At 37.8% G+C, this 143,802-nt stretch overlaps 2 protein-coding genes across 5 annotated transcripts; one reads left to right on the top strand and one right to left on the bottom strand.

Annotated features, from left to right (window-relative positions):
- Positions 1 to 29,782: 29,782 nt before the first annotated feature.
- LOC124169135 (high mobility group protein 20A-like) lies at positions 29,783 to 47,088 on the top strand. 2 transcript variants are annotated; one of them, XM_046547639.1, is made up of 7 exons: positions 29,786 to 30,002; positions 30,099 to 30,264; positions 30,346 to 30,501; positions 30,739 to 31,077; positions 31,196 to 31,336; positions 38,977 to 39,192; positions 45,295 to 47,088. In XM_046547639.1, exons 2-7 carry the CDS (start codon positions 30,126 to 30,128, stop codon positions 45,435 to 45,437), a joined length of 1,134 nt encoding a protein of 377 aa, XP_046403595.1. In that variant the 5' UTR covers positions 29,786 to 30,002; positions 30,099 to 30,125; the 3' UTR covers positions 45,438 to 47,088. The 2 variants fall into 2 exon arrangements, with proteins under 2 accessions (XP_046403596.1, XP_046403595.1); XM_046547640.1 differs by lacking the exons at positions 38,977 to 39,192; positions 45,295 to 47,088 and adding an exon at positions 34,062 to 34,366 and having other exon boundaries at positions 29,783 to 30,002.
- A 12,041-nt stretch (positions 47,089 to 59,129) lies between these two features.
- On the bottom strand, positions 59,130 to 139,603 carry LOC124169628 (microtubule-associated protein 4). 3 transcript variants are annotated; one of them, XM_046548274.1, is made up of 6 exons: positions 139,210 to 139,603; positions 71,124 to 71,258; positions 68,608 to 68,684; positions 62,424 to 62,927; positions 61,115 to 61,675; positions 59,130 to 60,197 (listed from the first exon to the last, which is right to left on the bottom strand). In XM_046548274.1, exons 1-6 carry the CDS (start codon positions 139,253 to 139,255, stop codon positions 59,973 to 59,975), a joined length of 1,548 nt encoding a protein of 515 aa, XP_046404230.1. In that variant the 5' UTR covers positions 139,256 to 139,603; the 3' UTR covers positions 59,130 to 59,972. The 3 variants fall into 3 exon arrangements, with proteins under 3 accessions (XP_046404230.1, XP_046404232.1, XP_046404231.1); XM_046548276.1 differs by having other exon boundaries at positions 62,424 to 62,699; positions 139,210 to 139,601; XM_046548275.1 differs by lacking the exon at positions 71,124 to 71,258 and having other exon boundaries at positions 139,210 to 139,601.
- Positions 139,604 to 143,802: the final 4,199 nt, after the last annotated feature.

Below are 143,802 nucleotides of genomic sequence, written 5' to 3'. Positions count from 1 at the left end.
CGCGGAATTAATTCGGAAACTGAACATCAATTTAATCGCCGTGGAAGCCTCCGTAATAAGGACGCATATGTGTTTGTAAGTATGTAAGAAATATTTCGTCAATATGTTAATAACGCCTTTTGCAATGTGGGTTGGTTCCAAAATATTTTGGGAGCTTGATGGCACAATGACCGAGGAACTCTGAAGCTGTGATGATTGCGACTATCATTCCAGGCGTCAAAATTTTCCGCTATCCCGCCACAATCGGGAAGAAATCTTGTTCAAGGTTGCGGCTCTCAACGCGTGTAATAGGCGTTTTCTAAGGTCCTTAAACATTCCTATCGAGAATATCTGAGCTGTATCCATGCCTCGCATTCCTCAGTTTTTTATACAATCGTGGTTTCCACTTCATCTAACAATGAGTAAGCTGTTGGGTCCAGCTTTTCATTCTCTGGGAAATGCACACCGTGTATCTTGAACAGTTGACTAACTTTTTCTGGTATTTCAGTGAAAACAAAAGTATACGATATTTATTATTAAATTGCAAGTACTATAAAATTCGGTTGAATCCTATATATGCCGACATGGTTTCGAGATTTAGTCGAACAAGTTAATGAGAGATCAGAACTGCAGTTTAACCAGTTGCATCTAATGCACTGCTGTCTTCTTAGCTGCATGAGCAATAGAATATGAAGTTTTTAGAATAAATAAACGGTATCATTGCATTTGCATTATTATATTTTGAGATTCAACCAGTCCTTTTGAGTCCGTTATAATTAATAAAGAGACGCTTATTAAATCCGTATATCGGTTGAACTTGAAGATTTTAATTTTTCGTTAGAATATCTATTATTTTATATTTACAAGCAATGCATTACTATTAAAATAGTTTTTTATCATTCATCTTATTTAAAAATTGGCTAAATTCCTTATACTAATCTTTCTTTTCCATGACTAATTTCATTTTATCATTCGATTTTTCTAATGGAAATTCAATCATCATCATTGCGTGGCTTATGATTTTTTCGCTATCAGTAACCGATGTATCTTCAAAGAACTTAAGGTTAAGGAAGTTTGCATAGAAAAATTCTACTCTTTCATTATCGGCATTTGTCAAAAATTATGTTTTTCCCTAGAGAGTTGAGTTATTTTCATTTTAAATACATATTTTCATTTATATTTAACATTTTATTGAATGCACAAACAAAATGCATTTGATGAATAAAATTATACATCCATAGTAGTGTTTATCAGGTCCTATGTCAGTGACTTAGCGTTACTTAAAAAAATGGTTCACGTCTATATACCAAAATTGTCATAACAATTCAGTCACAACCATATTAAGTACTACCTGATAGATTTACGAAATGGCACTTGCAGGTCTTAAATGTATATAATGCTATAACAAGAAAGCTCTGGAACATTGGTATGAAAAATATTTTTAAAGAAGGTGGAGAAATGGCCTCCAAAACTTGAAATTGAAACCTAACGTTTGTGCGCCGCCAAAAACTTCAATTAATTTTCAATGGGGCCGATGAAAACTGTAATTTTCTCTAATAACGATGTTCGCATTCATTCGGCGGCGTAGAATTTTATTCCATAGTCAACTAATACCTAAAAAATGTTCATTGAAACACTGGATTCATATATAATAATTGGGACATATTTTTAATGATTTTCCACTGGTGGAAGTATGCTTTCCAGATATTCCATGATCAAAATTTGAATCGATGCAGAATATGCTATTTTTAGGTCCATTTTAATGGTATTTTTGGATTTTCCATCCGTTTCTACGCTACCTATGCATGTATGGAATTATGGAATATGGAATTTGATACCAATTACAATAAATACTGCAAGGCATCGATTCTCTAGAGAAAACATTGCCGAAACGTAATTGGTATGTGACGTTTTCCGGTTCCTCTCTGGAAATACTTCCGTATTTGAGGAACCTCTCGAAATGAAACTGAAGGTCATTAAAATTTGCTCTATAATGATCCACTGAAGAAGGCAAAAAATACTTTCGCGAGAACGGAATTTTTACGCACGGGGAGCCGGGAATATGTTTTCTGAATCACTTCCGAGGGGAAAGTACTAGAAGGTATTTTCTTTCCAAAGTAGGCAATTACGTGAAAGATGATCCATTCCTTCATTTGATTACTCGAGTATTCTGTCGAATACTTGCTCCAGCGGTGGTATTTATCTATGTTAGAACGCCCACAGTTAACTGTACGAAAATGGTTAAGATTCAGTTGCACGTCGTGAGAGACAAGGCCGTCTGAGTTTGAAACGGCATTTATTTAAGTCTTTCATTGTTCGGGGAAAAACGAATTCTTCTACGCATTTGTTTGGCAAAATATCTCCACTTTTTCGATGCATCGAAAATAATCGAAATGAACGATTATTTTTCCGCCATCGCTGGAGCGATCGCTCGAAAGGTGATTCAGGCTTTAACTATGTTCCCTACAATTAGCTTGAACTTATCGTAACTCGTTCACGCTTTATATAATATGCTTGACGTCTATTCGAGATTCGGCCGGAGAGGGCGACGTAGCACCTCTCATTCAACTTTACGTCTGAGGATCTTCCTACAACATGCTAGACAAGCTAGGATTCATTTTAGCTTAGCCATAAAGATTGCTTACATATTCTCCCCACGATAGGATATCCATCGAGGACACGAAGTTCTCTAGGAGATATATTCAAGTCGGAAGCTGTGGCGGATGCATATGGGAGGCGCGGGAGGCGTACGCCCCCCATTTGCGGGGCTGGTCCTATTGCCCCTGTGGGAAGATTTTCGGATAAGAAAGTAAAAGAAAGGTGCTATTTCGCTCTCGTCCGACCTCACCTTGAATATGCAGCGAGCTTATGGGATCCGGTGCAGAAAGACTTAATCCGCGAACTGAATAAAATACAAAGGAAGGCTGCGCGTTTCGTCAAAAACTGCTACGGGCGTACAGACAGTGTTACCCAGATGTTAAGCAAATTATGCTGGGAGCCGATGGAGACTCGGAGGCTGCGCGCTAGGCTTAGATTGCATGAACAATTGGATATCTTTAAGAGCGGCACAGAGAACATAATATTAGAGCCACACTATATCTCCAGGTCCGATAGAAGCGATAAATTAAGAGAGACGTTTTGCCGAACGGATAGATATGGGAATTCGTTTTTCCCCCGAACCATAAAGGACTTTAATAAACGCTAGTTCCAACCTCGTTAGAGCACATCATTTTTTTTTGTTGTAAGCGTCTGGTGACCTAACACCCCCTGTCACAAGCCTTTTAGGCGGCTTGCGGGGTATTATGTAGATGTAGATGTAGAGCATAGCAGAATCACAATTTTAACTTTTTTATGTCATAAGATGGCATTGTCTCGTATAAATGTATAATCAGTTTGAATAAAACTGTTTTGAAATTTGCATGCGACTTATTTTTCATTACGATACAAGTAAAGGTAGCTCAAGAAATATTTTGCGGCGTCCCCTTGAGTTTTCTGTATCCGCTACTGGTCGGAAGGTGTCTGCCTGTTTATCCACCAGATTACCCCGACAAATACATGATACACTGGGTACCTTGAGTTCTCGAATACTCTGTATTGTAAGTACTTACAGTAATCAAGCGCATTTTATGCACTCCTAACTATGTAGGAAGACTGCCAAAAGAAGAAAATACAATTAATGTGGTGCATATGCAGTCTATGCACTACAAAGTAATATCACTATCACAAATCACTGCACTATGCTAATAAAATATCACTGCACTATGCTAAGTAATAAGGTTTACGGCTTTGCCCAGCAGGTAAACATTATAACCCTCCTCCCCGGTAAGTTCTTGTTATGAAAAGTAGACTAAGATTGATTTTTTATAATCCCTGTGAAATCAAATAGCCCAACCTGTCCATATACTTTCATCTATTTATTTATCCTGTAATTTTAATTAATTACGGTATTATTCTATGTATAGGGTATGCTCTCGTAAAATTAATTTTTAGCCACATATTTGAAATAAAACGTAGGGTACATATGCCATTTCTTTAGAATATCTATCATTTTGTCGAACGAAAGTTATAAACACGGAAAAGGTATTAACAAATAATGTTATACATTGTTATAGCTCATTCCATCGAAATATTACCAATTATTTATAACGTAAAAATGTGTGATGTGTCCAATTTATCTCAACAATGAGAGTTAACGTTATGTTTGAGCTTACTTGTATCAGATTCTCATATTTCATCAATCCTTTATCTAGTCGTCACGAGGTCTGAACAGAGACCGGCTTGTCGTTTTCTAAAATCTCCTTTTCCCTTCACGTAGCGGTAATTTTTCCTATTCTTCATTTTTGTCTGGAAAACAGATGGCTGCCGGGGAATTTTCTTGTGCCAAAACATATTTCATACTCCTTTCGCATTATGCAAAGACATTCCGCCATAAATCGTTAAAATCTTGATATTTCGACCTACAATAGTTATTTTTCATTGCTTTATCACTAGTGTACTGAAATCAAGCGAACCCCGAACTAATAACCGTTTTTAAAAGCCTGAATTATAAACAAATAAGAAAGCTCTAGAAATTTTTATTACGATTGTTTCATTTTTGATCAAATTTTGTACGAAAAAATCTCTGAAGAAATGTTTAAACTTAAATTATTTAAGCATAATTCTTTTTTAAAAAGAAGAAGAACTTGACAGGCGAAGGTATTTTTGGATCTATCAAATGGTATTCAGCATATATACTCTAACGGATTTGGCCATTATACTATTGGCTATTTTAAACTGACAATAGATTTATATTATGTTAAGAGTAAGAATACGAAGATACTATCAATATTTTCAATTGTATTTTACATGCAAGTTCAAAAGAGGTTATTAACTAGTTCCTCATAAACATAAAATGTATTGTTCTATCTGTTCATATCCGAAAGTTCTTATTTTTACAGTTGGGGGGATTGGGTTGGTGTAGTGGCTAGAGTGTTGGCTTCCCACCTCGTCGACTCAGGTTCAAATCCCGGCGGTGGCAGAGGATTTTCAGAGACTGCCCGATCCCTGCTTGAGTGTTGTGTGGAGGACATTTCAACTGCAACACTCTGTCCGTTGGATGGGACGTTAAGCCGTGGTCCCCTTGGCGCCTTTCGTTAATAGCAGGCTAATGTCGATGCCGGGTCTTCACCCTTCCCTCCACACCTTTCCCTCATGGCGCAAATGACCTAAGCTGTCGGTCGCCTCCTCCAAATACCATACCTTATTTTTACAGGAATTAAATCTACCCTTGAAAGGTTATTTTTTTGGTCGCTGCAAAAGCTCGAAGGCCTTCAACTTGGGTAAAAGTAGCTAATGAAGGGGAATATTTCAGTGGAGCTCAAAACGCAATTTACGATTACAAATTGGAAAGGATATTTTTCGGCGAGATCTCCCTTATCGATAAAATAGCATCACTTGGGCGTTTTATTTTTTCTCCTCATTCGTTCTCGAGGCCTTAATAATTCTCCACCCACATGAAATTCCATTAAGAGAAAAATAACCGAGTCTCCGATTGAATTTTTTTTTTATTCCTTTTATTTAATTGGCCTTAACCCATACGCATAAAAGAGGATTTTTGCTAGTCTGTTCGCTATGCACATCCATACGGCTGCACGGATTGCGACCAAAGTTACATCGGAGAAGAAAAAAAGAGTAAATTTTTATAATTGATCAAAATAAGAAACACCAGTCATGAGTTGGCGAAGAAAGTCATCATAAAACTCATTATAAACTTTCTGTCCGAATTATTTTTTCATCATAAAAATAAAAATTCAATAGAAATACACTTCACTTCAATAGTAATCATCAGTATTATTATTCAAAATGTAGCAATCTGTAACTTACAAAGTCAACTTTATACAGAAAATTATAAGATGAACTCGTTGCGATGTAACTGTGCAACGACATCAAGTTTTAAATTCAGGTTACGAAGCAGTAAATGTCTCCTAATCATTCTTAGTTTCATACGTGAAAAAGGTTTGAAGGCCAGCTTAAACCTTAACCAAGTGTTGTGCGCTGACAGCATTTGAAAAATTGTCACCCAGAACAATCCACAATTCAGGTAAATTTCCTAACAGTTTTCTATTCCAAAAGAACGAAGCGATAACTTGAGAGTAAATTTCAGGCACAACTGCGTACTTGGAAGGACTCCTCCACTTTATCAATGAGAACATTGGCACAATGGGGGTGATTTCTTGCCCTATTAGTAATTCATTAAGTCACTAGAATTTCAATGAGTATACGAGCTTGATCGGAGAGCATATCGGTGTCTAGTGAAGTCTCTATCAGGTGCATTACTCGACCGACGAAGAAGAATGCCCTGATTCTCTCCTTTAAGAAGCAGACCTCAGATAAGATGAAGAAGAATTACCGTCCTTCCATGGATTCAACTGCGTCTGAGACCCTGAGCAAAGCCTGGCTTGCATTCCCTTACTATGCAAACACTTCATTTGCGTTGCATAAGGTTTCATTCATTGTTGTTGCTGTATTTTTTAACATATCTTATGTTAGATATCATTTGCAATTGGCGCATAATTAGATGGTATTCCTTTCACTTAACTATACTCATTCATGAAAAATGGTGAACTCATCCTGAAAATCCACATCAATATTATGCACGAAAAATTTATTTTCCGATCTATTAGTGTATATAAAATTTACCCAAATGAGACAACTGGTTTAAAATTTTAAATAGAGTGGAGTTATCACGAAGATTTTCCTTGTGTAGAGGAAAATATATATGCATATTGCCGAGCATAATGGAAAAACCATGGAAAATTTTTTCGATTGTTGGTACTAAATAATTTTATTTAAGCCCTCAAATTAGTAAACCAGAAACAACTTCAGACTACCTCTATCCTGATGAATGTCAATAAAAGCAACAGCCACTCACCGGAGAATATAATACGTATTAATGATATGATGACATATAGTGAATAAGTTTATAACAATACCTACCTTTTAATGCTAGAGATGTTTAAAATCAACGTAACATTAAATAATGTCGTGTGTTGGTGCATAAGCCCTAAAATTTGGAACGCATAAGGGAAATAAGTTCTCCACCCTATGTGGGGCTCATGTTCAAATACCGGCGGAGGGAGAGAATGAAGAAATTTTCAGAGACTGCAGGATCCCTAATTGGTATTTGTGTGGAGGATATCGCAAGCGCAATACTAATGGAATGTTAAGCCGTGGTCCCCTTGTCGCCTTTCGTTAAGAGCACGCTACTGCCGACACCGGGTTTCTCTCCTCGCTTCCTAACCTTCCCTTCCCTTTGGCGCCAATTTGTCCCTCAATTGGAAATGTATCATCGTTCGAGGCAATTGTTAATCATGTTTTATCGTATCACCCCATTATTGCAAAGAGCGATTGCTATGGATGCTTGAAATACTGCGTTTAAAAATATAAAACTGAAGAATTGATTATTTATAAATATTTACCAAGATTTTTTTACCTCTCCATCAATGGAAATAGTATGTAATGAAATGAAATAGTTTAATACATAATATTCGACACTAAAGCATTTTCTTTGTTTTGAAAAACCGCAAGAAAAGTATATCAAAGGATCAATCGTGGATAATACCCTCATCTGTCTATTGCATCTTCTAAGTACCACCAATACCACTCGAAATATTTCGCGGTATATCTATATATATATATATATATATATATATCTCAGACCAGAGCTGGGCAGGATACAGGTTGAGGTGTATTTGAAATACAAAATACTGCTCTAAATGTACTTGAAATGCAGAATTCAATATACCTTTGACCTGGGTATTTAAAAAACAAACTACAAAATAGTTTTTTAAAGGTCTTTTAAAATACAAAATACATTTTACGGAAACTAAGTGATCTTAATATAACATATTATATGCCTTGGCACGTAATGGATGGTTGCAAACATGAGGAAAACGATTCTTACGAAGCATAATGTTTCAGAATTGTTATCACAGCCTCTTCATTAGTATTGTAAAAATTTAGTTTTTATTTTAAAATGGAAAAGTACAAAAAATACGTACTTGAAATGCAAAATACCATATACATTCTGGTCGTGTAGTTGCAATACCAAATATACATTACAAATGAATTTCAAATACGCACTTTAAAATACATGTAATTGAAATACTGCCCAGCCATGTCCCAGGCCTAGCTGAAATTACTCAAACATGCACCCAATGACCCGCGATGACCACCGCCAGCCGCATTATAGGCGTGGCATGACGCTGCAACAAGTGGCCGTGATATAACTCCCTCAATTCGCAGCCGCGAACAATGTATACGTGCTCATTCTTTCAAGTCCAGGAAGCTCCACGCCTTCTAGAATGTTGGCGCTGCAGCCTCCTCGCTGAGGTCGAGTGCACCTTATTCTTCCACTCCCTCAGACCAATTTTCATTCCAGGAGTCTCGCCAGATAAGCACGCGGCACTTTCCGACTGGAGGGAGTCTGTCCTCGCTCAAGGTTTTCACCCTTCACCCTCCTCTGTCCGCCCAGGGGACACCCGGTAGAAGTGGGAGGAGGGGAGTGGTCAACATTGGACGGGGAAATGCGCGCACAGAAAAGGCGACCCTATCTCCAACCTCCGCCCCTAGTAAGAGATACGCCTTATGATTTCATTATCTATCCATTAAAAAAAAATATCGAGTTTAGGTTGTCAGTATGGGTGATTAAAAACCATTAATTGCCAAAGTTCTGATTTTTTATTGAATTAAATAGAGGAAAAATAAACGAAAAATAGAGGAGGGAACTTACGGGGAATAGTTATTTCTGTTTTTTGTGAGCTAGATGGGCTGCGTCCCATCGAAAATTCGAAATAAATAACTATTCCCCATTATTTCCTCCTTTATTTTTCTTATTTTTACTCTATTACTAAGTGTTTCTATGTGCCCAACCTAGGGCAAGAAGAAGTTTAATTAATGATGTGAGTACATATGTATAAATAACTTCAGAGGTAAGGAAAGAAAGGGATAGGAACATATGTAGAAATATTTATTGAATTCCATCTTCAGAGCCAGGCCCGGAATCAGGGCGGATGCGGAGGTGGCAATTGCCCCGGGCCGTAGATTTCAGAGGGCGGCAAAATTTGAATTAAAATTATTTAATTTTCTATTTAAATTATTTAACAATAGTTATTAATTTATAAACTGTTAAACAATAACATCAATAAAATCCTTAATAGCAAGCATACGGTGTGTAATTTCAACTGCCGCGTCTCAAAAAAATAGCTTACGAATGTATTATATTTTACTGGTGGGGGAAGGTGGAGGGAGGGAGCGAGGGGGGATGAGGGGATATGCGCGACAAAGTAATATTTGCCCCCCTTGACAATACTCCAGGCTCCGGCCCTCTTCAGGACTGCATAGAAATAACTATACGAGGGTACATCTCATTGCTTATTTGACAAAATTGAGACAATTTTAAGTGGGATAATTACCTTACATATTGCTTCATGGTACATCATAGCTTACTTGCATTACCTTTTATTAAATACCTTACATATTGATTGTAAAATAAAAACTTTTGGGCTGTATCGCCGCGTCAATTTTTGGGTGGGCTTTAACACGACGAGTACCAGCGAAATTTTTAACGAAGAAGCATTATTGCTGTTTCATTCTTGGATGAATCCTCTAACTGTGCGAAAATATACAGAGAAAAAAAAAATTCCAAGACCAGGATTCGAACCCGAATCCCCCGATTTCTGATTTAGTGCTTTAGCCAGTTAAATTACCGAGGCATAATTTTTCCCCTTGGAAATTTTAGGAATATACTGGTCAAGTTGGTATGGACTGCTGAGCGTATTATGCCACAAGCAGTCCAAATCGTGCGCACAGCGCCACAGCCGGAGTGCAAAGCCCGGACTTTGACCACATAGAGGCGGTCTTTCTTGACTAATTTTAATCATGCCGGGACTAGCCACGGTGATATATTTACGGTGTCACCCGCTATGCGCAAATTGTACGAAAACTCCACAGAGAAAAAATCATCCGCCTTGACCGGGATTCGAACACGGACCCCCTTATTTCCGGTCGAGGTCTTATATATATGTCGGGAATAGCCCCTGGTAGCTTAACTGACCAAAGCACTTGACCGGAAGTCGCGGGATATTGGTTCGAATCCTGGTCGAGGCGAATGGCGAATTTTCTCTGAGGATTTTTCGAGCAATTTGTGCATTGCGGGTGACTGTAAAGATATCACCGTGGCTAGCCCCGTTATGCTTAAAATGAATGCTTCAACATTTACAGCAAGAGGAATTTAAAAAACATTAGCATGATGTAGCTAGTCCTAATGATGGAGAGCTACATCTTTCCAAAAGAAACAGCGAAAATGCGGTAAACTCTTCTCGGGATTCCCACCGGGTTAATTTTTCCATAATGGCGAACCTTTCAAGCTCCAACTCGGGGCTCATCCATAGGGCTAAATATTGTTTTATTTTTGTTAGTGGTTGCTAAGTATCATTGTTAAAATAAATTTAGCCAATTAAAATATATTTAAAAAAAACTAAAAGAATGATACCAGCTCTTTTATCGTACCTATATGTAACTCATGGAGAAATATATCTCCATATGTGACCTTTTTTTAAAAAAAATTGTTCTTTAACTGTAATAACGAGGAAATTTGGTCAACTGCAACATTTCAACTAGCAATGGCTCTGTGGCGGTAGATTGCGTTAGTTTCGGATTTTTGTCCTCGCTTCTAATTTCTTATGTGGAACGGGTTTCCAGGAATTGCTGATTGAGTCCCCAGAATCCCTATTGAAGTTATATTCCTCCAGCTTTATTTCTGTAGCTTCCTTCGTGAGGCGATCCCAAAAACCTTTGGCGTGGCAAAATAATTTCGCCTCTTCAAATTCAATTGGATGGTCTTGGCTCACACAATGTTCAGCAATGGCAATTTTTTACCAATTGCACAATAATTTTTATTTAATATACTTTTAAAAATTAGAAACACCGCATTTTTAACAAAATACCAAATTTTAATAATGAGACAACCACAAACAAATTAAGCAACATTCTGCCCTGCGGATAGGCCCCGAGTCGGAGATTGAAACGTTGGCCATTATTTAGAATCCCTAGGAGAGTTTACCCACATTTTCGCTGTTTTTTTAAGAAAGAAAGCCATGTCATCAAGTAGTATCCGTGATTTGTCCTTTACTAATAATTTGCAATACTTACTTAATTGTAATAATTTGAATTAATGGTAATTACTTACTTAATGGTAATACTTTGCAATATTTACTTTTCCGTCAAGATGGTGGGCTTGTTTTAATGTGAATCGCTGGTTAAATGTTCGACAGTTAAATTCGTCTGAATATAGAAATTTATCCCTCCACATCGTTAATAACAGGCTTATTTAAAATTTACATTGTTTCCGGATCGTTAAAATAGTTTGATAGGTTTTAACATCCACGTGTAAGCCAGTAAACCACTGGCTGACATTTCAAAAGGATAATTATGAGCTTTAAATATGTCACAACTCACAGATCAATTATTAGAAAGCTGAGGGAGAGAAGTAACCCTAAGGTGATACAATTGAAGGACAGCCAAGTTGTAGCCTTGAATAAAAATCACCTACATATTCCTCTAATTACGTAAAGATAAGAAATATTTGTAATTTCGGTATCAGAAGTAATCTAAGCAAAGCATAAATCATACATGGATCAAAATCTTTATCTGAAATGCCCTTGCCAAAAGCTATTGGAGAAGGAATAATCAAAATATTGAAAATTTTTCGGTAGATATGGGAAGCTGAGAGTTGGCAGCTCATGCAACAGTGAAAGGAAAAACAAGAAAGCGAAATGCATAGGTGGAGTTAACTGGAGTGGAATGGATATGGAGCAGAATATATTAATATCATAGCATGTAGGCGTCCAATAAACCTTGGCAATTGCTGATTCACACCGCTCAAATAGCTATGTAAGATGATGCTGCTATTACTTTTTAGACGGGCGTATGTCTACTAGTAACAAGTCGAGATGAACAGGGGTACATGTAAGATTCTTCACATCCTCCCACTGACAAAAGATGGTGGATATTCGGCAAAAATATCTTATGTCATATTAGTGGTTTCTTTGAATTGTTCCAGAAAATTATAATCGCATATTTTCGTCCAACATTAATTATTTGAAGTCTTAAAAAATGCAGAGTATTAAGCCTGAATCACATGATATTTTATCCATCATTTCCGAGTGATCACTACAGCGATCATTAGAGTGATCACTCGCAAATGATCGTCGCCGGTAATTGTTTTTCGCGATCACTCTGATGATAAGGATTCCGATCATTTTTTTCATCACTCGTCTCGTTGCTTTTTCCTTCGCTGAAACCGTCACTCAGCCGATCAGAATGCATTCCCGTATGGAGAGATTGCAGCGCAACGTTTGGCAATCGTGGGAACGACATAGATACACAAACATGCTATATATTTTCGTGATGCGGGTCCTATGAAAACGAGCAGTGATATCGAAAGTGATGCCTAAGGCGACGGCGGGATGGACCGTGGAATTCAGAAAAATGATCACTCGAGCGATCACTTTTCCCATCCCGAAAATCTATCGCTCTAGTGATCACTTTTCGCGACGAAAGAAAATGATCGTGTGATTCAGTTTTTGAATAACAAGTCGAATAGGCTGAATACCCAAGAAAAACCGTTTCCATGGTCACCGCATAGTGCATCTAAAAAGGTGTTTGCGTTGCCATAGCTCAATCACCAAGGAGTTGCGACCCCATGCTTACGGACGAAAATTGTTAAAATTGACTACCACCTCATGAAGTATAGCCATGTTAGATTATATTCGATTTTGATGTTAAAAAAAGTCTGATATGCGTTGACGAGCAAGTATTAATTTTATAATCTTACATGCGCATGTTTTTCGTTTTATATCTGAAATGCTCTTCTAAAACTTATACATTCTCATCAATCGCATTTGAAATTTTCAATAATCTTAGATACCGTGGGCCGTTATTTTCTTCTTTTTAATAAAATTTGTTTTTATAACAATGCTATTTTTTATACTTTAATATTATTCTAATATTTTGATCACTATTTGGTATTAAATCTTAAAAAAATCCCTTGCTGACGAGTCTCAACATTAATTTTTTCACATTCAGGGTTTGGTTAATTTTATAATAAAATCGTGACCTCTATCCAAAAATATTAAACAGTTAGGGGCGATAAAATACTGAAAACAGTGAGGAAAATGAATTACTCCATTGCCGAAAACAAATTCGTAACATTCCCCAAATACTATTTCACAATGCAAATACGTTCGTAGGTTAAAAATTAAATACCACCTCTCTCATTGACATTCATAAAATATATTTTCTCTGGAGTCCTAGATCAATGAAATTTTGATCAAGAAATTTTAAATAAGTAGCTACATTTCATAATATTCCATGTTTAAATAAATGTGAAATTAAAAAATTGTCGAAAATATTTAGCGGTATGAATTTTCTTTATTCGAGTATGGTAATTGATGGACTTGCTAAGGTTATTATCGCCATGGCGAAGGATTGGACAGAGATATTGGAGAGAATCTCGGCGCCGGTGCTTGCCTGCTCATAATGGAAGAAGAAGTTGGAATCACAAATTAATGTCCCATGCGACGGACTGTGTACTGTGTTCGTTTTTTTTTCAATTTTAATTGTGCATAACTGCAGCTGCCTCTATCTGCCGGTTACCCTAAAGCATTGTGTGGTATTTGGAAGAGGCCACCGACAGCTATGGTCATTGAGCCATGAACTAAGGCTATGGAAGTGTGGAGAGAAACCCGGCGTCAGAATTAGCTTGCTCTTAACGAAAGGCGCTAAGGGAACCACGGCTTAGCGTCCCATCCGACGGACGAAGTGTTGCGCTTAAAATCTTCTCCACACAACATCCAAGCAGGGATCGGGCAGTCTCTGAAAATCCTCTGCCAGCCCCGGGATACGAACTCGATCCCACGGGGTGGGATGCCACAATACCAACTCGATTTCCCCTTACCAACCTCGACGATGGAGGTAGAAACTGTGTTGAGTAACACGGCAGCAATGCATCACCCATTTACCGCTACACTTCAAGTAAATTCCAATTGGAAACACCCACACATACCTCAAGGGCATGTATGTCAACATAATAATGGTTGATGGATAGAAGCATAAATACCACATACTGTAAAAATACTGTATAGTAATATAAACTCAATGGATAGGAGGTAGTGAGGTAGTTCTAAGCGCCGTGTCTAGCGGGAAACAGCTTATACGCTGAAAAATGTCCTCATTTTCAAGGGGGCCTGCACTTCGGAGCGAGGTTAAAATACATTCCATATACATAATTGTTTTCAATCTAAAATTTACTAAACTACAGTGGCGATCAAGCGTCTTGTCTCCTTGGCTTACAGTCTCGCAATGGGTACTTCTTTCATTAAAATCCTGTTGAAGATATTTAAATGATATTTTTTCTTTATCTAGCAATCATTTCCATAGATAAAAATACCCAATGTATGCCTCAAAATGAGGGCTCATAACCACTATTCTCCTTAAATCTCTGCAATTTAGCACTCAAACTAATAGTATAATCGTTTGCAGTCTTGCTACCGTTTAATTTAATTTTTCATTATACATTTATCAAAATTTGGGATTTATCACAATTAATTGATGAAATTTGATATATCTGTGACTTTTAAAATGAACCGTTAATTCCAATTTTCGTTTTTTATGTAAATCGCAAGAGGGTGCAGTATTTCCTCCACTAGGCTATTGAACTTAAACATTTCGCATTCGAGCCTACTTATTCCTATCCTTTAACGATGTGCAATTCTTTTCTGAATAGAGAAAAAATTACATAAAGATTTAATCGGCCATTTCAAATGAAGATATTATATAATTTCAGAAATTCCAAAAGAGCAAGTGGAGTACATTTATTTGATATATAATGCCGAAAAATATATACTTAAATGTAAATTTAATTAAAATGTAAGAAATAAATTCAATTTTTTCAGTCATGATCTAAACTTCCTCTTTTATCACTGAGTAAGTAATTTTTCTTTTACTTTTCTCGGTCCTTTTATGAAGAAATAATTCCTCTTCGATTATGCAACTCTGATTTATTTATCCTTTTAACATTTCTTGAGCGGAAATACCGCAACCTAGATAGCAGATTTCTTTCAGATCATCCAGTTTCGTCATAAACTTTTTTATCTTATTAAAACTGTGGCATAATTAGCAAAACTGGTAATTCCACTGGGATAAATAGGATTCTGGTGTCGAGAGATAATGGAATTGAGAGGGAACTGTAGCAATTTCGAAAGTCCGAACGACGGTGGTGCATTTATGATATCACTCCATCGGGAACTTCATGCCATTAAAAACCATTTAAAAGATTAATTTATGTCAAGTAAATCCCCATTTGAGAATAAGTCATGGATATTTAAAACAGTACCTCTTCTCAAAATGGATGAACAGAAAATGAGGCCAAGCAAATTTTTCTGACTATAACATTCTCAATTTACAGTGGATTTGATACCAAGGAAAATCAGCATCCAGCTACGAAGAGATTGCTAAGAGAGTAAATCTTGATGATAAATCCTGGTCCCTAAATTCGGGGTAAGGCGTAGGGTAGTCAAACCTGCCCTGTAAAAATTCGCTTTCTATGAGGCCTTTAAATGTGCCTCGCATAGATGAAAACTCATTTTAGCGCATTTGTAACTTGTGGAGCTGAGGAATGGACTTTATCGAGTCAGGGTGAAGGAAATTTGGAAAAAAAGATCATCAGGAGAATCTACAGCCCAATTAGAAGCGAGAAATGGGGAGTTAGAATGAACATGGAGAAGAATGAAATACAGGAAGAGAAGGATATGGTAGAATTTCCTAAGTCACTAGATAGAAAAGAACAGAATGTACAACATAATTCTACATAGCAATGTGGAAGGGGTCAGATGAAGAGGGTGACCAAGGAAGAAATAGCTACAGGATGTGAAGGATGATTACGAAGACAATTGGAGTTAAAAGATGGAGGGTGAAAGCAAGGGAAATAGTACTTCTACATCTAAATATTACCTGGCAAGCCGTCTAAAAGGCGTGTGGCAGGAGGTGTTAGGAAACAAGCCGTTTATATTTTCCGTGTCCCTCTTATATATCTATTCTCAATTGTTCAAGCAATCTAAGCCTAGCGCACAGCCTACGAGTCTCGACTTGGTGTTATGGATAACCCTTGGAAGAGGCGACCGACAGTAAAGGTCATTTGCGCATTAAGGGAGGGTAGAGAGGGAATGGTGGAGAGGAACCCGATGACAGCATTAGCCTACTCTTAATAAAATTCGCCAAGGAGACCACGTCTTAACGTCTCATCCAACGGACGCAGTGCTGTATTTGGAAGTGCCCCGTAAAAGGCCCCCATAGCATTGCTCGGGCAGTCTCCGAAAAATTTGTGCCACCGGGACTTAGGCCCGGGCCCTCTAAGTGGGAGGCCAACACCCTAGTCATCATACCAACCCGAACCCCTTAAAGAGAAAGGAAGAAGGGAAACTGATATATAATAGAGGAAGCCAAGGCCCACACCAGGCGGTACATATGGTGATGATGAGTATAAAGTAGAATCTGAGTTTTTCCCGGCGTATGCTCTGCAGGAATATTTCTCGGGTTTCCCACCGGGTGTCGTATCGGGTTGTAGTTCCCAACGTTTCCATGACTAAGTCCGTCATCGTCATCAGGGGTTAATGTTGAGCCAAGTTTTTTCTCCGGTATTTATACACAAGAGGGCCGTTCAAGTGGGCCCTGATTGGTCCTTTCTGAATTGGGGTGATTTATAGTGATTGATCACTGACTTCCACGTATTACTTAACTGGAAGCCTTTGTCTCTGTTTAGGTTCTTTTGGTGTATGTTGATTTGTATGGCTTCTTTGACAATTCGATCCCAGTAGTTGTCTGTGCGGCATAGCACTTTGGTACTTTTAAAATCCACTCGGTGACCGAGTGTTGGATTTTAAATTTGTTGATTTTTAAAGTTGGATTTTAAAAGTACCAAAGTGCTATGCCGCACAGACAACTACTGGGATCGAATTGTCAAAGAAGCCATACAAATCAACATACACCAAAAGAACCTAAACAGAGACAAAGGCTTCCAGTTAAGTAATACGTGGAAGTCAGTGTTCAATCACTATAAATCACCCCAATTCAGAAAGGACCAATCAGGGCCCACTTGAACGGCCCTCTTGTGTATAAATACCGGAGAAAAAACTTGGCTCAACATTAACCCCTGATGACGATGACGGACTTAGTCATGGAAACGTTGGGAACTACAACCCGATACGACACCCGGTGGGAAACCCGAGAAATATTCCTGCATGAGTATAAAGATTGGAATGATTTGAGAATTTTCTTCGAATTGGGGTCAAGGCTTGCACAGAAATTCCACGTCGCTAAAGAGTAAATCAAGCAGAATATCAGTGGCATTTAAGTTCTTGGAGTGAAACCCTGGAGAAAATCTCCTCTAATCGACGCAATAGAAACATAAAGAGCGAAAAGTCTCACCTTCTGAGAAGGATTGAAATCCCAAAACAGCGTTTCTCCCACCACAAATTCCCACGAATTGTGCCGCATGCTTGCTCAGAAAATACACTGTTCAAGTCTTTAAAATACTGCAAAACTTCAGTCATTTTTGACTCACTGCTTGCGGGAAAGTTGAGATAGTGAAGACAGGTCCTGATATACTCCAGCGATTTTGACTGAAATCGTTTCGTAGTCCATAGAGTGGAGTTCATGGGAGGAATGCAACATTTTTACTCGGTTAAGAATAACGGTGGGCACCTATTGCTCATTCGCTACCTCAAATACGCAGGTTACCAAAATGCACTTCCACCAACAAGGCGTTGGGAAAAATAAGTTGACCACAGTGTAATTAATAGTATTATTATTTTAAATAAGTGAAATTAACTTGACCACAATAATGCTATCGCTTTCATTCATTAAAATTATTATTTCATATGATCAGAATGTGGTTTTAAATCAAAATTGTAAAGAATTACTCGGTTATTCATGGTGATATTATCTTGAAATTTTATTTGCATTATTTCAATAAAGAAACATATTTTTGAGAACTAAATTTTCTATTGTTTACAAATGAATGTAGCTGTAAGAAGCCTTCTTTTCCAATGTTGGTAACCTTATGTACGAGAACGTTTTAGAATTCGGATTTGGATTCGAAAATACATAGGATTCGTTCCGTCTCTACCAAAAACATGCTACTTACTTCGCATAACTGTGAAAATATTCAGTAAATACGAGCTAAGTATCAATAATAGAACAGTATCCAGATAGCTCGTTCTGAAATAATAACGGAATAAACAAGACTAGTAAATAATTGCCTACAAAATTAAGCTAAAAACGCGGACGAATATACGAAACCATAATATAGGCAGCACCGTAGTTGACCGCTTCCAATCAATTGTCTTTTCTGGCGCCAACAGAAGGTTTTTTTTCTTATCGGCAGTCTTTTGAAGTCCCTGGAATTACAAAACAATAAATCACGTCAAAACAAACATCACAGCGCCGCCATTAGATGGAAACCAGTAGCCCATCAACAAGAAACAAGGAAGTCCCATTAGTCTTGAGCCTGAATATTCTGGGGAGATTACTCTGAAGGTTTCCCCGCCCGGTTTTTCTTGGGAGGCTATTGACAGCTGAAGTAATTTGCATCATTCGTACCCAGCATGGTATGAATATACATTTTCACTCAGACCGACTCTAAAGAATGATTTAACTAGTGATGGCGAAGCACTACCGGCACTAACTCCACTGTAAAAATAAATGCCTCGTCATTTCGCACGATATTGGAGTTTTTTTATCTTAAAATAAATTTTAAAAATTTAGGAATAAAATATTTATCGCCATTAATTTTCATAATTCCCGCAAGATAAAACGTTTTCCCTGAAAAATTAATCATACAAGTTGATAATTGAAAGTCCATAAAATTTTCTTATATGTAGATATATGCCGTTTGGTTCATCAGAGATAAAATACCCTGCAATATTTTCATTCTTGCAAATTTTTAGGTCTAACTGGAAACGTCTTTAAGCGAGGAAAAAGTGAAGAGAAAATGAAAATAACCAGTTTTAGGGACAAATATTCCAAGCTGGCTTAGACACGTTGAGAGTGGTCATGAAATCTTGTACCACCTTTTTCACCAAACCTCAGCAAAATGTGTAAAGAGAACCTCATAAAACAACAGCATAACTATAGGGTAAGTTTCTTCATGAAAGAAAGCGAATGGCATTGACTGCGATTCGTTACCCACCATTAGTGTATTCATAATATACACATTATTTGGTTTTAGAAACCCCAGTTTAACGAATGTTAATGGACAATTTTTACCTCATTTGAAAAGGGCCAAATTGGTGCCCATGTGATGCCACTCCACGTACGTCACAGGGACCCAATGCCATACGAGTAGTCAAGAGTTTTACATCGTCTGAGATTACCAATGCATGCATGAGGTTCAGAGCTCATGGAAACATTTCTTAATAATCACCTATTAAAATTGCCTATCGTCTGATAGTTTCCTTCGTTTGATATGGTATTAATAATCCTCATTTAAGCCAAGCGCTACCGCTATCAGGGTACTCTATTACCTGCTAACAGCCTGCATTGTAGTGGCGCTCATAGCCTTGCACCAAGGTGGCCTCAGCCGGAACCAGAATGACGTACGAGCTTTTCCCAGTATTCATACTTAGTCGACGCGTTTTCGCGCTCTTGAAAATTTTCACTTTTCATTTAATCACGAAAAATAGATATCGTCATTTAAAAATCTTAAAGCGTGAAATACCTACTCCAGGAGTTGATAATCTTTCGATTCAGGCAGTTAAAAAAAATTGGAAACCACCCTATTGCTCCAGTTTCCGTCTATCAGTGTGGTCTTTGTGATGATTCTGAAAAAAAATGAATCTAATACTGAATATCAGAGGGAGATATTTCAAGGACACCTATTCATTAGTATTTGTTTTACCAAAGGCCAACATTTTATATGTTTCCATTCATATCTATTTCAACCATTGCGTACGTAATATTCTTTTCAAATATTTATGCTCATCATTCGATAGGGACGAATGAAAGCAATATATTTGGTGAGCAAAATTTTTAATTGAGTTAAGAGACTGTGATGAACATTTTTGATAGCAAGCAATACTTCTAAGATAACTTTACAAGTACCCGCTTTCCATCATCAATTTAATGAAAAGTATATTCAAGTATTTTTATATCATTTTTTAGCAATCGCCGCTGTCATTTAATTCAAAGTCCTTCTGTTTCATGGTAAAATGAATTGGGTCATTCTCTTGTGTTATTACAACGGGAAAAAGGGGCATCATTTGACCTAAAAAAATGCATGCAGGCTAATCAGACTAAAAACAATTGTATACTCGCGCCTCATTGAATATTTTCTAGCACAGTACGGTTGGAAAGTATCACGACGTGACATTTCACGGCTCATCTTTCACTTGAAGAGAATTTATCTATCGTTTATGGAATCTGCAGTCCCAATCTATAGAATCTGAATCTCGCTCAATCTGCAATCATTGAATAGATAAGAAATCTGGGATATGGAAGCATGAACTTAGGGGCTCCCCGCTAGATGTATGCATAGAGAATACCGGTAAATATTTCTTGGTATAATGAAATGATTCAGTATTGGAAGAATGGAGATCGATCGATTGAAAGACTGATTTTGAGGATTTTTTTCCCGTTTTAAAAATGGTTTTTCAAATTGAAATTAAGGTGGGTAGGGGTTCATCCCACGAGGTTTGAAACGTTGCGAATCACGGAGATCTGATCTCACTGTTTTCCCATAAGATAACAAAACTTAACCTGCTTCTTATAATATTGCTTACTTATATTCCCAATTTCTACTGGTGTGTTTGAAAATGTGCTTTTGAAGATTTAAATTAGTTTCACACCATTCAAATTTTGAAATTTTAAGTATTTTTAAAGGAACGTAATTCACTTTTAGAGATTAATGACGTTTATGAATCAAAGTTCATTGAGTCGTACGGCGGGGAAAAAAACTCGGTTAAATACTACTTTTTCCAAAACGGCAACTACATAAATTCACCCGTAATCTGAAATCATGAATTATATTTATTTAGCTAATATGGAATAGCTATAATCAGATGGTTCTTTTACAATCGGTACTAGTACAAATCCGCTTATCAGTAATTCCCTGATCGCCTCACGTATGGTGGCGTGGAGTAAATACTGACTATGTCATTTCTGGATGCACATTGATGGCTGGCTTTAACACGCGCTATCACCTCGATTCTCACAAGAAATCCAATGTACACTGCCCGCCGTAAACACATAAGTTCCCGAGGGCCAACGATGCTGAAGGTCATTTCTGCGTTCACTCTATTAGGATTATGACGCTGATTTATAATTTAGAATTGAATTTGGGATACGACGTTTTGCCGGAAGTTGATGGACACAATTGACCATACAAAAATTCAACAATGCTCCAAATACTTGGATGGACTCCATGCAAATGAAGGAGTCTAAAAATCGATATGCACTCGTTTGCAAAAAAAATCAGCGTCAATATAAATAGGGTAGTTTCCTTCATCAAAGAAAACTATAGGCATTGATTGCGATTCGTTACCCACCATTAGTGTATTCATAATATACAAATTATTTGGTTTTACAAATCCCAGTTTAGACGAATGTTAATGGTCAATTTTAACCTCATATGAAAAAGGCCAGATTGGCGCCCATGCGATGCCACCCCACGTGACGTCACAGGGACCTATTTGCTATACGAGTAGATAGGAGTTTTACATCGTCTGAGATTACCAATGCATGCATGTGGCACAGAGCTCATGGAAACATCTCCTATTAATCACTTATTAAAATTGCCTATGGTCGGAAAGCTTCCTTCTTTTGATAGGGTATTAATAATCCTTATTTAAGCCGAGCACTTCCTGCTAGCAGGGTACTCTGCTACCTGCTAACAGCCTGCATCGTAGCACCGCTACTAGCCTCGCACCAAGGTGGCCTCGCACAGCGGCAGTCGGAACCATAATGACGTCACTCAGGCTTTTCCCATCATTAATACTTAGCCGTCGCGATTTCACGCGTTTGAAAATTTTCACTTTCTATTAAATAGCGAAAAATAGGTGCCGTCATTTAAAAATCTAAAAGGATGAAATACGTACTCCTTTCGATTTAGGCAATAAAAAAAATGAAACCACCCTATTGGATAAACGAAAATGGTGAACACTCCACCGTTTTTAAGACACGGCGCCGATAATTTTGCGTTCTGTAGTATTTCAAGTTACAACTGCAGTGTTGGTGAAAAAATCACTGATGCCTCTCGAGGGATTTCAGTCCAAAAGTACTTGTCCGATTAAGAAATGCTCACGTCCTCATGATAAGGTAAAGGTTTCCATATATTATCACAATTGCGTTGAGTTTAAACTATGGAAAGATTTATGCACATTTAATCATTTAAAACCAGATTTAGCATTGCGACTATTGGGATGCATACAGATTTTTCTACGGAAGAATTTGGTAAATTTACATATTCATTCCCCTTGAAAATGAAAGCATAGTTTGAGTCTTGGTTAAAATTTTCAGAATAGAAAAGAAAAAAACAGTGAACCTGAATACTCGCGAGACTATGATGAGGTGGTATGTCGAGTGATTACTAATCTTGCATATCATTTTAGATACACCTCTCTACCTGCAGCTGTTAAATATTTCATAACTCAAATCTACGAGGGTTTCCCAGGAAGTAATGCCCCAAATGTGTGCAATTCTCATTATGTGCGAAGAGTAAATGTCGAAGAAAATTAATATGGTGCATTACTTTCTGGGCAACATTCGTACATCTGCATGCAACCCCGCTAACCACCTCAATGGCCCTGTGGCTATCATGTGTGTCTATTGATACGAATAGTCTTGCATATAATTTTACATACACTGTTATGACACAAGCCGTTGACATTAAAAAACGTAATGCTCTGATGAAGTCCCGCCTAGCATTCATCCAAGTCCTTTATTTTTTGGGGAAAAAACGAATTCCCATAGCTATCCGTTCGGAAAAAAATATCTCCCTTAATTCATCGTGTGTGTCGGACCAAGGCTTTCCGTTACCGCCGCGGTTCTAAAATGATGTTCTTCGTGTCGCTCTGAAAAATATCTTTCCTCAATTTCTTAAGCAATCTAAGCTTAGCGCTCAGCCTCCGAATCTCTAGCGGTTCCCTGCCTATAATTCATTTCACTTTTTTGTAACGCTTATGTACACCAGATTGATGCTCCGACCTGAACATGATTGATCGTTAATGGAAGGGCCCAGAGATCAATTCAAGGTGAGGCTTATTTAAATAAAGATGTCCATGATACTTTTTTTCATATTTAAATATGTACGAATAAAAGTGCAAGTGGAGGAGTATGTTTGCGGCCATGCCCGGCATGACTCATTGAACTAATTTAGACCATCAAACTTGTTTTTTCCCTCTATTTTGTCCTCTTTTCTGGAGGCCCTAGGCTCCATGAGCGGCCAACAAACTCCCCTTTCCATGCCCTTCTTCCCCGGGGTGTCACTGATGGTAACCAGCGGTGATAGGGCAAAGGGCCTCCATCTCTTCTCTAAGGGCACCCGCGCTCTGGTAACTTTTACAAAGCAACTATTTAGTTGCTTTGAGGAAGTCGCCATGAAACACACGGCAGTTGCGGCAACTAAAAAGTCGCCCGTGCGCGGGGCCACAGTCAATGCCGTGTGTTTCATTTGAACTTCCACAAAGCAACAAAATAGTCGCTTTGTAAAAGTTGCCCGTGCGCAGGTGCTCTAAAGCCGGTGTCCCACGGTCAAATTTGCATCCAAATTTTTGTCCAAAAATTTTGATACAAATATTTTGATGCAACTGGACGGGGGTGTCCCACGATGCATCTCATTTGGACGAAAAACAAACGAAAGATGATATTTATGTAAACAAATTTGGAAGCTTGTGGAAGTGAAGGATTTTGTCTTTATTAGCAGGCAGAATCGTCTGGAGAGGCTTCTTGAACATTTAAGAGACGAAAAAAAACAGAAGGAATGCTGAACTTGACCTTGGCTGGAAAGGGGGTATGAAAGCGTTGGAATAAGCGTGCTAAACATTTTGGAGAAGGAGTTGGTCGCCGATGTTCCCGTATATTATCGATAATAATTGACGATAAGTGAGGATATTTTCATGTCCCTTATCAGCAAGGTTGAGGGCAGAATAAAACGGCAGGATACAAACGTGAGGCAGTTTATTCCCGCGGCGAAAATGTTATTAATAAATGATGGACATTGTGGTTAAGAAGATGTTATGAATATTGCGCAAACAAACAAAACAATTTTAAATAATGTTTTGTGAATTCACTTCGCGGTATGGTGACATTATAAACTCAAAACTCAACCTTTTAGTATTCCATACAGTACTAGTGAAAAAACTTAACCGGCTTCCATCTTTTCAGATCTTTATCTAGAGGTTAATGATAATGACATGAAAAGGTGTTAATCGGTTAGATTTTTAATGCATACTGTGTGGAATACAACAAAGTTTATTTTTGTGTCCATAATATATATATTTATTAATTAAAATGCTCATGCAGACGATAAATAAGTTTAACCTATGTGGCCTGTGTGTCAGCGGTTGGCGATGCTTTTTTATCAAAGGCCCTGGGATTGGAGTATTGGTACAAATCGGTGATTTGTACAAACGATAGGACCAAAAGCCAGTTGGATGAAATTCTGACCGTGGGACAGGGTGCGCGTCATTTGCATCAAATTTTGAAGCAAATATTTTGATGCAAATTAGACCGTGGGCAGGGGTGCCGACTTACAAAAAATATTGGGGAGGCCCAAACCGGGGACCTTGTTTCTGTAAATTTTATAAGTAGTGAATTTCAAGTTTTTTAAGCTTTTTAGAAGAGTCATATGATCGACATTAGAACCCTGATCACTCGAATCTCGATATCTGGACACTCCGAAGATAATTGACAAGCATGACACATTTTTTCCTCACATCTGTAACGAATTTTTGGGAGGGCTCGTGCCCCCTCAGGCCCCATGGAGTCGGCGCCACTGACCGTGGGACATCGGCTTAACATGAAATCCCTAACAAATGACCCCGCCCGCGCAGCAATCTCAATGTGATTGAAAAAAGATCTGGTGCTTTTCCAGCGATTACATTGAGTATGCATTGTTTTGAAGTCTTCCGCGATGACATATATATGAATTACCATGAGTTAAAATTCCCCTGGACCGGGAATCGAACCACGGACCTTGGCCATAATTGCAATTGGTAAGCAGGAACATAGATAGTGTAGTGGTCTGCCCAGTGGCCCGGAAAGAAAAAGGTCTGTGGTTCAATTCTTGGTCAAGACATTTTTTTTCTGATGGCAGCTCATATGTATAGGCTAAACAAGGTTTTCTCGGGTTGCTATCCGAGTGAGAGAGTCCATTTTCTCGAACGTTTCGAGGTCCAACACGTTCCCAGTCATCAGGGAATGATGCTGGTGCCATTACCTTAATTTATACTTGCATCGCAGTTGTGGTCTCTTCTCATTGGTTGGCGCTGATTTTCGTCCTCCAATTACTTAATAGTTTATAGCACTGGCTGCTCAGGGCCCCCAAGTGTTGCTCAGTGCGTACCCGGTATCTATTTAAATGCTGGTTTTCCGATCGGATTTCAATTCTTCTTTAGATATTCTGCACCAATAAATAAATGTTCCGCAGAGTATTTCCTCTTCATCAAAGTGGATATCTTTATACATGCCATCCCATGACATTTGCCGATTTGGTCAGCTGGGATAGACGTAATTGGCGACGATGTTTCTTGAGTCGCGTGCCAATATCTCGGCTAGTCTCCCCTACAAACACCTTACCCATGGTACTACTGTATCATGACCTTACCGCAACCACAGGGCATACGGTACGCCTTGAGCCGGATTTGGTCGTCTTATATGGATATTTACCGGATTATTCCGCAGCCAAACAATGAAATAGGTAAAAGGGCCAGGGGCGGACTGGGGTGATTGAGGGCCCTCATCTGGGGTTATGGTGGGGCCCTCCTGACCAGGGGATTCCTGAGCCTTCCCCCGGAAAATTTTAGGAAATTGCATGGCTTGAAATGGACTTTGACTCTATTATGGCTCTTAAAAACTGCAAAGAAGTTAACAAAAACTTTAATTTCGAATGAAAAAATACTACGAACAATTCCACAATTTAATATGAAATATATTAATGCATTATCGTTCTATTATCTATTTAGAGAATTTTTTCCTTGAAACTGTACTGAAATCTAAAAAAAACTCTAAAATAACCGTTTCGAATAACTCTTTCAAAAAAGCACCTGGTCCTCTTTATTCTTTTGACACCTTTATTTTATTTATTTTTATATGGTATTCTTACTATGATTATGCTGTAAATAAATCAACTAATGAAAACGTAGAATTTAAAAATTGGAAGAAAAACCTTTGGTACAAGTAATCTAAGTTTTTTTTTTTTTTTTTATCTTTCACATACGAATTTCTTGATTGAATCTTTCGCGGCTCATGATGATAAAAAATAAGTCACATACGGGTGTATGCCGGTTGTCGTATTGGAGATTGCCCCGACGTTTCGCGACCGACTGCTGGTTACTTTTTCAAGGGAATAATGTATGGATTGGTTTTTGCTGCCTTTTTATATATTTCAGGTGGGAGGGAGGGATAATATAAAAAGGCAGCAAAAACCAATCCCAACATTATTCCCTTGAAAAAGTGACCAACAGTCGGTCGCGAAACGTCGGGGCAATCTCCAATACGACACGCGACATACACCCGTATGTGAGTTATTTTTAATCTTTCACATACGCTACACGATAGACGCGGGCGTTGTGGCCGCCCCTGGTTGCTCCATAGAACTCAACACCAGTGGCGCAGCGAGGGGGGGTTTTGGGGGATAAACACCTCCCCCAGAGCTCAGAGAAATGTTTAAGTTTAATTCATTTTACTTAATTGGATTGATAATTCTAATAGAATAGTGTAAGTATTAAAAAAATATCCCTCAGAAGCCGTAAAACTCACCATTTTGAACCATTTATCTTAAAATTCCGCAATTTATTAATTTCGCACCTACCGCTTATCTTGGTGGGTATTCCATACCACCACACATCCCGGTATTAGTTGCATCTAAACTCCCCCCCAGCCTTAATTCCTAGCTGCGCCCCTGCTCAACATCAACCTCCACGTCAAACCAATAGAGTACCTATGTGATCTTCTCAGTGCCTTCAATTTTATAAAATTTCTGTCCAAGGTCGTAGTAATTGTTTTTGGGCTTTTGGAGGGGTGAATGTAATTCTGGGGGGTTCCATTTGAAAGGGGCACACCGAAAACTGTACTTTCCCGTAAATTTTGGACATTTGAACCCCTGACACTCCCTTCGATCGCAATGATATTGGTTCTCTCCTGATAATACTATTCTTCATAATATTAATGGAATCATTACTTTCATGAGATCTAAATTACCTCACTCACTCACTTTACCAGAGTTGGCGGAAGGCGGGATTTTTTGGGGGCCAAATCCATCCAAAGAGAATTATTAAATTGTGGACATAATTTTATCTGCGTGAATGACTTGGATTTTTGAAGTGAAAATTTGTTTTATTATTATTAATTCCATAATTCTCTCCTAGCACAACCCGCCAAAACAATTGAATTGCTTTTTACAGAAACCCCGACGTGGCCTATATTTTTTCAATTTTGACTTTTTATCATGTACAATATGAATCTACTAGTGATGGACAAAGTCGATCATTTTAGTGATTCAATCATTTTGACTCGAGTCACATAAGTGATTCAATCAATTGATTCAATCACTATGATCGAAAAGACTCAAATGAATCAAGATCGAAAAGACTCAAAGGAATCAAGATCGAAAAGACTCAAAGGAGTCATGATTGAAAAGACTCAAAAGGAATCATGATCGAAAACACTCAAAAGGAATCAAGATCGAAAAGACTCAATCAATGGATGTAATAAATCACTTTGAATAATCGAATAAATATTGCCTCATCTGCGAAGAGCATTGGTAACACTGATTGCTATCCATATTATCATTTCATATACTATTTCGATTGTGAATTCCTAGATAAGTAAATTAGATTGCAAAAATGAAGGAAGTAGTGTCATGAAAATATTTGGGAAGGCAAAACTGCCACAGTTTCTTAACACTTATAAAATAATTTCTAACTATAGTTGATCAAAATATAACAAAAAATACACCACACACTATGCATGAATCTGATCTGCAGGATAATTTTATGAACGGCACAATAAAATGTAACCAGCTTTAACTTCTACTTCTTAACGTTCTCCTACAGGAATCATCTTAATATTTTCCTTTTACGTGTATTGGTGTTATTAATACTGATAACTGCTGGAAAACATTTAAAAAAAAGATTACACAAGTATTCAGTTCTTCATAACATAGTATTTAATTTTCTCACAACTATTTCTGCCCTGAGGAAAAGAGATGTAAACTCTATGAGATCAAGCATCGATCGTTCCAAATTTTGAAACAAACCGGAAACCGAGATGATTGATATGAAACCGGAAGTCGGGGTGATTGATGATCGACTTGTTTAACGAAATGAATCATGAGTCATTTGATTCACCTAGTGATTCAATCTTTTTGATCGAATCGTTCATGATCGACCCATCACTAGAATCTACAGTTTTCATTACATCGTTTGGTGTATAAACTACACACCTGTGACTATTCTAAAGGCTTTAGATTCACATGAGCATCAAATTATTTGTATAGTGCCGAAACCCTTAAGTTACAGCATAAGTTAATTGTTTTCTTAATTCCCCAAAAGTTTTAAAATTATTATAACCATATATGATTAATAATTTTAGGGTACATCGATTCTATTAGTAACCGTATGTAGACGAATGCCGATTTTTCTTACCGTCCAATTTAAGTTAAGCCATTCCTCATTTTCGAACAGTATTCCTGTCTGCATTCTTGGACTCGCAAGCAAATCTTCGTGGAGTTCAACGGGTATGTTGTGGAAGCCGCCGGGAAGCAGTTATGTGAACACGGTGACCACTGATGATCGCCTGATTGGTGCACCCTACGCCATCTATCGTGAAAAAGGTACTAACTACAGTTTCAGAAATATGTTCCATGGTTGCTCCCGACATAGTAGCACAAAATTATTACACTGTTTATCGTCAAATGTCAATGAAAATTGTGTCTGAAATCACAGGAAATCTTATTTAAGAATAAAAATTTCGTATAAAATGAATAAATATTGTATAGCATTCAAGAATGATCTGACAAAAAAAAATCACCCTTATCTATGAGTTGGTAAGAAATAAACATTTCAGCGGATAATATGTTATTTTTAAAAAACTCTCGTTCAGGAAGTCAACTTTTTACATCCTCTAACAGTTTCCATAGCATAAATATTTAAACATTCATCATTTTTATTATTTTTGTGATCAATTAGGCAATCGGTGATGCCTCGTTCACACTACGTTCTTTTTACAATAAAGAATTGATATTAAACTCAAGGTTGTATCAAGATGTTAAGACTACAATGTTAACAAACGACTAATAATAAAAAAATTATTTCTGATAATGGTAATGTTATTGATTATTACGTTCAGCACCATTTAAATGATGTAGCTAAAAGGACGGCATATTAACTTCTTTATTTAAACTTCCCGCACTAAATGAACTTTTCTTACTCCTAGCGCCAGATGGCCATATTCTGAAAGTAATTCTCAACAAAAAAGAATCTGCGTCATGTGACCCAACTTGGACACGATCTGGCCAATCAAATTGTATGAAATCTACAGATCTGTGGTCGCCCGAAAGTTATAAATTATTTTCGTTTCAATTCATAGCGATTTGAAAATAAGTGAATCGTTTCTCCCCGAACTTTGTTATCACATCTTATTATTCCCACTCAGTATTAGTTAATTGCTCGTAATAGATTTTGTGGATGAACTTCATCTTACAGTGATGCCGGGTGAGGCTGTCTTCTCAGTTTACACTGGCATTGTTGTTGTGTTTCAATGGAAGTGTTGTGCCATCAATGAATGCTAATATTGCGATTTATTTTTAGAAATATGAATTTAGGTGTCCTCAAGTGATGGACCATTTGGTATCTGGTCTTGGGGCACAAAGAGAAGATACAATGAGTGATTCAAATTCAGCCAACGCTGCTTTGGCGAACAGCAATAGAGTAGTTGTCGCTGTTCCCAGTCCAGAAAAGCAGCAGGAAAGTTTTGGTGAGTTCTTCGAGGATTCTTCACTTAGCTTTGTAATGAAGAGGGAGTATTCGGTTGACTTATTAATTTTTTTTATTTCAGCTCCAAGGCCACTGAATGTGCCGGTAGTGCAGAAACTTCCAACTGGCGATGAGAAGCCGGTTGAGACTGATGGGAAAGTAAGAGTGATTTGGCCGAAAGGGAAGAAGCGCAAGAAAACACAACGCGACGCCACTGCGCCTCGGCAACCTTTAACAGGTTTGTTCCGAGTTCAAATAACTCTAAACGCTTTATCCATGATTTTCGATCTATTTGAATCATTTTCATTGTTTACTCCGTGAGCAAATCTGAATTTTGAATTTTCCATTTTCCTATCATTAATGCATCCGTTATTTTACCCCTATTATGTACCTTGTTTGTTTTGTATTGTGTTGCGAAGCCTATATAAGTGATTGCCAATCATGCTTACTGGTTTTGATACCTATCTCCTTGCAGGTTATGTTCGTTTCTTAAATGATAGAAGAGAGAAGGCTAGAGCGGAAAATCCGAATTTGCCTTTCCCTGAAATTACCCGCTTGTTAGCACTTGAGTGGAGCAAGTTAGATGCTGCAGATAAGCAAGAGTATTTGGATGCTGCAGAAGTGGACCGTGAACGATATCTTGAAGAGCTTAATGCCTATAAACAGACCGAAGCCTACCGAATATTCACTCAGAAGCAGCAGGAGAAGAAGGCTGCTGCAGCGGCCGCTGCCTCGGCGTTTGCGGAGAAACCTTCCGGAGCCAAAGGAAATGCTGCCGACGCATCAAATCCAGTGCCAGCATCGGGTGCTGCTGGTATGTTTCATAGTTTCTCTGCGTCCCGGTTTTATTGTGCTACATGATTGTTTAAAGCCGTTTCTGGTGAAATATGTGCATTTTTATTTATGTGGAAAATATTTCATACATTTTACAGGCACCCCAGCAACGCCTCAGTCAGGCGCTTGTGGAAATGCAGGTCCCAACACCGGTGAATCCAGCGAAGATAGGGCAGATGCTGACCTGTCAACATTCGACATACCCATATTCACTGAGGAATTCTTGGATCACAATAAAGGTTGGTATTTTATTAAGTGCTACCCCCTAAGAGCTTTCATATATCATTATTATATTCTGAAGGTTTCCTTACAATCCCAATGGTAAGCAACATGGCTTAACTATCATGCTTATCCCCAAGAAAAAGTACTGGTTTGTGGCCACTCCATACACATTATACTTCTCAGCAATTCTTACAGAATGCTACCCCATGGACAGGGTTCCTTCACTATGCTACCTTCTTAGCAGAAATGTGGGTTAATATGCTAGTAGTGGCTTAAAGTATATTGTTTTCGGCAGTTAGTGGTATTTGTGGGTTGCGAAGTATGTAAAGTGGGATTTTTAGTCTTAGTAGAATTAGCGGTGCTATAAAATAAATGAGGATGTCGTGACAATTAATTTCAGCTAGTAATTTTATTTGAAACCTTGCGTTTTGTAATGAAATGCTAAGTCCCCCCTATACCTCATTTTCAATTCACTTAACTGAAGTTCGTAGAAAATGTGGTTAAAGTGCAGAAATAGCAACCTGAATAGGGCTAGAAATGCCATTTACCTTTTAAGCCTCCTGCCTTTTATGTTGCAAGCTGTTTTAAAAGCAGATCTAAACAGATTGGGTAGTGGGTCTAAAGTGTCTTCCAAATATATTTGCTCTCCTAGGGGCACACCAGTGACATACATACTATGGTCATTGATATGCAAGTTTTCAATTACTCTTTCCAATCATGGCCATTGATCACAACAAAGGTTTTATTGTAAGATTTTTTCTATTTGGCAAGGACCTCCATTATCATTATTTTAGCCTTGTCACCAATGTGGCTGTTTGTAAATTAGAAAAGAAATATGTTCTCCTTTGAATTTATTGCTTCTGCCTTTTACTTTTGTCTCATGGTAACTGTGCCAACATGCCTTGGCAACCAACCACATGTGTACAAACATTCATGGTTACTGGGACTTTACCATTGTTTATTTGAATTCAATGCATTTTTAAGAAATCACTGCTGTCAAGTGATCAATATCCTCTGTATTTCTGAGGATCTATCTTCCTGCTTCTTAGAATAACTTGCGGCTGAAATAATACAGATCAATGTACAAATATTAACCATTGAATTTATTTTAATGAAAACATTGACACATTTGCCATCTGATTTTGTTCTCATGAATCATTCGAATCAAATGCAAATGCATTTTCAAAAGTTTCAGGTTCCAATTAGGATCTCTTATTGACTTTCTGCAATATGCATATTAATCTCTAGTGGATATCTTCTAATTTTGTTTTTGTTTTTTTTTTTCAATTTTCTAATTATTTGGGCCAACTCTTATTTCATGAAAATATTTGCATTGAAATATGGTAATAAGTCTCTGCTTAACAATTTCCTTCCTTTGCCTTTTGCATTCATCAAGGCTGGCTTAAATTAGGAACTTCAGCTTTGAAATTAATTTTTGATTTTCGAAATTTTTGCTAGAATCAGATTTTGAGGCCAGACTAGTTGGGGATCACGTGATTGGGCATTTTTTCATTTTAGACATGGTTGCGTGTGCTTAAGCCAAAAATTGGTCTTGTTTTTATTTGCCTTTTCATTCCCAGTTGGGAGCCATGGTAATCCTCTGTGATAATCCCTTACCATTAAAATTGATGGCTTGAGGGGTAACTTAGTGAAAGCGATTCATTATGAAATAGAAGAAACATTGTGCTTTCACATGAAATAATTATTCACGCATTTACACGACTATGGTTTCAACGTAGGACGTCATCATCAGGTGAACTCTACAGATGTTCATAACATCAATTTATACTAGGCTTGGAGGGGCTTATACCAATCCCTTACCATTAATCATACCTATGCTGCTGAGTATTCCAAAGTTCCTCACTCTGCCTTTCTAAAGTCACATCTGTGAAACTTGCAGCCTGTGACCCCACTCCTGTTTAGACAAAATCCTATATGTGCCCTTACATCCAACCACTAAGCTCAAGTACCGCCCAATCCAGGTTACAGTCTATCACAGATGTACTTACCCTTGCCACGGTAGACATATCTACAGTTGGTGCCATAGCTACGCTTCTTGCATAGTACGGTCAGCAGTCCAGACCATCTTGTCCAGTATAGTCCACAAATTTCCTCAGAGGAGAAAGACCACTCAGTAGCTTAACTTTCTGAGGAACTCGACCGGAAATTGAGGGATCTGGGTTCCTGTCCCGGTCGAGGCCAATGATTTTTTTCTCTATGGAATTTTTGCCATGGCACCCAAACCTGATCACCAAGATGCGCATAAGTATCCTTGAAAATCTTGTTGACAATAACTCTGTTGTAAAATGTATATAAAAGGAAACAAATTGGCAGGAGTCATAGCCTCAAAATGTTGGGTAGAGAAGATTTCATTTTACTATTCGAGAAAGCACATGGTTATCAATCATTCTTATAGGAGGGCAGTAAGCAGTCTTGAAACCCTAATTTTAATTCCTTTCCTTCATTTATAATTTTTATACCAAAAAGTTAATGCAATACAAAGTGATTGATAGAAATCAGCCCTCATTTTTACTATTTGCATTAAAATGTAATTCACACAGTCTTCCTTCTACACTTCCCTTTTAGCTAAGAAATTCATTAAAACTCTGTTACTTGTAGAGGTGGATGTCATGTATAACTGTCAATTATCTTCTTCAATTTCAAAAGATGATATGTAGTTATGCAGTTATGCATTACATTATAAAACTGACTACAACTGAATAAAAGATTTCTTTTATGCAGAAAATAGATTGGCAAATCATGAAATGAGGATCAAGAAGAGAGATGAGGCATTCATGGCTATTCAAAGAGAAATCTTGCGTTTAAAAAAGGAAAAACTGCAGCTTATGAAAATAAAATGGAAGGCTAGCATAAAATATCGAAAGAAGAAATTGCTAATAGAAGAAAGGAAACTAAGTGAACTTAGAAGAATTAATAATTTTCTTCAAAAGTTGAGGAGAATGTATGGATAAATGTGTTATTAATGTAAATGATTTTTCCTATCCTCTGTAGTAGTGATTAAATGAAATTTGTTTTTGTTAAATTGATGAAAGGTATTTAATATTTTTCATGAAATATACCTATTGCGTGACTGATTGCCTTGCTATACACTATTCATAAGGATTATGGCCTTTGAGACTGGCAAAGTTTTCATCTTGTTTTCCTCCTGAATTTTATGTAGATACAGTAGACTCTCGTTATTACGAAGTTCACGGGACCGAAAAACCGGAGGTTCGTAATAACGAAGTTCGTATGAACGTTTCTTTGAGGAATCGTCGAAAAAAACAGTATATAATAAACGAGTTTAAATTACGTGAAAATACATATAAATAGGAAAATACGTTTCAGTTTCTCGATAGAAGAATGCGGTATGACGCAATCTGTGGGTTGATATCTTCCCGAACGCAGTCAGTCCGATATACGAACTAGATGCGTCCCAAGACCTTGTTCCTAAGTTGACAAACCTACAGTCCGGCCGCCGAGAGTGTATGGGTGGATCAGGCTTATTTCAATACTCCTTATGCATTTGACGTTGTATGACTAGGCAAGGGCGTATTAGGTGCGTTTGGGGGACAGCGATTGGCTGTAAACCGTGCTGGCCCAGGGTTATCTGCCCCTTTTATTGTGCCGTCATCGGACAAATCTCGTCGGCCGGACTGTATGCAAGGAATCGAGAAGTGCTGTTATCCTTCCGAATGCAACACTGCATTACACGTATGCGCTAAATCCCGAAATTTGACAATTTTGAATGCTCGTACCTCTGAAAATTCGTAAATAGAATGTGCGTAAGAAGACTATACGTCCAATTTACGAGCGGTTATGAGTGGGTCACAATGACTCCACAGGAATGAAGCTTACTATATAATGTTGAGTATAAACTGAATAAAGAACCATAACTGACGCTCTTGAGCACAGAACACAAGAAGAACTTGGCGCGATTATTAAAACTTATCGTAGTGAATTTCCACCAAAATACCGTTGCTTATGTGTGGAACTTCGTATTAAAGTTCATTTTGTAATCGCTGGGACCGGGATTGAGGTTCGTAATTTCGTAAAAACTAAAATTTCGTGATAACGTTTCTTTTACTCTAGCTTGTATAGGCCTTTTCGTCGGGACCAACGAGTTGCTTCGTAATAACGAGAACTTCGTAATAACGTTGTTCGTATTAACGAGAGTCTACTGTAGTTACTTTGTTTCAATTTAACCCTGCCGGCACCTACATGAGGAAATTGTCTTCCTTGCTAAGAGTAGCATAAGAATATTTGAAACATCTTTATATGGAGCTCTTTTTAGGGTGTAGTTACCGTAGTATTCTCGTCCCTCTCATTCAGGACCCAGCTCAACTGGGGCACCTGGCCCTTACCCTGGCTGCTGGACTAGACCCTCTAACCCCATCTTAGCACGAGTCCACTGTCGAGTTATTGTGTTACCAGTGTTTTTTAAATCAAATATTGCATTTGATTTACAATAATTAAGTCTTCCATAAGAATTACTAAAAAATTTTAAGCACTATGGAATTTAAAATGGATTTCTAGCATATATAACTAGAAAGTTAGTGAACGCAAGGTGCTAAGACTATACATAAGTCCAGAAATCCGTTATTTGCAATGCTAAAATTTTGTTTAAAAATTGCATATGCACAGAAAAAAACGAAGAATTCATTTCAAAGTATAAAAAATTGTAGTATGCTACAAAATATGTCACTGCAAAACAGTTGACAATATAACCACTTCGCAACGATTTCCAGCTGCGAGGAGGATCTTAGCGTTTTCCATACTAAAGACAAAAATATGTGTCTGAACGTTTCTTGACCCGGGAGAAGAAACCCCTCGTCTTATATTACCCCTCTTAGCGGTAAGGGACTGCAGTCATACAATTATTTATCCAGTCATTTTGCAAAGTAAATATTTGTTCCTGTCTCAAAAGATAAAAACTAAGAATTGAATTATTTGTCTTTTGAGCAGCGTTTACAATTTTGAAACAAAATTTTATGATAAATATTAACTTATATCTCGATTTCAGTATAAACATCAACATGGAAATTGTTGCTGCATTAAATGCGTTAATGTTAACGATAGAGCATCGTTCCGAAATTGATAATTCTCAGAGTAAAATGAGGAATTCAATTCGAAGTCTGTAATTTACTTTCAAACATCAATTATGCATATAGCTAATTTGTATAAACGAAGCATGATTGATTGTGAACCAATGCCGCTGGTAGGGTTATATGCCCCGAAAGGAGGGAGCCCAACTACCCTCGGAGTCCGAGATAATTTGGAGTCCCTGCTTGGAAGGGTGGAAAAAGGTTGGTGCTGAGAGTGTGTGATTATCCGCAACACCCCTCTTAACAAATGTCCGGCAAAAGTGCTCCGTATTGAGGGGACGGAAGAATCTCTCAGGGCTCAGTACAGCAGTCATGCTAACGCCCCTTGCACACACACCGATTTTGGACGGCCGGTTAGATATCGGCTGATATTTTACCGGCGAAGCGATGCTTGCACACACGCTGGATTTTTATCGGTCAAACGATAAGTTGCTATATTTTTTTGTTGCAAACTAAATGTTTTTCAGCCGGCGCTGGCAATCCACAGTGACAATGGCCGGCAGCTAACCGGCATTTTGCCGGTGCCGGCACGTGATCGGTGTGTGTGCAAGCTCCAATGCTCTCCCATTGTTCACTATTGGCCTAAGGGGAGAACTCCACCGTCTCGAAAGGGTGAAATGAGTGGGAGGGTTTGGACTAATTGTTGAGGCCCTACAGTCTCGCTAAGCTGGGTCTCAGGCAGGGCCTGAATGCATCTGACCTTTGGGACCTTAGCGGTCACTTCCCTTCCCCCACATCAGCCGTTTGTTTGCGTTAAAAAAATCCATGACAGCTATACCTGACGTTTAGTCTTCTGTATATGAAAACGCTTGTCCGCTCCACCCAACATTCACTGGGAAAGGATTAATAACCTAAATTCTCTAAGCACCTAGGTTACACATGTTTTTTTCTCTGTGAATCGATGTGCATTATACATGAAGTGAACAAGAGTACCTTATGGACAAGAAGTACTTGGTATGTATCTACTTTGTAAAAAATTCCTTAAGCATACAAATGTTTAATCAGTGAAGTAGTGGTATTACTGCAACCTATCAAAATTTCCTTCTTTTTGTTCCAAGCCATACTTCATATTTTTAGGTTTAAATAGGCATAATGCTATTCAAAGATTAAATGTAAATTTTATTTTGGATCACGGTGAGTCTAATTGAAACAAATTCAAATTGAAGGCCTTATTCTCGGTTAATAGTTAAAATATTTATATGCAATTTACAGCATATGTTATTTTTAAATGTGGCAGCAGATATCTTTTTATGGCACTAATGACCTAAGCCGGGGGTGACACACCTTTGGCATGCAGAGCAATAATTTGGGCACATGAAGCTGGAATAGGACTTCAGACAATGGGTTTGATTGGCAAACAACACAAGTGTTTACACTTACATTTGATAAACTTTGGCACTCAATTTTTACCTAGCTGTCAGTAATCTCCTCGAATTACCAATACTGGAAAAGACATCTTTTCATGTCAACAATGTTGGGGGATATTGTGAAAGAGATGATATAATTGTAGGCCAAGGAAACATCCTGTGCAAATGAAGGATGCAGAGGCAATATCTTAAGAAGAAATGAAAGTTGATACTCTGAATCTGGATGAATGGAGATTTATATTTGGACTGGACTAAGTAATTTTTATCTGTACCATGGATGTAGATATTTGGATTAGGCATTAAAGTTCCTTGTGACATTTATTCATATCTATGACAACTGAGAGTTGTTAATGCTACAAGAAAAAACTTGCTGTAACATATGTACTCCTGGGTATTACAATTGAGTGGGTGAGAAGCAGAGGGATACTGGTGATTTTTTTTAAACAGAGTTAGGTGTAGAAATTAGGTAAAGAAAACAAATGAGATGTACTAAATATTACTAGGGCATTTGATTTTCCACTCGATGTCAGCACAGAACAGACTTCACTTGTATCCTTTGGCTACCAAGTGTTTGTATATTTCTTCTATCAATTTCTTTACCTAACTCTGTTTAAAAGAAAAATCACTTGTACCCCTTGGCTTCTCACCTTCTCAATTCATTTATTTATATGTATCAATAATTGCATTGAGGCAGCAAGGGAGGGTTTGGGGGATAAAACCCCCCTAGAGCTCGGAAATTATTTGAAGTATAATACATTATGCCGTATTGGAGTAAAAATTCTTATAGAATAATGTAAATATCCCTCATAAAGCCATAAAACTCACCATTTTGAACCATTTACCTTGAATATTTTCTGGGGGAGGGTCCCCACACTTATCTCACAGAGTCCCCTGTATTAGGTGTGTCTAAAACCCCCCCTAGCCTTAATTCCTAGCTGTGCCCCTGCATAATTGATCTCTTTTGTGTCACTGAAAAACTGTTGAAAAGTTTGAAAACACTGTGAATGGTAATAATCTGGTAGTTCAACCAATTGAGTTGTGAGCAGTCATTGGAATACCTGGATTCAAATCTGTAGTTCAATGATTTCCCTAAGATAAGTAAATAATATTGTCCCTTTGTTGAGTAATTCCAAATGATTTGGAGTTGGTATCAAACAAGACCGTATTTCCTTTTTTCTTTTGCAGCTAGGGAAGCAGAGCTGAGGACCCTTAGGAAGTCTAACACGGAGTATGAAGAGCAAAATGCCACCATTCAAATGCACATAGAGAGCATGCGGTCAACAGTCGAGAGATTAGAGGTGGAAACTCTCCAACAAAGAAGCAACAATGCTGCTCTACAAACTCACCTCGATCATTTGCGTGCCACCCTTGCAGCTTCTTTTGCCACTGTCCCACTTCCGGGTAATTATGCCTTTGAGTGAATGTCTCGGTTGTTTCTTCATTTTATCTCATACAAGGCAACAGGGGTCATGAGCTCACTGACTAATGATAGAATTATTTTTGATTGATGGTATTTGAGACCCCAGCATAGTCTAAAGGCCTTTTTAAATGGAACACGTAATTGTGCAGGTTAGAATGGCATTTCTTTCTCGATATGGCGTGGAATTGAGCGAATGCATGAATAAAATTAGAACAGGCTATTTTGCCATCTCACATCCATGCATTCTCGCAAGTGTTGTAGCAATTCACTGCTTTAAACGATACAATTTTGATACTGTTTATTGCATTGATTCCGTGGTTAGAGGATATTCCATGGGAGATATTTGATGATTAAGACTGGCGAGTTAATTCACATCCCATTTATCTTTCACCATACATTTAATTATTTCAAGCATAGTAATGAATCATATTTATTTCATTGCAGAGCATAACGAAATGCAAAATTATCTAATTGCTCTCATGGAATGCTATAACTACTTATAATTCAAAGAATATCACATAAAAACTTAATCAACTATCACAAAAAACATAGAGTCACTGTTGTTAACAGGCTTGCTAGTAAGCATTTTTTTTACATTTTAGTGGTAGAATCAGCTCCATTCCTTGTTACATTATTTTCCCTGCGATGAGCACTCTGGTAATTCCTTTCAATGTGTTAATGCTAACAATAGGGTAGTTTCCTTCATCAAAGAAAACAAAAGGCATTGATTGCGATTCGTTACCCACCATTAGTGTATTCATAATATACAAATTATTTGGTTTTAGAAATCCCTGTTTAGACGAACGGCAATGGTCAACTTTTACCGCTTTTGAAAAAGGCCAAATTGGCGCACATGCGATACCACTCCACGTGACGTCACAGGGACCTAGTTTCTATACGATTAGATAGGAGTTTTACATCGTCTGACATTACCAATGCACGCATGAGGCACAGAGGTCAGGGAAACATCTCTTAATAATCACCCATTAAAATTGCCTAAGGTAAGAAAGTTTCCTTCGTTTGATAGGGTAATAATAATCCTTATTTAAGCCAAGCGCTACCAGCTAGAAGGGTACTCTGCTACCTGCTTGCATCCTGCGTTGTATCAGCACTCAAAGCCTCGCTCCAAGGTCACCTCACATGGCGACAGCTGGAACCAGAATGATGTCAAACGGGCTTTTCCCAGCATTCCTACTTAGCTGTCGTGTTTTCGCGTGCTTGAAAATCTTCATTTTTCATATAATCGCGAAAAATAGATATCTTCATTTAAAAATCTAACGGCCGTATTCATAGATTTCCGCTAAAACACGCTAGTAGGGCGACTAACTTAGTCGGCTACTAAGACCTTTTAGTAGCCTACTAAGATATGGTATTCATGGATTCTATTAAGGGAGCTACTAACTTAGTATGCTACTAGCCAGCTCGGCAGCCGATACTCGGTAGCGATTTGGGTTCAACCCTCTAGGCTACGCTTGGCAACACTGCATCTGACTCCTCCGCGGCGCGGAAAATTCGTAAAACTATCAAACAAAAGAAATTGATTCAGCAAAATGCATTGAACTTTTTACTTCATAATGGATAATTCGATGTGATATCGCATCGCAGATATATTTTTTTATTGCTGTACACAAAAATTATTGCATTACCATTGGAAAAGGGTATATTTATGAGTAATACCGAAGCATTTGTACGTTTGAGATGCAGTTATTGTTGTACAAACTGCTGCGTATTCATTGATCATATACATTGCATATTGTTTGCACTTCCGATATTTGTTTCCATTGGTGTATGCGTGATTAGTATGGAAAAACATAACTAGCAAAGTCAGTATTATACACATTTGTATCTATTCGGAAAGCAGAGATACACCTCAATGTCGGAGAAGAAACAAAAAATTTTGCAATGCAGAAATGAATCGTTAAGATGTGTGAATAATAAATGTGTGAATGATACACATTTATTACGTTACAAACACCAACGTGCGAGCAATTAGTAACATATACGCGGCAGGTTTAGAAATATTACACAATTAGTAACATATGTTTGCAACTCCTAAAATGTTAGTCAAGGAAACAACAATCTGCTTCGCTACATTTAAATATTTCAAATATTGACAGCGTGCGGAAATATATGGCATATAGTTTACTAGAGGTGGTTAATGTAAAAAACAAAGCATAATTAACGTAACTTGTTTTACTTATTTATTGCTGATCATATCACAAATAGCACTACAACGCACACAACATTTCACTTCACATTTCACGAGCTGTCTTTATAACACTTATAATCCGTACATTCCAAATCAACTGGTTCAATGAAAAGCTTGACTCAAACTTAATTCAAAACACTATAACGTAACTCTAGTAAAGCATGATAAACAGTTTTCCAATCGCTCTGCACACACCAAAAGAATTTGCACTCGTTGACGTTCGTAAGAATTCTTCACATCTCACTTCCCACTCATCACTAATGATTTAGAATCAGTTGATGTTATTTCACATTACCATTACGTAGACAATGAAATAAATAGGCTGAAACAAATTTTTAAACCAGAAATTGTAACATCAACAAACTTCCAATCTCACTCTCCACTATCACTCGTACCGTAACCAAAACAAAAACAACAGCGCAACGAAATACGCAAAATGTACACACTGGCGAAAGCTCACGATGAAGTGACTAGAATAAGTAATAAAATCAAACACAACTTTTAAGCGTACAAACGAATGAAAATTTATGAGCGTTTGCTGTATCCCTAGAGAACAACTGCTTCAAATATGGAACATACCCCTCTCACAAAAGCTAGTAGATACATTTGATCGAAATGATTAAACCAGTATGGAAGAAATAAATTACAGTGGAACCTCGTTAAAGCGAGTACGGGCTATAGCGACACCCCCGCTATAACGAGAGATAGCCGATGCACCGTCAATTGACCCTATAATAAGCGTGTTAAAAAATTCGTTTTTACGAGACCCTTTCGGCGTTGGCTCTCGCCATAGCGAGGGTTTCACCGCCGGAAAACTTTCATCAAGACTCCTTAACCTCTGTAACTGCTAGCGATCTGTTAAAAATGAAGTTAATGGAGTGCTCAGTCTCAAATTTATGTGGTAAACTGTCGTTCGATAAATATAATGATTGACAAAACAATGCTTTGCATGATTTTTATTCAGTGCGGCGCTTATAAATTGTTTGAATAGTTAGTCGTTATTTGTGTAAGGAAATTTAGTGATGCAAAAAAACATCGCCTTTCATCTGGATTTATGCTTACGTTTATCGGATAGATGTTTATCTGTCGCCGCACCACTCCTGTTCCTGTATATCTGTTCGCAACAGGTATATTGGCTATTATTTGCTCCACCTCCGGTAAAGCGACAATTCGCTATAGCGAGTGTTTATTAGTGCACCGTGGGGTGTCGTTATATCGAGGTTGCACTGTATTTTGTCGTAGCTCATACACTCACAAATCACTTCACTTGTTGCTTCACTCTTTACTTCATCGTCTATATGCAATCAATTCACTTAGGGGTGCATTGAATGTACAAATTGTGTTCACTTACACTAGAGGCACAAATTCACTGCAAGTCGTAGCTTCCTCCCAGCTACAAAAAACTTTCAATTCCTGTCAACAACTACACTACATACGTTGCCTGCCTTACTTGAAGAAGGGATTCTCGCATTCCATTTTGGCACAAATGCGTAAAAACTCTATAACAGTATACAAATAAACCGGAGTTCAATCATCCACAATGGTCCGCCATATTTAGTAGCTCTCTTAGACAAGGCCGGAGGGCGACTAAGAACCGGCTACTAAGATAGTAGCATACTAAGCTTAGTAGCCCTTACTAACAATCTATGAATACCACTTTGCTAGTATGCTACTACTTCGAACGCTACTTATGCGTTAGTAGCTTACTAAGGAAACTATGAATACGGCCGTAAGAGTGTGAAATGCGTACTCCAGGAGTAATAATCTTTCGATTTAGGCAATAAAAATATGTAATAGGAAACTACCGTATTGGAGTTCCCTGCTTAACATTAGAATGCCTGGCTGGGTCAATTTGACCCAAAAGATAATATTTATTTTGAAACGAAGAAGAATTTTAGACTCATATTTCATGACTTCTAATTATTTAGTTTGGTTTACCATTGTTCAAAAGTTAAGACTGATATTACCGTATATTTCTGAATATAGTCCCCCTTTTTTTCCAAAAATGCCTGTGGTAAAAGTAAAAGGGGGACTATTTTCAAATGCATTTTTTTAACTTTTCCCGAAACTGAAGCCTCAAAATTAGGGGGGGGGAGACTATATTTATAGGGGGACTATATTCGGAGAAATACGGAATTATTTTTTCTCATCACTTATACTTGCCGCACTAGGATGGGTCATTTTGATCCAGACTATCAAATTCAATTGAAGCCTTTCTACTGTTCCTTTGTATTCAATGTAACAGTGTGTTTTATACTGATGTTTTTGTCAAAATGGTACTGTATTTTTTTAACCTGATACCATTGAAATTCATTGTACCTCCCGAATCCATCAGAGGAAAAGTGATAACTATTCACAAATTTGTGGAAGCTAGTTTCCCATAACACCATAGAAATTGTTGAACAGCTACAATTTTAATATTTTTCATCTAATTAAATTTTCTAATACCCAATCTATCCCAAATGCTTTGTAAACAACATTAATAAATAAACTGGAAGGGAATTAAGTACAGTAGATTCCAGTTAATTGGGACATATCGGGACTTGTGCACTTTGCCCCAATAGGGTAGTTTCCTTCATCAAAGGAAACGAAAGGCATTGATTGCGATTCGTTACCCACCATTAGTGCATTCATAATACACAAATTATTTCTTTTTAGGAATACCGGTTTAGACGAATGGCAAGGGTCAAATTTTATCCTCATTTGAGAAAGGCCAGATTGGCGCCCATGCGATTCCACTCCAGGTGACGTCACAGGGACCTAGTTTCTACACGAGAGGATAGGAGTTATACATCGTCTGAGGTTACCAATGCATGCATGAGGCACAGAGCTCAGGGAAACATGTCTTAATAATCACCTATTAAAACTGGCTAAGGTCGGAAAGTTTTCTTCGTTTGATAAGGTATTAATAAACCTTTTTTAAGCCAAGCGCTACCAGCCAGCAAGGTACTCAGCTACCCGCTAGCATCCTGCATCCTATCAGCACTCAGAGCCTCGATCAAGGTCACCTCACAAGGCGGGAGGGGGAACCAGAAATGCGTCGCACAGACTTTCCTACTTATGCGTCGCGTTTTTGCACGCTTGAAATTTTTCACTTTTCATTTAATTGCGAAAAATAGATATCATCATTTAAAAATCTAAAAGCGTGAAATACGTACTCCAGGAGTAATAATCTTTCGATTTAGGCAATAAAAAAATAATAGGAAACCACCCTATTAAGCGGCTGCCCCAATTAGGTGAACTCTCTTGTATATGTGCATAAATAACTTTGAAATGGTAGAAAGAAGACTAAAGAATGTTTATAATGCAACATAAGTCTATTAAACTATTAATTTTATTAATAAAGCAGCGAGTTTAGTTAATTTATTATCATTTTTAAGAATTATAACATTTTTGTTAAACAAAATTTCTCAGCCACGTCTAAGTCCTATTAAAGAAAAGTCCTATCCTCTTGCAGATAGTATAACAACAAGAGCTTTCAAAATAGGACAAGAACAGGAACATTTGTGAAAAATAAGAGCAAATCATAGAAGGAAAAAAAAATAGTATTCTGAAAACAAAAAAAATTAATTTCGTCGCGAGTATAGAGTCTATGTCGCCGACTCATGGCCCAATAAAGCGGCATGCTGTCCCAATTAAGCGGAGAATACTCTGGGTTATTCCTCTATTGGGTTCTGTTCTTCAAGATCTGCCCCGATTAAGCGGCTGTCCCAAGTAACTGGTGGACCCATGAAACGGAATCAATTGTATTATGAGTAAAATATGCAAACCTGGTCATATTGGGTCAAATTGACCCACTATGACATGAAAGGGTGTTAGGATTGGTGGGGCATGCTAGTGTTAATAGTATAGTTTTTCCACTTTGTATCCATAGGTACGAATGAGACTCCAACCTTGTCTACAATTGACAATTACATGACTCGCCTCCACACAATCATAGTGGAGGGGTCGCCAGAACACCAAGCCCTTGTGACGACTGTTCGCGACATTGTGGGTCGCCTTGACTTCCATGGATGACCCACGCAGCCTCGGCCCCCGAGGCAAGGCCCTAGGCTCACAGTGATGCTCTCCACTCCACGAGTGGAAGCGTCACCCGTCGTCAGCAAGGAAGAAGTGAACGAGGAGGAAGCGGACGAGGGTAAGGGACAACTGAGGAAAAGCAAGCGTAAGAAGAAGAACAAGGCTGGGAAGGCTGCTAAACAGGCGCAAGCAGCTCAGCAAGGTAAGGGGCAGTCGGAGAAGGAAGTTCGGGGATGAGGGATGTGTGTGGTACCATCGTTCGTGCAGGACCAGTAAAGTTATCCTTCACACCAGGGAAACAACGCAACAGTGTCGTGTTTCAATGATAGTGTAAATCCCTTGGCTGATGATGGCCTTATGTGAGTTTTGCCTCATGACTGCATAAGTATTAGAGATACTTAATGATAGGTGTAAGTTCACTTAAATGGTGGCTCTTATTTTTAGGGTTCCTTAAGCGATGTCGCCAATAAAAGTTTATATTCTTCACGTCAGTAACCAACAGTTTTTTCATGAAATTGTACTCGTATGTGTCCAGCAGTTTGTTTTATGTTCTCTACTTTAATCATCAAAAAGTTTTGTTTGTTTCTCAGTTCAAGAATCTGTTTTTTCTGTTTTTATTGAATGATAAGTTTTAAACATTTGTTGATAACTTCTGTTAAAAGTCTATATTGATGCATCCAAATGAATGAAATTACTTGGATATTCTTTGTTGTCTGGCAATCACTTTGTGTGATGAAAATTTAATGGAAATTTCAGTCGTGAGCCAAATTTTAATTTTTAACAGATTCCATTGTAGTCGCATGGGAATCAGAAAAATCCTTCCAGTTGAGTGTGGTATTTTGCTACCGTTTAGAATTGGGATGGAGTGATGTGTGATAATAGTTTTTGATACTTCTGTTGTGTTTCTGTAACTGTCAAAATTCCCACTTAGAGATAAACTTGAGTTTTCTGTGAAGCCTTCCAAGTGCAAGTGATTTTGAAAAGTACAATAATCTTGTGATAATTAATTGGTTTGCTAATGTCACTAACCTATGGTTAGTAGCTAATTCTTTGTAAATGGATTGTAACTGTACTGCATTTATGAAATGAAGTTTGTGGAAGTACCTGTCTTCTAAAAGAAAGTCACGATCACATTAAAAAAATTTTGTTAATTTTCCTGCAGAGAGTACAGCATGCCATCCATAGTTTCCTTGACTGTAGAATAGAAACTGAGTTATTTTTGTCTTAGACATCAATGAGTACTGAATTTTAGATGTTTATTGAGAGATCTGAATATTTTTTCGATGATGTTTGAAAGTGTTGGTGCCCTATGGTAAGCTTCAGAACTCAACGGATACCATTATAAACCTCTCTAGTATTCTATTTCCGTGTGTGTTTTAGTATGAGTGTGCCTGTTGGTCTTAAATTAAAGATTTTTAGGATTTAACTTAGTAAATTATTTGTGTTTGAAATAAATGCTGTTACAGTTCATTTTATCAGCCAAACTAGATTTCTGATCTGACTTTCTGTGAAACATGAATTTCAAAGTTGTTGTAATCAATATTTAAGAAGTGTTTTATTTTTAAGTTAGTATAACTGTAATGCCAATCCTGCATTTGCTTCTTATGAAATTGATTGAATTATATATTGTGATAAGAACTCAAAAGATAACATGATGTTTCAAATTCTTAATTATATCCAATGAACAAATTAGTTTTACTTCTTCATTGATTATTGTTTTATCAGCATGATATTTTCTTTCCTACTGTGGAAAAATTCACTGGAATATTTCTGAAAAAAACTGAGATTCTTTCTTTGTTAGTCATGAGTTTTCAATTGCATGTTTATTTGAAAGAAAGGCTAATACATTCACAAAAAATTTCCAAGTCCAAAATTAGGTGAACTCCGCATCAAAAGTATATTCTGGCTAGACTTTTCTTTTTGGTATTAACAGAGAAAGAAGAAAGTACATTTGCTTTATGTGCTTAATATAATTTGGAAGTAAGGAAAAGGATGATTAGCACTGGAATTGCTGGTCAGGTGTGTTTGCCAGTTACACCACCCAGCCAATTTCTCAGAGCGAACTTTGAAATGGGTTTTACCGAACAAGATGTTGACGTCACATGTGGCGAATTAGAAAGCAAGACCCTCGCCACATATGCCACAGTGTAGACTTGTGACGTCAACATCTTGTTCGGTAAAACCCATCCCGAAGTTCGCTCTGAGAAAATGGCTTGGTGGTGTAATTGGCTAACACACCTGACCGGCAATCGGGAGATCCAGGTTCGAATCCCGGCTTAGTCAAATATTTTTTCATGGCAAACTTCATCCGTTGGTGTACTTAACATTGCACCCGTGTGCGTGACTGCATACGAAGTCACTTGTTCCTGCAGTGCTTGCCTAAAATTGTTTTTCTGTTGTCTTAATTTTTTCTCATAGAAGTTTACCACCTGTTTACCTAAAAAGACCAACACCCATCAAAATGAGGAGATAGGAATTTCTATTTTATTTGTTACGGTAACACTTGTTTTATTCAGGAATTCACTGCAGTAATTTCATCTGGCCATTTTTATTTTTTTGGTTTTGGATTTATGCATTTAAAATTCTTTATTACATTTTGAATGGAAATAAGCAGTATATCTGACACACCATATGGCGTGTGGTAGGCCGGGGCAGTTGAAGCAGGAGCGATGTGACCACTGAGCTAACATTTTAAATTTTTTTATTGCCAGATGATTAGTAAAAAAAATAAATCTGTTGTTATGATGAATAAAGAAAAAGGTTATGTTTCATGAAGTTATCAATTAATTTTAACATAAAGAAATATTTAAATTAATTTCCACTAGTCAAATTGGTGGGTAGCAGTCCTCATTGGTAGCTGTACAACCCTGGTCCCTTTAGTGTAAATTGATTTTCTCTCAGTAATATGTAAGCAGGGAGAAGAGGAATGGAAGTGGTGGTAGGTGTCAATCAGATGAGGAGGGTAGCTTGTGGAAGAAGAGTATGGTTGACAAAGCAATACTGAGAGAGAGGAATATTTACTTAGTTATGTGAAGTAAATGTAGATAAATAGAGTAACTAGAATCCAGTGCTTAATTTCTATAATTTTAGGTACAAGAATGCATGCCCATGCTTTTAAGCGGCACATGATTTTCAAATATTAACTGCCCCAAATCCCCTGAAACCTCCAATTTTTTAAAACATGTAATAAAATTAATCATAATGCGGAATCATGTTTTACCAATAGGGAAGTACGCTAGTGTTTCAAATGCACTAAACACATTTTTTAAATTAGAGTTCAGAATAACATAATGTCGTAAAACCACAGTTTAAATCCTAATAGTGTATACTTGATCCGAAATATGGAAAAATTCAAAGGCCGCTAAAACGGGTGCCCATGTTGAATATTGGCCGTGACGCCACAAGGCAGGAGCAGAAGGCAGCATCTACGCCGTTTAGTTCTACCATTATTCTGCATGGAAAAATTACTGAATTTGAGGATATTGGTTTTTTGCTGTCATAAAATATCTTCAAAATATATATGTGGCTGCTTCTCTTTTGAGTACATGACTTCATTATTGCATAATATATTAATATTCATTTACGTGTCAACTTCAAGTTTAGAAAGAGTAGTGCGAATAGCACATTGAATCTTTAATGAATAGATGATGGTATTTATTTTTCGCTGAGTATATTTTGGCACAATGCCATTTATCATGCCAACACATTGTTTTGTAAGAACTGAGTCAAACTAATAGAACTATTGCAGACATTTGCTGCAAGACTTAATCGTTGCGTATGTATTCACGCCGGCCGGAACATTCGCCCTTCGCAAGTACTACCGGGAGATAGTGTCCGAAAATATCCACAAGGAGGAATGACGCCTCGATCGCATTTAGCATATTTACTTGGTTAAAATGTATTCCCTTATATTCTTCTTTTTGAGTAGTGGTTTTCTGTACACTGTGAAACTTCTGTATACATACTTCACACTTTTGACAGGATTGCCTGGAAATCTTAAAAATCATGGAAAAGGTAAAATGAAGAAGCATACGTTGTTCAATAGAGGCATGGGCTGGGATTTTGTGAAATTTTTACCAGTGTTCATACTCTTGGAGAGAACCATGAGTGACACCTCTCTTTCCTCAAAAGTCAGGAAGTAATAATGCATACTTTGAAGGAGTGCCTTTGAAAAAACAGCAGTGGAGCACCCAGATTGCTTCTCATCACTGTTTTTCTTTGACATTCTTTTGTTTTTCTTTTATCATTAGATTGTCACAAGATTCATTCTAGTGCCTAAACAGTTGTGATGATGATGATGAAATGAAGGTCTACTTTGTATCCAATGGAAAATCAATAGCTACTCCCATCGGCCCACTTAAGGTACCCTTCATCTAAAGTCTTACTTACTTTATCTTTTCCATATCAAGATCATTCCAGAAATATGAATGAAATCCATGAAATTCCTTATAAGAAATTTATTTGGCTTAGCTAGGATTCGAGCCTAGATCTTATCGTTGCAGGTCTGATATGCTGTTTTGCATGTCTTGCTTGCCACTGTCTCTGCATGCTTTGGAGCTTAAGCTGCCAATGCAGTTACACAGTTTTAATTGTGTATGACTGCATACAAAGTAACTTGTTTCGTGTAGTGCTTTGTAAGGTGTATGTCATTGAAATGTGTCAGAATATGGTTTTTCTCAGAATCAAAAAAATGCCAAAGCAAATGCTGATTTACCAAACACATCGAGGCTGGCAATTAAGATTACAAGATAATTTGATGCAAGCATTGTAAATTAATGCAATGAATTTATACTTATATCTCAACTGGTTGTGCCACTTAGTTCTCTTAATACTATAGCAAATACCTGAAATACCATGCATTTGGCTTTAAATCTTATACCAAATATGTAATTAATCAAAATCATGTAAAGTTGTTGCTACTAGGTGAATACATATATCCCAAGTATTCAACTACTCAAGTGATCCAGGAATTCTTCAAGAATGCTTGCTACTACATCTCCATCACTCAAAAGCAGCATGCGTGACAATTGCAGTGTGGCTAATGAATAACCTGCTGGAATACCTGTCTGGAAAACGGAGGAAGTCATTCATTGTATTTGGGGAATTAAATGGTATTTCGTAGACCCTTGTTCGGCTACAACGGGTGTGGATTATTCAATGCCAACCAACAAATGCCAGCTGTAGCCGATGCAGGGAAAGGGAAGGAACCGCTTAGGTAGCTATGGTAGGAGGTAATCAGGCCCTGCTTAAGACCCAGCTCAGTGAGACCTTATTGCCACTCCTTAGGAATTGGGCCTGAACCTCGCCCTCATTTATGATCCTTCTCATAGCAGGAATCTACTGTGAAGTTAAATTGCCAATGAATTTTGAAAAGTTAAATTTGTTGCATACCCCAATTTTCAAATGAATTTTTTGTTTAATTCTGGGCATAAGCAATTTTTAAAAGAAATTTTAGTATTTTACCAAATGTACTTCTGGAGTGAAAGTCTTAGTATGTACCTTGTGTTTATTAACTCGGTTATTATAAAAACCAGAACTCTGTTTGTGCATATTTTTAAAATGCTTAAATTTATTCTTATATAACTCGGTTATTATAAAAACCAGAACTCTGTTTGTGCATATTTTTAAAATGCTTAAATTTATTCTTATATAAGTGAAAATTACTGAAAATTCTAAACAATAATTATTAGAGAAGGGTCGAATAGCAGATTTCTCAAACTCGAATGTCAAATTCGAATATTAAATCATTGCTCGAATATTCGAATACCTCGAATACTAAACGATGAATGCTGGAATGTTTGACTCGGTTGCATATGCAGAAGGCAACACAAGATTTTGAGGAGTAATTTTGATTTCCTTTAAAGGATTCGAACAGGAATTTAGCTGATTAATGGAATATTTTAATTTTATGGAAACAATTGGGTATATAATTAATTCAACTAACATCGCTTTACCCCCACTACTGCTGCCAAGTGCTAGCTGACAATCTGAGGCATTTTGCAAAATACAAGCTCTTCTCCACCGGATTTTCTTCAATTATTTTCAGTCCATCTTTGTGAGTTCTCACGAGATAAGAAGATGAATTGGAATTGCTATCAGGGAGAAACCATATATCCTGAGAAAATATCCCTTTGTCTAGGACTGTAACAATAAAGATTTATAGCACCACTCATAAATTGTAACTTGATATATGTTTTCGGAAAAAAATACCGCATCAACTTCCGAGAAGCTCAGTTGCGAGGATATCGAGTTTCGCCAGAATGCTAAGTCCCCTAACAACACCGGATATCCTATGGATATCCATTTCAGGTCCGCTATGTCCTATCTAGGTCCGCCGGCAATCAGGATATCCGTCGGATCTCCCACGGATATCCGAAGCCGGATGATCCGATAAATATCCGAATGGGATGATCATAGGATATTCTGTTACAGAACTATAACATTAATACATATATAATTGTAATAATTATTGCATTCAGATTTGCAAAATACCAATGCAGATACGCCATATCCATTGATGAAAACTAACTGAATAGCAACTCTGAATGCAGTCGAAGTTTTCCTGCAAATTTTGGTTTTCGCTCATTATTAATATGGGTTTTCTGTCAAATGCAAGCACCTATAGTTTGGTGATTATAGCATTTACAAATTTCCTCCACAATGACAATTATTAAATTTTTCGTTGAAACCATTATATTACGAATCTATCTAAAAATAACGGATTAAAAATCGTATTTCGAAACTTGCTCCATAACAGGCGGCCATCTTGTATAACATGTGACTTACAGCGCCCACAGTAGAGGTGGGATTTTCGGTTCATTTCCGTGATTCAATTCATTCGGTTTTATTCATGTGAATGAACCATTCTTTTATGTCGTTCATAAAGAATCACATGAACCAAATTAACACCGCGAATCAAATGAACACTGAGAACCAAATGAACACCGCGAATCAAATGAATGCTGAGAACCATTTGAACAATGTGAACTAAATGAACTCTGTGGACTAAATGAACAGTGTGAATCAAATGATTGCAATGAAGCGAAATAATCCAGAGTTCAGTGAAAACATTGAAGGCTATACGCAGGGACTTACATAATTATATGTATATGTTATTATTAGTAAGCATATCTCCATTTAAAAAATTAAGGTAATAATTAATAAATATGACTAAAAATGTTTCCTTCCTTTTTGGTGATTCATTATTAAATTAGATTCTATAAATTAGCGTTACACCCAAAAGGAACTTTCCCAAAAAACAGACAGATTTATTGGGAGCACAGTGGTCATGAAATTATTCCGGGTAACCCACGCAAACCCTCTGACTCAGTGGTGTTAGCAATATAGGCCCATGCATTAAGTTGAATAGTACAGAATTCACTTACTGAGGTTAGGGACCTCCAAACCAGAAGGAAGAGTGTTGTTGAATATTTTAAAAAGAGCTCTTCAGCCAACATAAAATTTTAAAAAAATCAGGGTCAAGGAAACTACCCAACACTGAAACAAGAAGTTCCTACGAGGTGGAATTCTACATTCCTCATGTTCCAGCCAGTAATAAAAAATAAAGAACCACTACTAGCAGCTCTTGCACTAACACACTGTAAAGTTACCCTTCACGCAATAGATTTTACAGTCATGGAGCAAATATGCAAATTACTTCTGCCATTCTATGAGGTAACTAAGGAAATTAGCTCAGAGAAGCAGTGGCGCCGACTCCACGGGGCCTGAGGGGGCCTGAGCCCCCTCAAAAATTCGTTATAGGTGTGAGGAAAAAATGTGTCAGGCTTGTTGATTTTCCACGGAGTGTCCAGATATCGATAGTCGAGTTATCAGAGTTCTAATGTTGATCATATGACTCTTCTAAAATGCTTAAAAAACTTAAAACTCACTACTTATAAAATTTCCCAGGGCAAGATCCCGGTTCGGGCCCCCCCAATATTTTTTGTAAGTCGGCGTCCCTGCAGAGAAGCAAGTATCAGCTTCAAAAATTAGACCTTTTAGTCTAGGTATCAGAAAATATTTTGAAGGTACGTTAACTGAGAAAGAGGGTCTCAATGATGAGGCTCAGCAGATATTTGGAAACATTCAATGCGAAATTGAAAAATGATTTTACAAAATTGAGGAAAATTCAATTATCGCAGAAGCAACTTTGCTGGACCCAAGATTTAAGAAAGTTGGATTTGACGTTGCTGTTGCTGCAGAAAAACAAAGAAAAATTTGATTGGAAAGGCAGCAGCTCACAACATGCAAGACCACGAAGAAAGTCAACATTAAGGGACTATTCAGCAAGAGGAAGATTCTACTGAGTCACCTTTATCTGGCAGCGTTTGGAAACATTTTGATTCTATGATCAAAACCAGAATATGTGTCCCTTCTCCAACAGATGCAGCCATTATTGAGATGGACAAGTTCTTAGCGGAACCATACCTGGAGAGGCATGGAGATCCTCTCAAGTGGTGGTGGAGGAATCGAGACATTTATCCTCGACTCTTTTCAGTCATGATGAAAAGATTGTGTATTGTTGGTTCACCGGTGCCATGTGAAAGGGCATTTTCGAAGGCAGGGGCAATTTTATCGGAGAGGAGACGGAGCCTTAATCCAAAGAGGTTGACAAAACTGGTTTAAAAAAATTACAATCTTCACAGTTAATTTTTTTTATTTCTGCACTTCTTTGCATTAAATATATTAATATTATCAGAACCCATCTACAAAAAGGTCATGCTGGTTTCTCGAAGGAGTATATCGGTACTCTGAATTGAATTAAACTTAAATGTTATGGACAGGCAATTTTGCCATTATATTGTACAAGAAAATCAACTCATAAATGAGATGTGTAAATGGTCATGTTTATCAAGTTCATCAGAAATGCTGTGTAATATTCAAGCTTAAACCTATATTAAAATTTTTTGTTGGACCATCTTTATATATTTACATGTACCTACATCATAATAAGGCTCCTACATACCCAGTGGATTCATTACCCAAATGGGGTCTCACTTATGAATAGCACATAATGCCAAAATTTCAATTGACGTAGTATTTAATCGATTGATAAACTGGCTTGAACATACGGAATCTTATAAGTAAGATAAATGAAAACGATGAGTTAGTAAAGGAAATGAGTAGCAGTTTGAAAAAAAAACATGGAGGAAGAAGAATGAATTTGAATAGTGTTTGGAAAAATTATTAGCCATAGTTACACCATCAGTTGCTTCCTCAGTTCCTGCAAAACATTTAATAAGGAATATTGTTACTCTTTTCTCAAAGAATTTAAGTAATTCCTGAATCATTTTTCTAATTCATCAACTGTCGGAGGAAGAAGACCCTGATAAAAATAAACTCCTCCATTGAGGAGAGGTCTACCCTTCAGAAAGGGTACACGAAGGGTATTTTAGAACATTGGTGGGTACACCCTCTCCTTCCTGGAGTGTACGGGAAAAGGGTTTGGCCAGCCTCAATCAAGGGTACAAGAAGGATAAGTGTACCCATCCTATACCCTTCAGCAAGGGTACACGAAGGGTATTTTAGAACATTGGTGGGTATGTCCTCTCCTTCCTGGAGTGTACGGGAAGGGTACAGGAAGGGTAGGACTAATATAAAAACTAAATATCCATAAATTAACATACAAATTTAAAAAATTGCTAAAAAACATAATTAAACGAATGGGGATGAGTTGCAGCAGTGATTTCTAAAGTTATAAGGGAGAAAAAAAATTAGCCTTCATATGGTCTTAAGTCCAGGACCTACATATTGGAAGATCATGAACTAGTGATTTAACAACCTCAACTATCGGGGTACTTTAAAGGAATAGCTTCTCAACAGAACTTATACTACAAAATCTTAAGATGAGATTCGCACCTGGGCCTATGTGGAAGAAAGCTGTGACTTTCTTCTACCACACCTGTTTCGTTTCAGAAAATAAGATCGGCATTCAAATACCAAACATCACTCTTGCAATGTCTCATTGTCAGCCACACAAATGGGTTACATCCTAAAACGTGAATGAAAGAACTTCTAAATGAGCTTTTTTCACACAATTATAGAAACTATTGTGTACAGTGGCGTAGTCAGGAATTTCGTATGGGGGGGGGGGGTCCAAAACCAGGTGGGGAAAGTTTTGAAAAACAGGATAGTAAGTATTGGGTTTCAACTTATTCGAACACTTTTCATAATCGAAAAAACTTCAATAGTCAAAGAAATATTTTTTAAATTCATTATTTTTCAATATTTTGATTTCTTTTATGAAGGAAAATGATTGTGTTTTTATATTTCGGGGGGGCGGAGGGTCCAAACCCCCCATATGTATATTATTGTTTTCCTTAAGGAAATTTTAAAGATTAGTTGTGTAGCCCGTCTATCTTTGCATTCAAAGACTGCTTACTTTCTTGTACAGAACTCATTACTCATTAGCAAGTGAAAGTAGCAAATTTAATCAAAATTGCAATAATTATTACAATTATATATTAATGTTATAGTTCTGTAACAGAATATCCTATGATCATCCCATTCGGATATTTATCAGATCATCCGGCTTCGGATATCCGTGGGAGATCCGACGGATATCCTGATTGCCGGCGGACCTAGATAGGACATAGCGGACCTGAAATGGATATCCGTAGGATATCCGGTGTTGTTAGGGGACTTAGCATTCTGGCGAAACTCGATATCCTCGCAACTGAGCTTCTCGGAAGTTGATGCGGTATTTTTTTCCGAAAACATATATCAAGTTACAATTAATGAGTGGTGCTATAAATCTTTATTGTTACAGTCCTAGACAAAGGGATATTTTCTCAGGATATATGGTTTCTCCCTGATAGCAATTCCAATTCATCTTCTGATCTCGTGAGAAATCACAAAGATGGACTGAAAATAATTGAAGAAAATCCGGTGGAGAAGAGCTTGTATTTTGCAAAATGCCTCAGATTGTCAGCTAGCACTTGGCAGCAGTAGTGGGGGTAAAAGTGCTTCTACATTCCATTTCCTCACCCTCCTGCCTTTCATGAGCCTTTTGAATCTTACATTGCATTTCATAAGTACTAAATTGTGGTCTGAATCCGCATCTGCTGCTGGGAAGCTGCCCGAGTGTTTCACACTATTCCTAAACCTCTGTCTTACCATAATGTAGTCTATTTGATATCTGCCTACATCCCCTGGACTTTTCCACGTGTACCTTCGCCCTTTATGATGTTTGAACCACGTGTTTGTGATGAATAACTTGTTTCTCTTGCAAAATTCTGCTACTTTCTCGCCCCTGTCGTTTCGAATTCCTAATCCAAATTCTCCTATTTCGTTTCCATCCCTACCTTCCCCGACTGAAGCGTTCCAGTCCCCCATCACTACCAGATTTTTCTTACCCGGTGTGTCTCTCATTATTTCCTCGAGCTGTTCATACACCTCATCTACTTCTTCCTCCCTATGATTGCTAATGGGCATGTAAACTTGGACCACCACAAGGTTGGCGGGCCGCGCCTCAATTTCTACCACCAGAATCCTATCGTTTACCTGGTCTATACCTACCACACGCTTACCCATCTTCCCGTTTAATACTAATGCTACCCCTCGCTGGCTTTCTTCCCCTCCACTATATGTAACCCTATACCCATCACTCCAATAGTCCCCCCCATCCCTCCACCTCACCTCGCATAATCCTAAGATATCTATTCTCCCTTTATCCATTTCCCTTTTGATATTTTCTAACTTTCCCGCCCTCATCATAGTCCTCACATTCCACGTCCCCACATTTATAGCCGACTTCTTCTTCTCCATCTTCTTGGTCTTCCATTCTTCTTTCTTCATTGCTGCTGCCGCTGATGGTGATGATGATAAGTCTCTGCAAGGATTTCGCATGTTGGCGACCCCGAGGACCTTGCCGACCTCGCTGCCGTGCCCGACACCCGCCCTTTGCGGACGGGTCCTTGGCGATGAGATTCCGAGGCTCATTTGGTTGTACTCCATGTGTTCAGGGAAGAGATAGTTGGTAGGGTTTCCCACTTCCATTCCAACAGTGTTTTTTACGTGACACCATCACGTGGACTACCTTTCGTTTGGCTCCTACCCTTCGACCTATCTGGCATGGGTGGCCCTGCCGGGAATAATTTACAATTAATCCCGCCAGTGCAGCTCTAGGGGTCATAGGAACGCGCAAGCCTTTCCACCGCGACAAGGTTGTAGCCCAAGGGAAAGGCTTATGCAAATATAATTTTAAAAATAATTTCTTTAAAAAAATTTTCGTTACGAGCTTAATTTCTTTTCGCTTCTAAGGGGGGGGGGGGGGGGGGGGGGGGGGGGAGGGGGCGTAGCCAGGAATTTCGTTCGGGTTAATGATCAAAAAAACTTTATTTGTCAAAGAAATCTTTTGTAAACTCGTCATTTCTCAATATTTTGTTTTTTATATTAATCAAAGTAACTGTGTTTGAAATGACACTCCTTAAATACCTAAATGCCATTATGATGATAAAAAAATAGTCTCATGTCTATGCTTGTTGCAATTAAAACTAATGAAAAAGTTGACGCCGTATGATCACAATGAAGACAACAAAATTTACAGCCATCACAAAGCCTCAAACCCTGTTCCCCTGGGTGGTAGCCGTGAACGCTAACCACTACCCCAACTGACCCGCCTGTTGAGAGGTGCGATATCATGGAACTATAGGCGGCTTGTGAAAAGTACCGCATGAAAATTAATTAATTACAGCCAAACTAAGGCCCATTCAACGGAACCACTACTAGTTCAGGGATGTGTTCACCATTCCAAAGGCCATAAAAAATACGGCATTGAAAAAGGCGGAGCAACTTTCGTGGTCTCCCCTTGTAAGATAAAACTATTTTTTCAAGGAAATAATCTCATAAACTAATAGAGAGCTGTTATAATTTTCTTAAAATGTTGGTTTCATTCACCTTTTCCATACTAAAATGTCACAACTTGGCTTGCCCACCACCTACACCATGGCTGGCCCCCCCTAGTTATGATCCTGGGTACGCCCTTGTATGATAGCAGTCTCTAATAAGTTATAAGTCTACCTCATTTATGAATCCTCTTTGTGTCTCTGATTGAGCAGGAGGAACTACTCTATGGATATGTCATTCAGTTAATTGTGGATTGAAGTGATAATTTTGGGAAAAATTTGACAATTTTTCTTTACCTTAAAAATTGCAAATAAAGCACTTTGGATTCTTTGTGACTCCTTATACTATTACATATTTCCATACTACCCATATTTCTTCATAAGTCCTTCATCTAAAACATGTGGTCCTTCATTTATTGAAGAGATTTCTGGTTACAGCTCTTGAAGAGGACCATCTTACAATAGGTATTGGGAACCTCCCTTGTTATTACCTTAAAATACATTAGTATCCTTAATTTCCCAAAATGTTGACATTAAATTGTGAGTGCAAGATTTACAGTAGGTAAAAATTTATTTAAATAAATACATACCAACAAAATGAATCTTCACAGAAATATATACAGAAAATATAACTATCATATCATAGGACACAAATAGTTACCTCCTCAATCATCAATGAGCGATTGGTGGCTTACCACAGCTTTGTTTAACTTTAAAGTGTGCATCCCTCCTCAAAACGGAGCAAGAAATGCTTGTTTCATAAATTATAATCATGTATGCATGCATTTTTGTGATTTAATCACTTGCAGCATTCACTCTAATAAATGCCTTTTCCTTTGGTTGAATGTAATTTTGTTCCCAAAAATGGACAATGTATATCATGAAGCTAAAATTGCACTGATAAATATCTGATCAACCTTAACATTAAGTGGCAAGGGTTTCACTTAGCATAGGTTCATACAATTATATGACTGGCAAATAAATGCAGTATGAGTTGATAAAAGCCTCACATAATGCACTAGACTGAGAGAACTTCATCACAAAAATGTTGCAATATTTTTACACACTTATTAATGGTACAAGGCTCATAAAAAATGTGATCCTGAATTGAATGAGTATTGAAATCAATAATTAATGTCAGTCCACTGCGCTTGACATGTTTGGCGGACAATGAGTCATGTGAATTGTACATAATTCACAAGTTTTTATAGAAAGCCCCTGAATTGTTACCCCAATTATGTAACTATGTACTCCATTCTCTTCATCTTTTTCATCATCACATACAAGTACATATATCATAGGTAATAAGATCTCACTGAACCTACATTCATATATCGCTTATAAAATGATGACATATTACATTGGAATAAACGGTATCATATAAAATTTTTCATTGGAAAGTCAATGCACCGAGAGCCTCCAACTTGCCTTGTCATTAGACAACGAAGCACAGTGTTTTTTGGAAGAGTCACTCCACTGTCTTCAAGGAAATTTCACTTCACTTCTGTCCTTCGGATATAATTCTCAAGTATGTCAGAATTACCAGTGAATTTGAAATTAAGCCAACTTACTTATGCATGATCAGGGGCTGTAGATTTATATCCATTTCATGCAGTAGTTGCAAAAGAAAATTCTTGAAGTATTTTGATTCTTTTCTCCTAGACTGACTAATATACTTCAAATAGGCCTAACTGGTTGTACTCTTGTACGATGAGAAGAACGCAAGAGCCTTCATCAGCTGGTAGCTTTTTGATACAGGAATGTTTGAGTCATACAATTTCCGGGATGCCTTGCAGTCGACATAAAACCACCAATTGCATTTGAGTATCGTTTGGTCAAAAAGTGTAGATTCTGGACAGAGGAAACTCTTCATCACCATGCCCTCATCAGTCAGCGCACATACATGGAACACCTGGAAGGTAATTCAAATGTATTGGTTGGTCTTTCAAAATGCGCATTTTGTGAAAAGACATTGTTAAGAGAATAAAATTCATCCTTAAAAAAAAACTTTATCAAATTCTTTCGAAGATGTGCTAACAGCAATTTCTTATTTATTTTATCTCTTTCTATTTCTTATCCGCTTGGGCCATGATTACAGAAATGGAAACCTCCATATCACACATCAGTCATTAAGACTGTCAAATGAATCATTGTCTCTCCATTAGGAGTATACTATGGTTTGTTATCGTGAAATTATAAACAATATGTTTAAGTCTTTACTGACATGGCATTTCAATCCATTAATCTTGATGCAAATCAATCATTTCATAAATGATAAAGTTTAAGAAAAACTAGACCATATAATCAAAATCATCGATTACACAATGGCATGTAATATTCTAGTATTTAATTGCATTTTCTTTGATTTACCTTCTTTTTTTGTTTTCTCACTTAAGAAATTTCTAGCCCATAGATCCTAGTAAACTTCTTAATAGGGCCTTAATTTATGGCAGCTGCAGCCATTGGCATATCTAGGATTATTTTGTGATGGTTCCATTAGGGCTTATAAGTCTACACACTCCAGAATATACTTAGTCATTTGTATGAATGATTATAATTAATGATAAGATGAATATAGAAAAAATTATTGATTTCTCCCAATTTTTTTCTTTTATTCAACTTGCGATAAGTATTCACTAAAATTTCTTATTTTGTGTTTTTTAGGTTTACAGTTTAAATTTTATATTAGACATTTGGCACTTACTGTAGACATGCCTATATCTGCAGCTTCATGTTTAACCTGAGTGTATTTGATTAGTAACATCTACATCTACATAATACCCTGCGAGCCACCTCTAGGGTGTTTGGCAGTAACCATTGCTCTCTCACCATGCATCCTAGATCTTCATCAGCGTAGAGCCCCGGGAAGTGCTTCTGGTTCCCACAAGTGAAGGATGTGTCTGGAAGGTCAACCCTGGCGGCGAAGCCATCATCAAAGTCCTTATCATAGCCAACGGGGTAGTACTCTCTGGGTGCATTCATTACTCGACCCCTGGAGCTGGCCAACGCAGATGGCTTGGGACGCTGCGGCTGTTTCTTCACAGCAATACCAGCATTTCGGAGTTGGGATGTGGCCGTCGCCCCTGCGTTGGCATTCTTTGCCACTTGCTCAAGAGTCTGTTGACGTCTCCTCAGCTTGGCTGCAATGGCAGATGCTACAGTCTGGACGCTGACGTTTGAAGCCTTGGCAATTGCCTCCATTGACTGGCCAATAGCTGTGGGAGTCAGCATAGTGGCAGCTGGCTTGGTTGGGGCGGGAGACAGCATTGAACCAAGGGTGCGAGTGGACAATGCATCTGGCTTCACAGCAACTGAATTCCTTTTGGTTGTTGAACTTGGAGGTGCCACGGCCTTAAGAGTCACGCCCCTCTGGAGAGATTGAGAAGTTGACTGAAATGGAAAGATCATTGACCTGATGTGAGTATTATCATATTTTCTTCTGTAGATCATTATTATTAGCGTTTGAGCAGTGATTATAAAACTTGGTAGAATCACAGTAACAAATGAATACAATATGTAGTCATTGGAATATGTGATGGAATTAAGAGATTCAAACAAGCTATAGAGGATAGTATAGAGTCTCGTGAGTATTAATGATTTTAATTGTTTCAGGCATATTTATCTCAAAGCTTCACAAATACTAGCTGTAATGTTAGGCTAGATCTTGTAATGTTAAATAAGGAGACCACATGATATTTTATGTTCACGTTAAATGTGAAATGAAAGAAATATTGAAATATGATGGAATTAGTGGATAATAGGAAGCAGGGGCGGATTCAGCATCAAATTTGGTGGGGGTATAGAATATGGGAGAAAGGGGCGTTTATGCTGTAGGGAGGAGTACTATGCTCTATGATGAATGCAACTCAAACTTAGCCATGCACTTGAATATGTACTCCCTTTACAAGGATGAAAAACTATCAACTAATGACAATTAAAAATTTTAGATAAAATTTATGGGGGTTCATGACCCTGTGTCACCCTTCCCCTCCAAAAAATCCTCCCCAAATAGGAAGTAGATACTATGATAGCTGCAAGGCTAAAGGCAGTTGACTGGTTAAATCTTACAAAATTGTCCTCATTTTGGGGGTTTCCCATGAGCTCCCCATATATCCACCACTGCTCCTGATATCCTTACCTGCGGCAGCTTAATGAAGTCCCCGAGGGAAGCCCTGAAGTCTTCTCCTGCGTCCGAACTCCTGGATAGGGATGTCTTGGGCATAGCCTGAAACGCCGGTACCGTTGCCACCCGCGTCGCCGTCCCCACCGGCACCGCTACCAGCGTGGGCGCCTTCACCGTTCGGATCACGCTGGACGAGATGTCTGCCGACGAGGACGGTGAAGTGGCCGTCGTGGTGGTCGCCCTCCTCTTTGACTGGGTGGCGCTGGCGACGGCCGCTGCGATTTTCCCGCCCTGTGAGGCGGAAGCCACCATGTCTGATCTCGAGTTTGCGGCAGAGGATACGGTAGGGATAGGTTTGAAGGGAGGCAAGGGAACTATTTGAGAAGTTCCGACTGCGTTCGTCCGACGTGTGTAGGTAGTCCCTTGAAAGGTGACCGGGAGGACGGGCGCACCCCGCTGAGAGCGGGCATCTGTCTGTCCCTGTGGTACTGCGGCCCCCTGTTGTCCGTCAATGCCAGTCTGGTTTGGTGTCAGTTCCGGTTAGCATCATGGCGTCGACGATAATGACGACGTTGTGTTTGTGAGAGCACCCCATTCGTCGCATGTACCATTGTTGCGATATTGTAATTCCCGTTTCGTTCCCAGTAGACACAGTTCAAGAAATATGTCCGTCGTGAGACACCGACATTGTTATTTGGTAGGTTATTGATCGATATTAGTCGTAGGTGCCAATGTTCAATGAGTTTTGTCCGTTTCATTTTTCGATGGATATATTGGTTGTCATTCAAAAAATACATACGTCGTGAGTCGCCAAAATTTTCGATTTCCAGATGTCATCATATTTTATTGTTGTCGTGACAACGTGATGTTGTCAATGATTGTAATGGAAACGTTGCGATTCCGTCGGTGGGTCATTTCGTTTTTGGTTGATTTATTGGTCGTCGTCCAAGAAACATATCAATTTAGAGTCACCGACATTGGTTTCAGTCGGGTTGTGTTGCATTTTGTTGGTTTTGATGACATGTTGTTGTCGATGATCGTTGCAGAAACGTTGAGTATTTGTTGGTGCATAAGCCGTGATGGTAAAGAATTGGCCCGTTGGCAGTTCCCAATTTGTGGAGTCATTTGCCGTTATTGGTCACAAGTAGATGGTCCATTAACAGTCAATTTCAAAGTTAATTAGTTTGTTTAATGGCAGTCACAGTATTTTCGCGTAATGGCCGAGAGTCATGGTTATGGTCATGGTCGAAATATTTTTTCCATTAGTTGTAAGTCCAAAATCGTTTTTTTCCACATTGCACATAGTAGCATGATTTCCCATCATGTGAATGTCGTTGCACCGTCGCAGTTGTTAGCAGGACACAGTTTTGCGTGGTTGGTTGTCGTATATTTCAGTTGAGCGTTGTTGGATGGTGAAAGTCGTTCCCGTTAAATGAGTCCGGCGCGTAGTAGTACCCGTCAAATCGTCCGTCCATGTGTGATGAAAGCAGTTCAAGAAAAATGAAAATAGAAAACATACAAATTTAGTCTCTGACTTGTAATTAAGTTACTGAGGTCAAAATATAGTCAATTATGTACATAAATATGCCAGTAGTGTGTGAGTTAGTCATGAACACCTTTATACAGTTCCTCTTAGGCCCATAATCATGAGGGGTGACTTGAAATCTTCTGCAAAATAACCTTTACTTTCGATTACAAGTTTCAGTTTAGATAAGCCACATGAGGTATTTAGTCGCCAAAACACATCCTCAAGGTGTATCTACACCGAACTCTTGTCGTAAGTTAAATTTATTATGTGAGAAATTACGCGCTTTCTCTTCGCGTGGAGTTATGTGTAATTAAGCAAGGATATTCCGGTTTTATGCCTGTTTAAACTTTGCTATTGTAAGGAAGCAAGTTTAAATGAATTATTGCATAAATTCGAAACGTATTAATTTATTTATCTTACTTAACGTGCTTCACGAGAAATTAAGAACCCCTCTTTAGTCAACTACATTAATGGTTGACAGAAACATTAAATTATGAAACTTCTCTGCGTTAGTTTTTCTCAAATTGGAACTAGTATTAAAGATATAGTTCAGCTGATTTTACCGTTCTATTTATTTACTTTTCGGCTTGCTATATTCTAACTTAAAACCTAATGTATTGGTGTGCATAATAATGCCCACAAAAGTCAATGCAAGTGAAGAGAATCCTAAGAGCTTGGCTATTTTTATTTGAATCTGCCTGCGCTCATGGAAACCTTCGAAGTAACAATTTTTAGTTGACTTACATTTTATTAAATGTAAATGAATCATATCTGTGTAACTCGGTGAAGAAAAATAACTCTTAATATTGCAGGGTTTTTTTTCGCGTGATATCTTCCATATTCGATTAATCGATTTCATTCCTGACTATTTATTCTGAATCTTACGTGAACAAATACGGCTGCGGTGCCTATTTTTAGCTTTATGCATGTTTTTTGCCATGAAGCAACTATAACTTTGATACAATCAAAATTACTCTAAATTTAGCTTAATGATGCTCTCTATTATGCGAAGTAACAATGCTTTATCAAATGGAGTTTAATTATGGGTCGTAGCCTGGACTATTTTTGCTAGGCGAGAAGTATCCTTGAAAAAGGAAAGGGCCCATATATTCACGGATAGTAAGGAGTGGAGACTAGAATCTGGCACTATTTCCATAAAATGAGAAGTGCCCGTCTAAAATTCTTCGGGCTCCTTCGGCCCATCTTATTTTTTAACATCGACGCTACTAAAATTACAGGTAAAATTTATCTAAAAATGGGTTTATGCGATAAAAATTGAAATTTCATTCGCTCCGAAACGTCTGAAATCCAGTAACCTTAAGACTGCCTGTTTATTTCGAGAGTGGTCGATTTAGTCGTCTAATTCTATTTTCTTTTAATTTACAGAAACGCAAGGCTGTCTTTCTTATATACGCGTTTGCGTACTGCGTTGAAGATTTTAAAAACTGTCTATCAGTGTGGGAAAATATGACAATAATGCTATTCATTGTCTTTAAATAGCTTTCTTAATTACGTTTAATCTATTTCAACCTTAAAGTAGCCAGTACGAATGGTGTTATAGACCGCGGATTGATAAAAGTAATGGCAATGAACGATCAAAATTATAATTCGTAGTAATAATATTGTTAATATAAATTTTATTCAGCCCTGACATGAATGAATAGTATATGCATGGACGTAATGTGTTTGTTTGTTTTCCCATATCTTTTCATTTTTGTAATTTTTTGTTGAATTTTATTCTTCTCTCTTTGAGTACTGTCCATACTTGAACACCCGATAGTACGCATACTGTTTTAGGTCGCTGATTGAAAAATAATGGTAATGAACGATCAAACCATAATTCGAAGTATTAAATGTTGTTGACGTAAATTTTATTCAGTTGCTTTTGTGGATTTACGTGGATGTAATCGATGTCTTTGTTTTCCCATCGCTTTTTATTTTCGTAACTTTTTTGATGAACTTTATTATTTACTCTTTTATTATCGTCGATAGTTTAACACCCGATAAATACAAACTCAAATCTGGTACTTTTCGCATGATGAACTATGGTCTGATTCGGTGCTCAATTTATAAAATTTTACGTACCAGAACGCACATATTTAATCCGCATATGGTTTTCAAATATATTCTCCCTAAAACTTCCGATTTTTGAAAACTTATAATAAAAGTTATAATGATGAATAATATAATGCCAAATTAAAAAAGCAATGACATTTTTTTAAATTGTTACTTATATCCAGTACTGAAAAATGATTTTTATTAATAGTTCCCAAATTTCTTTGAGATGTGCTGAAACGCAATTCTCGCCGAAATTCAGCACTAATCTTAGTGAAAGTCAGTGTGTTTTCCATCAAATTATTTTCGTCTGATTTGTGCACGACAAGGGTTGATTGCGAGACTTAATTTTCCTTGTACTCATCCACTTTTATCGTTTCAATTGCTCAACGATCCTCGCATTGAGGTAGTTCGTTTGAACATCCGATAAGTATCTTTTTCCGAGTTCACTTGAACATCGGATAATTATAAGCTCAAATTTTTATATCTTTTGATTGATTGACTTATTATCTGAGCGAAAGTCAATGTATTATTTCCGTCAAATGCTTTCGCCTGATCCGTGTGCTCTACGGCGACAAGGGTATATTGCGAGGCTTGGATTTCCCTTGATTTCATCCCACTCTTCTCATTTTCGTTGCTCAACGAACCTCGCTCTTTGAGGTACACATCCTGTGTTAAGCGTTTTGCGGTCATCTTTTGGATTGATGTTAGCGCTAAGGGAACAAGCGCACGGAGGTGAATCTTGCTCCGAGTCCGTTTGCTCGGCCAAATTCGTCATCGTTCACCGGTCCGCATCCTGTTCTGAACTTTCACTCTACGCGCCAAACGGGATCGCGTAACGTTCTGGCGGTGATGGTAGTGATATTCTCAGAATACCTGGGTATTACAGTTCTCAGAGAAAATATCCTGAGACTTTATCCGTTCTACACAGTAGAAATATTATGTTAAAATATTTCTTGGAGTTTAGGTCAATTTATGTTATGCAAAAAAAGTTTAAGCCAACGCTTCTGTTCATTTTAAACTATCCTCAGGGCTTAACTTTGTACATATTTATTGATATTATGTTACCAAGGTGTTTTAAAACTAGTAATAAAAGTTACAATGATGAATAATATAATTCCAAATTAAAAAAACAATGACATTTTTAAAAATCGGTTTACCATGTTAACATAATATCAATAAATGTGTACAAAGTTAAGTCCTGAGGATGGTTTAAAATAAACAAAAACGTTGGCTGAAACTCTTTTGCATAATATAAATTGACCTAAACTCCAAGAAATATTTTAGCATGATTTAAACGAGTTCAAGATAAAGAAAAAAGAAATAGTAGAAATATTGACGCCGTTTAAATACTTCGATCATTCCCTTGCGTAGAAAAATTTACACCTTTTAACACGTCGTTCGTAGCGAAAGGGTTAAGTTTCTACTAGTAATAATTCCTTCTAGCAGCATTCTATGGCCTTTTAAATGTTATTTTTAGAAAACTTATCTTTTTAGACGTTAAAACGCTCTAGTTAATAAAACGCGATACTGGGAAGCGTTTTGGTATTCCATCGCAAACTTTGTTAGATGAGGGAACTTTTACTAAACCACATAAATAAAAACTAGAACACGACCCGGGTTTCAACGTCTTAGTGTCATCATCAGGTGGTTACCTATACCGCAACTCCTTAAATACCCAAATTATAAGTAGGTGGGGGAGGTGGAAGGGAAAGAGGGAGGTTTTTTTCCCCACCTGCTCCACTCCACTTTTCCTTCCACCTACCCCACCTACTCATAATTTGGTTATTTAACGAGTTGCAATCTATGCATTGGTAACCTCCTGATGATGACGCTGAGACTTTGAAACCCGGGTCGTGTTCTAGTTTTTATTTATGTGGTTTAGTAAAAGTTTCCTCACCTAATAAAGTTTGCTCTAGTTAATGCCAAACCACGTAAAATGATGTGAGCTATACAAATATTTTCGAGAACAATGCATGAAAAAAATAACTTTTTCGCAGCCACGTGCAGATGTGCGAAGTTAAATGAGTCAAGGTTAGAATAACCAATATTGAAAAAGAGCATCCTCAAGTTGGCCTCTGAAAGTGTTGTCACTCACCACGCAATTAAATGGGTTTGCACAAGCCGCTGACGGTCAAATTGATCTGAGTTTTATTTATTTTTTTCATTTATTTCAAAAGTCCTCTTACGGCAGTATTGCCAATTTATACTGACCCAATAACAAGAAAACATATAATAAGAAAACAAATACACATGGGCGTACCCAGCGAGGGGCAGGAGGGGGCAGCTGCCCCCGCTCCTAGCAGCAAAAATCGCAAATTTCTTTGAGGAAAATAATACTGATGGTGATACATTGTTACAGTGATTTAAAGTCAAGTGACAGTTTGTCAGTGTGACACATTGCCACGGAAATATCTCAACAGCGTTGCTCGTTAGGGAAATCATGGTCGAAAATAGTTTGTGGAGAAGGGAACTTGAATTTTTTTTTTCAAACGCTCCAATCGATTCCTGCTTATTTAGTCACCACTAGGATTTTACTCTAGACGCAATCTCAGTGATTGCGGATCGTGAGGTAGAAACCGTCAAGTTGATTCATATATTCTTATGATATCTCACCTGAGTTGACCTTCTCCTGTTCCCCTCTAAATTTGATAGCGACTGTTTGAATCCCAACTCATCTCCAACGCTGAATCCTGAAAATAAATGCAGTGAATTTAGTATGAATATCTTAGCTTGCTTGCTATTTTTCAATTCCATACTGAGCTAAACACAAATGTTTCTTCAAAATAAACTTTCCCTTTCGGGGTGATTCAGCTAAAAATAATATGATTTGTTGGTTGCAGTGATGAAATGTGAGAGACTATATATTAGTTTTGATGAATTTTCTACAAAAAATTAATAATGCCATGTGAAATATTTTAGTCTCCAGATAGGTATTTCCCAAGCATAGTTTCGTCAAGATTTTCATGATGTATAAGCTGCAGTGAAATACTTATGTCAATTCATAAAAAAAGTATGCCATTTATACAAAGTGCATTTGTTACCAATGAACAGTGGAAATTCATGTTACAAAATTAAAAAAATATGTATTTATTTAATTATGATTAGTGCGAAAGTTGGTGGAAATGTGCCATAGTTGCATGCATATGTTAAATGTTTCTTATCATTAGAACTATTGCTACCTCAACCATATAACCCAGCCACATGCCCCATGTCTACTGTCCGTTAGTAAAAGAGCCCGTCATTTTCTCCAAGCATATGACGCTGTGCATGACCGCACAGTTGGCAATTATTCTTTATCTGATTCGTTATAGTTTGTCACATTGCTTCGTTATGAAATTTTACGAGTCCGTCTATAATTTCATTATTTTTGGGTCTAGTACTTTGTCGCGTCGCTATCTTTGAAGCTGCGTGCTTACCGGCATGAATGGAGATGGAAAATTTTGTCACAATTCCAGTCGCTTTGTTGGAATTCTTTTGTTTTAGCTTCCGTCAGTATGCTATACAATCGTAAAAATGTCACATGGGTTCACACGGTGACTTTAATTACGTATTATTGACCCTTAATTTATTGTCGAGTCATTTTTTTAAGTCTATGATAGTCATCTTTGATTTCTAAAATATTTTTCCTAGTTACTGTATTGCACCTGCTTTGTCATTTGAAGTCTTATACATTCTGTCGACCGTTCATCACGATAAGGAAATACGTGAATAATAAAACTTCGCTTGCCTTTTTCTCATCGTCCAAATCGTCGTAAGCTATTGTCACTTTTATTAATGCCCTGTCAACTAATTGTAAGTCATTTTTTAACTGATACTTTTGTCGTCGTTAGAGACTCTGTCCGTCCGTCTCAACTAGATGGAAAGCATGGCCGTTCCCCGATTTGTACGTAATTTCCGGAATTCTATCAAACTTCTTCTTAGGGTTGTTTCAAAAAGGTTTAAAATTATTTACTTCTTCAATAGAAAAAGTTAGTAAATATTAATGTAAGACTTTACGTTTATCATTAATCTAAAACAGTTTTCTAAAAAAACTCTATGAGAAGTGCAATTATTTTTTAATTAAACTCCATAATTATTTTAATGCTGCGGCAATGCTTTGAAGACTCTTTCTTCGTGAAAAAATTGAAACTCATCTCGATTTTGGATTGTGGGTCAAGTCTTTTGTTTTCGGTAATTATTCCTTTTTTGAAAGATTTTAGTGGCTTGTTGTCTGGTCGATAGCGTTATTCAGTCATATTCTATCCTTTCCCCTTGATGAGGACTCTTGAATAATTTTTTTTACCACCTCCCCCGCTCAAGTCTCCTAATAAATACTTTTTGAGGAATTTGATTGACTTTTCGTAAGTTGGGTTACTTGATTACAGCACATGCTTTCCCCTGGATTTAATTTGATTATGACTTTGGCCTCGTTCCCTATCTCAGGATCCGATATTTTTTTTAATAAATTCCCATTTGACAGCAGAGGTTGATAAGCCTCTAGTTGTGGAAGAGGAACCCAACTACACCTAGGTAATAATGTGTACCCATATAATTATAAAAAACCTAATGCAGTTTTTGTGGGAGGACCTTCCTGAAAAGTAATTGCTCTTGATCGAAAAACTGTCATCAATGATCATTACTCCGCGTACAGCCGAGTTATTTTCATGGCACGCCAGTGATTTTTTTACTCTATCTTAAGGCCTGTTTACACGATACATTAACACGTACGAGTTAATGTACGTTTGCGTGAATGATTTTTGTGGACCGGAACGGAACATGTACGAATGCATGAACCAAATTAGAACAGGTTCTATTTTCTGTGCATGCATTCGCACAAGTTGGGTGGTTACACGGTGCATTTTGGCGTTCATTCTCGCGTTCATACATTTAGACATTAACCCGTACGTGTTAATGTACCGTGTAAACAGGCCTTTAGGAAATTATTGAAGCCCCTCCCGATTTTTTATTGGAGCACTAGTCATTCTTATTCTGCAAGAGTTTATGTCGGCTTGTTTTCTGGTCAGTCGTCTTGTTTGGACACAGCACATGCTTTCCCCTAGATTTTATGCGATGCGGGCTCTTGGATTCAATCTCCCCCATTTGACGGCGGAGGAATGTAGGCTTCCTAGGGTTGTGGAAGAGGAACTCACCGACACCCCAGTAGCCCTTGACGCCACCGAGGTTTCGCACCCTGAAGAGGCCGGATTGCTTGAAGCCGCAGTTGAGCGTAAAGCCGAAGTCGGAATCCAGGACGCAGGTGCCGCTGGCGGGTGAGGATGCAGCGGCTAGTCAGGGAGACAGACACCAAACACAACACACATGCTAGAGTCGAGCAAAACACTTTCAGGGGGCATTTAAAGGGAATGAGCGCTCAGAGCTCTCGCTCACCACGGGAGGAAACTGATAGGCATATAGGAGTATATATTAATATATATATATAGGTTTATAGATTTTTATTGCTCTCGCAAAATGATCTGGCGCAGTCCTGCCCAAGAGCAGTGGCGCCGACTCCATGGGGCCTAAGGGGGCCCGAGCCCCCTCCAAAATTCGTAATGGGTGTGAGGAAAAAATGTGCCAGGCTTTTCGATTTTCCCCGGAGTGTCCAGATATCGAGATCACGTTTCCGATGTTAATCATGTGACTCTTCTAAAATGCTTAAAAAACTTAAAACTCAGTACTAATAAAATTTCCCCGGTTTGGGACCACCAGTATTTTTTGTAAGTTGGCATCCCTGCCCGAGAGGGAGGGTTGGTAGCTGTGGAAGGGGTGAATGGAGAGGAAAGAAGGGAAGAAAATGATGCAGAGAGAGGAAGGGAACGGCAGGGAAACAAACCACACGAGAAAAAGTTGAAAAAATTCCGTAATGGCTGTTGTAATGGCCGTAAGCAACCACGAGCAAGCCTAGTGAGGCATTGAGGAAATCATCCGACAACCTACCCTCAAAGTAGTTAGAGCTCAGCTAAGAATTAAGGCTAGGGAAGGTTTTAGGCGCAACTAGTACTTACGGGTGTGGGGGGATCGCATACCCGCCAGGATAAGCAGGAGTTGCGGGGGCCCTCCTCCAGAAAATTTTTAAGAATAATGGTTCAAAATGGCGGGTTTTACGGCTTTCTGAGGGATATTTGATTAACCCTAACACTATTCTATAAGTAATACTGATCCAAATGAGTAAAATGGATTAAACATAAAAATTTCTCTGAGATATTGGGGGGAGGGGGATATCCCCCAAACCAACCCTCGCTGCGCCACTGGTTAGAGCGCCTTGGCAAAAGTTGCAACAATGTGATGAAACTTTGGTGACGTATTCTTTGAAAGAAGACCTTTCGATGATCCAAAGTAAAAGGGAATCCCTTAAAAAATAAGGAAGATATTAGCAAAAGAATCTGCCTGAAACTGGCTAGATGGCCGCCGGAATCTCTGCCCAAAACGGAAACCACTTCCCCGATGACTAAATTACGCAAATGTATTTAGTTTACCGGCTATTACATGCATCTTACATATCTTTTGTTTATACAGAAATATATTCATTTACGATTTACCGCTTAGATTGTGAATTAGTCAAGGAGTGTCGTTAGCAGTTCAGTGTGCAAAGGTTCGAAGCAGTGTTGAAACTAGTCAATTTGACTACTGTAGATACCTTTTAAAAATCATTCTTGACGTTTGCATTGTGATAAGGTGCAAAATTACTCTCGTATTTCATTCCTAATAACGTTTTCTCTTGTTTAAATTTTTTGCTACTCTTTTGCGTGAAGAATAGGTAGCCCGAGTACATCACTTGAATTCACTTCAACTACCTTGAAACTAGGGAAGAATTTCCGACCTTATGCCATGCGATAAGACAGAGATAGAAGCAGGAATGGCAAGAGAAACGAAAGTCAAGACCAGGAAAATTTCAATGAGCTTCAGAATTAGTGATTCCGTCGCATCCTCTAACAGCAACACCGCTATAGCGAACTTGGTGCTAGCGGTACCGTTCTCCCCTTACAGGGGATTAAAAAAATCGATCCCTCCCGCTCGGATGTATTTTAACTGAAGTTCTCTGATGGAACGAAGAGAGAAAAATTATTCTTGCATCATAGTTGAATCTTCATTCTAACATTTTCAGACCACAACCGTGGACAATGATTTTGTGTGTCTTGGCAACGGCATTCTAAGAATAGCTCGAGACATTATTATCTGGAATTTTAAAATGCGAAAACATAGGGATTGTTGGAATGCAGGGAGTTTTAGATAGTGAAAGGAAAAGTATTTTAAAATGTTATCGGGCTAAGTTGCGATTATACTGTCAAATTTTGTAATTAGTAACACTTAAAAATTGCTTTAGGAAGCGTTATCAGTAGGATTATTATTTTTTATTTTACTCCTGTACACCATGCAATTGCTGCCAATATTTTCTCGAGTGGAGTACTAAAATGATGTAAAAGTGTGTAATTTCAATTACCGCATCTCAGAAAATAGCTTACGGAGGTACATATTATACTTTAGTGGTGTGGGAACGGAGAGGGGCGGCAAAATGAGCTTTGCCCCCCTGACAAAACTCCAAGTTAAGACCCTGTCTATATGTGTGTGTATCAATTAGGCCTGTTCACACGATACACTAACTCGTACGAGATAATGTCTGTTTGCGTGAATTATTTTTGTGGACCGGAACGGAACATGTACGAATGCATGAACCAAATTGGAACAGTTTCTAGTTTCTGCCCATGCATTCACGCAAGTTGGATGGTTACACGGTACATTTTTGTATTCAATCATGCGTTCATACATTTAGACATTAACTCGTACGGGTTAATGTATCCTGTAAACAGGCCTTTACTTACGGAACATGTTATTGAGTCTTAAAACATAATATTTATGATCGTTGTGCTGAGTGATATCATCCTTTTACAGTTAAATATGACATGATCAAAGCGATTATGGAAGGTTTAATTTTTCCTATTCAATTTGCTAAATAGTTCAAAAATTATAAAACTGAAACAATCAGAAATTCGAGCAAATGACGAAAAATAAAGGGTCAAATTGAAGGAAGGTGGTAATTATTGTACTTTCCAAAGTTTACGAGGAAGAGTTATCACAAAACGCCATTACATTACTCCCAATTAATACTTATTAATAGAAATGACTGAGGCAGACGAAATGTAGTGGAAGGATATCCTGAGTTAGCGATAAAACAATGGCATTTTTTCACATGTTTATTGCAAACCGAACCAACAACACGTTGCGATCGTTAGGTCTTTCTCAAACAGCAAAAATAAATGCAAAAGTAGTGGGAAATTATTTTTACGATTAGAGTATATGCAAAAATCTAAGAGGAACAATATTTTTGAGATTTTGTTTATTAATTAGTTGAAATTGAACAATAAAATCCGAAGATTAAAACGTGATGGAGTGGAATTTTTCCATATTGAAATAAATACCTACTTGCAATTATCCACGATTACAAAATTTATTACGACCTAGATTTCATTGTTACTACACTTTGAAGGTGATATAGTAACATTGAAACATAGGTTGTGATACTTATTATAGTCGTGGGAAATGCAAGTCATAATTATGAAATTTAACAATTTTACCTTATTTATGAGTGTAGCTTGAAATCCCTCATTGACTGAAGTTTTTATTCACATGAACAGCTTGGTAAATTATTGTCTCCCTGAACTGAATGACCTAACGGTAAAAAGTCCTTGTGCGGATCGCAATAAACCTATGGAAAAGTGCCGTATCTTATTCTTTAACTTGTTAATAGAACCGTACTAACTAGATAATTCAACCGGTACCCTCCACAGCGTAACACTCATGAAACTCGGTGAGGAACTTATAAATACTGTTAATAGAAACTTTTAGCTAAATTTTTTTGATGCTGGTGTGAAATTTTATTTCATAAGGTCATTTGGCTCGATGAGTTTTGCGTGAAATAAACAATTACGTCCGCTAATCTTGAACGCTGAGCAACATATCATCGGAATTAATGTACAAACCTCATTTCAGTACGTCGTTTCATCGCCGAGCAAAGATATTCACCTGTCGTCACCTCCTTGTAAGGGAAGCCTTTTTGCTACATCTCTTACGTCTTCCATTTTTCATAACGGTTTCCTTTCACATTCTCTCTTCCACTGCGCGAGAAATAATTTTCGCAGATAACGCATCCTTATTCCCCTAGTTTGATGGCCTATCAACACGGCTAGCGACCTCATGCCCAGTGTTTACGATCGATACAGTTCACTCTGAATCTAAATTGCGCATTTAAATTAAATTTGAGAACCTGTAAGAATAGAAAAAATAGTGCAAGAGTAGTAGGAATTACTTTTAGGATGGGCATGTTTGCAAAATAAATCGAAGAGAAATTGTGGTTTTTAAATATGGTTTGATAATTAATTAAATTTAATAATTTTTCCTTATTTATGTCTAAATAAGTGTAGCTTGAAATTGCTGTTGTGATAAAAGTTTTCATTCATGTCAATAGCCTGGTGAATTATTAACTGTTTTAAACTCTTTGATAGAAGTGGGATTGGCGATTGTGTGCATACTGAAGGGTCCCTTCTAATTCCAAGTGAAGCATCAGGGTGTTCCTAATTTAAGTCCTCGCATTTCTATGTGGCCTAGGAAAAACAGCTAATAATGTATTTAAGTGTGGTTTACATGTGAGATAACACCTTACATATCTAATTTAAGTACTGAGATAGTGATGGTTCTTGCCTTCATTTAAAGAAATCTATGGAATAGAGAACGGAGTGAGTGGAATCTATCGCGTGAAATTCCTTCTTTGATTCGAAAAATCTTAAATTACGTTTAAATATATCTCTCTCGAGTTAAATGATGCAAATTAAGTTTTTTTTGTTTACCGATAAAGTGTAATAGCTTTGGCGACAAATTTGCCTTCAGTAAAAACCCAATTAATAATTAATTGTTTGATGCAAGTATCGCTGATTAGCAATTCATGCATCTTTTACTAATTCAAGTGCTTTTGACGACATAGATATCAAAGAAATGAATAATGAACCGTTGCATCACGAAATTAAGATTAGTCAATACTTGTGTCTTTGGCTAAGTATGATTTTTGAATCTTTAATTAATCAGAGAAACTTCAATGATTGAATAAAATCGGATTTGATTTGTGACCATGAATATCTATGTATGCCTATGTATGCATGTGTATGTCTATGTATGCAAATGTTTGCATGAATACCTATACCAGCCTATGAATTTTTTTCTATTTTTTTTCTTTTGGCGCCTTTGGGAAGGAAGGGTGGAGAGAAACCCTCTGGGGTTTTGAGTGCTTCCACTTCTGACTTTTCCACACCTACCAACGTCCAAGCCTCGCTTCCATAGAGAAACATGCTCCACATGATCACATCTGGAGGCCAACTTGATTGTCCTCTTTTGTAATATTCGTGGCCGCGATATTCTCTCTCTCTCAAACCATATTATGGAGTTCAGCCCCAGGGACTAGTGGCAGACAGACGACGTCTTTGACCTCGCGAATGCCCCGCCACCTCTCGACTCGCGATTGTCATCCTACACGGTCTCGTTTCTACGAGTCCTTGCCAACGGTTAAAAGCATCACTGCTCGCTCGCATTTTGAGGGCGCGCGTAGGAAGAAGAGATACATAGCTACCTACATCGCCCACCCTCTGCAGGGTGAAAGGATACCGAGGTGAATCACGGGGAATTCGCGTACTACGCGGAGCAAAGTCAAGGCCGGTGCTTACTGTCCTATACGCTGCGTAAGCATAAACACGCGGCTCGATTTGGCTTAACAATAGTTGAATGTTGAGGCGTGGCTCCAGAAAATCCCAATCCTACTATTAATTATGGTTAAGGTTATTTCATTTAAATTTTAGACAATTTTTAAATCGAGAGTAGGCGCCAGTTTAGGTGATTAAAAAATCTTTCTGTGCCAACGTTTCGGCATTTAATTAATGCCATCTTCAGGACTACATAGAAATAATCATATGACGGTACGACACTTACATTTCACGGCTTATTTAACTATGCCGATAGATGAAGAATCTGAGTTTTTCCTGGTGAATGACTTGAATGAATTCTTCTCGGGTTTCCAACGGGGTTAGGGTCTGCACGTTTTAGGCCGACGTTTCATCATCAGCCCTTAAGATGCTAGGTAAAACCCCCAACGAAATGTCGGACTATAATAAGCAGATCCTAACTCGGTTGGAAATCCGAGAAGATTAATTTAAATCGGTAAAATTTTAAGACAGATTAATTACCTTTAATTACAGAAATTACCTTAAAATTTGTTGTATGGCTACATCATTATTGCTATTTCGTATTTTTACGTAATTATCGCTGTTAAAATTGCATTGATTTTGTTAAGTAAGCAGTGAGATGTAGGTGCTGTACCCTCGTATGATTCTTTCTGTATAGCTCTGAATATGGAGTTCGCCGAATTCCGAATCGTTGACAAAGAATGATTTTTGCTCACTTTAACTGACGACGTACCCTCGATGTTATCAATGTATGTATAAATCAAGAGGCCGAGAAGAAAGATACTGAGTTTTGAAATCCATTGTCCGATTCTCCAGCGGGAGTTCTAAATTCAATGTCTCTAACCCAGTACTGAGGCCAAAATAGCGTGTAGCTTTGGCATAACATGCATTTAAAATGATTTTTCGAAGGCATTCGTAGCCGTGGAATTCCTTTGGTAACTGCATGCCTTGCATGATTTTTTCCATAATATGACAAATTACTTTTACTTTTTTTCCTAAGGAGGTTTAGAACCCCTAAACGCTTCCCCTGGAGGTATGTGCTTGACAATGTTTGCTATTATGCCGATAAGTTGATTCCGTGTAGTTGGCAACACGATCATAATTTATTTGTTGAAATTTTTCATTTCGAAGACTTATTATAAGGCCTTTTTATTTCAATTATTGCTTATCTCATCCCCCTTAGATGCGCCTGTGGGATTTATCACCATAAATCGAACCGCAATGACGTAAAGAGCAATAGAGTTGATTGAGCAAATGACTATGAAGCATTCTGAAAAATATTTTCCTTTTCTCTGACTGTACACGACCTCTGGATATACATACGTACGACTTATTCGACGAAAGTAAAAAAAATAGTTAAAAAAACTGTCTCATAACTCCCTTGATCCGCAACTGAATACAAATTTGCTATGTATATTATTTGTTCAATAAAAGTGCCAATTTTCATCCCTAGCCGCAAATGTGCAAATGCCTAAATGTACCTACATACCCTTGCACACATCAAGATGTGTAAGTTTTTCCTAGAGGATTTTGTTTCCCATAAGAAATTTAGAACAGTATGATATTCATCTAGGCTGCTCCGTTCTCTGCCATCATTCCAAATAGGCCAACGCCTAAGCCAGGTTTGTAGCGAGCCAGACAGGTGGGTCATAGGTCGTGGGTTAGTATCCCGCCTCCAGCTTGAATTTTAATTTCATCATGAAATCGAGTATCCTTGTTTCCTGATGGCGAAGTTCAATGTTGAAATCCTCTTCACTCGCAGATATTTTACAAACTGCTCCTGCAGTGGGCTAATATTAAAAAAAACATTGATCGCTATTAGCATGAGTAAGGTGTTACATGTTGGTTGTTATGAAATATCGTGTGCTAAAATATAGAATATTATACCAATGGATTCCGTTGTTACCGTATTTTCATGGTGCTTTTAGGATTGATTTCTTGGCTTTGACTTATTTCATGCATGACAAATAGCATTATGCTCTCAGATGCTTTTAAGTCATATTTGTCGAGATTCTAAAATTGTTCTGTACAAACTTAAAGAAAAAGAATTTATTTTCTCCATATGATTCTTCGCTGTTAAAAAATTTCATCCTATAATTAAATGTAACGGTTTCTAATGCATATTTAATTACTTCGTAATCATACTCCTCGTTAATTTCTCTTACTTACTTAGATGAAAGTTATGACTTGAACTGTAATCAGCAGGTGTATTTATTTTTTCCGTTGGGTTTCGATCCAAGTGTTTGTACACTGCAATTTTCTGAGACATACGGGCCATAAAAGTTGCCGGTAAGTTATGAACGTGGATTTTCATGCATTTTGAAGAATTTTTCATTCGTTTTTAATGTACCGGCATGGCAGGTCTATGCTTTCATCATGAATCATAGGCTATATACACGAATGAATCACTCATTAAATCTCAGTTCTGACTGATGAAACGGAAGGGGATTTTGAATTCCACTCCGGTAGAGGGCTACGTCATGCGGGAAGAGTGAAAATATTTGACCTACCTGCAATAGGAAAGCAGAAAATCGAGTCTCAAACCCGTCGTTTATGTCTCCATTGCAAGTGGCAGATGGCAGTTAGAGTATATTCGTATATAATGATGGTTGAGAGATTAATATTTTCATGAAAGACAGTGGGCAAAATTTGAACTACCCCTCTCTACTGTCAATCAATTGCTAATTGATTGCTTTTTAGCATATTAATATGAAAGGGTTGTTTGGGAATAGAAAAAGATTGCTAATTCAATGTGGTAGAGCACATATTCAACTATAAAGGGCAAATCTTCCCGGATTCTTTCGCGATTTAAACAAGTACGAGGTGATACAAAAATGAAATCGGAGGTGAATTTTTCGTAGCAATAGCAGACTGTTCATATAATCAAGCGCGTGTTCTAGCCCGTACTCAAAAAATAATTACTATGTCTGGTTATGTTTGTTACGCATGGTAATAATAAAATGGTGTTTCGGGATGTGTGTTCATCAAAGAAGACACGATGAACCTCAGAAAACCATGGTGATAGGTTGCAACTGGTTGCAACCAACGTCGCACGCTTCAATGCGTTTGTGTGCCCTGTCTCGTTACTTTCGTCATGGCCCACTTGGATTGAAATGCAGCCTGTAATCCATTAGCACTGCTCGCGTCGATGACTATAGCCACGCGAAATCTTTCGGCACAGCGCTGATGACGACTTAGGGAGTAGACGAGACTATCCTCTGTAAGTCGGTTATCACAGGTATATAGGTAGCACCAACGGGATTATATTTAAGATTTTCCTTGCCAGCTATGAAATTTGTCCTAAGACTTCCATGGATTCTGATGTTGCTTGCTATTTGCCGTATTCATTTACATCTATGTACTACCCCGCAAGCCACCTCAATAGGCTTGCGGCGGAGGGTGTTAGGACACCAGCCGTTTACAAGGAAAAAAGAAATGTTCCAAATAAATTACGCCTAATAATAATTAAAGTCCGTTATTGTTCTTTATTATGTAGGAGTTTAAAGAAAAGGTTAGTGTAGAGTTTGATCTGGAGTGATGCTCTTTCGGTGCGGAAACGTGGACACTAAGGAAGGAGGACGAGAGAAGATTGGAGGGATTGGACATGTGGGTATGGAGAACAATGGAGAAGGTGAAATCGACAGAGAGGAGGAGGAACGACGAAGTGCTGGACATGGTGGGCGAGGAGAGGCAGCATTTAGATGAGATACGGAGGAGACAGCAGGCACGGATAGGGGTATTACTTTGCGGGGAGGGGATGTTGAAAATGGTGTTAGAGGGTAGAATTTTAGGTAAAGGAGGAAGGGGAAGGAAGAGAATAGGATTTTTAGATAGATTAAAAGGGAGTAGGCCTTACAGTGAGTTGAAGGAGGCCATGCCGGAAGGAAAGGAAGGCTCTAAGATTACTTAATTTAGTACTCCATGGAAACATACCTTAATCGGCAGAATGCTATAATAATAATTGTTCGGGAAAAAAAAGAATTCTTGTACATACGTTCAGCCAAATATCTTTCTTACTTTATCGTTTTTGTCTGATGTGGAAATAAAGAGGGGTTCTAATATTATGATGTTCTCCGTATCGCTCTGAAATATATATATCCTCAATTATTCAAGCAACCTAAGATTAGCGCACAGCCTCCGAGTCGATAAGGACTCCCAGCGTAATTCGTTTAACATCGGTATAAATAATTCGGAATAAATAATATCTTTTACGGTCTAATGCAACTGGACGAGACTATACTATGGAAGCCGGTAGCACCGGCGGAATAGGGTGGTTTCCTATTTTTTTTATTGCTTTAATCGAAAGATTATTACTCCTGGAGTACGTATTTCACGCTTTTAGATTTTTAAATGACAACATCTATTTTTCGCGATTAAATGAAAAGTGAAAATTTTCAAGCGCGCGAAAACGCGACGCTTAAGTATGAATGCCGGGAAATATCTCCGTACGTCGTATTTCTGGTTCCCCCTCCCGCCCGGTGAGGTGACCTTGAGGCGAGGCGTAGCGCTGATACGTCGCAGGATGCTAGCGGATAGCTGAGTACCTTGCTGGATGGTAGCGCTTGGCTTAAAAAAGGTTTATTATTACCTTATCAAACGAAGAAAACTTTCCGACCTTAGCCAGTTTTAATAGGTGATATTTAAGACATGTTTCCCTGAGCTCTGTGCCTCATGCGTGCATTGGTAACCTCAGACGATGTCTAACTCCTATCCTCTCGTGTAGAAACTAGGTCCCTGTGACGTCATGCGGAGTAGAATCGCATGGGCGCCAATCTGGCCTTTTTCAAATGAGGATAAAATTTGACCCTTGCCATTCGTCTAAACCGGTATTTCAAAAACCAAATAATTTGTGTATTATGAATACACTAATGGTGGGTAACGAATCGCAATCAATGCCTTTCGTTTTCTTTGATGAAGGAAACTACCCCATTATATTTACGATTTTCCGTGCCAGCTATGAAATTCGTCCTAAGGCTTCTCTGAATTCAGTTCGGATTGGGTGATTGTAGGGGATTTTTTCATTTTAATGGCGGAGATGGGGAAGGGTTAGCCCAGAAGGACCGGATAAGTATTTGCATCATATTCTACTTCTAGGTAAATTGACCAATACGACTCAAAATTCCATTCCCACAGCTCAGTGAAAAGTTATCGGCACAAAATTGCAAGCAATTTTTAGGCGTAGGTGTTAGCCTGGGGAATGAATTACTAGAAATGGTTGTTGCTTGAAATTATTTTCAATTTCCAGATCTAAACTAAATGTCAGGTCAGGTACACATAAAAAAGACGTACAACAACAGTGCCTCAATCGTTAAAATCAATGGCGTCACTTGTCAGGACGCCTCATTGTTGGGAAAACTATGAAATCAATAAATAAATAAAAATTGCATGTTCTGATTTTTCCTTTATTCTCACCTTGCATGTACTTTAGGAATTAATAATCGTTAGCAAGGCTTACCTTTTCAAGAACGTGGACTTATTTTATTTTATATTATTCGTATTATTTTTATGACCGTATGCTGTACAAGGTGGGATTTTTTTGCATGCTGTGTGCTGATGATTGGTCACCCCCTGCCAAACCCCCTAGAGACTCCTAAGGTAATATGGAGGTATTCCTATTCCTTACTCCTCCCACACATTGTTAAGCGAACCAGGCTGGGAGCCGCTGGCAACTCAGAGGCTGCGCGCTAGGCTTAGATTGCTTAAACAATTGAGAATGGATATCTTTAAGAGCGACACAGAGAACATAATATTGGAGCCATACTAAATTTCCAGGTCCGATAGAAGCGATAAATTAAGAGAGATGTTTTGCCGAACGTATAGATATGGGAATTCGTTTTTCCCCCGAACCATAAAGGACTTTAATAAACGCAAGTTCCAACCTCGTTAGAGCACTTCATTTTCTTTTTGCTGTAAACGGCTGGTGTCCTAACACCCCCTGCCACACGCCTTTTAGGCGGCTTGGGGAGTATTGTGTAGATGTAGATTTTACCATCCCATTCGTCTCCACTGTTCTAAGTTTTCGCGAGGATGAGCATTTTTTTGTGCTTTTGTGTTCAAACGTGCCCATTCTAAAACGTTTGTACGTGGGAGGCGAAAGTTGCGCCTGGCGCCCATGTTCGACTGTTTGTGACCGGAAGAAAAAGAGGCCTCCTCCTTTCTCGTTGTCACAGTAGGGACAAGGTGAAGGTCGCCGCTCGCGGAAGCGGAGGACTGTGTCCAAAATGAGGTCATCCACCGTACCGCCCGGTCGTGTCGTTTTTTTACTTTTAGCCCCACAAGACTGGTTGTGCCCGAATTCTTTTGGATTCGGGCCTCGAGCAGACCTCTCCAGCCGGTGCATTGCGAAGAACGTGCAGAGATTCGTTGCGGCTGTTTTGCTAACTTTATCGCTCAAATGGAGTAGGTGATTTCTCAGTCGAGAAAGCTCACCCATTGAGAGAATAGCATTGGTACTATCGATTTTGACAGCATTTCACAATGACATGCCGAGTATGAATTTTTAAAAGTTAATTTATATTATAATTCACATACAATATCATCCACCTCATAATATCGGTCGAGTGAGTTTGATGCGGTCAAAAAATCATAAAGTCATAAAAACGCGATGCAATCAATCCCACTCAACTCTTATTAACTTGTGTTTTTTCGTGGCTTATCATTATTCATTTAAAACTCATTTTATCAATCTGAAATTTTCAGAATACTGAGATAACATTGTCGACTTTCAATTTGATTCAGCAGGTTAATGCTGGGTAACAAGAATCTATTATATGAACCGTGTGATGTCAAATATGATAGCGTTAGTTTTAAACAAGTGATTCATTACGAAAAAAGACGAAATACGTCCTGTTGAGAAGAGATGATGCCCTTTCTTAAGCCTCTTCACAACAACTTTACTAGACTCAACTGGACATTTTTTGAAACCAGTTTATCGGTATTAATATTGGCGTAACTTTTATATAATGACTCAGAACAAAGAGTGGCTATTCTACCTGTTTTGAATTTATTGGTATTCATACAATTCCACTTTTTGGTAGAAAATATTAAATGAACAAACTGAAGGAGATCAATAAGGTTTGTAGAATTTAAATGCAGATGAATGTACTAAATATAGATAAAGTGGGTTACACTTTCAGCGTATTTAATCGATTGCAGCAGAATGGACGTATGTGCTTCATGTAATTTTGTTATCGACTGTGAAAAAAAGGATTTTCCGTTTTCTTTTAGCGCTCAAGATTTTGAACTGTCAATGCTATGTAAATTACTAAGTAAATCGTAACTTTTATCTTTCTTTGTCCTCGAAAACAATTAGTCACAACTTAGGGTTATAGGTTCCTGACTTCGTGCTTCAAGAAAAAAAATCTTTTCCCAATATTACAAGGAAACGTTTAGCCATTTCAGATGGAATTCATCAAGATCAACAATAAGGCTACGGGGTTGGTGCATAATTCAATAATAATTTTTTATTCGACGCTTTCCATCTATTTGGTACTACTGCAGCACCATTTACACGCAACTTACATTATTTTGCGTGGTTGACAGCATTTATTTGCAAATAACCTGATTAGTTGTCCGGCGGCGAGACTAAATTATGTGTTTTTTTTATCGTGAACCTTTAAGGAATATGGTGCTTCGTATCAGTTTTTGTCTAGACAACGTATATACACTGGTGTTAATAAACATTTTTCGTATGCTTAGTACCGTATCGCCGTTACAGGCTGTTTGAAACTGCGGACATGCAGTAGAGGCTATTGTTTGGCCGTCAGTCGGTAACGTATTGTTGAGAGTATTTTGAAATTTTAATGAAAATGACATGTACTTACTTGTTTCTAGGACTGAACACTCCATCAGTCGATCAGAGACAAAAATTTTCTGAATCATAGGCAGCAGTGTGTGAGATTCATAGAGAATTTAAATAAGTTTTTAGTGTAATGGCGGGAAAAGCGTGGCCTCTAGACGAAGGACATATAATATGATATGATGAAATTCGCTAAGTAACAGCACGGTGGAAATGTATGGATGAATATGGATATACCCCAAGATATCAATCTGAAAGCTTTGTTTCCATTCATGGAATTCAGAGACTGCTGAGGCATCGTAAACCTTTCAACGAGGATGTATGAGAATTGAATACAACGGAGAAATAGACATATTTGGCGCGCTAAGCTCCTTGTGGTGATTAGAGTGGTTATTCTGGGTCATTTGGCATGCTTTTGAATAATATACAATTTGGTTGGAAAACATCATGACCTCGTTTCAATGTAACTCTCCTTACTTTTAGTAACTGATTAAAATCTTCAACTTCCTAAAATATTTTTGTTTGTGGTTTATCCCGTATGAAATGGTACCGCAAAACAAATTAATTTTATTTGAAAACGAGTGGGAATATTTATATACTATACTCGCTAAACTATATATCTAAAGGAAAGTAATGATGATATGCTTGATTAAATAGGCGTGTCAGGTAAATATTTACGGCAAAATCTTAAATGAATGACATTTATTGGTGTAAATTATACATTTTTCTTCCAAAGGAGTTAATAATTATCATTTTTACGGAGAAAAACGTAGGTAGCTGAGTATCAAGGTTCTTACACTAAAAACCTTAGCTGAGTACATTTGGTAAATGTCTGGAGTTTTCAACGATAATAGGAATAGAAAAAGAGAAACAAGAATACTAGTTCGAGAACATTAGAATACTTTTTGTATACTTGGTTAGACATAATGTTGTGTTTGTGATCAATTGAACATTGACACATTTCTTATGCGTTATCGGGCCTTCACCTTTGTGATATACCTTGCATTTGTCTCCTCCAGTATGCAAATCCATGCTATGCATTTGCGTGAAGTCTTCGCGGGCTTTCCACCGGTTTAATTTGTTGCATATTACCAACGTTTCAACGGAAGACTCATTCAACATCATCAGGTTCACCTTGATGATTCATTCGAGTCGTCCGTTGAAAAGTTTGTGATGTACAACGAATCACACCGGTGAATATCCTCATAAGACTTCCGGCAAATAATTCGCCGGGAAAAAATTACATCATGTTTCATATTATACGTTGCTTGAAGTTCGAAAAGAATAAGTTGGCGACGAGCAACCTTATTCCAGCTATATTGCTAAGGGCCTCTGGTAGCACGCAAAATTTCTGGAAAATCTCTGAGTAAAATTAGTCGCTCCTACCGCCGTGAATTTTGATAAAACAATTGATAGATTGCTCAGCTTATGTGCAACCATCTCGCGACCTAATTCAACAGCTAAACGATAAAATCACGTTGAATCCACACCAGATGTTGGTTCGTTGAGGAAACACTTAGATGGTAATGAGGCACACGAAGTATAGCAATCGAGAGAGGTATAACTCGTGCCAGCAGTGAGAGCCACGACTAAAATGAGGGCGAACTGGTTGCCGATGGAATAGTCAAGGCATTTCCCGCCTATTCACGGCCGTTTATGTGCCTAGAGCCAGTGGCGCAGCGAGGGGGGGGTTTTGGGGGATAAACTCCCCCCTCAGAGCTCAGAAATGTTTTTAAAAGTTTAATCCATTTTACTTAATTTGATTAATATTACTTACAGAATAGTGTAAATATTAATAAAATTCCCCTCCGAAAGCCGTAAAACTCACAATTTTGAACCATTTATCTATAAATTTTTCTAATATGGGGTTCTTGACTTTTTTTTGACTTGACATTCTTACATAGGCACTTAGATTGTAAAAATATGGTGATGTGACACACTGAGCTGTCTGTTGTGTAGAGAAGAGATTAATTATTTCAACACTCGATTTCGACACTCGAACTCCCGCCAACCCAGCCTCTTATAAAAGTAATTGTTTTTTAATCAAAGGACGTATATTTGTAACCGAAGTGAACTCACTGCCTCCAAACTTAAGTATTTCATACATCTGGTGTCATTTTCTTATGGACAATTGCATCGTTTAGTTATTTGTTTGAACTACTTCTTAAGTGCGTGCACGATTTAGAATGTGTATTAAGGGGCAATTTCCTTCTTCATTATTGTGTTCTGTTCTACCCGGTATCTGTTATACAGGAGGTGTACTTGTGTTAATTAATTTCAAACGCTTAACTCCACTTTTTTCAACTTCGACCTGTTTTATATGACGTACATATGTGTTGCCTTATTTCAAGTGCTTCCCTTCACTTTCTTTTCAACTTTTGCTATCGAATTCCATTGTTAGTCTCATCTGTCATTCCTAATGTGGGTCAGTGCAGTCACAGTCTTGGTGAGTGACTAGGATGTACGTAATCTGATCTCACCGCGTACAGTGAATTGAAGGCTACATTTTTCTGCCTTCGGTGGATTTTCAGCCCCGTCTTTTCGAAATACTCAAGTCCCTCTCTCTAGCAAGCTTAATTGTCGGCATTAATATTCTGAACTTCGATACTTGAACACCTAGAATTAACAATTTAACCGGCAGATGCTATGAGGATTTTCACTTGCCAATAAATGAGCCACTTACTTTTTAAATTGTCACTTTTATAAAATCACGTCCAAATTCAATGGCTTAAAGCAGAGGTCTCCAATTTACTATGCCACGAGGGCCACATTCCAAGTTCCGAAACGCCGCGCGGGCCGGACAGCAAATTTGCCGATGACTGAAGTATTCGATACCAACGTCTACTGAAGTATCCGGTGGCGTATTTCTTATTTACGAACAGTTGAAGGCGACTTTGACGTACAGTACAGCGCTGCAATGCTCCTAGCGGCGTCTCACAGAGTTAAACGAGCGAGAATCGCGCGCTACTTGAAACGATTGCGCGGGCCGTATTTTGGAGACCCCTGGCTTAAAATATGGATACTTTATAAAAAAATGCGCTGATAATAAGTTATTTCCTTCTACGAACTAATGACGATGATATATTTATTAGAGCTTAGATAAAAATTTGATATCAATCATAATTTTGGGAAATATAATTCTTCCATCACTCAATAGAGGTGTCAGTTGAGATTTCTATCTATTTTTGTGGTTTTTGTTCAATAATCTTCTCCAATGAGTGCAAAATTCGTAGACATCGATAGTAATTTTATATTTACCAAACGGTCTATTTTCAAGATGAAAACTTAATGTTGGAGACTTTATTATAAGACGTCTGTTTCAGATCAACTGTGTTAACTCTCTATTGGCTATCTCAGACGTTGAAATCTCCTAGGGCGGCGAGTAGAAAATTGTGAATTCTTCTCTTCTAGTTTTTCCTTTTATGCCTGTAATGTGACCAGCATTTTGCTTAATTAATAGTACATCGCATCCTAACGTAATTCGGAAAATTTTAGTCTCGGCAGAGAAATAAAAATTGCGAGGAGTCAAAATGACTCTATCGATATTTCTAGTGTTAAACAGTACTCGTGTCATCATAAGGTGGAGTATTTTACTATGTCATCGAAGGATGGAGAGAAAAAAAGCACGCTGAATGGTTGAGCAGGACGCCAGAAGGCAGGCGCATTGACCTCCGAGAAGATCGTTCGGTGGAAGTAGCGTGTGATGGCGTTCGACCCAATTTTCAGTTCCACATTCACGAGAACTGGTATCGGGGCTGGACAACGCAATGCATCGGCGATCCTCCACGGTGAGGGCCGTGGTTGGAGGCGGGACGGTTTTGGAATTCTGTCTGGCGGATTCCGCCGACTTTGGATGGGACTGAGAGTCCCTGGGGCTTCTGGTTGATGAGATGGTCTCTGAGCAGGTCCTGGACCACCCCATCCCGGAACCCGTATGGCTGGCGAGTACCCAAAGTTATGCGTATGGAGGTGCTCCCAAAATGTGCCAAATCCGGCCTCACCAAGCTCAATGTGAGTGAACTGCGGCACCGACCTGGTTATGCCATAAATTATTACCGAAAGTGACGGAAGGAGCCACGCAACTAATCCATTTGAAGTGAGCTCAATTAAAGAGAATAAATACCCCGAAGGATGAAGTTCGCCATGAAAAAACATTTCACTTAGCCGGGATTCGAACCCGGATCTCCCGATTGCCGGTCAAGTGCGTTAGCCAGTTACACCACCAAGCCATTTTGGGATGGCTTGGTGGTGTAACTGGCTAACACACCTGACCGGCAATCGAGAGATCCGGGTTCGAATCCCGGATAATTCAAATATTTTTTCATGGCGAACGGTGTATTTAACTCTGCACCCATGCGACTGACTGCGTTCAAAGTCACTTGTTCCTGAAGTGCTTTAAAGAAAATAATTTGAGAATCTATCCAAAATTTAACCTGAGCTTATCACTCTGTGGAAATCTCTCTCTCTCCATCGGAATATTGTGTCTTTTTACGTTAAATTACTCATTTACAACTTTATTTATCATCTAAAAATTGTTAGGGTGTACAGAGAGGAACTTTTTTTTTTCTCTCAAATATATAAATATTTTATGTCTGAGAAACTGCTGAAGTAATTTTTTTTAACTTTAAGATGCAAGAAAATGTTTAAAAAGATCAATTATATGCACCCAGAAATTTTCAAGAAGTTGGATATAGTTTATCTTTATCCGCCTGATTTAAATGCCTTTTACTACTGGCTTTCATTTAAATGCCTTTAAATTATCATTCCTTATACAGAGTTATCAGGCACCGACTGGAGCTATGTTCCTGTACCCGCGCGGGCACGCTAGTCGTTATATGGTTTAACGAATAGTGCATCAGGAAAAAATACCGGGCAAGCGGAAGTGTCCTATTAATGAAGCGTTTTGTAATCCATATTCCAATTTAATGTGAAAATTGAATCTGAATTTAACAGTAAATGAAATAGTAGTTTGGTAATAATTTTGATCTAGGTTTAACTTCTCCATGAAATACCTGAAAACGCCGGGATGGCATCATAAATTCAGTTCATAACACAATAGGTGAAAGAGAGAGAAAGCTGACATTGATGCGAACACTTTTACTCCTCTCTCTCCAGTTTATGATTCATAAAAATGATGCTTCTCAGTCGATAGCTCGAAAAGGATTAAATCGTTTAAAATTCAGATTAGGAATCAGTGATAAAAATATTGTTATAATGGAGCCCATTTTCTCAGTCTTGGTTTATGAAGGTCGAGTGAAAATTGTAGGTTTCTGACTACTTGGTTTATGACTCTTAGGGAGGGAATTTCCGTAAGCTATTGTCATCCAGGAAGATGCTAAAAAACAGATTTTTCATGCCATTATGGAGTCGAGTTTTTTGCTCGTTTACAAATTTAGAAAAAACGAGTTAATTAACCAAGCCTTGTTACAAGCTAATTTCAATTTTAAATTAGAAATCCTTACACCTGTAATCATGAGCTTCGAAATATTTGCCTGCCCATCAAATTTGATGATTTTAACCTATTACCTCCTAATCTTTGTCTGAAATTTAATTTTTCAAATGCTTGAGATAACGTGCTAATGTTGAACGGCGTCTAATCTATTCACCCTGAAAATTTCTAGATGGTAGTTTAATTTTTACGCGAGTAATCTGTCACCAAAAAAGCCAGATCAAAAAGGAGGTCTCCCTCCTTTTAATTCACATCAACTATGGTGAACATTCACTTGCAAAAGTTTTTGGACAGTTAGCCGTGCCACTTCGGCTTCTCGAGGAAATTAAGTTTCCCTAACTCCTTCTGTTGTCTTTGGCTGCGAACCGTAAATATGTCATTTTTGTGTGAGGATAAATGCCATCAATGTGAGAAGTTACTTTATTAATGCAAATCTATCTATCTGTTTTGATTTATGTTTGATTTGATCATTTTTTCGTGTGCATTTACTGCGTATTTACCCCGATTTTCACTGTTGGCTTCTATATTGCGTATTATTAGCCATGAATTGCAAGGATCAGCAATGGCTTAATGAAGGCAGGATAGGATTCCTGTCCTGAGATACTTTCCTTATTATTTTCTCAGCTCGGACACTCGTTTTTTATTCATTTATTTTTATGTTTTTATCATCATAAATTCGCTCCCATTGCTTTCTATGCTTTTCTATTTTTATGATCAGCAGAATGATGAATCTGCAATTATGAAGTAATTTCTCCCATTGAGTGCATATCGACCGCCCCTAGCCGCAAAGTAGTACATCAAAAGATCACTCCATTCTGACGTATCTTGAATTTCTTGTCTAGAAAAACGTATTTGTAAAATTTGAGCCTAATGATCGTGTCTGAAATTTCGCCCATATAATCGTATGTCAGAATACCAGCTAACGATGGACGAATGAAATTTCAGATACAATGAATTGGCTTAAATTTTACAAATACGACTTTCTGGGCTAGAAATTACAGATACACCTGAATGGAATGATCGTTTGAGTTGCTACTTTGTGGTTAGGAGCGGTCTAATTGTTCTGGCACAAACGAAATATTTGCGTTGCGTAGCCAAAGACAACAAAAGGAGTACCTATAGGAAAATAAATTTTCTTGACCAGCAGAAGTGGTGCCACAAACTTTGTCATAAAACTTTTGGAAATGGCTGTACCTTGCACAAATATTACAAGAGAGTCAATAATCATCTCAAGTTGGTCTCTAAGGGCCGGTTTTATAACGTCTAGTTAGCGTTAACTGAAACATTATACTGTCGTAATCTTAACTTGAAGGTATTTTCAAGCTAAGTAGTGAAAAGCAGTTCAGGAAAACGATTAGTTTAACAGGTGACTTCAAACGGAAGATATCGGTAACTCTGATTTTTATGCTCCGAAAAAAACTTAACTAAACATTATAAAACCGGCCCTTAATGTATTGTCACCCACCGCGCATTTAAAAGGGTTTACAAAAGTCATCTCTCGTGTCGCTGATCGACAAATTGATCCGAATTTCACCAGGAAATAAGGCATATTTAGGGATATTAACCGGAATTTATGCATATGATGATGTGATATATATACCAAATTCATTACTTTTCAATGCTATTCCCCTCAATGACACACATTGTACTGAAAAATATTGGAAAAAAGTGGATCGCATCGCACTCATCATCGTGACGCGAACATTTTTGGAAACCGATTAAATTGCGACCATATGGGCCTTCTATGGAATGGGATGGGACCTCCTCCAGCCATTGGTACCTTAGCTGCGTTGCGTCCGGTGTCTGAGATAAGGTGTCCGGTTGAGGATGACGCACAAGCTCCCGGGCAGAATTGGGAGAAAATTGAGGGTGTTGGTGGCACAGGTGGTCGGTTCGGAGGCAGCTTTTTTAGGCCGCTTGTTTTCCGACCAGCGTGAATTGGCCATTCAGTCTACTTTCTGGCGGTGGCCTCCAGCTTACTGCCGTTAGGACGGATCGAGACCCAGAGGGGACAGCGCGTCCAAAGCTGCTCCGATGGGCCAGATAAATCGCACGGATTGGCGCTGTCCTGCATTTTTTTTATGCATCGATGGACCGAGATCACGGGGTGAGCCAAGGGGGAAGGAAAGTTCTGCTACTGCATAATTTTCTCATTTTTCTTCAGGATTCTTGCGTTTTGCTTAGTTGAGCCTTAATCGCACGATCATTTTTTCACCGTCCTTTTCAAGAGATCGTTTCAGCAATCGCTCCGACGTTGGCGAACACAGTTTCAATAGTAATTAATAGATACACCAATTTAGAAAGTTAATTACTGCCGCAAGAAGAAAATTTCAAAGTTACTCTTTCGAACACAACTTTCTCCATGTTCATATTAAATTTTCATTGGTGAGATAGTTTCTATAAAGTTTTGTTCTATTTATATATTCGTAAGACTATTTAAGAGCGCCGACGTTTCGGGCACCGACTCGCTACCCATTCTACGGCTACTTTGGGTACCGCGGGTACCGACTCGCTACCCATTCTACGGCTACTTTGGGTACCGCGGGTACCGACTCGCTACCCATTCTACGGCTACTTTGGGTACCGCGGGTACCGACTCGCTACCCATTCTACGGCTAATTAGGGTAGCGAGTCGGTACCCGAAACGTCAGCACTCTTTTACAGTCTTACCCGCGCGGTATCCCGAGAAGAATTTTTGCATGTTGTTCTCCGGGAAAGAGTAAAGTCATGCGTATTAGTTGGAGTTTCTATAAATAATTGCAAAATCAAGTAAAATCCAAAACCGAAGGATAAATTCGTTCTTAAGGTGACTACACGAGGACCAATTCGTTTAATTAAGCCATTAACAGGAAGGAAAATAATAAAGAAGTCAGCCTTGAATTTTGAGCCCACGTTTACCCTCAAAAGAACGGGAAATGGCTACCTTAACATCCACATAATGTGCGAACCACTTAACATGGTCGTTCATTACCTCCAAAAAAAAACTTCCCAATTTCCGTTGGGACCTCAGGAAAAGTAATAAGAATTCTTAACCACCTCTAAAGCTTGAATCACACGGTCAATTTTTCCATCCCTTTCCAGCGATCGCTCCAATGTTGGCGGAAAAAGGACTGCTTCACGCGATCATTTTAGCCTTGAATTTTGAGCTTTTTGAGCTGAAATAGTAGTGTAGCCTACTAACCTAACGTAATGCATGTTTCTTAACTTTATTATTTTTTCCAACAGCATATGGTAGTATAATTTGCTGGTATGCGTGACGTTTTTTGGACTGTGTGGTGTGCATGTGGGAGTACAATAGCATGCTGGTATTGATTGATCAACCCCTGCCAAACACCCTATAGGTGGCTCGCAGGGTATTATGTAGATGTAGATGTAGCGTGTTTACGCTCTCGGGTTCAAATCACGGGCGAAGTCTTCAGACAACCTCTCACAAAAATCCTAGAAGTGTGAGGTGGACCTCGGAAATAAAACGACTTGAAAAGTAAATTATCCCTATCCTGAGTGTGTTACAATGCTCATGCCTCCATTTGATTTCGGAGTGTGTAACAATGCACTATGCCGAAACACGCATAAAATAATGACTGATTTTTTGTTAAATTCTGTCTCCAGTAAAAGTATAGTGTAATTCATTACGGCTAGCTGACTATTCGTGTGAGTGTTATAAAAATTCCCAAATCCATCAAATATTTTGGTGATTAAAATTTCTGACATCCAGTTTTGTTTCAGTTAATCGCATTCATTGGCTAATAGGACGCTCAAACTTTTATTCTATTTTTGCATCCTTGCGTTTAAACGTGAGATTGAACGAATGGTTAACTGAAGCTTATTCATTGCTCAACTGAGTGTAATGACTAATCATAGCTTATTTCCTTTGCATGACCAAGACATATTCATTTGCCGAAAGCTAAAGCTAAGGCATTGCGCGCAACGCAAATATTTTTCGGTAAACTTGGCGTTCAACCGTGCTGTTCACGGAGTGAAAGTAGTTTTTTTCGTTGACTTTAGTTCTAGAGTTTGTGGGGCATTAGCTTCTCCCGCGGGCAAACTACCAAGGTGAGCTACAAACCACAAAATGCTCGCATTCTGGCCGATGAAATTACAAGGTTAGGTCGGACCTCAGGTGTTCGAGAGCTCATAAGGGTCTTTCGGTAATAAACAGTTTCTCAATATTCCACAACTTGGTCTATTTTGATTCGAGAAAAATTTTCCTATGAGAAATTTATGGACGTTACTTTAAGAATTCGTTATCATGTCTTTTTCTAAGACCTAATTCAGTCTCGAATTTTATACGATTAGGATCAGTTTTTATTTTTTTAATGATTGTTAGAATCATGATTTCGACGTTGCAAATACTTTTTTGTTTATGGATAAATAGTACCAGTTAAGGATAAACTATTAATCAACCAATTTAATTTGTTAAATCCTCTTAAAGTCGTTTATTCTACCTAATAAACATATGATAACTTGAAGATATTTAAGAAGTATGTGAGGAATGTGGTTCTTCCTCCTTGAAATATCACGGTCAACTGGTTGTATTTGTTTCGTAATTGCTTTATACATAATTATTTTTCATCAATGCTTAAATATTTTCGTACTATTTTGAGAAATGATTTGGTCGAATATTAATTAAATCTTAAAAATTATTAGTGTTCTTTTGGAATATTACGATCTTTTCACGTCATTTTTTTTTTACCTGACTCTTAGTGCACATCGCCAAATTGGGTCACCATTGTTTTATAGATTAAGATACTTATATTTCTGTATCCATTCACTAGATTTTACCTCTCTCCAAGAATGGGCAGTATTCTTTTTTATTGTATTTAGAAACCACAAGTGGCGGTGTGGTAGTTTGGGTAGTAATACATTGCAAGCGGAATGAAGTAATACCTGTATCACGTGCTTAACGCCAGCTCTCTTTTGGCTCATAAAAATGCGTCGTAAAATGGGAAGATCAATACACGATGGGGCGCAGGCCTTCTACTTTTTTTACTCTATCTTATTTTTACTGCAATGCTATATGTGATAGAGAGGTTTGCCATTAGAGCACTGTTTAATCGTTATTGTCTCCCGCCCTAGTTACCTGTGACCCTGGATGGTTGGCAGGAAATGGCAGTTATCGTATAACATTCATTACGTTTGAACTGACCACCGCAACGTAGCTTTGATTCCAGTAAAGCCAGGGCTTGCTCAATACTACTCGATATCTCAATCATGTGATCGTTGTTGTGTCGCAACGGGCCAAATGAATTGGTAAATTGTAAGTTTAAGAAATCTATGTCGCGCAATCATATTGCGAGTTCATTCGGTAATATTTTCAGCGCTTTAGGAAAATTAATTTATTCCTTAAATACAATGCAAATGATAGCTATTTCATTCACACAGGTTATTTAGAAATAATCACTTAAGATTAAGAGTAAAGTTCTAAGTAAAAAAAATGTATTTACATCTAATTTAAGGGCAATCAATTAGTTTTTAAATGCTCCACTTAGCAAAAATCGTTGACAGTTGACGCATGTATCGTCGAATTCATTTAATCTTTATGTATGCATTGTCATTTTTAAAAATTCCTAATTAATAATAACAAAAAGAGCAAAGCGGTAAAACAATGTGTTGTTTTAGCGCATTTATTTCTAAGTCGTTAGGCGTAAGTGTTATTTATTTTCGTCTCCTCTTTTAGAGTTTGATTTCTCCCATCTTTAATCTTGCCTTCTTTGAAGAATATGCTGGAAATTATATAAATGCCCTATGACATCGATATTCTTATTTAAGAAGCCAATTCAATGCACAGTTAATTTTTTTTAAATCGTAGTTATGTTTTGGCGAAGAATCTACTTCCTACGTGGATAGAGGTTGACCATCTCGGCTGTTGAGATGAGTTTGCCTCCAACAACTGTGGGTTGCGGACTCTTCTCAAAACGTGATATTCTATTCTTTCCACCATGTTATTTATAAACTTAGTAACGATGTGCATCTGTAAATTTTCTACCTGAGCAATTTCATTCGATATTCAAAATAATTAATTACAGCTTTAGCAATAAATTGGTGTACATTTATTTAAAATTTGCGTCGAGTTGTACTTCTTAAAAGTTGAAAATTAAGTCCGCTAAAAACCACGAGAGAATTATGTAAATGGTGTTCATAAGAGATTTGTGTCCTCTCTCGTAGTGAAAGCGTAGACCAAAAGAACGTATAGAAGAGACCAAGATAACATATATCTTGATGGCTGTAGTGAATTTTCTTCGGCAATATGCAGTAGTGAAAATTGATTTTCCGTGTTTGTAAATGGCTTTTTTATTTTTCTCCTGTGTATGTTATATATATGAAATACACAGATTGCAGGCATGCATGGAAGATTAAGTACAAGACCAGTGGAGCAGAGGAAGACATCTGTCTTTCGTTTCACTCCATGACTCTTAGGTGTGCAACACAGGCGCCTCGTGACGTTGCGCAAAATTTAAGTACCGCTTAACGTTTAAGAGCGCAATGATTGAACAAACAGTTAAATAGGTTGAGGATTCTCACAAATTTTCACACGCTGATGTATGGAAGTTTGGTTTGCAATTTGCGCATTGAGTTTATTACCCTCTGTCCCACCACTAGTTTTGAAATTTTCACTATTTTTTCCTACAATTTTGGCGCGATCATTGTCGATAGTTTTCATCATTTGGTGCCGGTTGCTAGATTCATAGGCTGCCGCGTGTCTACATGCAAATGATTGTTTACTTTTTTTCCCAACTTCCTAACCAATGGGAAACGATTGCGTCAGATGACGCTGGGATGGCGGTAGTTTGTCTAAGAAGAAAGTTTCTCCTCGGTTGGATGCGTCGAAATCGTGACGTTATGACTACGATTGGATCCTCGCGCGATTGCAATGCTGCATGTATAAATACACATATACAATGTGCAATTTATGAGGTCATATTTCCATTATTTTTCACTTACACCTTGGGTGCATTAGTGTAAAAACTCAAAAATGCGTTTATGTGTACCAAATTGTAGGTTAGTGTTAATAAATACCATTCTTTCACCACTTTCACATACTGATGTACTTAAATATTTCATACCAGGATAATTGACCAATTTTTTGCTAATACGTGATTCCTTTCTTTGTTGGGTCAGATGTCTACTCAAAATGTGAGCTATTTACGATTTTCGTCGAGCAATACTTCTTAAAATTTGAAAATTTGGTCCGTAATCGGCTACGAGAGAATACATATGGTGCTCTAAAGAAATGAGTGCCCATGGTCCCAGTGAAAATGCACGAGAGGAAATTGAAAAACGAGAAAATAACGTTTTATTGAACTCTTTATTTCCTCTGAACATGAACCCTGATCAATATCTGGTAATGACACATTCATTCTTTCCTAAGAATGTGCTGAAAAGTACAAGAGTCAACTTTAATCCGTTCTAAAACGGATATTGTGATGATATGAAAAGATACTTTCCATTACGAGAGCGGTGTCTCTCTAATCCCCCAGTAATTTCTCTACACCTAGTAATAGAAATTTCTCCAATGGGAAAATGGGGGACACTTCAGACCTTAGTATATTGATTTTGAAGATTCATATGTTCATATATACATACATGTTTTTTCCTGGTTGATTAGATGTTAACAAACAATTTTTGCGATTTCTGTGAATCATGCTGCTGTTTGCCATTGGAAAATGCTGCCCCGGCACTAAACATTTTGCCTACAAAACATTCATAAGGCCTATCTTAGAATACGGAGGGTCAATTTAGAATCCTTGCGAAGGATAAGACATAGAAAACTATGAAAAATACAACTTTTTGCCGCCAGATTCGTGACTGGGGATTTCAATAGGCTATTGTAACGGAGATGATGAACCTACTTCGATGGGAATCTCTTGAATGAAGGATTAAAAAGCGCGTTGCATTTTCAAATCTTATGTTGGTGATCCTGCGGGGACAGACTTCACAAATAGATTTAAAGAGCCGATTTTTTTTGTCAAGAAAGGATCACAAGCACAAAATAGACCCCCCAAAACAGCTATCAAATTCTTTGAAATATTATTTCCTGCAGCGAGAGTATGGGGATTGGAACTGTGTGCCAAAGGTAGTTCTTGAACCTTTCCCGTGAAACCTAAGTCCTACACGATAAGGTTAAACAATATTTAATTGTAAGGGTCTTTTTCATTTCTATTTTAATACTATGCTTAGGAGAAAGTGTACATTGCATCACTTGTTTACTAGTTTCTCCATTCAGTGGCGGATCAATGGGGGGGGGGGGGGGGGGAGCTATAGCCCTTTGGATATCCAATATACACTAAATAGAATGGTAATTTTTTTCCGACCCCCACTATTGCTGGAATTTTAACCCCCCCTACCTCCTTGTCCATATCCTGGATCCTCCTCTGTCTCCATGTAAATATTTATTTCCTCAATTCAAAGGCACATATTAACGTGGGTAAACTATAAATAATTACTTAATCACTTTAAATTTGTAATAATTTGGGTAAACTTGTGACCAATACATGTTAAAACCCTACCGACTCGTCGACTTGTGACTTTATTATTTTAATAATAATAGTAGTATGATGCTCCCATCTGTCAGGAAGCACTGAACAAATTGCAATAACGACATTTCACTTAGCCAAGCGGTGAAAAAATTCAAGCGTCGACGTATTGCATATAATTAGCCAAGACCGAAGAGGTTAAGCATTTAAATGTGGCGCCACGATAAGAGATTCTCTCGCAATTCCCTTGCGGATTATCTCGTCATTCCTTCTCGTATGTGTCCATTGATTCTTGCTGTGAGGCTAAATCGAAGCTTAAGTCGTGTCGGTATCTCCTTTCGTTTTTTTCTCTCTCCCGATCGATGACACAGAAACCGTGTTGGTCCTTGTCGCCTCCTGAGTCACCCTCTTGAACCTTCCGGGAGAAAGTACGTCTTTGCATCCCATTAAACCAAACGGCTTCTTTGTTCTCTTAACTACGTAACTGACGAGTCGACGCACCTTCTCGCCGGCAGAGTAGAAATTGAATAGTCATGATTTGTTTTTCCCAATATGGCAAGTTTTTTCGATATGAAACACTCACAATAACCTCCCTAGTCCCGGGACGTAATCTAAATATTTCTGGTTAATTAGATGTTAACAAGTACATTAGCGATTTCTATTAATCATGCTTCTGTATGATGCTGCCATATTTCAGGACTCACTGAACAAATTGCAATTACGAAATTTCACTTAGCCATTAGTGTTGGATGAATTTTTTTCGTCGGGGTTTCAAAAGGGTGAGTTTAGTCCATGGTAACCTGCATTCCGAGGTCCAAATCTCCTCTCGCAACCACGGTAATATGCTTTAATTTGGAACTTTACTATGGTTGAAAATTCAAGAAAATAAATCTTGCGTAATTACCGTGAGTTAAGACCGTTTTTATTTTTTATTCGGAGATAAACTTGGTCACTGGATCACTTCCTTTCACGGAACATCTCGGGGCCGGGAAGCCATTGCAAGGCAATTATTACTCTTCATAATTATATACCATCCGCAAAGTTTTCAAGTTGGCGCGCGTGCGGAATTCTGCGCGCGCATGCTCATTCTTTTGGGTTCATTGGCTGGGCGGGCGGATGACGTTGGCCACTCGCGGATACGGATGGGAGTAATTAGCGCGGGAATTCGGGTCGTGCAGAAATCGACGGAAGGAGCGGCAATTGGAGTTATCCCATTCCCTGGACGGCTCACGCTAATGGCAAGACAAGTGTCGCCTCGGTGTGTGTCTGCGAGACGCATCCCCCCACATTTGGAATGAAACCAAATCAGCCCTTTTTGTCTAGACGATGAAAACAGCTTGAGCTCACCTACGTAAAGGTTGAACCGAACGAAAGGCTGGTTAACGTGAATGACTTTCTATTTATTACTCCTTAAATCCCATCATTAAACTTTCCTTCAAACGTCTATGATTACAGCCACCCATCGATATGTTCAAGGATTATTACACCGTTTAGAATACTAGTTTAAAATTGCTATAGTTATTCAATTTAGTCCTCTGCTCGGTGGGCCAGAGAACCCGTGGATCGATTCCCGTGTGAGGTAAAATTTTATGAGAGCAATTTCGGATTTTCCAGTCTTATATGTTGACGTTGTGGGGCAACAGTTCTGGTAGTTTTTTCTGTCTTCTCGTAGTCACTTGGTCGACCTGAATGATGCACCTAATTGTAATTTAATCTATGTAAATTGCTGTTTTGGTAATTACATAGCTCAGCATGATACCACCCCAAAGTAAATACTCGCTCGTTTCAAGGTCATTCGACCGCAGTGGCCAGTGACGTCAGTAACTTTCCTGTGTGAATTCCCTGAAAGGGTTGAGAATTTGGATGTTTCCTCTCTGATTGCTCAAAAAGAAAGAAAAGGGCTTAAAACGGGAAAATCTATTTATAAAATATTTTTATTTTTTCATCATAATGCACCATTGATTACAGCGTTTGCGTTTATTGGTTAACAAGTTCGTGTTCGCTTGAAGTTGAAGTGAACGTATTTATTTATTTCTACATACCCCGAAAACAGCTCGCAACGGTCTTTACATGGAGGATCCCAAAAATTATCAGCTGTACAAGCAGCCTTACTTACTTATGGCTGTACTGTAAGGACAACCTACCTAGGCGGGACATGAACCCACGGCCTTCGGATCAGCAGACGAGGAATTTACTTCGCCGCCACCGAGGCGGATATAAGTCGCTTTTAGTCGCGTACTCTAATTTTTGATGGAGATTTCTTGTTACTACACAGCCTCTCTTGATATTCTTACTCCATGCCTCATCCCTTATGTCACCATACAAATTCCAGGTATTTATGCCTAATTCACATTGCGATTGTTCCAGCGATTGTCGGAACTATCGTGCATTCACACGACGATTGTTAAAACCTGTGCTGCCCTCTAGTGCTGACATCTAAAGTGAACGGGAAATTGACGGTTAGCAAAGCTGTTGAGGTATGCAGGGACAAGATATTAACGTGTGTTCTGTGTTCAACGTGTATTTACCGAATAATTTTTCTTCCGCCCATATTCTCCCTTCCTAGGAAATATCCATGAAAAAATAGAGCTTCACGAGCTTTTCGTCTTTCTCTTGTCGATTCCGTTTCCGGTCTCCTAGCGCCTAACCATCGTAAATTGGCAACGTTCGGAACTACGTGAACTATTGTCAGGACATGCATTCACACGGCTAGTTCGGCCAACTATCGTTGGGACGATCGCTCGGACAATCGTAATGTGAACGAGCCATTACACTTCTTTACGTCCGATCGATCACTGTTTTCATACATCACCAAACTTCCGGTTTCCAGATGGCTTTATTGCCCAGATTTAATGCTAATTTTCCAGGACGGAAGCCTTGTTTTGGCATGACTCGAGTGCATCCGACATTATTCGTGACACCGTTCGCCTGCGTAGGTCGTCTCGTACTACTTTTATTCGTGACGTTTCTCGAAAAAAAATCCCACCTCAAAAGCCAGGGCGGGCCTCACCTTTTTTAGACAGACCCCACCATATCAGGCGAACTCTACATCTGTAAAAACGGAGTCTGCGGGACAGGTTGATGATACTCCATTCAAATCAGAGTCTGGTTTTACGATTAAGGGATTGATCTAATCCAGAATTACACTCGGATGTTCTTCGATCTTGGAGAAGTCCTTAAAAGTGATGTTGAGTGTTCCACTGCGACAGAGAGCTAGAAATCATGTTCTGTGGGCATGGAGATCTTTGCGTTGAAGGTCTTTGATTAAAGAAGATATTATGCTCAATAATTTTCGCTCATAAAGCAATAGAAATGTTTTGATGACCGTTTTCCATGGGTATAACATCGATTTCGATTTACTATGTCATTGAAAATCATTTCAACTACGAGAGTATTTTAAACAATCATAAATATTAAAAATACTATTCACTTATTCGATAAGTATGCCCTAATATACTCTATTCTTTAATTTATTACCATTTTTTTTACTTTTTGGCTACATGAAAAGGCCTACATTTGCAACAATGTGACTTTTTCTTGATATCATAAATGCTGTTCTTTCAATTATTTGCGTATGGTGTTGCGTAAGCCACACATCCGTTTAATTTGGTACCCGTGTTTAACGCTCAATTATATATCCCCCACAGCACTGACTTATGACTTGATTGAAAAAGTATACTGTGTCTCATTTATCTTGACCACCCGAAATAACTTTTTGTCCAGATGCAAATTCAAAAATGTGTCAAGCAAATGTTCATTAGCCGTCAAGAGGACATTAATCAGTATGATTGCCTTCCTTGTAGCTTTGTTATTTACACAGATATGAACAGCGGTATTTCTTTTTTAAATGGCACCCTATATAATTTATTCGGCAACTCATTTCCTCTCCTATAACTCCTCCTGTTCATATCTTTGTAAATAACAAAGCTACAAGGAAGGCAATCATGCTGATTAATGTCCCCCTGACGGCTTATGAACATTTGCTTGACACATTTTTGAATTTGCATCTGGACAAAAATTTATTTCGGGTGGTCAAGATAAATGGGACACCCTGTATACTGGTGCTAATGGCCTTAAGCGGAGTTGCTAGCAGACCGGAAAGGAAATATAGTGCATTCAACGATCAAAATACATAAGAAGGAAAAAGGGGACGAGATGATTTTACAAACGAAAAAGTTAAGAATAGGAAATACATTAATAACATGTAATAATGAGATGTTTTAACTTTGAAAATCAAACCATGATTGACAAATTGGGAGTGATTGAAATGAAGGACGAATAAAACCGTTGACAGTAGGCGACTATTTGAAGTGGCAAGCACTAATGAAAAGCACTAATCGTGTACGTTGTTATTAAATACCGTATAAAGTATTCTCATGAGGAAACAGTCAGCCCAATTATATTTTAGAGCAGATGACTTCATTTAATTTCATTATTTAACTTCACCTATTCAAATTCATTTATTTCCGTTCGCCGTTTAAAATAATGGGATATTCAACTGCACGATTCCTTTCGTCAATTAAAAATTATTTTTTGTTTCTACCTATCTCAGTGAAGATAAGTTTTTGAATTTGTATTGCGATTTATTGATAGTGCGATCAACAAGTGATGTCCCTTAAGAATTTACTTCCTTAACTGTGCCAAGGGAACTCGAGCAACTCTGACGACTTGAATTTTTATGAGCGCAGTAATGTTATATCCAACTCGTCGGATCTACCTAAAAATTGACCAGTTATCATAATTTTTCGCGTAGATTTTGAAACAAGATCTTCTAGTCATCCTTTTGAGAATTTTCTTGAGCATGCTTTCAATAGCGTACGGAATTTTACCAGATGCTATCATAAATATACCTTATTCCTCCGTTAAGCCGATCTGCTATGATTGCCGCTATTATGTCGTTAGTTTTGCTTGCCGGTCGACCTCAATATAGGAGGGAAGATGTTGAGTCCATTCTGATGGAGAAATTATGATTATACACTTATTTTCCTTTCCACTTAGATCATCTTCAGAGGAGGATGAAGTAAGGATGATCTTGTATTCGTACCACGTATTAAGAAACCGTTATTTCACGATAAAAGCACGCATTATTTGTTGCGCCGCAGGCGCGATGAAGCTGCACCGGTGAACCATGTTCTCCCGAACCAGCCAGTTGAAAATAGATTAATATTGTGCGCAAGTGTTTGTGTAATGGGGGTAGCATTCTGTTTGTGTGAGCAGTAACTTAAATTTAATAATTTAGTTGAACATTGCAAAAGCAATTTTTTATTTACATTTATACCTACTTTTTATGTGCTTTTTTATTTTTGTTATTTTTTATTGTTCAAGTTGCAGTTTATATGTATAAATGAATTAATAAAACGTTTTCTTGCCCTAGGGTGGGCACATAGAAACACTTAGTAATAAAGGAAAAATAAACGAAAAATAAAAGGAGGGAACGTACGGGGAACAGTGATTTCTTTCGCATTTTCGATGGGACGCAGCCCATCTTTCTCAAGTGAGAAGAGAAAGAAAGAAAATATATATATATATATATACATATTTATTTTGCAAGTAGCAGTTTTTTTTTCGAAATGCAGTTATTTTGGCGAAATTAAATAATAAACACCTTATGATTGTACTTCCTTATTCTACAAGAAGAAAAGACAGGAAAAACGCGTAGGCGAGTAAGTTTTTAAGGCAGTTTGTATGTAGTTGGAATTGCGTGTGCATTGGGATACGCCGAGCCTAGACTTAGGTGTATTTTCAGGATAAAATTCTGCTGCCCCCTTTTACCTCATTTTTGCATATGCAAGGAGGCTAGAGTTTATTCCACGTCGACGTTGAAGACTACAAATTTAGTTCAACAGAACCGATATCATTGACAATTAAGTGTTTCTAGATAAGCGGTTCCCAAACGGTGGTACGCGTACCCCTTGTGGGTACGCCAAAAATAATCGGTAATGGCGTATGCTGTGTTCTGTGTTCCCTAATAGTAGCCTGGCAACAGTAAAACAAATATTCTATTTATACAATTATTTATAACTTAAAGTGTCACCTACCCGTAGTGAAATTATGTAATAAAAAATGTGCACGTTACATTTTTGGGGGTACATATTATTGAAATCTCAAATATTGGTACATATTATTGTAACGATCAGTTTAATACATAAACAAGGGTACGGGAAAAAAGAAAGGTAGGGAACCGCTGTTCTATATTAAGTTTGTAAGCCATATTTATTTTTTGGTGGGTCAATCCACCCAAATTCGACCGGGTTTTTTTCCCTTGGTACACTGATTTCATACAGCGATCAAGAGTATTTTTTGTAGGTATGTGTGATATTTCAATTGTATAAGTACTTCGTGAGCACGCGTTTCCTTCAGAGAGACTTCTAGGATGAAAAACTGTCGTTCGTTAGTGAAATCCACTCTTAGCGTGAAATTACCAATTTGTAACACATTGCAACCCGTATTAATTAGCTTCTCACAAGTGCATGTAGAAAGTTAGTACATTCCGGGGCGTAGTTAACGGGTGGTTCATAAATTGTCCGTTATCAGTGATTTAAATTTACATTTAATGAGACAAACATCTTAATTATTGTATAAGGTAATGTGCAAGTCTACCTGAGGTAATCACGTTTCCTTTTCATAATTATCGTGTGTATGCATATCTTAGTAATTGTAAAGATTTTACCTTCTAAAGCATTTAATATACTTTTAGGTACAATGTCATATCTCTCCAATTATAATGATTAAATGTGTATTCCTTATATTCAAAGCAATCAAACGCTGACTCGAACGTTTGATATCATAATGTCTTAAAATTTTGTTGGTGGTAATTTGTTGGCCTTCAGTATCAGGTTACTGACATCTGCTATTCTCACCAATTATAATGATTAAATATGTATTCCTTATATTTAAAAATATAGTCAAACTCTTACACGAGCGTTTGATATCATCATTTCTTAAACTTTTGTTGGTGGTAATGCCTACCGTATCAGGTTACTGACATGTGCCATTCAAAACCTATTTGATGCGTTTTCACGTGTTTTCGCAGTGTTTTCCTTCGAAGCGAATTGGCCAGTTCCAGGCCATTCCATTCGTTCTATCTTCCGTGGGTGATCGACCGAGGGAAAACGACGAAATGAATCTGAACGTTAGAGAGCGTGACGGCTTAATTTCACTCCGCTACCGGATTTGTGTGACTGATTTACGAATGGAGAGATGGTATCATGGCTATACCTTCATCGAAGGCATTCCGATCGATGATATTTCAATAGTTGTCGATAGCGTCAGCTTTAAGTGCGTACATAGCTGATCACGCTCTCAGTGATTCAACTCGAGGGTTGGCTAAGTTACGTGAAGGTAGAGCTCACCCTGAATTAAGCTACAGGCGGGTGAATATCACACATTCAGGCAGGGCCGTGAAAACCTTAAAACCGTGAGTAATCCGTGAATTTCGTCTACCGTGAAAAAACCTGGAAATAGCCGTGAATTTCGCCATAAAACCTTAGAAATCTCTCAGACTTGATTGTAGAATTACGATGGACGGAATTAAAGAAAAATCGATATTTCGATCATTTTTCAAGGCCGAGTCACGTGCAGATACTGTCCACGCATTTACCTGCACACGTGTATTTGAAAGCACAACTATTAATTGGTCCGTGTGCCAGACATTGACCTTAAGCCTGCGATTGGAAGACGTTAACCCTGGCAAAAAAATCAGGCACTTCTTCACATTCCTGCCACCATTCTGCTCTCTCCATTTTCCAACTCACACCCTTTAGCCGGACATGAATTTTGCTAATGATAGGTGACGTCATGAGAAATAGCACTGTCGTTGCTGCGTTTGTATTCAAGGCATCTGTTGTGTTTGTTACATTTGAAGTTAACGTGCGGCCGATGATTGTTACGTGATCAATATTTCTGCCTAACCTTATCTAAAAACCGTGGATTTGATGACATTTAGACCGTGAAAACCTGGAAAAAACCGTGAATTTTATGATGTAGTTAAAGTGGGAACCCTGTCAGGGTAGGGGGGCAGTTGCTTATCTTGGCCCGCCGCGCCGTGCACTTCGAGGATTTCGATTTGGGGCGTCCAAAGACTTCACCCTGGATTTGAACCCGGGACCCCTCGATTCGCAGCCAAATGCTCTACCCACTAAGCTACCACATTCATCATGCAACTGATAATAAGACATATTAATATATTAATATATTCATATATTATATGCATATAGAGACATTCTTACATCGTTTGTGCAATGTATGTATAAACCTGTTGTTATCCTAAGAACGGGCCTTTTCCCTAATAGGGTATTTAGCTTCCAAATTTGTTAACAAATATCGAATGATTTTACTAGCTTTTTTGAAGACTAAATGATTATTATGATATTCTATGGAGCGATTCGAGTTTGTTTGGTGGCTAGAAAGTTGGCTTCCCACCCCGTGGGCCCGGTTTTAAATCCCTGCAATGAAGTGGATTTTTCAGAGACTGCACTTTTGAGTGCAATATGGAGGGCAGGGACACCTCAGGAACAGCACACCATAATATTTACTAAATTCCAAAATTTTTCGGGAAAATAAATTCCTATATCTATCAGTTTGGCAAAATATCTTCTTGGGTTAACGTTTAAAAGCCTCCAATGAATTAAGAAGGGACATTTTTCCTGAAGCCTGATTACAATGATCATTTTTTGATCCCTATCAATGATCGCTGAAAATTATTGAATGAAACTGTCATTTTTCCGCCATCATTGAAGCGATGGCTGGAAAAGGGAGGAAATATGATGGTGTGAATCAGGCTTTATCATTGTCGCTCTCCATGCACTTACTCTCAAAAAATGATCATGTGGGGGATTGGTGTGTTTTGGGGTGGGCCGAAGAAAGTCAACTTCGTCCGATCAAAGACATTTATGTCTTAAAAGTTGTGTACTGGTAGTATAATAAACGGCATAAAATATTAGCCTAACGGATAATGTCTTTGCACTGCGCAATCGCCTTAAAATTTGATATTTTAGCGAAAAAATTTAAAATTTCAGAATTAAAAAAAAAGTTTTTGATGATACCATCCGAAAAAATTGATTTCTTGCAAAGTTTCGTTTTAAGTCCAGTGTCATACTGCGCGAACGCCTTAAAATTTGATATTTTTGTTAAAAAGTTTAAAATTTTAGAATTTTTCAAAATGTGTTTAATTATTCCATGCGAAAAATCCATTTCTTGAAAGTTACGTTTTAAGTCCAGTGTCATACTGCGCGAACGCCTTAAAATTTGATATTTTTGTGAAAAAGTTTAAAATTTCAGAATCTTTCAAAATGTGTTTGATTATTCCATGCGAAAAACCTATTTCTTTAAAGTTACGTTTTAAGTCCAGGGTCATACTACGCAAACGCCTTAAAATTTGATATTTTTGTGAAAAAAAAGAAAATTTCAGAATTAAAAAAAAAGTTTTTGATGGTACCATCCGAAAAAATTGATTTCTTGCAAAGTTTCGTTTTAAGTCCAGTGTCATACTGCGCGAACGCCTTAAAATTTGATATTTTTGTGAAAAAGTTCAAAATTTCAGAATTTTTAAAAATGTGTTTGATTATACCATGCGAAAAATCCATTTCTTGAAAGTTACGTTTTAAGTCGTGTCATACTGCGGAAACGCCTTAAAATTTGATATTTTTGTGAAAAATTGGAAAATTTCAGAATTAAAAAAAATGTGTTTGATCATACCATGCGAAAAACCTATTTCTTTAAAGTTACGTTTTAAGTCCAGTGTCACACTGCGCAAACGCCTTAAAATTTGATATTTTTGTGAAAAAAATGAAAATTTCAGTATTTTTAAAAATGTGCTTAATTACGTCCTGCCGGCAACATGCATATCTTGAAAGTTTCGTTTTAGGTCTAGTATCAATGATAAAAATATTAGACCCGTGGTGCAACAATTTCAGACAATTGACATGGTGTGTCATGTGGGAGAATGGCTGTGGGCTTGTTTTCATTCCCATGGGGATGCCCCGTCATCTCAGCGGGAGTGGATTTTGACTGGCGATGCAGGAGGATGACCAAGCTGACTGTCGGACAATTCCCGCCTCGCCACTGCCCGCCCGTCCGCCGTAAGATGAAGGGCGAGGTTGTTCATGCGGCAACGGTACAGGTCAAAAATAGGGTTAACAGCTCGCCTCTCTCGCGCGAGGGGAGGGGGAGAGTAATAGGAACCGGTTCTCTATTTGGGACGAAGTCCAAAAAAATCGCGCGCGCCTTCCACGGGAAGCTATTGGTTGTGAATGTTTCTGCGGAGCTGAGAAAGGCTCCTGGAGTTGCAGGAGTAGACCAGGATCTGGTGAGGCGTAGAAACTGCAACCGTTCCGATTGGCAATAGGGGGGGTTTGGCATTCAGTTTGGTGCTACATCTACATCTGCAACTTACCCCGCAAGACGCCTAAACAGGAGTGTGGCAGGGAGTGTTAGGACACCAGCCGTTTAATATAAAAAGCAAATGCTCAAACAAAATTACAACCAGCATTTATAAAAGTCCTTTATAGTTCGGGGGAAAGGTGAATTTTCGTATCTATCCGTTCGGCAAAATATCTCTCTTATTTGCTTCTGTTGGACCTGGAAATATAGTGATACTAAACTAAGCCTGGAAATATAGTAATAGTACAGTAATATGTTTCTCACTTTAATTTATGATAATACGAGTTACAAGCTGTTTTTACTGGATTTTATGTAGCTTGATGAAATCTTGTTCTTTTCCTGCGATGAAAATATTAATATTTGTCATAATTAGCCAGAATGTGTGGGTTTGTATTTTTTATTTTTTTTTAAAGAGGCCTTGCGTTCGCTTTAGGGAATTCTTTCGGGCCAAAAATTTCAAAAAAATTGCGCGCCATCCACAGGAAGCTATTGGTTATGAATGTTTCCGCGGAGCTGAGCTAGAAAGACACCAGTAGGAGCAGGAATAGAACAGCTTGAAGGATCTGGTGGATCGTAGAAGCTGCAACCGTGCAAAGCGACTGGTCGCAACGAGAATTGAAAGCTCAGTAACAATTACCAGTTTTTATAATACCTTGTTTGCGCTAGCCATAAGATGATGCAGCCTTCAACTTTACCCTGCGGTGGCTGAAAGTTCTGGTTGGGTTGAAGTCTAATCTTATACAGAAGCTTCAGACTCCTCCAGGTAAAGATTAAGGCATATCATACGGTAAGCACTAACCAGAAAATATAAAACCGACTCTATGACGTCTAGACGACGACGAGTCTACGTGTAACACGGATGAGTACCTAAGGAGCCCCCTCTTCCTAATTCAATGCATAAACTCTTTTCTTTTCCTCCACTTTCTCATCCTAACGTAGATTTTTTCCGTATAGCTGTTTTGATCATCCCTTATCCTATCCTATGTGCTATCCTACCCTCCCCTTATCCTAATTTATGTCTTTTTTATCTATTCTTCAAAAATCGAATCTCAGTATAGCAAGGCCTATTTTGAATACACTTTTTCTTTTAAGGAGGATTTCTGCACCCTTTGATTCGCTGGTATGTTATGGTATCTGGAGGAGGCGACCGATAGCTTAGGTCATTAGCTTAGGTCCTATGGACATTTTAAGGCGATGGTTAAAACTTTCGACCCGAAGATACTGGCACTATAGCCGGCGTAACTGTTGTTCACTAGCCAAGTGACGCTGAAAATAAACCCGAGAAAAATGTAGGTATCTTATTATTACATTATTTGGAATTGAATAGTGTCATGAAGTAATATTTAGCAATAAAGTGAATTAACTGTATGGTAGGTATGGTATTTGGAGGAGGCGACCGACAGCTGAGGTCATTTGCATCATGAGGGAAGGGAATGGAAGGAAGGGTGGAGGGAAACCCGGCGTCGGCATTAGCCTCCTCTTAATGAAAGTCGCCAAAGGAGGGACCACGGCTTAACGTCCTATTCGACGGACGGAGTGTTGCGCTTGAAATGTCCTCCACATAGTATTCAAGCAGTTATCGGGCAGTCTATGAAAGTTCTCCGCTACCGCCGGTATCTTTGATTCATGGTTCATGGCATTCAACATTCAGGGTGAATTTTGAATAATTCAGCGTTCAAAAGTGATTGAATGAATATATTTTATAAATTGTCATGGTAAGCAAGCAACATGAAAATTTGATGTAGAAGTTCTATTTCAGCAGGAGGGGTTTATTAGTGAAATGATGAAATGTCTGAAGTCTGTCTCACGCCAATAGACTGCCCGATACCTGCTTGAATGCTATGTGGAGGACATTTCAAGCGCAACACTCCGTCCGTCGAATAGGACGTTAAGCCGTGGTCCCTCCTTTGGCGACTTTCATTAAGAGGAGGCTAATGCCGACGCCGGGTTTCCCTCCACCCTTCCTTCCATTCCCTTCCCTCATGGCGCAAGTTACCTAAGCCTTCGGTCGCCTCCTCCAAATACCATACCTACCATACAGTTAATTCACTTTATTGCTAAATATTACTTCATGACACTATTCAATTCCAAATAATGTAATGATAAGATACCTACATTTGTAATTGAAGGATTTTTTTAAATATTATATTTATGATTAATTATTTTTATTATAATTTTTTATATATAAGATTGAGGATATTACCATTCAATCGAGTGCTTCGAAAGTTCCACAATGAATTGTCTGTGATCCAAAGCATTCATTTCAAGGCATCATTTGACACCTCGTTGGCCTCTGTGGCGTCGGGGATAAGTCGTCGCCTACCATACCGAAGGTCTCGGGTTCGAGTCCCGCCTGTAAAGGTTTCCCTTCCAGTACATGGGTGTGTTTGATCGTCTGTTAGTCATTGTTTAAACTCCTGATGTAAAGGTCACATTGTTCTGTTTTCGGGGATAATGGAGATGAATTAAGATGGATGAATACTTTTCATGTCGACTGCTAGCGTATCCCGGAAGTGATAGCTGTAGGAAAAAATACCCACACGATTACTTTTTGAATCATTTTATGGGGTCGTGATTAAAAATTCCCTTCGTGCATCTTATGAATGATAACTAAATGGAGATAAATCATTCTGTTAAGCCGACATAGTAACAGGACTGGCATAAAGCCTTAGCTTATAATGCAGAGGTTTTGAGCAGTGAAAACCATAAAAATTTTAAAATTCCATTTACTTTCCTGGTTACCCAAGCTTTTTATGTGAATGAAATTTTACTGCTCCTTTTTAATATTTCACGTTTACATTTGATATCTCGTCTTTCAAATTTTTCATTGCATAACGCGGAAGAAACTTAACCATCCTATTCCCATGAGAAAACGTACTCCAGCAATGACATCATGAGGGTAGTGGTGTTTGATCTCTCTACAGTCTGTTTGATAAACTTTACCTATGCTAGCATGGTGTCATGAAAAAATAGAAACGATTATGAAAGCGAGATAGATTTACCTTTCTCAGTGCAATTACTTACCAGTTTTATTCCTGTCTGGGGCTGGATTTTTGATGGTAAAAAAGGGCCACTTAACATAGTTGTTTACTTTTTCACTCGATATTTACTCTCAAATTAATATGATTTAATATTTCACACCCCCATTTTGTGCAGGGATTACAAAGTGATTTTAATTTTTGTGTTAAAAATAGATTATCTAGTAAGTTTTTAATATGTATAACCATATAGAATGATTTATGTGAATAATTGATGGACGTGAAAGCATAATGTTCTCCTTATCGATCGGTTAAGGGCATATTATTAACCTTTTAATATCAGTTAATAATGTGATGTAGGTACGTAATAATTAAGTATGTCTGAACAAAAATGAATTTCATTTGTTTCGGCCTGGTCATGTTTTATTTTATTGTTATGATTTTTTATATAGAGTTTTCCAGAGTTATTTATTACGATGTTAGCCTCAATCTCTACTTTTTAACTTAGTTACACAGAGAGGTGACTACCCGTGAGTTCATCGGAAAGAACTCCGTTAAAGTCAGGTGAAAGGAGCATAGTGCGTAGCAGCCGAACCAGTACGTACACTTCTTTATGATCTGAACCACGACAGGTCGATTTGCCTAATGCGAACGTATGATCCAACCTACGTCCCTCCTTTGCATTTAGAATTCCTCACACACTTGATTGCTTTCTCTTCCATTTTTCCTCCTACTTTCCTTGACTCTTCGCCATTTTCTCTGTGTATCAAAGTCATTAGATATTGGACCATTTTTATTTTTATTTTTGTAGCGATTTTTTAAATAATTCATTCATAATGCATTATTCTTCTTTAATATTCGAACAAAACCAGATTTCATGTTATTTACCTAATTAGTTTAAACTGTTTCCCTAACAACTAATCTTCTTACCTTCACTAAGTAAACAGATCGGAGAATAATGTAAATACCACATCATCAATAACACCTTCACAAATTAAGTCTCTAATGCAGTATGTTATACGAGTTGATTTCAAAGATGCTTTTATGATTGAAACAGCAAAAATGTACTGTAACCGTTATTCTCTTTTCAGTATTGTGGAAAATGGGATCTGTTTGTATCATCTTATTCAAATAAAACTTTCTCAATGTGTAAATTCTGAATTACTTTAATAATACTTTTAAAATATCCTCCAATGTTCTTACGCTCTTTTATGCTTGTCCATAGCACGAGAGATGCGTAAATAAATATAAAAAATCGTTTAACAGAGGCAAGATTCTTTTTGTTTAGAAGGCGCCGTTTTTTACTTCCTTTCGGCCGGAGGAAACTAATATTTGTCATCGATTGCCCAAAAAAAACAAATATCACAGACAAGTCTGTAGCAAGGTGGTGTTATGGGCAAGGGGCTGAAATCCCTCTTCCAATTGTTTTATAGATTCATTTTTATTAGTCTTAGCTGCTACCTATGGAAAGGACCCCCCTTGAAATAAATTAGTCCTTCCCAGGGTATCAGTCGTAAAAGTTTCTGACTACAGTCTTGATCAAACATATTTTAAATCTATGGGTTTATTATACGTTCACCATCACATTTATTGGTGAATACTTGGTAAAAAAATAAATAAAGCACCGCATTAAATAAGTAACTTTGTACGTAGTCACGCTCACAAGTGCTAATTCATATACACCAAGGTTGTACTTCGCAGTACAAAAATCGTATGGGTTAGCCGGTATCTATATCCGGATATCCCGATAGCCGGTCAGGTATGCTACAAGTTACAAACCCTCTTCCTTCTTATATATGCCTTGAAAGAACTTTCATGTTGTTTTTTTTTAGAAAAGATGGTTTGTAACAGTGGGGTAAGTGGTAGTATTCCTGACCGACAATCGGGAGATCGGGGTTTGAATCCTGGCTAAGCCAAATGATTTTGTTCATGGCGATTTTCATCCTTGGTGTTTATAATAAATAAAGCGCCATCATCAGTGAACGAGAAAAGGCGTTATGGCATTCTCAAGGAATCTCTTCGTACGAGTGCCTGTAGCAGCATTTCTTTACTTTGCATTAGTCTACCCTACTTTCACGCCTCCGTCAATTGGAAACACAAACTTTGTGCCAAAAGCCCACTACGTTGTTGAAGTATCTTGGTCTCATCATTGGCTGTAAAATATCAGCAAAAATGGCTGCTGTCAGCGTGAAATTTATAGAATAGATATGAAGTATTCGCTCAATAATAAGTAATTCAATCGACCAGATAGTGACGTTATGCGTCAAAATTCTTTGTAACCAATAAATGGTTCTTCTATGAAAAGTTGACAATAGAAATAGTTTTATTTGCCTCAATTCTAAGGATATCGTAACGTAACGGAATTTTTGGACGAAGCCCTTTATAGGTGGCTAATTGGCTTTTCACAGCGAAAGATACAGTTGTTTAGTAGCGCACTTCGTAACAAAATAAACCTGCGCAGGATAATGGCATTAACCATAGTTTTATATAGAAAGACTAAATATGTGTCGGCATATTTGATGATAATTTGGGAAATCAAACAAAGTTTACTCTCATCCTGACGTGTTCAAAGAATCTCCTCAATGTAGACTATAGCTGTGGGTCGCTTCATCCAACAAAAACTCATTGCTATCATTACCATAGTTAAAATTAGTGCTACTACCTCTGTTTAATAACCAAAGGATGGTGTTGATGTGCTGTTTTGAAGGTAAATTAATGTCTCTTTGGATGCAATCGATATGAATTTAACCAAGCAGTTGGGAAATATAAAATATGGGAAAATATTCGGAATCTCTCAACCATCGCTCAAATTTTAAAATTTTCGCAATAGGCTTTGGAGAAATAGGGAATCAATACCTTCCCAGGGAATGAAAACTGAATATATTAACTGCGCATGCATAAAAATTCTCTCTTAGTAGTGTGTATGTAAGACTTTTGAGGCCACTGCATGGGTGTATATTTTTTTAGATGGATTTACGCTCCATCTAAGTATTACCACTGCTGACATCTTGGCTGCCGGCCAGCCAATGTTTCTTCAACCACACTCGAGAAGTATGTACGAAAGACCGCAACGGATGGTGGTGACCGAGTACGGTGGTCGCCAAGTACTTTTGGCAAGCGATGACGAAAATGGTGGCGAGATAAGAATCTCAATTGGAAGAAACTTCGGCTTCATCGTCATCCCAATTGAAATATAATTATTTCATTTTCATCAGATTGAGTCAAAAGGAAATAGGTGTACTTCTATGTATTGCAAATCAAACATGTTTAGGACTCTTAAAGTATGAAATGGTAGTGGGAAAAGAACAAAATTTGAGATCCAAGTCAGATATGCCGAAGAATCCAATATGTATGTACTATCGCTCTGCACCCAATATTATAATGGAGAGATAGTTTTTTATAATGGTTTTATGGTTCACAATTCTTAATGGGTTATGCTTTATAACAACTTTTCGTCGAATTCAGACGTTTGGATAGATTATCCAATAAGGTTTTAGCATTCCTAACGAATAATATATGGGACTGCAAATATTTATATGATCTTAACATTTGCTGGATATCAAAATCGTGAAGAGTACAGCGATTACCCATAAGTACATTTATAAATCATCATAAAAGAAATAGCAAGGACTTGGTGTCCAATATGTGTCTAGGAAAAACTATTTCCCACTGAAAAAATGTGTTACAAAGTATTCTGTTCATATTTGTAAAGGTATCTAAATTGGTACATTGATTTTATGTAGCGTTATGGACTGCATTTGGAAGAAAATGCCTACGAATTCAGGAACTTACATAATGATACATCAGTGTATTGTATGCTGCTCAATGAAAGTCGCTGTAGGATTATGTAATGAACTTGTTTGCTGCCAATGCACTGATTTGCTAATATCTTTTTTTCAGTAGAATTTTTAAATTAAATTGTGAAGTAACATATCGATCGCGCACGCACTTGATTTCAAATTTTCTTTGATGTCATTACATATTAGCCAATTTCTCACAAATCTAGTCGTGCATCATTAAAATCTTGCTTTGCGAAATGCTTGTTCGTTCTTTTCTTGTCTTATTGTTAGATGGAAGATGGGACTTCTTAGTCCCAATCTCGCCCAATAAAGACGTTTTATTATTATTATTATCATTATTATAAAATATATAAAAATGTGAATGATATACTATTTCGCATCAATTGCGAGCTTTTGCTTAAATATTGGTTTATTTTCCCGAGGATATTGCCTCATTAAGTAGGTACGGGAATGCATTGTTTATTGTATTCCGGGATGACTTCGTCCATTTCTGGTGGAAAATTATCAAAACAGTGTTAAGGTATGAGAATCATCACACCTGTGAGGATGCTGATGGTCCGGATGTCTTTGTAATAGTTTTGATTTCGTCGTTGCCGGATTGTCTTTCAAATGAACTCCATGTCTCGCACAATCCTTTTTGAGTAACCCATCCACCTATGCGCTGCGGTTACAGTAATTCGCATCTGCTAACCCGCAAATAAGTTATCCATGCGGCAAATGTTATTTCATTCTTGGATGTAAGACAGCACCTTCGAACTGGAACTTCCAGACGTCTAACTCAAAGACACCATTGCGGTTTTGCATTAAAGGAAAGCCATTGCCTTTTTCCGACGGATAATTAATTGCCAGTGAGTGTCTCGCCGTGAAAGACGCAGGCGGTAACGTGACAATTTAGCATCGCGGCTTGTGTGCGTAGTGCCGGAAGGATTAAAACGTGATGCATTTTGTCTATGCTCGTGTGGCCGAGATTGGAGGCGTAAACCTCTGTACTGCTCTATGACAGGGACATGCGTATTGCAGGAATTCTGTACTTCCTGTTCACCTGAATTCCTCGTTATAAGTTACGTCATCTCTTTTCGAAGGTACGATGCCAAGTACTGGCAATCATTTAAGAGGTGCAATTCTATGGAAAAACCTTTTTCGCGAGTGAAATGTTACCATTTATTTTGTGTTTCAAATCCGCCCTTTTATTTGTCGATATCAGCTTTTATTTACTCGTAATTTAAGGTAAAGATAATAAGAATATGGGAAGAAATGGGCGCGTGTGAAATACCACCAAAGTTTTTATTTTTTTCTGTTTTTTTCTTCATAATATTTAATGTGTGTGATGAGAGATAATTGTTTTGTATTTAGAAGTTTTCCGGATAAATAAATAAGAAATACTGCTATATAGACATTAAATTCTTAGCATTAGGAATGGTTGCCAAGCCTTGAAATCATCATTGAATATGCTGGAAAAGTGCTAACAAAAGTGATAAAAGTGCAGCAAAATTTGAGCAGATACAAGCGATTCTTTTGCTGCCTTAAGAATGATTATTTTCATCACACGTGAGTGTTTATACAATACAGTCATTGCAGAGTCAGGATTGAAATTGATTTAAATTAGCGGTGTACCAATTAGATTTTTTTTCTTTCCGACAGTGTAAAAGAGAAATACCATAGTGCAAAAATTTGCATAAATGCAATCGTGCTGTCAGATGCGTGAGAATATACGGGTGACGTAAGTCAGCTATCCGAAAATTTGTTTTTTACAGCTCTCTACTCCATTCTATTACCAACTAATCTTTTCATATTCATGTATTTCTTCTCATTTACATCCTTAATACCTTGGCGTCGCTCAATGTTACTTATTTGGGAGATTTCTTTGCCTTTTCTCCCCTTTAACTTGTCCTTTGACGATTTTCTTCATCAGACCATGATGCCTCATGAAGTGCCCGATTAAATTGTCCCATCTTATTGTAATATGTAACTTTTATGTTTATGTATATTTTATTTGTACATGCAATAATGCAGTTTTTTATTCCTTGTGTTTTTCTTTCAAAGAAGAAAACACGAGTAAGAAAAACTTAGGTAAAATCAGTGAACCTGCCTGAGGAACGGATAAATAGATGGCTGCAATATTCCAATCTTATGATTGCAATGATGCGAATGAATGACGAGCTACCTATGATTGTGGAAGCATAATTAGTTGGTATGCGTAACATTGTTTATGACCGTGTGGTTTGCATGTGGGAGTCCAATTGCATGCTAAATGCTGATTATTGATCAACCCCTGCCAAAATCCTTGAGGTGGCTCGCTGGCTATTATGTATATCTACATCTACACAATACCCTGCGAGCCACCTCCAGGTTGTTTGGCAGGGGGTGCTCAATCGCCAGTATGCAGCATGCAATTGGATTCCTATATGCACACCACACGGTCCAAAAAACGTCACGCATGCTAAAACATTATACTACCACATGCTGTTAGAAGTAATAATAAAATTCAGATACATGCACTAAGTTATACATAAGTTAGTAGGCTACACTATAAGTCATCAAATCTATTTGCGAGTTTTAACGCTGCCGTTATAATCTCTTATTAATCGTGGAAAAAATACATTCCGAATCTGTCTGTTCCACAGTCTATCTCTCTTATTTTATTATATGATCTGACCTTCCGCAGTATGTAGGCATTCGTAAAATATGGCTAACTTCGTTAGAAAAGACTCTGCTTTTGACTTTATGTAAAATTTTTATTCTATTTTTCTGACAGAGATTCCCATCCGAGTTTATCTAAGAGCTCAGTTACACTAACAAGACTATCGTAACGACCTTTCACGTTCCTGGCAGCTTTTCTTTCCACGCGTTCCACCTCTGTTATTAAGCATTTTTCATGAGGTTCCCAAACACTGGCAGACTATACGTAGATGCTCATGTTACGGAGCGATTGAAGTCATACTCAAACTCAATCGTTTACCTCCCGAGTGCGTGTCATCTTATGTGGGGAGAGGGAGGTGGGTGTGGAGGGGTGAAAAAATTCGGAGTCCCCCCACTCATGTGGGAAGGAGACCTCTCCTTCAGTGAGGCGTCGTCCGTCGTCCTACTTTCGCCGCTCACGATGTCGGGTTTCCCCGATTACATTCGTCCCTCGAGAAGCAGCCACCTCCGCATGACGTGTATCCTTCGCCCCTCGTCTTACCCGCCGCTCCCCACCCAGGAATAACTCTTGGTCAGTGCCATTTTGTATGTGTAGATTACACACTATGTTTCATTATGAATATTGATGGCTGAAACTATTTCTTGCGTAAAAAACGAAGATACATCATCTCTCGGATGACTCCGCATGTTTTCTTCTACTCTCCAATTTCATAAGAACCTCATTGCCTTCCGACAAAATATATTTATTTCCATACCACCGAAAACAGCTCTCTACGGCCTTTCACATCGGGTTTATTAACATGTTAACAATTTAACGTGCACAAGCGACCATGCCCTGGATAGGGGTACCCTGGCGTGACTCGAACCCGCGACCTCCAGTTTGCCCCGCCGCCACCGAGACCGGCGCTCCGGGCTTAGGGCTCCGGGCGCTAGGGATAAAAATAGCTTTAGTGTAATTACGTTTCAGAGAGATTTTATTCCAACATGAATATAATATACATGCTTGTTTTCCGCGTTTTGTCATATTCTCTACATGTTTGACGATTTCACAACATTACAATCAATCATTTTTTAAACGTTTTGACTCATTCATAAAGTCCTCTGCTCTAAGACACGTTAACATCGTCAAGAGAAAGAAAATGAAACTACGTTGATGTTTAGAGACCACTAATAGTGTCAAGGAAGTAACTAGAGGGCTAATAACCAATTTAAATATATCAATAATCGAAATACAATTCCAAAATTTATTTAGACATTTAGTAAGCGATTGGGATCGAGGTACCTAGTGGGTGGAGCGCTAAACATGTCACCGGAGGGTAAAAATTGTGGTTGAACCCTTCGAGCAGCTCCGAACAAAAATCTTAAATCAACAAGTGTTATAAGTACCAGGAATAGGATCTGGCCCTCCTACCTTGCATTTTGAATTTTCAAGCGCCTGTAGCGTCTTCAATATCGAGTTGCTCACCCAACCATCCCCACCTACCTTCGGATTTAACCGCTGTGCGTGGCGGACGCATCAAAGAGCCATGAAAAGCAAAGCCATTATTCGTGTTCCGGGAAGATTTTCGGATGAAATAGTAAAAGATTAGTGCTGTGTGTGCGATCAGGGTAGGATTGATACGATAGGTGATGTTTTGAAGCAAATTAAAGGTTCGAATATTCATACAAAATTATAATGGGAGTGATGCAGGAGAAGTGTTTTATGTGGAACTAAGAAAGTAAACAGTATGTGCGTGACCATTGGTGACACCTTAATGATATTTTTTAAAAAGAAATTTTCATTCTTCTTCGCTCAAAATTTTACTCTTGACGAACAAAGCTAAGTGTCTTCGGATTGATGATTATGTTAGGATTTATTAACAATCATCACATTGTTATAACGAACTTTTCCACGGTGATGGTTTGATCTATATATTTTAATCGGGTTTTCATCGGCGTTAGTTGACTACGATTTGTGGATTTGTAGGGTAGTTTCGCTGGCTTTCCTCCCTGAGTCTTTAGGTCGAAGGTACTGTCAAGAAACACATGCATTCCAATTAAATTTTACCTCAGCACTAGGCGATATTTTGATTTGACCCCTAGAAAAAATGTAGGCATCTAATCATTACATTATTTTGAATTGAAAAGTGTCATGAAGTAATATTTAGCAATAAAGTGAATTAATTGTATGGTAGGTATGGTATTTGGAGGAGGCGACCGACAGCTGAGGTCATTTGCATCATGAGGGAAGGGAATGGAAGGAAGGGTCGAGGGAAACCCGGCGTCGGCATTGGCCTCCTCTTAACGAAAGTCGCCAAAGGAGGGACCATGGCTTAACGTCCTATTCGACGGACGGAGTGTCGCGCTTGAAATGTCCTCCACATAGCATTCAAGCAGGGATCGGGAAGTCTCTAAAAATCCTCTGCCACCGCCAGGATTTGAACCTGAGCCGACGAGGTGGGAAGCCAACACTCTAGCCACCACACCAACCCGATCCCGCAAGTGAATTAACGCCAGTTAAGATTCATGTGAAGCTTTGGAACATGATAGTAGAATTAGAGTTGGTGCAACAGAATTCGCTCTCCTGGGTCATAAATCAAATTTCTCTTGGACCTTAACTCACGAAAATTTCCCATGGGGATAACACAACAGCTTTAAGTCCCAAGTTTGGTCAGCCATTGAATCTAATTGTGATCTTATATTATGCGTCCTCATGTAATCTTTATTGAGCCTGCTTCTAGGAGAGAAAGGCGTGTTTGCCAGCGGCCAGCCTAGCCGCACCTGCAAATGTGCCAGTTTAAACGGCGAAAATTGAAAGTTGCGAGTGCCTACGCAAATTGGTTTCTTTTTTTACCTCTACAATTGCTACAGTTGAAAGGTCGTGGCATTAAAAAAATCTATTTGCCAGAAAATTTCCTCGGCCCAACGTTTTTACCTTACGTGCGTACGCGTAGGAACATATTTCTAAAGATTCCAACCAAACAGCTTTCAACTATGGCCTGGCTGAAGTTAACCTTTGCCTTCGTGTAAATTTATTAGATTTGAGGAGGAACTCTACCTCGATAGAAACACATAAAAATCAATAAGTAAGAAACCATAGCACTCAATATGCAATAAGTATGTACGCATGTGTACTCAATATGTACTCAAATCAGTATGTACTCAATAGTATTGCAACGATTTATTCCCTATTTTTGTGTGAAAACGCCTTTCAACACTGCATCAATAATGTGAAAATAATGTGCGGAATGTAAAAACGAATGTTTTGATTTTTTCTGCCAACGATGACGAGAAGGCAATAGTGGATCGTCCTAACGCCCGTTCTGGAAACGTCTGTTATTTTAACTTTTATTTCATAAATGTAGCGATTCATATTGTTGACATTGGTGGATAATACACTAATTTTTGTAGAAATTTCGTGCTGCCTTTAATTTTGGGATTGGCAACCCTTCGGCCCTGCATAAAAATATGTTGAAGAACTAGGAAAATTGTTAGTTTTAATTCATATATTTACTCTACGGCAATGTAGAAATGAACGAGGCTTTGGAATGATTTTGGAACTGCGCACTTACTTTCGAATGCACTGAAAGGTTTTAGTGCATCAATATCGAAGCTAAGAAACGGAAGATGAACATTTGAATGTGTACATTGACGCCTTTCTTCGATATAGTGAGGTCCTTGAGTATTTCTTAGCATTCCAAAAGTCTTAATTACTTTTCGAAATAAATGCGATGATGAAAATATGTTCGACCCCTATCGTTCACTTTCCTTTGTGAATGGCGAGAATACTCGTATCCAATTCCCACCTTCACAGTTTCCCCAACTCCTCCATTCAGTGGATTTTATTAAGTGCATGAGCGTTACGAATTTATTTCTTGAAGAGAACCAATGTGTAGTGCAAAAATTCCACAGAGAAAAAAATCATTCGCCTTGACCGATATTTTTTTTCTCTGTGGAATCTTCGCATATTCGTGCACTGCGGGTGACTCCGTAAAAGTTATCAATTGGGCTAGTCCTGATATACGTAAATTTGGCATTAAGTTCACCATAGAGTGTTCATGAATTAAGTTCAGTTAAGAATTATTTTTACCATGGCTGAGGTCCTAATGGAAGTTGGGGAATTTTTTTGGAGGTAATTAGCTTGAAAGTTATATGCTTTGCACATTGTATGGATGTTAAAGTAGCCATTTCTTGCTCTTTTGAGGGAGAACATGAGCGTCAAGTTTATCCTTCTTATTGGGAGATTCACGACCATATATTCACTCTACAAACAATCTAAGCCGTATTTACCATACCATAAACCATAGTGAATTTGTACATAAATCACTGAGCTTTAATAAAATCCATCTCATCATTGTGCCCTCATAATAGTGAAAAAGGACAATTTACAGCGCCTAAAAATAATCGGCATTCATTTTGCTATCCTTTCGTTGAAAAATTTGTCTTTAATAACGATTTCAGATAATCAATTCGAGCAGCATTCCTTTTGCCAGTTACGCCCGCTCGCCTGCCGTCCTAGAAACTATATCACGATAGTGAGGACGTATGTTGTCATAATTACGACATCTCTTACTCGTGATAGACCTTCATCTCGAATTGAATTAACTCTACTGTTTTTTTTTAAATTGCTTTTTCCGGAGAGAAATCCGCAATTTTCTTGCCTTCGTATGGAGAGATAGAAATGAGAAAAGGGTGCCTAAATTGAAGCCAATCTTCCACCGTGATTTTTATAGGAAGCGGTCCTTTTTAAATTGACCTGATCCCACAGCTTTCACCAAAATTATGAGAGTGAGGTTCAGCTTTGTCTCACGCTTGTCCCTTCCTAGTGTGGTCATCTGTGCCTTATGTAGGGACCATGACCGCAGCGAGCGGGAGAGGGAGTTTGGGGGTTGAGGGGGAAATGGATTAAAGATAGAAAAAAGTACTGATAGTCAAAGATTAAGGTAGTCCACATCGAGCCATGATCTTTGAGTTTCGATCGATCTCAATCCGAACTCGATTTTTGAACTACGACCTTGGCCATTTCGTCACTACATGCCTATGATAACGTCACCCGTCCCATGTGAAAGATTTTCTCTCTTAAGCCGGTAAAGTTGGAAAGGCACGCCCTTGATTATCAAGAAAGCATCTCAATCAGTTGATCTTTCTCAAATATTTTACTGGCGCCGAATGATTCAAAGCGGTGAACCCAAAACTTTAATGCACGTGCTCTCCCTATATTTTCGCCTAACAATTCAATGATGCATTCTTAGTAGATTTTTTTTCTCCTGCTCAAAAATATTTTTTTATTATTTTCCGAATGAATAATAAGCATGGTTAAATTTCTCTAATCACCTTAAGCGAGTATGACAGATAGTATAAAAAGTAGAACAAAAAAATCTGCGTAAAATATAGGATTCATGAGTACTATCACATCTCGCGCACGTCAGATACCTCGTAGCCATTCCGCTTCGCGATTTCTTTCGCACTCATTTTTAGTGGCACAATCTCAGCTACGAATATGTTCAGTTTCCTGGCAGTTACCTCGTTCTCACTTCCCCATGCTTTACTATTAGCACTCGCGCATCGCGAGGGAAATGGAGAACTCCAACGGTTCTTCGTCATAGTCGTAGCTTATCTCCACTCCTGGGTCGGGAGCGCGTGCTTCGCATACATTATCTCCGTAATCACCGGCTAAGCGTCCGCGAGTGTAAAATGCTATCTCGCAGCATCTGCCGGCCGAGGGAATATTTTTTTTTTTTAACTACTTTGCTCGAGGGACCGTTTGTTTTCCTTGGCGCGTGAACCCTTTCATAACGAGGGATACATGTTTTGTATGAGGGAAGTAAACTCTTAACCATTCATGTCCGTCGCTCATGAACGACGGATGAAGTGAAGTATCTGGGAGTTATGATGGCTTCGAACTGTCGTGGGCGAAAGATAAAAGAAATATTTATGGCAGGGCCCTGAGGAAGCAAGGATTCTTCAGAAGTGTTGTGGGTAGATTTTCGGACGAAAAAGATTTAAGAAAGGTACTATTTCGCACTCCGGTCGCACCTTAAATGTGCGGCGAGTGTATGAGATCCAGCGCAGAAAGACCTAATCCGTGAGCTTAGTGTGTCCGCGCAGTGTTCGCCTGTCGCTTGTATGTTGTTTTTGCTGAGCTATCGGAGGTTGAAAAAAATCCTCCCTCGTAGATCATTCCAATAGGGTTTCTAGAACCTGCGAAGTAATTATCGGCCTTAAGTTGGTACTGCCAATAAGTAATACTATTAGGCATTAATTTCTTGTGGACTTTTAACTTCGAATATGGGTTTTACTCTCCATTTGGTATATGGTATAGTTATAAAATATTATTTAGAACTAGATGATTAAAAATATCTCCAATAGGCATTTAGCGTCGTTATGGTAGCCACGGTATAAATAAAGGAATAAAAGTAATTTAAAGGAGGCCAAATTCGATCTCCAATCATCTGGTTAGGAAGCTATCCGAGGGCCAGTCCCCTAGCGTCTGTACCAGTCGTGTCCATTGGCGAAAATGTGCGAGAGCTAATATTAAAATGGCCGTTGTATTGTTAGAGTTATTAGACATAATGCGATATTTACCGAAACTTTGTCATCACTCGATTGAAGACCCTTCAAGACCAAAAGAAAAATCTTTGTTGTCTCGTCAAATTCCTAATTTCTTGATGGAATCTTCTCGGGTTTTACACCGGGTAAGTCCGGTTAAGGCCAACGTTTCGATAAGAAACTCCCTCATCACCACAAGGGCCGGGACTGTCATCGTCATCGCTCAGTCTTAGCACTGATGTCGATGAAGGAATTTCTCATCGACACGTTAGCCTTAAACACCCTTACTCAGTGCCTTATCCGAGAAGATTTCATCAATAGCATACGCTGGGAAAGTTTACGGTCTTCTTAGATTCTTGCTTCTTAAACTGTAAGGAAGCTGCCTATCCCGTTGTAAATTTTATGTTCTGCATCGAAACTTATCATCGTGTTTATGCCGCTTCATGTTGGTAAGCTTTTGATCTTTTGCTATTATATTGCGAGATAATTTCTACGATGCAGTATTTTGCTTCGGTGAAAATTTAACATTTGAGTCGACATATACCTTTTGAAACGGTGAAACTACTTCGTGTACTTCGCGTTTGTGTCGCTGCGGCGAGATGCTCCGTTTCAAGCCATACTCGAGCGTTCTGTCGTGGGTTTAGGATTACATCGTAAAAATTCTCAAATCCGATAAATCGGATTCGCTTTTTGTTCTATTCAGTTCTTTGCGGCTTCACCGCGTTAAAGACATGAGATTGCCATTTAAAGTTCAGGCCAGCTTTCCGAAAAAGAAAGGAATGACTTGCTTTTGTTTCCACGAGACCGGTGAAACGTGACGTAAGTCCTCGGGTGGGTTTTTTATTTCTTGAAGCGTTTCGATAGATGGTAGATAATGCTCACTCACACACAGATTCAGCACGAAGTATGGTGGAGGAATACGGATACGTCGGTTAAATTAATAGAAAGAGAATAGTAGTACCAATTCTTTGGAGAAGAGATTTTTAAAAGAAGGCATTAGAAAGTTGATGACCAGAATGTTGCGTGCATAGGTTATGCGTTATATGTGATTTGACCTTTTAGGTTTTGGATAGGGGAGTGAAGTCCCGACTCCGGATTCACAAGGGAAGTCCCTAAAGTATCACCACCAGTTCTCGTTCAAATTTTTCTAGGCGATAGAAAATTAATACCCATGAGGTTGAGTTTTAGCTGCCAAAGCTAAGTAATTTTCGAGATATTTGCGACGGAATGTTGCGACGGATATTTCCGAACAGAAAACACCTAAATTTATGTATCCCGAAGTACAAAAATACACCGTCAGTGCTTTTCGTCCTAGTAACAGAGTATTAGGGCCTATTGTCGTGCTGCGGGTTGCGTAAATGTAGGAGTTCTGTTATTTTTCGCTGCTAATATCTCGAAAGGAAACCGTCCATCCCTTTGTGAATTTTCTGTTGTGCATCGAAAATTATCATCGTGTTGATACCGATTCATGCTAGTAAGCTGGTTACCATTTGCTTTTATACTGCGAGATAATTTCTGCGATGTAGTATTTCTTTAAAGTGAACGTTTAAGTCGAAATTTAGTTTTTGAAACGGTGAAACTACTTCGTTCCTCTCGAAGTATTCAGTGTTGGCGGATAAAGCAAAACTACATCTCATGTATATCCATTTCCCATCACCTAGTAAAATGTCAACAAGATCTGGTGTTGAAACTTGAGGGACTTTCCTTGTTAGTCGCAGGCGTGTTGAGGTCGCGCATAAGGGGGCAAATAGTTTCCTTGAGCTTCCTTAGGCATCTTGGATTTTTCTTTAGGGGTGTCAGAAGGCTTTACCGGGAAGATAGTAAGACTTCATTTATTCGAGACTGGGGTAAATCTATCCTTGCGTATATGCGTCAACGTCACCAATAAAATTGGGCTGGTTAGAGCTAACTGCGAGTTAGAGCAAAAAAACTGGACTAGTTAAAGATATTTAATTTCAATTGCCAGGAAAAAGGACGATAAGAAAACCGTTATAGTTACGAAGGTATTTACCAATAGTTAGTCTACTTTAATTAAATTTCGTGAAAATCCCTGCAGATTTTAATGCACCATAATCTTTGGAAATTTTTATTTTCAGCTCCAGATTTAATCTCACCTCATTTATTATGAAGAAGTAAGGGACGTATTTTAAACATGATTCTATTAATTGACATGATGGCTAAGTCTATGCTAAGTGATACGACAGTTTTCTTCTTGCCCAGTCGGTACAGTAGTAAACATGAGGTAACTATTAGATACTTTTTCGGAAAAATTAGAACAAAGCTACATTTTGAAACTATGACGATCACAATATCACGCTGTATAAAATTTAATTTTTACTGACCCTGTATGACTACTTTAATTCAGTTAATCTACGTCTCTGGTTTTTTTAACAGCGCGATGAATTAATCGTGGCAATGGTAATGTCAGCAATGAGAGCTGGTCCGGTAAACGAAGTGAGTCGTCTTCTTGAAATTTTCAAAAAATTGTACCTCATTTCTGATGGCCACAAAAAATGAACTATCAATGCCACATTTTCATGGCGCTATATTTGAAAATTCGTGTGTTTGTACAGTCTTACAGCGATACATACGTAATCACACGAAAAGTGTTTTATGCTACAATTCATAAAAGTTTTCGCAAATAAAAGATATGATATTTGCAGTATGCCATATTCAATCAGTGATTCAAAGGTTTGTTTGGTTAGGTGAGGTTAGAGCTCGCCCAGAATTAAGCTGCATGCGTGTGAACATCACACATTGAGGATAAGTGAGTAAGCTCCCTTCTATATCCCCTTCGCATTTCGAGGATTTAGATTTAGGGTGTCCGAAGGCATCACCCAGGAATGGAATCCGGGACCACTCGATCAGCAGCATATTGCTTTACACACTATCAGCAAATGAACTCGTGAATTTAAGCTAAAGCCCGTTTTTTGCATGAAAATGGCGCTTCCTTCAGCTGAAATAGGAGTAAAAAGTGTTTACTTTAATTCGTTGATTGAATTATCAAATTTCTCAATAACCATGTTTTTCTTATTGACCTTCATGGGTGTCATCCTCGATAACAAAATACTGTCATGACAACGTAAGTGAAAATATTGAAATAAATACCTCCTACATCGATTATAATTTATTATCGATGTTATCATTAAAGAAGAGTATTTATTTCACTATTTTTTTGAAAGTAATTTTCTTTGATTATTAGACAGTTGCAAGTATTTATCACAAAACGGAAAACTCCACTCCATCACGCTTGAATCTTCAGTTTTATTTAAATGGGAAAATGTTTTGTTTTGACTCGCGCAGTCGCGAGCGTACCTCCTTAACCAGAGCTGAGTCCCGCCCTCTGATGGCCTTCGGACAAGGACGGAAACTCTCGAAAGCGAGAAAAAATTACGGCCGTTTTTCATCATTTCACTTTTATAATATTGATTGCGTGAGAAGGATTCCCAAGGTTTAAGCAAAAAACAGAGGCTTTCTCTTATTCTCCTGTCTGATTGCAACAACGTAGCAACATTAGCATACTACCAGCCTTCACGGGTATCCATTGCATATGAGTGTGCCTAATAATGGCTATCGCATTTTAAATGTCATCACGCTATGAATCTCATTGAACTTCTCTAGGGTAACTCGAAAAAAATGCTCGTATGTCGAAAGTAAAGTAGAACTTTCTATTTTAGTTATGAAAAAGTGACTTGAGTAAATATTAAGGACGAATTATAATCCTAAATTTGAATGAACCCCAAATATTTTTCATGGTGCTAGAGGAGCTGGGAGGACTATTTTACTTCAATCGCTAAATAAGGATAAAATTAATACAATTTTTCTCTTTTTTATAAGTGTTTTTTTGAATTTGTATTGAATGTTTTGAACATTCAATTCAAAGTCAATAAGCATGAACATTGAATGTTTTTATTTTATGTTTTAGCTTATTATTTTCTATGACTCTGCCAAATGGTCATTATATTACCGGCTATTTGGTTGTGGAAATAATTTACTGCTCTAATTGCTTTGGAAAATAATAATTAAAACTTTCATGAAAATATTCGCATTCTTATTCGAGTAAGAATCGTGGTTATACATGTTTATTTGAAAGTGCATCGAAAAAAAGTGAGCTACTTATCATATTTTATCCAATTTCAATTCTGAAAATACGAAAGCTTAATTTCCTTGACATCCGGCTTTATTCCCTGTTTTTTGAAGAAAGGAATTTACAGTTACCATTGTGCAACTTATTTCCTACAACTGGTAAATATCTCTCGGATTGCCATGTTTTTTAATCACTTTCTGGTCTCTTTCTTTCCGGGCAAAAATTGCTACTCAACCCACTTACTGATTGGCTGTTGACTTAAAATTTTCAGAACAGATGCATTCATGTGCTATTTTTAGTTATTCAAAGGTAGTAACAGCAGAAATTTTTGAAAGTTTGTTTTTATATTTTTTGTAAGCTCCTTTCGGAAAATTCTGCGTTGGTACCAACGAAACGAACTTATCAGATAGATAAAAGAAACTTCGAAAATTCAGACAAAACTTTTATATTTATTGCTCAGATGCAGCATAGTTGTAAATATTTAATTGCTCGGTGGTGAATAAGATCAGGCGATACGGATAATGCGTCTGTGTAGAGGTCAAACTAATTATATGTTTTAATATTATTTTACAAGACTTTAAGGCTTGACTTTGCGTATCTACCATCGTTTTAGGCTGCATTATTTCCCTCTCCTTATGAAGAAGTTTTCGGTAGCACTACAGGCCTCACTTTTATTAAAATAAAATAGAGAAAATAATATTGCAAATGATATCAAATTTATCTAAAAACCACGTGTTCATAAGGACTAAAAATAAGAAGATATTAACATAATTAAAAATTAACTCAGCCCTCAATTAGGAAACGAAGTTATAATTCGATGAAAAAATAATTAGAAGAATAACACCGGCATCGGCCTAAGGCCCCACCTTTCAATTATACCGATAAGACTGCAAATTGAAAACCGAAATACGTGGTGCGCGTCATTTTTTTTATTATTTGCTGTAAATACTCATTTCAATACTGCTCCTAAAATATCAAATACACTATGATGAATGTATATCACTCCAAAGTCAAATGCAAAGTGAATGAGCTCCTGGTTTTTTGGTTTGAAACATGTCGTTTGTTTATAAAATTTAAATGGTGGACCTTGAGCCAAATCAGAGTGGTTTATTTTCTGATTTTTAGTTCGAATAAAATCGTAATTATTTTGCTAGTATTAAAAATTTATTGTGATATTTTTCGTTTTTGACGAACCTGGAAATATATTGAGGTTTCAATGCAGTACTCCCTCTATAATCCGGCACATCAACTCTCCGTCCCAGCAGGTAATCCGGCGTTTTTATATAGGTACCTGGTGGGTAGCTCGTTAATATCGAGTAGTCTACTTTGTAGGTGAGTCTAGTCCAACTCAGAAAATAGGAGAAGTGGTGCTTACTGAGAGGAAAACCTTACACTTCAATGGAGTAATGTGGACTATTGATATGAAAAAATACAGAGCTGTAATGTAAGTATAATTTTTCTCTATTGTAGTTTTTCTTTACGTTAGCGCTCCAATTGCGGGTATGTACCGATGTAATGTACAGTACTATATATTACATACATATTTACAAACTATAAAACATTGTTTCTGTGGTTTAGTTGCGTAATTAATAGTGATTTACCATAATCCGGCGTTTTTAAGTTATCCGGAAGTGCACTTGTCCGATATCTGACGGATTACTGAGAGCCCACTGTATGTTTTTTCTCCGTGTCGGTGGGAAAGATTCATGTTTTTAATTGCTTAAACAATTCATTCCAAAAATGTCTCTTGCTTTGTATAAGTCATTCACTAAGCTAATTACTTTCATTACGCCACGCCTGGGAATGACCTCTACTTATCGTCCTTGACATAGGTCGCAGAGTGTCGTGTTGATTCAGTTGAGGTCAATGACATGTCTTTGAGTTACTGTTGTATGCCGAGTCGACCGTTAGACATTGTTTGCCCTTGACGCTTCATTGATATCTAACGCATCAAATTGACCCGGTTGCCACGAAATACCGTCAGCCGCCGTGTGACTGAGGTTCCCTATATAGATTGCTAATCTCTAATTTGTCTATTGTCCTGAGCTGATTTAAGCAAGCAAACCCTCGCTCCTTCGTGGATAATTGCACTCAAATACTCCGCCATAAATATTCTTTGACAAGCAGAGGTGATTAGTCAGTAATTTAACCATTCATTGTCCCTAAGGTCAAACATTCCATTGCTATTTGGGATGAAGCTAGTTATTGTTTTCCTGATCCAGTTATTCCGTTGCTTTATGCGTCCTTTATCTTTCTAGGAAAGAGTCACGCATTTCACGGCATTATAAAAGCCCTTAAAGATAAACCCAGAGAAATTCAGTTGCAGATGGTGATTTCAACCTACCTTCCCCAAGGTACTGGGAAAACAGTACGAGTGGAGAATATATTAACGGAATGGTAATGCAACAAACCGAACCGTCTCAGTGAAAAAGTAATTGAGGTAAGAACTTATCAATTATTTCCTTGTTTTGTAAAAGGCAATTGTCGCCATCAAATCCAATGTTCTTTGATGAAGTTTTGTAACGAACCGAGCCACATCGAAGTACATACTTAAAAATCACTGGAAACTATTCCCTGAATTTGTAACTATCATTCACCGCTTATTGAATTCAATTCCCTGTTTTTGTCATGATTAAACGGCATCAGAAGGTATTAAATAATATTTCTTTAGCATAACTCTCTACTTTTTTCGATATTTGTATGATAAACAAGGGGTTTATTTGTAATCAAACTCTTTTTTCTGTGGAATGATTAGGCCTTTCGCTGTTCCTCGTTTTTGTTATTACCTCTGTGTTGCCGTTATCTTTTTTATCACCCCTGTATTTACTGGACAGTATTAATTCTATTGCACAGGACATTAAGTTTCCACAGAAGTATTGAAAAATGTTTTTTTTATTATCATCATACTTTGCTCAATTTATTTATCGCGTCTGTTTTTCCCATACTCTGTGGATTTTTATCACCTCTCTTGTTACTACTACGACTGCACATGCGGAGTTAGAAACAAACTTTTTTTGGATCATAATCATATTTTACTCGATTTTTAATCCCTCCTGTGCCTAACGCACCCCCATATTTTCTCGCATCTTGGTCATTAATGCGGAAAATGAGGAGGTTTATGCAAAGCAAATGTAATAATTAAAATTTTCTTGGTTTTCCGCGCGTGTAAGAAAGCGAGTAAGCCGGATGCTTTCAATTTTCTTACCCACCTGGAACCCAGAGATTTTTTTTCATGACTCGCTAGGAAAGCGTTAAATCTTACATAAATAAAATATTTTCTTCGTACAATAATTGGCTTTTACCTGAGTTTATAATCCCTTGCGTTGTTCCCCATTTTTATTTAACTAGACCGCAGTCAGTGGAGAGACGAGGCCATTTTTTCTAATCTCGCGCTTAGATGAAATAACCGTGTTTCCTCGAGAAGATCTTCTTCGGTGAAGAAATGGAACCTGAATGCTCATTAGACCAAGGGAGGTCGCGGCGGTTGAGGCAACGCTGAGGCCTCACCGTCGCTATTGTATGCGCATTTCGGGCAAATACACTTCGAGGTCATTGGTTCTGGCGTTACAATCATCGCATATTTCATCCCTGGATCGTGGTTGAGCGTGGTTGGCGGTTTATTTACCTTGGGTAACGCGGCCGTAGTACACTTTTTGTATTGAGTTTTTTCAGAAACGTGAAGAAAATAGAGAATTGGTATCGGTCAACCCCTTGCACTGAAATGACGAGCGCAGCTCGTCGTGACCTTCCGAATACAAATCGCGCAATAACGAGTGTAGCTTGTCATTAGATTTCCTTAATGTTAGCACTATTTAGGGGAAAGATATAAATATTTTGAACTTTAAGGTATGTTAAAGCTTGCATAATGAGCATAAAGGGTTAAAATTCCATGAAATATGGTGCAATGGAAGGAATAAAATTATTTTATATTAGTGGCGATAGCTGTGATCTCGATTTTACTACGGGAAGAGGGTTTTTTCGTGAACAATGTGAAATAATAATCATTTTTTATTTCACTTCGGCGTTGATTACAAAATATTACCTAACATTTTATTGCCTTCCATTCAATTTAAAAAGACCACAGAAAAAAGTGCGGATAGTGCCACGATATCAGAAAATAAATTCAATTTGGTTGGGGTTGGATAATTGGAAATAGAATCCACCATATTCACTAACTCATTTTTAACTGTGTGGTATTCCATTTTAAAGTTTCTTGGTTGGATAACTATAGATAAAGATGATAGCTGTGATCTCGATGTTATTGTGGGAAGAGGTTTTTTTCGTGAACAATGTGAAATAATAATAACTTTGTATTTCACTTCGACATTGATAACAACATGTTACCTAACATTTCATCGCCTTCCATTCAATTTAAAAAGAACCACAGAAAAAAGTGCGGATAGGGCCACGATATCAGAAAATAAATTCAATTTGGTTGGGGTTGGATAGTTGGAAATAGAATCTACCATATTCACTGACTCATTTTTAACTGTGTGGTGTTCCACTTTAAAGTTTCTTGGTTGGATAATTATTGCTCCTATATACCAATTATTTTTTAAACAAAGCGACCCGGGTTTCGATGTGTAATCATTATCATCAGGCATAGATAATTATTAGATAATATTTTACGTATTTGTTAAACATAATAGCAATCCAAGAAATCTACCATATTCCTTGCGCATCGTTCGCTGTACTTTAATCGAGACTGGATAAACCAGGTAAAAGAGCTTAACGAATCATAATATATTTCTTAAACTAATAGAACTGCGTCTAAATGGGTTCGTGAGTTCGAATAAATGTTTCTTTAAGCGCATGAAATTTATTATTGCCATTGAAGTCAATGTTATCTGTTTGGCGTGAAAATAATTTGCCTAGTGAAGTACCGCGTAGAATTTATTTAAGCCCTTTATTTTTCGGGTGAAAAATTAATTCCCGCATGTATCCGTTCGGCAAAATATTTTTCTTAATTTATCGTATCTATCGAACTTGGAACTTAAGTGGGGATTTAATACCATGATTTTCGTGTCATTATGAAAGATATCTATTCTCAATTGCTATAGCAACCTAAACCTAGCGCACGGCCTCCGAGTCTTTAGCGGCTCCCAGCCAAATTCGCGTAACATATGTGTATGTAATGCTCTCTGTTCGGAACATAGGGTTTCGCAGCGAGATTCATTGATGTCGCCGACATCAATGAATCTCGCTGCGCATTGCGCGTAGTCATGCAAGGTTTCGCGGCCTTTGCAGGTCGCATCATCAGGCGATGAATGACAAATTGGAAAAAGTATTCAATTATATATATTAAATGCTTGATAACGTAAGGGGTAGTAAATAAATGCTTCTTATTCGTTAGATGTCTCTCGGGCGTCAATGAGTTAAGCCTGGATCACACGATTACTTTTTCTGTCCCATCCTAGCGATAGCTCCAAAGATGGCGGTAAATGACCGATACTCGCGATCAATTTCCGCGATGTTTCAAGGGACTCCTTCCCTTTTTCCATTCCTCGGCAAGTGCCTTGTTCCGTCGCTGAAACCGTCGTTTTTAGCCAATTGAATTGCCAGAGGAATCACTCTGAAGGACGGCAAAAATGATGGTGTGATTAACCCTTTATAACCCAATGTTGCTTCTAAGCAACATCAAAAATGTTCAAACTTTCAGCTCTATTTAGGAGATATCTAAACTAAATATTATTTTGTACGAAGAATTTTAACGAAGTATTATTTTGCATTGTAAATTTTAATGACGAGATATTTAGCTGCCAGGATAAATATCATTGAGTGTAAAATTTTCAAGTTTTCAAAATGAAAAATCTTGAAATATTATTTCTCCCTGAAACAGCTCTGGGTTAGAAAGAGTTGAGTCTTTACGCACTTCCCTCAGTGTCGGGTCCAAAATCGTTCCAACTGTCTCGCTTGGCTAAACTCTGGAGCCACAAAATCCCTTTCCAGGGAGCATTCGCTCTCCTTCTCAAGTAATGTGGAGTCAAGGTCGCATCAATTCTTCGGCGCTGCTGGATGCTGTGAAGCTTTCACCTTCAAGGTTGCGGAAACGTAACTAAGATTGATGCACCAAAACACGGTGGGGGAGGCGCGCCTTTATCTGTTTTGGCGCAAAAACACGCATAAACGTGCGCCAATTTTTTGCATGTCAACGAATATATCCTCAATTAAAGTGAAAATCTCCGATTCAGTCTTTATTTTCTGATCGCCGTATTTATCAGTTTTTTGGTAAATATTTGTTTTACCAAGAACTCTATGTGGCTCTTTATTTTAACTGCGGGCTATAGCAGTACGTTGCCTCATTAAATTTATTATTGATGACGTATTTTTGTCATTAAGTAAATTCCATCTTGTGGTTGCAATAGCTCCTAAGAAATATTGATGGAAATAATATTGAATGACATTGAATATAAAAATAATATTTAAAAAAATATTAATTTTAAGATAATCCATTAATTATTTCAAAGTCAAAAATAATGTTTTTTAAAACTTTTGGTTCTGATGTTGAAGTGGTTTTTACATTCGTTTTATTCGCTTAAGGTCCGCGGTTTAAGTTTTAAATTAGCAGTTTATTAAGACCAGAAATAGTCAGAGACCTTGCAAGGACGTAGCTGTACTTCTAATTGGTCGCAGTAAATCAAATCAATCCGTGGAAAATACGACGAGGGCTTTAATCGTTATTTTCCATTAAATGTTACCAGGGTTAGCAAAAATATTCTGTTGACTCAAAATTCAACCTATAGATACTCTTGGTTGGACTGTATTTTTCTTCCTCGGTTGGATGCGTGAGCTACTTCAATTGGTGCTCTGGGGAATTTTTTGTTTGGATAAACAGTAGAACCACGCCCATCCGGAACAAAGATCTCGGCCAAATTCCACGAAAAGTACCATAAGATTACACTTTTTTACGCAAAAATAATCAACAAACTACACCGTCTAAACTTTTCGTTATCAAGCGATTACGCGTTCGTGCAGCGGTTAAACGTGTCACAAAATTAATACAAGGAGAGATAGACGTTTTTTTTAACAAGAACTAATTATATCTATCCTTTATACGCCATATTACGTTGTGAGATTTTCTCATAGTTACTCTTTAACGTAGTAACACATTTCGTCTTTCGAAAGAAATGGATTCAATTCGCACTGCCTTTTTTCAATTATTGTGTTCAGCAAAAAGAACAATTTTTAACAAAAATAAAAAACACAAATGGAAAATGTAGCTTATAGTTTTTTGGTCCAAAATGTTTATACTTGGCATTCCTCCATCCGTGAAATAAGTACTGAAGGCATTGGTATTCATGCGAACGTTGCTCTCACATTATGTAGGCTTTTTGGAGGAGAATATAATCTTCGAACTTCACGTAAATTGGGAGGTGTTTTCCGCCCTCCGCTATCATGTCGGATCGTACAACCCGTACACATCAGTGAAATAATGTGCTTTATCAATCATCTTAGTCTTTGTTCCCTAATTTAGTTCAGTGCATATGCTTAGAATGTTCAACCTGCACATGCTCAAAGTAAGTGCAGCGAGGAACGACCTTTGCACGTCCTAAGCACATTCAGTCTGAATAAATGCAACTCTGCACATACTTTGAAGTACTTCAAACTTAATTCTGCGCTAACTTTCCCCACTGGGCCATAACCTTTGGCCTTTTTAGGAGCGTACAGTGTTGTCTATACTTATTTCTAATGCATAAATGTTACTTTAATATTGGCTGAGGCAGGAAAAAAACTCCGTCCAGTCTTTGCTAGATATTGTGTAATATGGTTTGCTATCATAATGTTTCTTCCCTAACCGTCATATGAGGATAAAAACAGATCTTGGGTTCAAACGTATGTGAAAAAAAATCATGTCATTTTTTCACACTCGTTGCGACTCAGGAATCCAAAAAAATGCGATTTACAATAGTGCAATTTCATGCTTTGGCTGCAAGCACCTTTCTCCATTGAGAGAAAAAAAGACAGCTTCTTTAACGCAACAAGTGTTTTTTTCACATTGCTGAAAGGTTTACGTACACCGAAGCTCAATTTCAAGAATGGGACCGTTCGGCACGACTCGCCTTTGGAAGAAGTGAGTTGAGGTCCACTTCTAGCAGCGATGTCTCGTAAAAAGCGAAAAATATAGGACATCCTCAATTACCTGCGAATACGGAAAACTCAGGAGACGGAAGGTTGAAACGCGATTCCATCTTTCGCTCAGAAGTTTAGTAGTGTTGCGAACTTGTTACGCGAATTTATACTTATTTCTTCACGCTCTATAAACTAAAATAAAATTTAGCCATATTTGTTCCCTGATGTTTTTGTTTGAGACGTTTTCGTGGTAGGCTATGTTGAGATTTTCAAGATATCTTATATATTCATTTGCTCAAATTTCTTTTATGTTGATGTCTAATTATATCGATTTACGTAGTTTGTATATTATATTTCTACTATAAAAGGGAATGGTATTTTTTCAACTTTTTTCAATATTTATTTGTTAAAACACAGTATCGTTGTCGAGTTAAACTTCGTTGTGCCAAAAAAAGAAGTAGATGACGCTTGAAAAATTCGTGTTTTTATTGCCCACGTGTATCAACGATCTATTTTCATTTGTGCAATGTGAAAAATGTAGTAATTAAGGATGATAGTCATTGGTACATTTTACTAAAGTGATGTATGAAAGGAATGGACTTCAAAACCTGGTGTGATATAACAGAATTTTGTAAACGTATATGACATCATCTAAATGAAGGCGAAACACTTAGAACGTAAGAAAATTGAAAATATAAAACGTAAAAATTCAGGTAATTTACCAACCAACGTTACCTCTGTCTTCAAAGCCTACATACCCTTACAATTCCCGCTATAGTTCATCTTACTGGGTTTTATCATTTATCTTTCATCAAGTTATGCCCCGAAATGGTATATCCTAAAGAGGGAGATAGACCTTAGCGGAAAAATTAATTGTTGGAATGTATTCTACGACCGATTTTCAGATGCACGGATTCTTTTATTTGGATACGGAAGTGGCGTATAATATCAATTCTAGCGATTATTTCTTCGGCAGTGACAGTAAAGACAATGCTTTGGTACCGGTTTTTTTTAGTAGAAGTAGCGTGTTGGAAGTTTTTCCGCTAACGCAACGTAGTAAATTGATTATGTTAGCCCCATTGGACACGTTTTCATTTTTTATGAATTAAAAAATTAAGATGAACATAAATATTTTTCTTAAAAAAGGCAACCGTTACACTTGATAAAAATACCCCAAACCCAGGAATTTCTCATAAAAGTTACCACCTAAGCTACTAAAGCGTAAAGAGACAGACAGTAAGAAATAAGAACTTGGAGAGGATTCGATTACACAGATAAAAATAATATTTTCAGCTCGAAAGAGACAGATAACAAGAAATAAAACCACATTAATCGTAAGGAGTTATGCAAATAACAACAATATCCCAAGAAATTCAATATTAACTGCATGTGCTATTATTTCTATAGTTTACATTGCTTTCAAAAAGAGACAGCCTGCAAGAATAGGTTCTTAAAACTTTTAATACACTCCAATGAAAAGAACTTAAGCAATACATTTATGATCTCAAGAAATTGATCGTGAGGCCACATATGTTTAAATGGACTGGTACTTTGGAAACCTTACGAATGATTTTTCCTCGGGAAGTATTAAATATAGCCATGGAGTGATTTTGATCGTAAAACAGAAAAAATAAATAGACATTCACTGAACACATTTATATCTATGACATTTTTAAAACAAATGGCTTAGTTTGAAATGAAAAGTGATTCTTAGATCAAGTTTATCTCAAAATACGAGACTCAAACATTGTTTAAAAAATTGGCACCAATTATTGTACTTAAACTGATCAAATATTTTCATTTAATTTCAGGAAAATTCTTATGCCAGCTTTTTTTATTATTCAAGATCCAGTAAGGAAATAAAGATTATTTTAAATGTTTGATAAAAGCTACGTTTGGAAGGGCTGTTTAAAATTTACCAATAACTCTAGCTATTGTAGATATTGATAAAGCCTTTCACATAAGGCATTCTATTGATGGAAAACAATGCTCATTAGTGAATATTTTGAATGCATAACACATTGAAAAATCTTAATATAAGTAAAGGCAAGTATACTTTTTCAGGAAAAAATCCAAAAATAATTTAAATAGTAAATTAAAAATTTGGGATTTGCTGTATATATTTTTACGATTTTAGCTTTAGAAAAAAATGTCATTACTTAATTAGCCTCTAGTTCAAGCCTCATGAAATTTGAGCTTTGCCTTCATTAATTTACCTATGTCACCCAATATACTATTAATATCGGTCATCCTTTTTTATTACTATACTAGGACGTTGGATTGAATATATATGAGGATGGATATTTACCAATCAAGACTAAAACCACGAAGATATACTTCGCCGGAAGCGTCATCGTGCTGCACAATCCAAGGTCTCAGGGGTTCCTTGTTTTGAGTGTAAGTCGCCGAATCAACCAACACCTATCCGAGTCAATGCACTAACTCGTCGTCACGGTTAACTTAAAATCTTCTTGCCACTATTCTTCGCACGCACCGTGCAGTGGTAATGGGCCCAGGGTAGGAGCGAACGCAAGAACTAACACGAAGGAGAGAATGCGGTTGGAACTACCGGTGGATTGGAAGGCTTTCAGCCGCGGTGGACACAAGACGTGAAAGAGCTCTCTCTACGAGAAACCAACCTGGAGATTCGATTGCCCCACTCTGACTGAGTCCGGCCAAGTAGCACGCGAGGCAAGTTAACTGTTTATTCCACCTGCTCCGCCTAACCGACCCGCCCCTACCGTCCCCTACTCCGCTGGCTTTCCCCACCCTCCTGACCACCCCTCTTACCCTTCCCCTCGCTGCATCGAAAAACCCCTTCTCCATCCTGCGATACCAATGAATGCTTTCTAATTTTTAAAACTTGAAAAATTCATGCACTTCGTAATAAATTTGTAGTTTTAAGCACTGAATGAAACTAGAGACTTGTTGTGTGATTGGCTAGCACGCTTGACCGGCAATCGGGAAATTCGGGTTCGAGTCCCGGCTATGGAAATATTTTTTCATGTTGAACTAAATCCTTGGTGTATATAATGAAGTTTTGGTTCATCTTTAGAGGAATTTTCATTAACGTGGTGTCTTCTTATATAAATTGAAATTTTATACGCTAAATCTACAATCAAAAATTGTATTCCTTAATCATCATCTCATAGACTCTTATGTTACTCTTATACAAGCATTGAATGGTGGTGCAGTTGGTCTATATAAAATAGGTATACATCCGGATTTTTACCCAAAGGCTAAGTTAGTACCATTAATGAGACAAGATATTTATTGGATATTTTTACGTGAGCATTGAGTACAATAGGTGTTTTTTTACCCATTTGTATCAATTTTTTATTTGCACTGCCCCAACTAATAATCCCTACTCCTGCATTATGAATATCTTTGAATTTTTCTGCAAAAGGGATACACCGTAGGAGGCTTTTTACATCGAGGAAGCAATAATCACTTAGAAGTTTGACACTTAGCTTTAGACATAAATAAATATAAATTATTTCCCCTAGTTTGCATATCTTCTAGTATTTTATACAGCCATGTATAAATTATAATTAAGCCATGATGAATGCTTAGCATGAATTATTTAAAAAATTTGAACACATTGACTGACAAATATTTTAAATAAAATTAGTTTCCGGCACCAAAATTCAAATTAATTGTGAACATTTGATTGGAACTCACATAATAAATTCAGATTTTCGTAAAAATTATTTTGCTTATGAATTTAAAAGGAAAAAAATTAGTAATTTATGTAGTTAACTCCAACATTTATTAACCTTTTTATTCGGTGGATTATCTCGTCATTATTGTTAAATTGGTGTCTTCAAAATTGTCAACATTATATGCTTTTTCATCCTTCCTGCAGGGCCGCCCAAATAGGAAATATACATTAGACGACTACCGCCATTGATTTGTGGGGAATTATCATTAATTATTGGACATTAGACGAAGAAAACATGCATAAAAACACTGAATCTTTATATTTTCCCCGCTAACAGTTATATACGAATCGGCAGGTTCTAATTATTATTTAATATGGTCATCGTCTTTTAATCGTGTGGTATCGTTAACCTGGTATCGTCTTTAGAAACTTTCAAACGCTGTAAACCTTCATCTGCATCAGGTGAGATCAGGTGGAACAATATTTTGAATAAAAAATGTAACTTCTTTGTATTTCCCTCTTTTTATGTCGAAGATTACAACATGAAGTTTCAACGCATGGTGTCATCATCAGGTCAACTTTAGATTATTGGAACGCTAATAAACTCGAGTTCTGTGTTGGTAGCGCGGTGAGTTAGGATTGAATGAAAAAAAAATTCGTTTTTTCCACTAAATTTTATACAACGGCTCACAACCACAAGCAGGTTGGAGGAACTATAAAAAAGTATCCGGAGTAACACATGTTGTGAATTGCTAAATAATATTCAGTGGGCAGTGCAATATTTTTGTTTATCATTTCATATGCTGTTCCACGATATCTATCCGGAAATTGTTCCCTGGGTTTAGGATTGTTGGTTTTGTGAGGAAAGCACCATTCTTAATCGGGTGATCCAGTCCTAAGTCATAAAACTTTTTTTCATTCCCTAAACCATTATTTTCCTTCGAGTGAGATAAATTTTTCAATCAATTCATTTAATCAATAATTGGTGGACATTAGAAAAACATAAAGAAAAACTCACTAAATATTGATATTTTCCCGCTAACGGCTATAATTATACGCTTGGGAATGTTCAATTATTAAAGTTAATCGTCAATTAAACGTGTGGCATGGCCTTCTTTTATGAAGGTTTATGAAGGATATAATGGTTTAACCGCATTAAGTGAGATATGGCAGAACTGTTGGTGTATAAGTGTGTGCAATGTCAATGTTTATTTCTCTGAGCTACCATGTGCATTTTCGGTCGTTGATTTTTGATATTAGAGTTATTTTTTTCATGTTAACACGGAGAATGCAGGCTCTTTTAAGGTTGAAGTTACTGATTAATATCCATCCGGCCAGTAAATCAACCCACGATAACAGGAACAATATTTTGAATAAAAACAATTACTTCTTAGTATTTCCCTTTTCTTTTATATATTTGATGGTTTCTTCGTGATGTTTCAATGCACAGCGCCATCATCAGGTCAAATTTATATTATTGAAACGCTAATAAACTTAAGTTCTGAGTTATTTGTGGAATGTTGGTTTTGAGGGGAAAAGCACCGTGCTTATTCAGGTGATGGGCGTCGCTGCTATCCTAAAACATTTTTCTCTTCCCAAAGCCATTATTTTTCTCGGCGTGAGATAAATTTTTCAATCACTTCATTGACTCAATCGCGGTTTTCCGTCAGCCTTTGGTGGTGGCCTAATTTCGGAACCGATCAAGTGTTCCGCTTCCTCCTTCGATGACCAACGCCGGTTTTTCTCCTTTTTAATATGTGTGCCGCTGGACATTAAAACTGAACACGCTTCTTCACCAACACCGCGCTCGTCAAATGATCGCTTTATGAGCTCATCAAACGATCACTTTATTTATTGCGTGGCATCTAAATTACCAAATACTAGTCTTATAAATATTTGCACCTCATCACTAGAATGTGCATCTGCATGTCAATGGCTTAGCATCTCCAGGTGATATGCCCTTATTCAGTGATTTTTATTTATTTCTGATTCGTCCTGAATTTGATCCCAATTAAAATTTACGTAATTACATATCCTCAGTGGTAATAGCAGAGAATTTATATAACCTGATCCATCATAGTCTCCATTTTACTCCACCTTAGTTTGAAACGTAGGTCGCGTAAAAGGTAATTTTCAAACCGGCAGTCGATAACTGGCACAAAATACACTTTTTCGTAGTTAACAATGCCATGAGTCGCGCAAGCAACCATTGTAAACTTCGCGGTATAAGCGTCGAAAGTTTCTTTTTGAATTGAATGATTTTCACTTGTTTTAAACTAATATCAATTTAAAATTTAATATGAACCTAAAATAGAGATAGACGATAACCTCATTTTATTATTCAAAATTTTATAGCAGGAATGATCAGTAATGCTGTTATGGAAATTATATATCAATAGTTGTCAAACAGAAATTGCCTGTTACCCTTACAATTATAAAATTTTAAAGCATCAAAAAAATTTTTAATAGTTTTAGTATTATTTTATGCGGCACATTTTGTATTCCAAATTACAGCAATTGTAAAATGCTTCCCGTGTTTGGGAGAATGGGTTTTGCTACAGCGTAGAGCTGTAATAACTGATAAAATATGACGTACTCATGCATATGCTATGATAAACAAATTTTAATTTTGCAAATTTTAACGTTATTCCTTCATATTTTAATAGCGGTTACAATATTATCCGAGTTTTTTTTCTGGTTGGAAGTTAAGTTTTCCTCTGTCTGAACTTGTATGTGCATCAAAGGTCATTAAGGCTACTAGTTAAAAAAGAATAGAATTAATAAAAAGTCTATTTTGTTTCTTGCTACTGTTTATACTTGCCTCCACATTATTTTGTACCATGGTCCATGCTTCACGCAAATCTTCACTAGAACCTATAGAGCTTTTGCTATCTTAATTGTGCTGACATTCTATATTTATTATTCGTATATGCTCTTGAGTGCTGATAAAACTTCTCTCGCCTTCTATTCATTCATTATTCTGCTGTAGGTACACTATAAATCAGTCGCTTTGAAAAAAGAATGTTAGCCAGTGTCTTTTCCGTGTCTCTGTGTTTCAATGATTATATGACTCCCAAAAATAAGTAAAATGCTGCATCATTCGTATTTATTGTGGGCCTAGTAAGACTTTTAATCATTGAGTCACCGTGACATTAACGAATAAATTCTTCAGTACTCATATTCTCGTTTCCTTTTCGCTAATGTTTTTGGTACTGGTAGCGCCTATCCTCTCATTCTATC

This window comes from Ischnura elegans, chromosome 12 (assembly GCF_921293095.1).
Source record: "Ischnura elegans chromosome 12, ioIscEleg1.1, whole genome shotgun sequence".
In the NCBI taxonomy this organism is placed as follows: Eukaryota; Metazoa; Arthropoda; class Insecta; order Odonata; family Coenagrionidae; genus Ischnura; species Ischnura elegans.
Note: the sequence above shows the minus strand (reverse complement) of the source record. Positions and strands in the feature narration are given on the sequence as shown.

Coding starts and splice junctions, on each gene's coding strand:
- LOC124169135 (XM_046547639.1), top strand. CDS start 30,126: ATGGACCATTTGGTATCTGGTCTTGGGGCACAAAGAGAAGATACAATG. Junction 30,265..30,345: donor AAAGCAGCAGGAAAGTTTTG/GTGAGTTCTTCG, acceptor TTTTTATTTCAG/CTCCAAGGCCACTGAATGTG. Junction 31,078..31,195: donor GCCAGCATCGGGTGCTGCTG/GTATGTTTCATA, acceptor TACATTTTACAG/GCACCCCAGCAACGCCTCAG.
- LOC124169628 (XM_046548274.1), bottom strand. CDS start 139,255: ATGACGCTTCCGGCGAAGTATATCTTCGTGGTTTTAGTCTTGATTG. Junction 61,676..62,423: donor ACTTCATTAAGCTGCCGCAG/GTAAGGATATCA, acceptor TTTCCATTTCAG/TCAACTTCTCAATCTCTCCA. Junction 60,198..61,114: donor ATGAAGATCTAGGATGCATG/GTGAGAGAGCAA, acceptor ATTACCTTCCAG/GTGTTCCATGTATGTGCGCT.